Source organism: Lepus europaeus, chromosome 14 (genome assembly GCF_033115175.1).
Source record: "Lepus europaeus isolate LE1 chromosome 14, mLepTim1.pri, whole genome shotgun sequence".
In the NCBI taxonomy this organism is placed as follows: Eukaryota; Metazoa; Chordata; class Mammalia; order Lagomorpha; family Leporidae; genus Lepus; species Lepus europaeus.
The window spans coordinates 20,561,121-20,700,746 of NC_084840.1; the positions used below are offsets into that span (position 1 = coordinate 20,561,121).

General features: G+C 55.2%; 3 protein-coding genes across 4 annotated transcripts; 1 reads left to right on the top strand and 2 right to left on the bottom strand.

The window, feature by feature from the left end:
- The first annotated feature begins 34,897 nt into the window (after nucleotides 1-34,897).
- Nucleotides 34,898-58,637, top strand: MFSD4A (major facilitator superfamily domain containing 4A). Its single transcript, XM_062210217.1, has 10 exons — nucleotides 34,898-35,127; nucleotides 42,547-42,745; nucleotides 43,284-43,544; nucleotides 46,300-46,468; nucleotides 46,721-46,836; nucleotides 47,487-47,660; nucleotides 49,380-49,527; nucleotides 53,181-53,251; nucleotides 54,636-54,756; nucleotides 56,002-58,637. Exons 1-10 carry the CDS (start codon nucleotides 34,898-34,900, stop codon nucleotides 56,055-56,057), a joined length of 1,545 nt encoding a protein of 514 aa, XP_062066201.1. The 3' UTR covers nucleotides 56,058-58,637.
- Nucleotides 58,638-67,039: 8,402 nt separating this feature from the next.
- On the bottom strand, nucleotides 67,040-84,399 carry ELK4 (ETS transcription factor ELK4). Of its 2 annotated transcripts, XM_062210216.1 has the most exons (5): nucleotides 84,299-84,399; nucleotides 76,650-76,865; nucleotides 71,300-72,178; nucleotides 70,425-70,541; nucleotides 67,040-67,382 (listed from the first exon to the last, which is right to left on the bottom strand). In XM_062210216.1, exons 2-5 carry the CDS (start codon nucleotides 76,854-76,856, stop codon nucleotides 67,284-67,286), a joined length of 1,302 nt encoding a protein of 433 aa, XP_062066200.1. In that variant the 5' UTR covers nucleotides 76,857-76,865; nucleotides 84,299-84,399; the 3' UTR covers nucleotides 67,040-67,283. The 2 variants fall into 2 exon arrangements, with proteins under 2 accessions (XP_062066200.1, XP_062066199.1); XM_062210215.1 differs by lacking the exon at nucleotides 84,299-84,399 and having other exon boundaries at nucleotides 76,650-79,576.
- Nucleotides 84,400-96,479: 12,080 nt separating this feature from the next.
- On the bottom strand, nucleotides 96,480-114,456 carry SLC45A3 (solute carrier family 45 member 3). Its single transcript, XM_062210218.1, has 5 exons — nucleotides 114,369-114,456; nucleotides 102,321-102,687; nucleotides 100,841-101,623; nucleotides 99,948-100,213; nucleotides 96,480-98,189 (listed from the first exon to the last, which is right to left on the bottom strand). Exons 2-5 carry the CDS (start codon nucleotides 102,490-102,492, stop codon nucleotides 97,749-97,751), a joined length of 1,662 nt encoding a protein of 553 aa, XP_062066202.1. The 5' UTR covers nucleotides 102,493-102,687; nucleotides 114,369-114,456; the 3' UTR covers nucleotides 96,480-97,748.
- Between the last annotated feature and the right edge of the window lie 25,170 nt (nucleotides 114,457-139,626).

Below are 139,626 nucleotides of genomic sequence, written 5' to 3' on the forward strand. Positions count from 1 at the left end.
TGGAGGGCTGCTCTGTAGAGGAGAAGCCGACATGCACAAGCTGGGGAGGGGTCCCCGGGCTGGGGCACCAGTGCCGCTGCGCTCGGCCTGCTCAGCTGTCCTGCAGGCAGCCAGGCATCCAGCTGCTGGACACTCAGCCAGCCAGCTCCTGATGCCAGGGCGCAGACTGGGGCGCCAGAACCTGAGCTTACTGAGCTGCCTGTGTGGGCCCGGGCCTTTCTCCCTGGATGCTCGTGGGGTACCCATTTCTTTCCTCTTGGCAGATGAGGACAGTGGGGTCAGACTCCCAGGTCTGTCTGCCGCCCTTCAAGGAGGGGCAGGACTGGGGAGGGGGCGCTGGACGAGTAGGGCCCAGGAGGCCGGGAAGCAGAGGAGGGGTTTGCACAGGTGCTGCTCTGCTGGTGCACCTTGCAGAGCCACCGCTGTGCCCGAGTGCCACACACACACACACAATCACACACACACACGTGCGCATGCACGTTCACAGAGGTTCTCGCATCTTCCTGGGGCAGCTGGGGTCCTATGTGAACACACCTGGGGGTTTCTGTGGTCCAGTAGAGGCCTCGGGCACCCTGAGCTTCTATCCAGGACCTTTTTGGGGATGGAGTGGGGGTGGGGGACAGGCACGTGCCAGGCCTTGTGCCAGAGCTGCCAGTGGACGGAAGCTGAATCCAGGAGTGAAGGAGCTGAGCTGCCGTTGGGCTCGCCCGGGGCCAAGCTGAGCCACGGCAGCCCCAGGTCCTAGAGGCCTGGGTTTCAGGGTGGCCACAGTCGTTGCCTGGTGCTTGGTGGCTCTCACAAGCCTGCTGTGTTCTGCGGGGTCCCCACCACAGACCCTTCGCTGCACTGTTTTCCCCTGGCCTTGCCTTGGCTTCTGCTCTGGGGATGGGGTCTGGGCTGTGCCTGATTGACCCCCTCACCAGGGCCGTTTGTGGTTTGTTCTGTGGCTTGTGTTTCTGGGATTTTTTGGGTTTTTTTTAAGATTTATTTTATTTATTTGAAAGCCAGAGTCACAGAGAGGGTTAGAGAGGACTTTCATCTGCTGGTTCACTTCCCAAATGCTGCAATGGCCAGGGCTGGGCCAGGCCAGAGCCAGGAGCTTCCTCCAGGTCTCCCACATGGGTGCAAGGGCCCAAGCACTTGGGCCATCCTCCACTGCCTTCCTAGGCACACCAGCAGGGAGCTGGATCGGAAGTGGAGCAGCTGGGACTTGAACCAGTGCCCATATGGGATGCCAGTGCTGTGGCTTGTGGTTTGATGATCACCGCAGAGCAGTGGTGGGCAGCAGCACCAAGGCCCTGCCCTGCTTACATCAGCCCCCTCCCTGGGGTGACCTGGGCCTGGCTCTCCCCAGGCCCACCCTTCCTATGGGCTCCCAGTCACCCTGCCCTATCACTTGGGCCCAGGGACAATGACTGATGCCCAACAGGCCTCCCGTCTTTCACTCCTGCTCGGCTCCCTGGTGCCAGCCCTGCCCCTCTTGCCTTGAAGCAGCTCAGCGCTTTCGGCTCATCTTCCACCTTGTTCTGCTCTGACCCTTGCTACCAGTGGTGCGAGGTGACGTTCCATGGGTCCCCCAGGAGCCCCTCTGTCCCCAAAGCACATCAGCAGCACCAGGCATTGGGCCCAGCCTCCGTGCCTGGACCCCAGAACACCAAGATGTGTGACCCTGCACTCCTGCTTTCTGGATGCTCAGAGCTGCCCGGGGAGACAGCCTCTCTCTCTAGGCATGCACTGGCCCCAGGCGCCATGCTGGGCACCGAGGACACAGCAGCGTATGAGATGGCCACGTCCCCACCGTCACAGCTCACGTCCCAGCAGGGGGAGAAAGACACCTCCCCCTCAACGCGATCACAGAAGAATCAGAAGCGATGGATTGAACTCCAGCAGGGCAGGGCCTGGACAAGGCCAGGGCATGATCACGGTGTGGTTGGGGGGGAGCTGGGTGGGCAGCCAGGGCCAGCTGTCCAGCAAGGGCCCGAGAGGGCCAGCGGCGTCAGGGTGTCAGTTGTTTTTTTTTTTTGTTTCTTTAAGATTCATTTTTTTATTTGGCAGGCAAAGTTAGAGAGAGAGAGAGCGAGCTAGCTGCTGCTAGTTCACTCCCCAAATATCCACAATGACCAGGGCTGGGCCAGACCGAAGCCAGGAGCCTGGAACTCCATCCGGGTCTCCCATGTGGGTATCAGGGACTCAAGTGTTTGAGCCATCCCTGCCACCAGATGCATGAGCAGGGCGCTGGATCGGAAGTGGAGCAGCCAGGACTGAAACTGGCGCTTGTATAGGATGGCGACATTGGCTTAACCCACAATTCTGGCCCCATTGCTGTTTGTTTAAAAGCTCCTCAGATGACCTTAATCTGTGGCCAAGGGCGAGAACCCCTGAGGTGGGGTCTTGCAGGTCATGGTGGGGCTCTGGAGCTCATTCTGAGGTGGGCTCATTCCCATAAGGAGGGTGCCGTGGGGAGAGGTAGATAGGGAGGAGGGGCTGGGAGGTAGCAGAGGGCACGGGGGACGGGCAGGGTGGGGCCTGGGCCTGCCCACCTGAGCACACCTGCCCTCCCTTGCACCAGCTGCCTCCCAGGCAGCGGTGGGCAGGGGGGAACCAGCTCACTGGGGTACCAGGATGCTGCCCGCTCTTTCCAGTCTCCCACAAGCATGACCGACAGGCGGCAGCAGGGTTGACCAAAAGTCACTGTCCCTCCCCCCCACCTGGGGCCCTCACCATAACCCAGCCTCTGCCCACCATCTGCCGACTAAAGGGGCAGCGCTGGGCAACACTGGGACAATCCCTGCTCCGGACGCCATGGTTGGCGTCACCGCTGCTGGTCACCACTACTGGTCACTGCCCACTGCAGAGCCAGGCAGGGCAGCCCTGATGGGACTGCCACCTCCGTGCTCATGGCCCCACATCTGTCTGCTGCTTCCCCTCCCATCCCACCCCCAGGGCACCAGCACTCTTCCGGGCATTCGTGAGTGTCCCCTAAACCCAGACATCACTCCCCTGGCTCAGGGGCAAGGCTTTGGTCTAGAGGTCACAATGCCCGCGTCCCACAGCACTCTGCCTGCCTTCCCCCTTTGGCCACAGTTGCTGATTTCAGCTCACCCGCCTGCGGTGCAACCCTGGGAGGCCACAGGTGATGGCTCAGGTAGCTGGGGCCCCGAGTTCAAAGGCCTGGCCTTGGGGGCATTTGAAGAGTGATCTAGTTGCTGGGAGCCCTCTGATGGCCTGTCTCTCACTGCCCATCTCTCTGTCTCTGGAATAAAATAAAGAATGAACCTGACCCAGCCTCTTCCCTAGGGAGGGCTGTGAAGCTACTCGTGTCCATGCACTCGGGCCTCAAATATCTGAGGGGTTTTCTGGACGTTGAGGTGAACCCCGCTCCTGCACCTGCGCACCTGCTAGCAATGGCGGCACAGGGCATGGGATGCTCCGTCCTCCCGGCTGCCATCAGCACTGCCCGCTGCCCCCATCCCTGCTGGGCTCCTCCCCCACTCAGTCAATCATCATCCATCGAATGCTTGCAGACGACCTGCCAGGCTGCCAGCGGTTTTCTGTACCGGGCACACAAACTTGACCCTGACTCACCCACTCCCAGGAGTTCAGAGTCGGTTGGAATTTGGTCTTTGTGCTTCTCTTGAGGGCTCAGCTCCGGGGGGAGGGGGACAGCCTGTTGCTCATCCTTTTAGGACTTTTACTTTTTGAGACGGCAAAGGCTTCCTATGCCACCCACGTTCTCCTGGGAAGAGGCACCGGCAAGGCCCTGGGTTCCGAGGGAGTCCAGGGACATGTGCAAGGCCTGGACTCAAACCTCAGTTCTTTCGAGCTGAGTCACCTTGGGCAGGTTCTCCCCCCTGCCTGTTTCCGGCTCTGTAACGTGGAGATCGTGGCCACACCTTCCTCACCGGGCTGTGGGAGCCCAGAGACGACTCGGAAGACTCGGGCAGGGTCAGCTCTGCACACGGCCACCCGCTTCCCCATCAGCAGCCGTTCCAGCCCCCTTCCTCCTCCCCCGAGTCCCGGCCCTGGAAGTGGGATTGGAGGTCACGTTCACCGTTTCCTTTCCTTTCATGCCTTAGCCTGAGAAGATCTCAACCTGCCAGTCTGTATTCAGTACATTCTACTTAAAACATTCGGCAAGGGGCCACTGGTTCAAGCCCTGGCTGCTCCACTTCCCATCCAGCTCCCTGCTAATGGCCTGGGAAAAGCAGCAGCAGATGGCCCAAGTGCGGATCCCTGCTACCTATGTGGGAGACCAGGATGAAACTCGTGGCTCCTGGCTTCAGCCTGGCCCACTCCTGGCTGTTGTGGCCATCTGGGGAGTGAATCAGCAGGTGGAAGATTCTCTCTCTCTCTCTCTCCCCCCAACTTGGCCGTTCAAATATATCTTATAAAAAAAAAAAAAAAAGATTTTACAAGACTTCCTCCTCGGATCTCTCTCCTTTGCAAAGTACAGCTGGTAAAGGAGACTCACCCTTGGGAGGCTGAGGGTGTGGCCGACTGTGGTTCTGGACCACAAATACCTTTCCCCTGGCGGCCAGCGGCCTGAGGCAGAGCTGATGGAGGTAGGAGGGCACCCCCTGGGAGGGAGGCTGCACTCAGAGGTTGGGGCTGGCCCTCGGCCACTTGGGATTCCCACACCTCCGCCCAAGTGTTCCCCGTTGTCACAGTTCGAGGAGAGGGGAGGGAAGGTGAGATTTGCAGGCACTTCCAAGATACTTCAGAAAGTACCTGGAAAATGGGTTAAAAGACCCCCCACCCCCAGGGCTTCCCAGACTGGAGAGGCACAGCAGACCGACCCCCAGTGTTCCCTCTCGGGGGCTCTGCACAAGGCCCCAGCCCTGAGCAGCCCTCTGCACAGTCTACCATCTTGCTGCCACCCCCAGGTCTCCCTCTCCCCCTCCAGCCTTTGCACCCCAGGGGGTGTCCGTGCTCCCTCCGCCGGCGCCTTCTCTGCCGCCTCCCCCCAGGACCCTCTCCAGCTCGGTCACGGCTCCCTGGCCTCAGCCAGGCCCCTTCCCCTTGCTGACGCACGGTGCTCCTGTTCTGTAGTCAGGCAAGGCCCTCGATGGCCCCAGAGCGTCCTCCCCCACCCCAGGTGTTTCCACCACAACCTGTCAGCTCCCTTTTTAGGGTTTTGTGTGAGCTAATTCCCCTCCCCTCTATCAAACATGCTTCGCACTCCCCTCCTCCAGGAAGTCTTCCTGGATCAACCTCAAGCACATTCCCTTACCTGCTCAGTTCTGTGGCTACCAAGTGAGGCTACACCAGTGCTGGTGCCAAGGGCCTCATGGGGCTCTTAGCTCCTCAAAACCACCATGCCCCAAGGCCACGCAAGTGCACATAACCTAAGTAGCAGCGGAGTTTAGTGTGGAACAGTCGCCAGTCTCCCCATTCTGCCCCCTGCCCTGTAATCAGACTGTCCAAAGCCAGAAATCTCAAAAAACCCCGCCCGCCCGGAGACTACACTGGCGAGCAGGTTTGTGTCTGTCCAGCTGGAGAAGAAGGTCTTGCCTCCCAGCTCTTGGCTGTGACTTTCCCCAGGGGGGCTTCTCCCACCCTTGCTTTGTTCAGGGAAACATCCCACTTGGTGACTGAGGTGTGTTCACACACAGTAGCTCATCAGAGGCAAACAGAGCTCAGACTGTTTCCCTGTCCGGAGGAGGCGGAGAGAGACCTGCAAAGTTTCACACGCGCAGCAACACCTCCACCAGGTACGCCTACCTGCCTCGGGCCAGGCTCCCAAGGTCACTGGCTCTAACTGCTTTGTTTGCCAGCTTGGGTTCTAATCCGTTCCCGCGCCAGGGCTCAGGCGCTGTCTCCGGGCCAGCCAAGCAGCTGGCATAAGCAGAATGGATTTCTAATGGGACTCGCTCCGCTGGCTCAGAAGGTGGCAGCTGGGCAAACATGGCCCTGCCCCCCTTCTCCAAGGGCTCGCACAGCTGTCCTCCAGCCTGGGCGCACCTCTCCCTCCCCCAGGAGCCCCTGGGGTGGGTGGCGTCCCGGGAGGCTGTGAGCCCCTGGGACAGGCGGGATGCTTTTCCTGCCCGTGCCCATTGTGTGTGCTGAGAGCAGAACGTCACCAAGTCTCCCAGCAGGCTCTCGGCAGAGCCGGGGGACGTTTCCGGAGGGGACTGGCCCCTTGTGAATGGCCGCAGCTTTCCGAAAGCCCTGGCATTTCTCTGCATGGACCCGACTGGGAGAGTGGAGGAGGCGGAGGGACGTGGAGGCCTCCAGCTCCCTGGCAGCCCGCTTCAAGGTGACACCTCCCGGGGACGCCCAGTGTTTTGCCAAGGGGCTGCCGCTCAGGGAGGGGCTAGGGACTGCAGATGGAGGGGGAGGGGGCAGGGCTAGTGGAGGGCACCTGCATTGCCCTGTCTTGTTTCCTACACCTGGCCCAGTGGGAAGGCTCAGGCCCAAGGACCGGAAAGGTAAAAGCCCCGGGAAGTGGGGAGGCAGACTTCTGTTTTCATTTTTTTAAAAATTTATTTGAAAGGCAGAGTGACAAAGAGATAGAGAGAGGTATACACACACACATGCACACACACATACAGAATTCCATCCACTGGTTCACTTCCCTAAATGCCCACAACAGCCACTGCTGGGCCAGGTAAAGCCAGGCACTACCTGGACTCAAACCTCAGTTCTTGCAAGCTGAGTGACCTTGGGCACCTCTCTCTGCCTGTTTCCTGCTCTGTAACTTGGAGATCGCAGCCATGCCACCTGGGTCTCCCACGTGGGATGCAAGGAACCAGTATTTGAGCCATTGTCTGCTGCTTTCCAGGCACATGAGCTGGGAGCTGAATTGAAAGCGGAGAAGCTGAGATGGCCACTCTGATACGGGATCCAGACGTTCCAAGTGGTGGCTTAACCCACAGTGCCACCGTGGCCGCCCCTGCTCAGTGCTGTTGGCCGGCTCACCACTCTTTCTTCCTGGAGCAGGCGGCTGCCTTGCCCCCAGGTGAGGCTCCTTTCCTGGGTGCCAGGCCCCCCCCACACCTCTCCTGGCGTGGGTGGCCTTGAAAACGCAATAAGACCACTCTGCTTGTCCGGGCAGGGTCCCTTTCTCCAGGGAAGGCATCTCAGAGAGGCACACGCTGGGTGTCACACAGGATAGGAGTAAGGTCCTGACCACACGGCTACTCTGTGGCACAGCTGGACTTTGGACCCACACCTGTGACACTCCAAAGTCTGTTCTACCAGCCTTTATCAGTCACATGCCTAAGAAAGGCCTGGGGTGTGGCCCGTCTGGTGTCTGCCCTCTCTCCCCCATTCTAATTCAATAAATCGGGGTCAAGGCAGGAATTTGCATTTTCGCCAAATCACACCCCTGATTCTGGAGTTGTTGTGGCTTGTCTGAGAAATGCCTTTGGGGTTGGGTTTTATGGTTCAGGCTCAGGCTCAGGAGCTGCAAACTCATCAGAAAACCCAGTGCAGGAGCTGGCTCTGTGGCATAGCAGGTGACTGTAGCACCTGCATCCCACGTGGGCACCAGTTCAAGTCCCAGCTGCTCCACTTCCGATCCAGCTCCCTGCTGGTGCACCTGGGAGGGCAGCCAAGGGTGGCCCAGGTCCTTGGGCCCCTGCACCCAAATGGGAGACCTGGAAGAAGCTCCTGGCTCCGGATCGGACCAGCCTGGGCTGTTGCGTCTATTTGGCGTGTGAACCAGCAGATGGAACACCTCTCTCTGTCTTTTCCTCTCTTTCTCTCTCTGTAACCTCTTTCAAATAAACAAATAAATCTTAAAAAGAAGAAGAAGAAGAAGAAGAAGAAAGGAGGGAGGGAGGGAGGGAGGGAGGGAGGGAGGGAGGGAGGGAGGGAAGGAAGGAAGGAAGAAAGAAAGAAAGAAAGAAAGAAAGAAAGAAAGAAAGAAAGAAAGAAAGAAAGAAAGAAAGGGAAAGGAAAGGAAACCCAGTGCTACCCCAGGTCCCTGCTGAGCCCTCGGGAGGTGGCTCTGTCCCCTCCCTCCTCCTGTACCTAGCGATCCACACCCAAGGGAAGCAGCTGGGCCTTGAGTGGACAACAAGGATCTATCTTCAACCTCGCAAGTCTCTCCCGTGTTTTGTAACATCCATGCCCAGGAGCAAGCCCTGAGCAGCAGGCTCGGGAGTAAAGACCCTCATTCACCACCACCCCCAGGTGTTTGTGGACCTGTTGCATGACAAAAGGCCTGGGACAGGCACCACTGAGACCACAGTGTAGAGGCTGCCCAGAGGCGGGTGCCCCAGAGATCCCCTGCTGCTGAGCCATCTGGGAGGTGGCTATGACTGCAGACCCCCTATGTCAGAATTTCTGGGGGTTGAACTCCGCATTGTCTCTGTGTTGTAAATACTTCCCCGAGGTGGTTCTGAAACCCGAGATTTCCGAAGGGGTCTGGGATCAGTGTGGCTTTGGAGATGGAAGGTTAAAGACCCATAGGACACTGACCCCACAGCATTTGCTGGAATCCCCAGGGCACAGCCATGGATTCTTGGATGGGGAGGCAGGCATGGTAGGTGGTTCAGATCCCGCCTTGGCCACTCCGCCATCCTGGGTAAGGGACTTAACTCCCCGAGCCCCATCCCTCACACGCCAGTGGGAACACTCTGGTCCACCTCTCAGCCGTGGAGACCACGCAAGTGTGTGTGCAGTAGATTGTGAGTGACTTGTGTGGGTCTCTGGGGAAGCAGCTCAGCTGCCTGATGGTTTCAGGCAGTGCTGACCAAGGGTTCCCAGCAGCCTCGAGCAGGTGCAGCCGCCCCCCCCCCCCCCCCCCGCTGGAGAGCCAAGGGCTGGGTTGTGGGTGAGTGGTTCTGGACTCTGACAGGGCACTCTCAGAGGACTGGGGGAGGGGGGTGTCAGGCTGTGGCTCACAGGTCCCTGGAGGGGGCAACATGGCCCTGGTGGGATGGTCTCTTGGTTAAGAACCTGGGCTATGGAGCCTAGCAAGGTTGGGTCACCTGCTGTACCTCTCTGTCCCGAGTTTCCTCAAGTGTACAATGGAGCTGTCATAAATGTACCCACTTCTTTGATACTGGGAAGGCACTCAAAACCTACCTGGCACTTACTAAGCGCTCAGTAAACGTTAGCCATTATTGCCTTCTGGTGGGAGGACTGCGAACGCCGGAGGAGGACTCCTTTAGTAGTCTTGGTAGGTAACTGCCTGTGTCTTCCATCAAGGAAGTGCACCTGCCACATCCAAGTTCACCCGGGCTGCCCTGCCCTGGAGGTGATGGAGCCAAGCGTCCAAGACCTTGGGCTGGGATTTATGCCTGTGGTAAATCTTGGGAATGAGGACCAGGAGGTGAGCAACAGCGGCTGCATTAGGGAAGCTTAAAGCAGAGGCACCTGGCGGAAATGGACAGCTCTCTTCTCTGCCACTTCCTTTACTGTCGGTCACCCTCCCTGGGAGCCGAGGGAGGGGCATTCGGTGAATCACCAGGTCTTTGCACCTGGGAAATCAGAGGGCGTGGTGTTCTCAAGGAACTGTCTCCCATCCTCCAGGACAGGGGAGGGCCCCTGCTGAGAGGCCATGTGTGGGTAGAGTGGGGGATGCTAGGGGAGGGGGCCAGGCATGCGAGCAGGGGTGGACGGGCACACGCAGTGGCTGAGCTGCACCCCGGGGACGGTGCAGGTGAGGGGCGTGCACGTCAATGTTTACTGAAGAATCCTTGCGCATCATAAAGAATTGGGGGAGAGGGGCCGGCGCTGTGGCGTACTGGGCTAAGCTTCCTCCTGTGCCTCCAGCATCCCACATGGGCGCCGGTTCGTGTCCCGGCTGCTCCGCTTCCCATCCAGCTCTCTGCTTGTGGCCTGGGAGGGCAGTGAAAGACAATCCAAGTGCTGGGGTCCCTGCATCCATGTGGGAGACCCGCAAGAAGCTCCTGGCTCCTGGTTATGGATTGGCTCAGCTCTGGCCATTGCGGCCATTTGAGGAATGAACCAGCAGATGGAAGACCTCTCTCTCTCTCTCTTTGTGTGTCTGTAACTCTACCTCTCAAATAAATAAATAAGATCTTTAAAAAAAAAAAAGAAAAAAAAGAAATATCTCTTAAAAAAGGAATTGGGGGAGAAACAGAAAAATGGTAAGGAAGAAAACTGAACTTCCTCATTGGAGGGACTCCAAATGGCTCTCCACCGAGGAGACACCGATTCCTTCTAAATGTCCCTCTTTTGATTCCGGGAAATAATCTGTCCCAGGCTCCACTTGGGGTGGGGGGGCAGGGCCCAGGAAGGAAGCCACCGTGCACCGCACGCCCTGTGGGCCATAACCACTGGACCAAGGCAGCTGCTGGAGCTGGAGTTAGTCTTGCCTTTGGAGCCGGGTCCTTACCAAGGTGAGGAGCCCGGGGTGGGGTGTAGGTGACACAAAAGCAGCCTTCTGAGCCGGAAGGCGACCCCGTCCCCGGTCCCTGGCGTTCAGGAGGCTTCGTCTCCCAAGCCTAGTGTACTAGGAGGGCGAGCTTCCCTGTGAAAACTATAAGACAGGCACGAGTGCCCCCTCGAATGATAATACTGCAAGCCAAGACAGGAAGGAGACCACCCGCAGATAAGCGTTGTCGGCAAATGCAGAGGCACGGGCACGGGAGGGGAGTGGGTGGCCCATGACTAAGCAGATGGAGTTCAGCGAGCACCAGCCGGGCAGCTGAGAGCTTTGTCCAGGATCCCAGCAGGCCCGGGGAGGGCTCAGGCCTCCCAGCGACCAGGAGGTTGGGCAGCCATGAAGCAGCAGCCGACACAGACGGGGAGGACTGGCCGACAGCCCACGGAAGAGTCCATCCCCCAGCGGCACGCAGGGCAGCCAGGCAGCCAGCCCCAAAGCGGGGTTCAACGGCCCCAACAAAGGGGCTTCCCCTTCCGCTGCCCTGTGTGGGAGTGGCTCCCTGCCCAAAGGAAAGGAACTCTGCCAACCGACCAGCCTGACTCACTCGCTTTGTCAAATTTTTATTTCCTTATTTTTATTTACTTGAAAGGCAGAGAGAGAGAGAGAGAGAGAGAAATCTTCCGACCACTGGTTCAGTTCTCAAATGTTCACGACAGCTGGGGCTGAGTCAGGCTGAAGCCAGGAGCCAGGAACTCCATCTGGATCTCTCACCTGGGTGGATGGGTGGCAGGGGCCTGAATACTTGAGCTACCACATGCGGCCTTCCAGGGTGTGCAGGAAGCTGGATCAGAAGTGGAGCCAGGACAAGGATCCAGGCACTCCCATGTAGGATGCAATTGTCTTAATAGATGAGCCAAAGGCCTGCCCCTCCCCCAGCACTTAAATATATATATATTATATATATATATATATATATATATATATATATATAAAGCAACAAAAAGCAAAGATCATCAGACATTTGAGAACAGCCACTAGCATGAAAAGACACAAACATAGGTAGATGGGGCTGGCATCGTGTGCAATGGGCTAAGTTGCCGGTTGCGATGCCAGCATCCCATATCGGATGCAGGTTTGACTCCTGGTTGCTCCATTTCTGATCCCGCTCCCTGCTAATGTGCCTGGGAAAATAGAAGCAGATGGCCCAAGTGCTTGGGCCCCTGCACCTATGTAGGAAACCCAGATAGAGTTCCTGGTTCCTGGCTTCAGAATGGTTCACTCCCCACAGTTGCAGCCATTTGAGGAGTGAATCAGCAAATAAAAGATCTCTGTGTGTGTACATGTGTGTGTGTCTGTTTTCTCTCTCTCTGTGCCAATCTGTCTTTCAAATAAGTAAAATAAATATTTTTTTTGACAGGCAGAATGGACAGTGAGAGTGAGAGAGACAGAGAGAAAGGTCTTCCTTTACCGTTGGTTCACCCTCCAGTGGCCGCTGTGGCCGGTTCACTGCACCGATCCGAAGCCAGGAGCCAGGTGCTTATCCCGGTCTCCCATGGGGTGCAGGGCCCAAGCTCTTGGACCCTCCTCCACTGCACTCCCGGGCCACAGGCAGAGAGCTGGCCTGGAAGACGGGCAACCGGGACAGACTCTGGTGCCCCGACTGGGACTAGAACCCGGTGTGCCGGCGCCGCAAGGTGGAGGATTAGCCTATTGAGCCGCGGCGCTGGCCAAAATAAATATTTTTTTAAAAAGGCAAATAGAAAGGAGAGGATGTGCCCCAAGAAAAACAAAGTTTAGGAAACAGAAAACAAAAGAAAACTTTGATCCATCGATATCCTCAATGAGATCGAGAAGGCGTTACACCTCTAACAAGGACTCATGCTGGGAGAAGCAGGCAATCAGAGGGTGAGTGGGGGCTACTGGAAATTCAAGAGGATTATGGAAATAAACATTCCAACAGAAGGTGTTGGAAGGTAAGAGAATTAGTCTAAGATCTGGGAAAGAGTACAGACTGGTCATTAAAATGTCCTTAATTCAAGGGGAAAAAAGGTCACCTCTAAAATGATCAGAATTAGATGACTGTCACAGCTGCTGGGACAAAGGCCATTTTCAACCAGGAATTCTCTGTGCAAATGACCATGCAGGTATGAGCACAGAGCAGTAAGGCTCAAATCTAGGTCCGGGCACCTCTCCTTGAGAAACTGCTTGAAGATGTGGTGCAGTCAGATGAGAGCAAAAACAAGGAAGAAAAAGAGAGGAAGGAAGAAGGAGAAGGAGCAGACACAGGCAGGTGGCTAGCCCAGGTGTCCGTGAAAGAAGTCGCAGGTACAGCTATGTGGCAGAAGCACGACGCCCTGGTGAGACCACAGAGGCTCCGTGTGACCCAGCCCTGGGGAGAAGGGGGCGCCTGCATTCGTGCTATGGTTTAAGGATGGTTTGTCCCCTCTGAAATTTATATTGAAACATCTCCATATACGAGATACTAAGAGGCGTGAGCCGGTGAGACCTTTAACAAGTTATTAGGGAGGGGGCTGTGGTGCGGCGGGTAAGCAGCCACGTGGGCACCTGCATCCCATATCAGAACGCTTGGTTGGAGTCCCAGCTCCTCTGCTTCCTTCCAACTTCCTGCTGATGTGTACCCTGCCAGGCTTAAGCACTTGGGTCCTTGCCACCACGTGGGAGAGCAGGATGGAGCCACAGCCTCCGGGTTTCAACCTGGCCCAGCTCTGGCTGTTGTGGGCAACTGGGGAGAAAACCAGAGACGGAAGATCTCCATCTCTCTCATTCTTTCACATAAATAAATGAAAAAAAACTTTTACACGAAGTCATTAGGACTCTGCCCTCCAGAATGGATTGTTGCATTAGGATGAATGAGTTCACAGGTTGTCTCAAGAGGGGGTCTTTTAGAAGGCAGTTTCGGGCTGGCGCCGCACCTCAATAGGCTAATCCTCCACCTGCGGCGCCGGCACCCCAGGTTCTAGTCCCGGTTGGGGTGCCGGATTCTGTCCCGGTTGCCTCTCTTCCAGGCCAGCTCTCTGCTATGGCCTGGGAGTGCAGTGGAGGATGGCCCAAGTGCTTGGGGCCTGCACCCCATGGGAGACCGGGATAAGCACCTGGCTCCTGGCTTCGGATCAGCATGGTGTGCCGGCCGTAGCTCGCTGGCCGCGGTGGCCATTGGAGGGTGAACCAATGGCAAAGGAAGACCTTTCTCTCTGTCTCTCTCTCTCACTGTCCACTCTGCCTGTCAAAAAATAATGCCGGCACTGTGGCATAGCAGGTAAAGCTTCCATCTGCAGGGGCAGCATCCCACATGGGCACTGGTTCAAGTCCTGGCTGCTCCACTTCCGATCCAGCTCTCTGCTGTGGCCTGGGAAAGCAGTAGAAGATGGCCCAAGTCCTTGGGCCCCTGCACCCATGTGGAAGACCTGGAAGAAGCTCCTGGCTTCAGATTGGCACAGCTCTGGCTGTAGCAGCCATCTGGGGCGTGAACCAGCAGAGGGAAGACCTCTCTCTCTCTCCCTCTCTCTCTCTCCCTCCCTCCCTATGTAACTCTGCCTTTCAAAAATAAATAAATAAATCTTTAAAATAAAAAAAAGAAGGCAGTATGGCCATGTGCCATGTGTCTCTCATATTTCCCTCTGTCCATGGACTCTTCCAGCCAGAAGGCCACCATCAGATGCGGTGCCTCGGCCTTGGACCGGAACCATGAGCCCAAGTAAGCCTCTTTTCTTTCTGACTTACACAGGCTGTGGCATCGTGTTTCAACCAACAGGAAAGAGACCAAAGCTCCGAGGAAATGCGATGGCACGATGGCACGTAGTGAAAAGAACGAAAAGAACGGGGGGGGGGGGGGCGCAGGGAGGGCAGGGCCAGGAGAAGGCGGAGAAGAAAGGTGATCCCGAGCTCCACAGTGAGAAGAAAGCAAAGAAAGGGACTTAACAGCACAACTCTGTGTGGGCTTAAGAAACAGTATTTGTATGGTCACAAAAGGTAAACACTGTGCTGGGCTGAAATTTCTGGAGGGACCAGTACTGTGATATAGCAGGTTAAGCCACCTCCTGCAGCGCCGGAATCCCATATGGGCACAGGTTCAAGTCTGGGCTGCTCCACTTCCAATCCAGCTCTCTGCTAATGCACCTGGGAAAGCAGTAGAAGGTGGCCCAAGTGCTTGGGACCCTGCACCCATGTGAGAGATCCAGAAGAACTCCTGGTTCCTGGCTTCAGATCAGCTCAGCTCCAGCTGTTGTGGCCATTCGGGGAGTGAACCAGCAGATGGAAGATCTCTCTCTCTCTCCCCCTCCCTCCCTCCCTCTGTAACTCTGCCTTTCAAAAATAAATAAATAAATCTTGAAAAGAAAAGAAAAGAAAAGGGGGGGGGCGGTGCCATGGCTCACTTGGTTAATCCTCCACCTGCGGCACCAGCATCCCATGTGGGTGCGGGTTCTAGTCCCGGTTGCTCCTCTTCCAGTCCAGCTCTCTGCTATGGCCTGGGAAGACAGGGGAGGATGGCCCAAGTGCTTGGGCCCTGCACCCGCGTGGGAGACCAGGAGGAAGCACCTGGCTCCTGGCTTCGGATCAGCGTAGCTCCGGCTGTAGCGGCCATTTTGGGGGTGAACCAACGGAAGGAAGACCTTTGTCTCTCTCTCTCTCAGTCCAACTCTGTCAAATATATTGAAAAAAAAAGAAAAGAAAAGAAATTTTTGGAACCAACCTGTATGAAAAACATACAAATGTTATCAAGAAAAAGCATCTTTTAAAAAAGCTTTATTTATTTGAAAGGCAGAGTTACAGAGAGAGAAGGAGAGACAGAGACAGAGAGAGATATCTTCTATCACTGGTTCACCCCCAAGTGGCTGTAATGGTCACAACTTGCCAGGAGCCTAGAACTCCATCTGGGTCTCCCATGTGGATGGCAGGGACCCAAGCACTTGGGCCATCCTCTGCTGCTTTCCCAGGTGCATTAGCAGGGAGCTGGATCAGAAGTGGAGCAGCTGGGACTCGAACGTGGCACTCGCATGGGATGCCAGCATCACAGGTAGTGGCATTTCCCACTGTGCCCTGGTGCCAGCCCCATGAGCAAGCACTTAACTGTCAGAAGACAGAAGTTGGGAGGGGGAGCCGAGAAGGAAAGGTAGGAGAGATGACCCCGGACCCTACCCAGTAGCAACTCCAAACTGCTGTCAACAGCTGGGGAGGGGACAGAATGATACCAGTGTGCTGCCTAACACAACCAAGGTAACCAACAGATTTATTTGTATTTTATTTGGAGGAACTAACAGAAAGCGGCTATATAACCATATTGGTAGTGGGGAGGGTTGTTTGGATGATATATGAGAGCTAATCCTCCTTTCTCGCCCTTGGAAACCAATAGAGAATTCCAAACTTGAAAACCCAAGGAAGCGCAGCACACGCGTGCCATTCAGAGTCACGGAGGCTACTCCCTGATGACAGAGCTGCGGGAGTGAGAAGCGGCTGCCGGGGTGCAGCGAGGCTGGGGCCGGGGAGGGCCGAGGAGGGGATGCATGGCTGCAGGCTCCTCTGGCTGGTTTATTTTGAGCCATGTGCATGAGCTACTTTGATGCCAATGATTGTCGGCACACACAAGCTAGGAGTGGACGGCTGTTGATGAGTCTGGGGTCAGACGCAGGCGACCTGGACCCAAAGATCAGGTTGGGCTGAGAACAACCCAGATAAATTGTAGGACATGGAGCTGAGAAAATGTTCTCATTTCACAAGGAGACAGAAGGTATTTCTGGAAACTACAGACCAAAACGGCTCAATATAGAATCCTGGCAAAATTCTAGCCCAGATTATTAAACAGATGGCTTGGGAGTGCTTTGTGATTTATTTTTATTTATACCCTGCCTCATTCCAAAAAGAGGATTTTCAGTGGCTTACAGAGATACATACAACAAGACGATTTTTAAAAAACAGTGAGGGAAAGGTCCCAAAATCTAAACACAGAGTAACTGTGCGACCCACAAACCACTGCTAGGTATGTGCCCACGAGAGCCGGAATATGTTCACGTGAGAACCTGTCCATGCATGCTGATAAGAGCAGATCCCACACCACCGCCCGTCAGCCAGTGACTCGGTCTATCCACACAGCGGAGTGTCATTTCGCCATAAAGAGGAACAAGGTGCTCCAATATGGTGAACCTTGAAAATATTTTGCAAGTGAAGACGCCACCTGTTGTGTGAGTCCACTCATAAGAAATTTCCAGAACAGGCCATGGAGACAGAAATGAGGCTGAGGGGAGGAGAGAATAGGAGCTGATAATTGGCATGCTGTTGCCTTCTCAGGTGATGAAAATGGTCTGGGGCCAGCGCTGCGGCACAGTAGGCCAAGCCTCCGCCTGTTGCGCCAGCATCCCATATGGGCGCCGGTTCGAGTCCCAGATGCTTCTCTTCCTATCCAGCTCCCTGCTATGGCTTGAGAAAAGCAGTGAAAGATGGCCCAAAGTGCTTGGGCCCCTGCACCTGCGTGGGAGACCCAAAAGAAGTTCCTGGTTTGAGCCTGCCCAGCCCTGGCTGTTGCAGCCATTTGGGGAGTGAACCAATGGATAGAAGACCTCTCTCCCTCTGTCTCTCTCTCTCTCTCTAACTCTGCCTCTCAAATAAATAAAACAAATCTTAACAAAGAAAAGAAAAGAAAGTGCTCCGGAGCTAGGCATTGGTGATGGTCACGCTATCTTGTGTTTTACTAAAAACCACTGGATTGTACACTTCTAAGAGGCGATTTCATGCCGTGTGAATTATCTCAATGAAAAGCATTATCATGGGAGAAAAGGGGTGAAATGAAGGAGGAGAGAAAAGCACAGCAAATAAAGATGAATGAAGTCAGTGTACAACAGGCGTCCATAAAGCGCCACACGGGTGACAGGGAGCGATCGTCACTTTGTGAGCTTTGGAAAATTGTGTTTGTTAAGCGATTCCCAGCTCCAGGAGAGAAACAGGAATGGTTGCTTCAGACGACCACGGTTTGGGGGTGGGTGGGAGAGGGTGTACTGCTGGCGCCCAATAGAAGTCTCTCCTGTGTGTCTTCATAAAGGGGACCCTTTGGTGACAACATCTCCCCACAACTCCAGTAACAAGAGTCACGTGGGTATGTCCCAGGGTCACTCAAATTAGACAAAAAGCCCAAGTATACTTCAATAGACACTTTGATGTGGCGCCTAAATGGTGTGTGATACACAAGCCGTTCTCCCGTGCTAAATGCTGATTCTTTCAACCCCAGCCACACATCTGAAAGCCCCGGGTGCTTTTGCAACACAAGATTCTACCAAGGTTTTATTTTTAAAAACTTTTAAAAATATTAATTTACCACTTTGAGAGTTACAGAGAAAGAGACAGAGGGAGAGCTTCCATGCGCTGGTTCACTCCCCCAGATGGCTGTAATGGCCGGGGCTGGACCAGGCTGAGGAAGGAGCTTCTTGCAGGTCTCCCCCGTGGGTGGCAGGGGCCCACGCACTTAAGCCATCTTCCATTGCTTTTCCCAGGCCATTAGCAGGGAGCTGGACCGGAAGTGGGGCAGCTGGAACGTGAACCAGGGTCCATACGGGATGCTGGCACTGTAGGCAATGGCTTTCCGTGTTGTGCCACAATGCGGGCCCTCACCAAGGTTTCATACGCTCAAGATTATGGTGCCTATACCTGTCTTTGGGTGGCTGGCGTTTTCCCAACACCTGCTCTGTGCTAGATCTCTGAGACAGAAGGATGCATGTACCACCCAACCTGCCTCCTCAAGGTGGGCTTGGGAGCCCTCCATTGGAAACCACAGAGAGGGTGGGGGTGAGGGGTGGACAGGAGAGAGGCAGGCGGCTGGGGCAGCCTGTGGGGAGGGGAGTTCCCAGCTGAATCAAGGGCTCTCAGGAGCCCTGAAGGGAAGGTTGATCAGGAAAAGGCAGGCTGTGGCGGGAGGGGGGGATGGTGCATTGCAGCCGGCAACACCTCAATGATTTGGACGAGCGTTGCATCCATGAATGGGGGGGGGGGGGAGGGCGTGCTCGCTGTAGAACAGCTGCAGGAGAGGCCCTCTGCTGCCCGGCGGGTGGGAGACCCTAAACCCAACCCAGATGAGGCTCCAGGGTAGCGAAGGCAGCTGAGAGGTATGCGCGGTGCTGCCCTGGGTGTCCCCATTCTATCCTACTCCATCGTTCGCAGCGGAAGAAAATTCAGCTTCTAACGTCAAAGCGGCTGCCCTGAGCTGGCACAGCCAAGTGTGTGGCCAGAATCCAAGCCCAGGCCCCTCGCTCGCAGCTCTGGGCTCTTCTCGTTACTCCACTTACATCAAGCCCTCCTTAGCTTCCGGGAATCCACTGTGCTCAGACAAGACAGGAAGACTTGGCCCAGCGGGCGGTGTCTTCAAGGGACAGCGTTAGCAGCCATAGGTGCCTGCACTGGGCTTAGGTGTGCGTGCTGGAACTAAATACAGAAGGCAGATGGTATCCTGGGGAGGAGCTAGATTGTGGAGTCAGCACTACACCACACTGCCCTCCAGCTGTGAGACCCTGGGGGAGGGAGTCTGCTGTCCTGAGCCTGTTTCCTTAGCCACAGAACAGACATAATAAGGCCAGCTCACAGGATCGTTCTGAAAATTAAAGATAACGAAAGTGCAGAAAAGGAGGAGATATTTACATGGAACGGATCAAGGACTCATTCCGGAATATCTCAGAATCCCAAACACTTGCACATTTCAAAGAGACAGACAGCCCAGTTTTGAAAGCAGGCAGAAGCAATCCCTGTTAAAACACCATTGACGGGGCCAGCACCATGGCACAGTGGGTTAATCCTCTGCCCTGGACATCCCATATGGGCGCCGGTTCTAGTCCCAGCTGCTCCTCTTCCAGTCCAGCTCTCTGCTGTGGCCTGGGATAGCAGTGGTAGACTGCCCAAGTGCTTGGGCCCCTGCACCCACATGGGAGACCAGGAGGAAGCACCTGGCTCCTGGCTTCAGATCGGCACAGAGTGCCGGCCATGGCGGCCATTTGGGGGATGAACCAATGGAAGGAAGACCTTTCTGTCTGTCTTTCCCTCTCACTGTCTGTGACTCTACCTTTCAAATAAACAAATAAAAATCTTTTAAGAAAAAAAAAACACCATTGACATTTCTTACACACACACACATACTACTCACTCCTAGGGGCTGGCATTGGGGTGCGGCAGTTTAAGCCGCTGCTTGTGAGGCCAGCATCCCACATTGGGGTGCCAGTTTGAGTCCTAGCTACTCCGCTTCCAAGCCAGCTTTCTGCTACGGCATGTGGGATGGAAGTGGAGGCCAGCCCAGGTTGCTACCCACGTGGGAGAGCCAATTAGAATTCTGGGCTCCTGGCTTTGGCCTCGGCCAGTCCCGCTGCTGAGGCCACTGGGAAGTGAACCAGTGGATGGAAGATCTCTCCTGTCTCTTCCCCCCTCTCTCGCTGTCACTCTGCATTTCAAATAAATAAATAAATCAAACAATGCCCTATACCTTGTGCGGTTGTGTGAATGCAGCCTGTTGAAATCCTTGCTTAGTATATACTAAGTTGATCTTCAGTATATGAAGGTAATTGAAAATGAAACTCGATAAAGGGCGGGATGGGAGAGGGAAAGGGGAGGGCCACGGGAGGAAGGGAGGTTGGTGGGGGAAGCCACAACAATACAAAAGTTGCACTTTGTAAATTCACATTTATGAAATAAAAAATTTTAAAAATTAAAAAAATAAATATAGAAAAATAGAAAAACTATGGATTTCAAATTTTTTGCATTAACATAAGCTTACATTTTTAATTTCACTTTTCTTTGAGCTTTTTTAAGTTCCTTTTCATAGAGTAGTGAGGAATAAAGTGAACAAACAGGGGCAGGTGTGTGGTACAGTGGTTGCAGCCACTTGGGATGCTGGCATCCTATATCTGAGTACCTGGTTCAAGTACCAGATACTTTACTTAGAATCCAACTTCCAGCTAACGTGCACCCTGGCAGGCAGCAGATGACAGCTCAATTACTTGGGTCCCTGCTGCCCACATGGAGACACAGATCAAGTTGTGGTCACTTAGCTTCAATCTGAGAAAGTGTCAATTATTTATGGGCATTTGGGGAGTAAGCCAGCTATCGAAGATCTCTCTCTCTCTCTCTGAAACAAAATGAAAATAAATAAATTAAAATGTTAAAATTAAAAAAAAAATAAATCTTAAACACACAAGAAAACACTCCTAAAATTCACAAGGAATCACAAAATCACTGACTGATCAAAGCAATCCTGAGCAAAAAGATGTGACAGTAGAGGCATCGCAGGACCAGATCTCAGAACATACTAACAAGCTATCATAGGAGCTGGCGCCGTGGCTCACTTGGTTAATCCTCCGCCTGCGGCACCAGCATCCCATATGGGACTAGTTCTAGTCCCAGCTGCTCCTCTTCCAATCCAGCTCTCTGCTATGGCCTGGGAAAGCAGTGGAAGAAGGCCCAAGTGCTTGGGCCCTTGCATTCGCGAGGGAGACCCAGAAGAAGCTCTTGGCTTCAGATTGGCACAGCTCTGGCTGTTGTGGCCATTTGGGGAGTGAACCAGCAAAAGGAAGACCTTTCTCTCTGTCTCTCCCTCTCACGGCCTGTAACTCTACCTCTCAAATAAAAAAAAATATTATAAAAAAACTATTGTAACAAAAACAGCATGGTATTGGCATAAAAACAGATACATAGAGCAATAGAACAGAATAGAGAACCCAGAAAAAATTCCACACGTTTAGAGCCGACTGAATTTTGATAAGGCCAACAAGAACAGGCTTTGGAGCAAAGAATGATCTCTTCAATAAATGAAACTGATAACTGGCTGGTGCCTCGGCTCACTAGGCTAATCCTCTGCCTGCAGTGCCAGCACCCCGGGTTCTAGTCTCGTTGGGGCGCCGGATTCTGTCCCGGTTGCCCCTCTTCCAGGCCAGCTCTCTGCTATGGCCCGGGAGTGCAGTGAAGGATGGCCCAAGTCCTTGGGCCCTGCACCCCATGGGAGACCAGGAGAAGCACCTGGAAGCACCTGGAAGGAAGCACCTGGCTCCTGGCTTTGGATCGGCGCAGCGCCAGCCGTAGCGGCAACTTCGGGGGTGAACCAACGGAAAAGGAAGACCTTTCTCTCTGTCTCTCTCACTGTCTATAACTCTACCTGTCAAAAAAAAAAATCTGCATGTGATATCCACATGCAGAAGACTGAATCCTGTCTCTCACCATATGCAAAAATCAACCCAAAGACAAGAGACATACAAAGAACGACTTCATCGGCTGGTTCGTTCTCCAAATGCATGCAATGGCTGAGGCTAATCTTCGATAACACAGTAGGATGATTATAGTTGATGACTACTAACTGTACATCTCAAGATAGCCGCAGAGAGGATCCGAAATGCTCCCAATACAAAGACACAGTAAATGTTTTCACCATCCGATACAGCGATTACCCTGATCTGACCATTACACGTTGTATACATGTGCTGAAATACTGTACCCCATAAATACATACAATTATTATGTGTCGATTAAAAAGTTAAGAAATGTCCCAAAACTAAAACTAAAACTTGAAGGGATTTAAGGAACGAGGAAACGGAAAGGACCACTAAGCATGTAAGATATAGAGCTGTATTTTTCATGGGGGAACTGCAAATTAAAAATACCGCAATTCCAGTGTGCCCAACAGGATGGATCAACTTGGCGTGGCTAGGGCTGCCTTTGGGACACAGCCAGTTAAACTGCTGCTTGCGACACAGGCATCCTCTATGGGAGTGCTGGTTCGAGTCCCAGCTACTCTACTTCTGATGCAACTCCCTGCTAACGATTCTGGGAAAGCAGCAGATGGTGGCCCAGGTGCTTGGGCCTCTGCCACCTACATGGGAGACCCAGATGGAGTTCCAGGCTCCTGGCTTAAGCTTGGCCCAGCCCTGGTATGTTAGCCATTTGAGGAGTGAATCAGTGGATGGAAGAGCGCTCTCTCTCTCTCTCTCTCTCTCTCTCTCTCTCTCTCTCTCCCCCTTTCTGTGTGTGTCACTCTGTCCTTCAAATTAATTGGGTTGGAAGCAGAGCAGCTGGGCCTTGAAGTGGCACTCCAGTATGTGCTGTGGGCATCACAGTGACAGCGTAACCAGCGGCATCACAATGCCCACCTGGCAGTCACCCTTCGTAAGAGGGCCACTGACAGTGAAGCATGGCGTGACAGGAGGTAAGAATGGCAAAGGAATGATGGGAGAAGAGGAATCATCGGGATGTGCGCCTGGCATAGCAGTTACGATGCTGCCTGGGACAGCCTCATCCACATGGGTGTGCTGCTCCACTTCCAGCTCCGGCTTCCTGCAGTTCACGCCCTGGGAGGCAGCAGACACCGGCTCAGGTGCTTGGGTCCCTGCCACCCGTGCGGGAGACCTGGATGGAGTTCCTGGCTCCTGGCTTCTGGCTGGCACAGCCCCAGCTGTTGCAAGCATTTAGGGTTTGAACCAGTGGATGACAGCTCGCTCTCACTCTCTCGCCCTTTGTCTCTCCGCCTTTTGAGGAAATGAAAAACAGAAAAAAAGGAATAGTTGGAGGGAGTGGAGAGGGTGATGTTGGGAACAAGACTAGGAGGCAGAGAGAATTCCTTCAGATACTGCCTGGGCTCTGATGGGAATTAGACTTTTTCTTCGCAGCTCCAATGCCGTCCTTCTCCCACCTTAGCTGCATCTCAAGCTCCGGGTGGGGAGGGGGCCTGCTAAGACTCACATCACTGAACCACCCTCTCAGAGTTTCTGGTTGAACAGGGCTAGGACAACCCCCAAATTTTGTGTTTCTAACAAGTTCCCAGGCCATGCAGCTGCTGGTGGTCCAGGGACCCCCTCTAGCCACTGCTCCCGTGTGCATGACCAGGGTAGCAGTTTGTGGTGTTGTCAGATGAGACTCCTGGAGTACTGGCTCCTGCAGTACATCCTGTTTGTTTTTTTTTTTAATTAAAGATTTATTTTATATATTTGAAAGGCAGAGTAACTGAAAGAGAGAGAGAGAGAGAGAGAGAGAGAGAGATCTTCCACACACTGACTGGTTCACTCCCCAATTGGCCACAACAGCCAGAGTCTCCCATGTGGGTAGCAAGGGCTCAAGGACCTGGGCCACGCTCTGCTGCTTTCCCAGGTGCAATAGCCGGGAGCTGATCAGGGGCAGAACCGCTGGGACTCAAACCACCGCTCCGGTCTGGGGGATCGCGCCGCAAGGGGCAGCTTCACCCTGCCTCTTCTGCAGTGCGCCCTGTTGGCATTTTCTCGCAGTGGGAGGGGTCTTGTTCTCCCCATTTCACAGAGCAGCACGCAGAGGCTCAATGTCTTGCAGGCCTCACAGCCTGGCCTGGACCCCTGTGACTCCAAGGCTGGGCGGGCACAGAGGCTGAGTGGCTGCCTGCAAGGATGCTGGGAACAGAAGTGCGTTCCAGAGTGGCAGCCTGCACTGGACAGTTTCCGAGTTCTGGCTCCCGAGGCTGGACTGCCTTCCATTGGCCCTTTTAAGCACTTGCCCGCATTAAGCACCAACTGTCGGATCCTAAGCCTCGCCCTCCAGGATGTTTGTGGCCACCGGCCTAAGGCTAAGATGCTCCGGGTCATTTCAGCCCTGCTGTCCGTTCCTTCCTCCTTGGCAGGAGCAGTGACAGCTCCCCTCACCTTGCCACTGGGGCTGAGCCTCAGAGCTCATCCGCGTATTTGGTGAAGGAGGCTCTTTGTACACACGCCCACTGCTGCTCTGTTTGCATTCAGGTGTGCTAGGGTGGCTGGGCCACCCAGATGCTGCCTGCCACCTGCCCGGGCCAACCCCAGAAGGAGCCTGCCGATCCTCCTGCCACACTGCGGCCAGCACGATGACGCGGCAGCTGAGCGAACAACATCCGGAGGCGGGGGAGGGGTGGCCTTTTGCCCCTGGATGGCAGGATGTGATCGATGACCTTGAACTGGAGACTCCCCGCTACTGCTCCTGCTTTGGGCTGCAGAGATTCTGGGAGGCAGAGACCAGAGGGGCCCTGGTGGTCACTCGGGGACACTGCCACGCACGAAATCAGGCTCCTGTCCCAGTGACTTCTCTCTAGGCTGGGGGTAATCAGCCCTTCTCTCTTTGCACATTTTCAAATATATATATATATATTCAAATATATATATTTATACATTCAAATATATATATATATATATTTAAGGTTTTCAGTTCAAACAGAAACAGTGACAAAAACAAAAGGCACAAGGTGGGCTCAGACGCTGGAATTTCCGCAGAGGATAGCAGTGAGGGGCACGTAGCGCTTCCCTCTGGCTGTCCCAGCCTGTTGACCTTCCCCTGTGTGTTTCCAGGATGTGGCTTACCCACTGGAGGCCCAAGATGTGTGATATGATCGGTGGCTTCTACTCTGCCAGGCACAGGTGCAGAAGTCAGCGCTGTGCAAACAGCTCTTACCAAGGGCTCAGAAATCTGGGCACCCAGTAAGGAGCAGAGCCCTGGCCTTGGAAGAGCAGGGTCAGCAGCTAATTAGCACTGGGGATAATCAGGTTGCCGGCCAAGGGAGGGCCTAGCAGGGGGCAGAGAAAACTTAAGGAGGAGGTGACCCTTGAACACCCTTCCTCTCCCACAAGCAATTCCAAGCAAGCAAGGCAGCCGCAGCCTGTTGTGTTTAGGGTCTCAGCTTGTTGAGGGGTGCAGATCCTTCACTGTGGTTGAGGGATCGCTGGAAGTTTTGCCTTTTGAATTCAAGGACCACAAGGAGCCTACCAAGAATTTGCACAGAGGAAAGAGAGGCCAGTCTGTGCCCTTGGGGGACTTGTGATAAGAAAGGTAAATGTAAAACCAAAGTAAGTGTAAAGGTGTTATGTAAATAATCCAGGGCTAGGATCTGCTCTCCCGCAAGTCAGGCACAGGACAGCACAGCGCGGCCCTGAGAACCCCGGGTAGCAGGAGGAGGAGCAGAGCTGCCAGGCCCCCCCCCCCCCCCCGTGCATGGTGCAGGGGTTAAGGGAGTGAACCAGGGTCTTGCTGGAAGCGGAGGGTGGGCTGAATTAACCTGGGAAAGGGTCCCAGCGGAGGAGGACAGTGTGTGATGCCGGGAAACAGGAAGGGAGGAAGAGCGAACAAGGGAGACTTTTCCAGTCCTCTTGACCCAGCTCACAAGCCGTCTCTTCCCCAAGCTTTCCCGGTTAGGATCAGACCCCCTGCCAGGCTCTCAGGCCACTCCCATGGCCCAGTGCACCCCACAGCCAGGCTCTCAGGCCACTCCCATGGCCCAGTGCACCCCACAGCCAGGCTCTCAGGCCACTCCCATGGCCCAGTGCACCCCACGGCTGAGCCTGGCTCCTTCCCTGCTTGTCTCACCCAACACCTCGCCCGGTCCTGGCTCCCAACAGCTCCCGAACTGTAAGGGTTCTGTATTCACAGTGGAGTGGCCTCCTTTTATTTTTGCCTTTTACTACCATCCTAAAGTACAACTTGCATACGATAAAATGCACAAATCTTAAGCGGGCAGCCCAGTGAATTTTTATATATGTTTGTACCTGTGTAATGTGAGGACAAAAGGAAGTTTCTCCTCCACCCTCTGCAGGTTCGCTGGAATAAACAAAGCTTAAGTAGGAGAAAGGCACAGGGGTTTAGGAACACGCACGGCGGGGAGCACACTGCATGGTGGTGGGGACCCCCGAGCCCTGCTGGCTCTCACACACTCCTTTTTCTCCAGGGGAGGGAGAGCATGGGGTATGGAGACACTTCCGAGCAATTACAAATGATTGCTTGGGAACGAATGGTCCCCGAGACAGGAACTGGGGAATCTGGGAATTTGAATGAGCCCGAGGGAGAGACGCACCACGGAATGGAAGTCTGCCCTGGTGTGCGAACGTCTCTCAGTCTTCTGAGGATAGAAACTGGGGCTTCGGGGGCTGGGCACGGAGGCAATTCTGTTCCACTTTTCGGTCTGGTCTCAGTGCAGGTAAGGGGAGGTCCAGAGGCCTTTCTCCCTGCGCTCAGGGGCCCGGAGGAGCCAGGAAGGTTCGAGGGGCCTTGACTCTGAGCCTGCCTGGAAGGCCTCTTTACTCTTTTGAGTTCAAATTGCCCGGCATGCCACAAATAGGCTATATTTGGGGGGTATCATTCTCGGAGCCCCACCATTCTCGTCTGGAACCTCCGTAGAGGTTCCATGCATCAGTACCGATGTGGTGGCCGCAGAGACAGAAAAATGGAGTCGGTAGCTGAGTGGCAAAGGGCCTCATCCGGCGAGTCTCTGGCTTCTGGGAATAGCACAGGCCGGGTGAAGGGCGGGACCCAGCGGGACCCGCCCCAGACGGTGGCACGGCTGATGGGCTTTTGCGGTCAGGCATCTTTGCATGATGTGGGCCAAATGATCTTCAACACGAGAAATTTCTCTGCAAGCGAAAGAAACAGCAAAGCTAACGGGAGCGGTCTCTGCTGAAGCCTCTGAGCCTGGATGCTGTCCGCTGCGCAGGGCTGTTCTAGCCTTTGCCTTGACGCGTCTGCAGCTGGAGTGGAAGCAGGCAGGGCCCGTCTGACATTTTCCTGGATCGCAGTGGGTGTTGAATTCTGTCTCAAGTCAGCCAGCCTCAGCTCGAAGCAGCAGATAAAGGACAGTTTTAATGTCAGAGAGTCCAAGCCAGACACGGGGAGAAAATTTGGAAATATTCATGTGGAGCCAGGAAGAACTCAGGGTACAGCCCTCAGTGCAGGTCAACAATAAAATCTCAAAATAATAATAAAGATAAAGCAGGGCTGGAATCCAGGAGCAGGAGCACCATAATTTTCTTCTGAAATATGATTTTTCTCTCTCCAGCTCCCCTAGTTTTCCCAAAGACAATGACAATAAAGTCCAACTTAGCTACTGGTCTCATTAAACTGGGCTTTATGGCTTGCATAACGTGCAGCCGGAAGTGCTCGACCTTTTGGTTCCATTAAAATGTGCCTTGCCAGAACTTTTTTTAATAAGAAATCTCAGATTAGACTTTGTAAAAGCCCCTCCTCCTAGGCTAGAAGTGTGCCAAGGACTCGCAGCCCGGCTTCACCTGGGGTACCTGGATCAATCAATCTCTCTCTGCTTGCAATTCTCAAAATAATCTGAGATCTCTGGGCCTGTTCATTCTTTCCTGGCTGCAAGGCCAGGACCCCTATTAAAGGAAGCGTGGTACCAGGCCACTTTTCCCAAGGGCTATTTTTGGCTTCATCAAGTCCATCCTCACATCCTCAAAGTGCTCTGGTCGCGCCTGGCGATGTGCCATCTCAGGCGAAGCTCGGTAATGGCCTCTACTGCCAACTGCATCCTGTTACCAAGAGAACAGATCCCTACTGAGTTTATGCAAACATCTACATCGCCATCAGATCACGGACTCCCACGGGACTCACGGGTCAGGTGGGGCAAATGGTAAACGTCTCAATTCTGCTTGAAGAAAGTGACTTTACATACTGACGGGAGCTACAGATGGTCCCATAAGAGGGAAAAATTTCCTTAGATTTGGAAAACAAGATCATAAAAAGAATCCCCAATGTTTTAGACAAAATGCCATTTAAACATCTTAAGTTTAGGGGCAGGCGTTACGGTGCAGCAGGTTAAGTGCTTTTTGGAATAGCTGCATCCCATATCGCAGTGCCTCAGATCAAGAAGCAGCTTAAATCTGAAAGAAAGAGAAAAAGAAAGAGGAGGGAGGGAGGGAGGAAAGAAGGAAGGAAGGAAGGAAGGAAGGAAGGAAGGAAGGAAGGAAGGAAGGAGAGAAAGAAAGAAAGAGAGAGAGAGAAAGAAAGAAAGAAAGAAAGAAAGAAAGCAAGCAAGCAAAAGAGAGAAAGAAAAAAGGTGGGGAGCGGTGCAAGGGGGCTGGCGCTGCGGTGTAGCTGGTAAAGCCGCCGCCTGCAGTGCCGGCATCCCATATGGGCACTGCTTTGAGTCCCGGCTGCTCCACTTCCGATCCAGCTCTCTGCTATGAACTGGGAAAGCAGTGGAACATGGCCCAAGTCTGTGGGCCCCTGCACCTGAGTAGGAGACCTGGAAGAAGCTCTTGGCTCCTGACTTCTGGCTTTGGATCAGCGCAGCTCTGGCTGTTGCAGCCAATTAGGGAGTGAACCAGTGGATGGAAGACCTTTCTCTCTTGCTCTCTGCCTCTCCTTCTCTCTCTGTGTAACTCTTTCAAATAAATATATAAATCTTAAAAAAAAAAAAAGAAGAAGAAGAACCAGCTACTCTTGCTTGCAGTCTGGCTCCCTGCTGATACAGCTGGAGGCAGAAGATGAAGGTCCAAGTACTCGGGTTCCTGCCACCCACATGGGAGACCTGGATGGAGCTCCTGGCTTCTGGTTCAGCCCGGCCCAGCCCTGAGTGTTGTGGACATTTGGAGAGTGAACTTGTGCTTAGATCTCTGTTTCTGACTCTCCTCTCTCAGTCGCTCTGCCTTTCAAGTTAAAAAGTAAATCAATATTCTTTTAAAATGTTTATCTCATCATTTCAGTTTCATGCAATTAATTTTTGTTATGTTTAATGTTGGGTTAGCAAGCACTCTGGCCTCAGAATCAGCCCTTAAGGCATTCAGATCTGGCTAAAAAGCCCATGAGAGTTTCTCAGGCATGGAAAGCAAAGACACTGTGGCAAAAAAAGGACCTAAATGAAAGATCTCTGTGAGTGAGATCCCAGCAGAAAGAACGGGCCATCAAAGGAGGAGGTAACTTTCTCTGAAGGGAGGAGAGAGCTTCCACTTTGATTATGGCCTTGTCTAAATAAGGTCGGCTTTTGTGAATTCAAGAGGCTTCCATAGCCTTGGCAGCTCATGACATGAGCCTCGGGTGATTACTGACGTCATAAACAAGAGTATCAATTGTTAAATCAACAACGGGAGTCACTGTGCACTTACTCCCCATGTAGGCTCTCTGTCCTTAATGTGTGGTACTATGCGAATTAATGGTAAAACTAGTATTCAAACAGTATTTTATACTTTGTGTATCTGTGTGGGTGCAAACTGTTGAAATTTTTACTTAGTATATACTAAATTGATCTTCTGTATATAAAGATAGTTAAAAATGAATCTTAGGCCGGCGTCACGGCTCAATAGGCTAATCCTCTGCCTGCAGCACTGACACACCCACCAGGTTCTAGTCCCAGTTGGGGCGCCGGATTCTGTCCCAGTTGCCCCTCTTCCAGGCCAGCTCTCTGCTGTGGCCCGGGAGTGCAATGGAGGATGGCCCAGGTGCTTGGGCCCTGCACCCCATAGGAGACCAGGAGAAGCACCTGGCTCCTGGCTTCGGATCAGCGAGGTGCGCCGGCTGCAGCGGCCATTGGAGGGTGAACCAACGGCAAAGGAAAACCTTTCTCTCTGTCTCTCTCTCTCACTGTCCACTCTGCCTGTCAAAAAAAAAAAAAAAAAAAGAATCTTAATGAGGGGTGGGATAGGAGAGGGATTGGGAGATGGGATGGTTGAAGGTGAGAGGGAGGTTATAGGGGGAAAAACCACTATAACCCAAAAGTTGTACTTTCAAAATTTATATTTATTAAATAAAAGTTAAAAAGAAAGTTGGGTTAGCAATTTTATGAGTTCGGTTTTTAAGTTCTGGATTTTTTTGTTTGTTATGAAAGGTTTTTTTTCCTGATTTTAAAGGCTTAGTTACAGAGAGGGAGACACACACACACCCAGATCTTCCATCTGCTGGTTCACTCCCCAGATGGTCACAATGGCTGGAACTGGCTCAGGATATTGCTAGTTCTGTGGCACATTACAGATGAACACAACCAGAATTTTGGAACACACACTAATAGCACATCTGTACGTCAGAGTTTGTCAAATATGTCAAAGTTTAAAAATCAAAATAGGATCATGAGTCATTTAGAAAACAAACGAGTGACAAAAGATTTTAAAGAGGAAAGCTACATGGGTGTAGAAAACACATCTTTTAAGATTCAGTTTCCTAGGGGTCGGCACTGTGGCACAGGGGGTAAAAGCCCTGGCCTGAAGTGCCGGCATCCCATATGGGTGCCGGTTCTAGTCCCAGCTGCTTCTCTTCCGATCCAGCTCTCTGCTATGGTCTGGGAAGGCAGTAGAAGATGGCCCAAGTCCTTGGGCCCCTGCACCCATGTGGGAGACCCTGAAGAAGCTCCTGGCTCCTGGCTTCAGATCAGGGCAGCTCCAGCCTTTTGTCATTTGGGGAGTGAACCAGCGGATGGAAGACCTCTCTCTCTCTCTCTCTCTCTCTCTCTCTCTCTGTGTGTGTGTGTGTGTAACTCTGACTTTTAAATAAATGAATAAATCTTTTAAAAAATATTTTTTAAAATTTTGTTCAGGGCTGGCACTGTGGCACATCGGCCATTGCGGCCATCTGGGGAGTGAACCAGCAGATGGAAGACATCGCTTGCTCGCTCTCTCTCTCTCTCTCTCTCTCTCTCTGCCTCTCCTTCTCTCTGTGTGTAACTCTGACTTTCAAGTAAACAAATAAATCTTTAAAAATTTTTTTTGTTCAAAAAAGGTGAAAAAGAGAACCCAGGAACTCCGAGGCAGCCTGGAGGACAGGCAGGGCTGCGCCACTCCTTTCCCTGCATCGTCCCCCGTTTGCTCTTCCATCAACAGAGTTCCAGCTAAGATGGACTCCAAAGATTTCTCTGATCCGAATTTAAAGCTCTTTATTCTCGAAATGCTTTAATAAACAGATTTCTCTCTGAGTATGTGGTTCCATTGAGCTCAGGAAAGAAGCTGGAGTGAGGAAACAAAACAAAAACTCGGGTAAACACGCAGAGTCCCTATTATGCTCTGAACGTGAACTAAAATTCTGAACGTTGGTGTACGACTCAAGGCAGGAGCAATTTAAATTCTTACTCGGGACCAACAACAAGATCAGATCACCCCTAAGAGACAAAAGGAGCTTTGCTAGCTGCAACCGGAGTGTCCTTCCACGTTTCCATCCCCCCTTATTGCTTGGGGTTCCGCGCTTTCTGTACACCAAGGTCCCAAAGCCCGGTATGATCCCAACAGCCAGAAACCAAGAACAAAAGCTCTCGGCAGGAGAGAAAAGGATTCTCACAGAGAGGGTCTGAAAGCAAGGAATCCCACATATATATCCCCAGAACAGTGGAGGCCTCACAAGGGTTTCTCTCCTCAAAGGAAGTTAGCCAAGGAGATGGAGCTGTATCAGAGGAGGGGAGCACTAAATCAGAGACTCAGAGAGAGCCAGCAGACCTTCTGGTTTAAAAGATTCTAACCTTGGAGCTGGTGGTGCTGTGGCACAGTGGGTTAAGCCACCACCTATAGTGCCAGCATCCCATGTGGGCCCCAGTTTGAATCCCAGCTGCTCCACTTCCACCCAGCTTCCTGCTAATGTGTCTGGGAAAGCAGTGGAACTGCTTGGGTCCCTGTACCCACGTGGCAGATCTGGTAGAAGCTCCCAGCTCCTGACTTCAGATCAGTCCAGCTCTGGCCAGTGCGGCCATCTGGGGAGTGAACCAGCAGAGTGAAGACCTCTCTCTCTCTCTGTCTCTCCCCCTCTCTCTCTGTAACTCTGCCTTTCAAATAAATAAATATTTTAAAACAGATTTTAACTTTGTTCTAGTCTGATGTCTACTTTTTAGATCTTGTAGATTTTTTAAAATAATCTTTTCATAGGTCATAAGACAAGTGTTTAAGATATTTAAGATGAGAGCTCTCAAAACGTTTTTTATTTTTAAAAATTTATTTATTTTATTTGAGAGGCAGAGCTACAGAGAGGCTGAGGCAGAGAGAATGAGAAACAGGTCTTCCATCCGCTGGCTCCCTCCCCAGATGGCAAAACGGCTGGAGCTGCTCCGATTTGAAGCCAGGAGCCAGGAGCTTCTTCCGGTCTCCCACAGGGGTGTAGGGGTCCAAGGACTTGAGCCATCTTCCACTGCTTTTCCAGGCCATAGCAGAGAGCTAGATCGGAAGTGGAGCAGCCGGGACTCGAACTGGTGCCCATATGGGATGCTGGCACTGCAGGCGGTGGTTTTATCCGCTATGCCACAGCACTGCCCCCTCCAAAACATATTTTAAACATAAATGTTTTCCCAAGGGGCAGGCACTTGACACAGTGCTAAAATTGTTGCTTGGGATGCCTGTCTACCATATCAGAGCACCTGGCTTGTAGTTCCAGCTCTGCTTCCAATTCAAGACTCCTGCAAATGTACACCCTGGGAGGCAGCAGGCGGTGGCACAAGTACTTGGGCCCCTGCCAGGCGTGTGGGAGACTCTGAATGAGATCCTAACTCCTGGCTTCCGCCTGGTCCAGCCCCAGCTGCTGCAGGTATTTGGGGAGTGAATCAGTAGGTGGAAGAGCTCTGCCTCTCTCTCTCTCTCTCTCTCTCTCTCTCTGCCTTTCAAACAAATTAAAAAATAAACAAACCTTAAAAGAAATAGACTCAAAAAAGCCGGAAGAGTCCTGTTACTACCGACAGTTGTGTGTGTCTAGCATTCCAGGGTCACACCGACATGGGCCCCCGGGGGCGCCTCCTCTCACACACTTGCTTGTTTGTGACACTGGGGAGGCGATCCTGGGACTGGACTTTCCCTGCACTAACCAGGCCAGGAGAGTTCAGATCACAAATGCCCCTTATTTGTGGGACTTTTCTAAAAAAAAAAAAAAGAAAAACCTTACATTTCATTTTTCAATGAACATTTTTAAGAAGATCTATTTCTTCATTCATACGGACTTTACATCTGTGTTCTACCCCACCGACCCTCTCCTGACAAGCGACATGGAAAGATAAAGGACAAAGGAAAACAGAGGCTATTTCTGGAGGAAAGGGATCAGACAAGGCAGATTCCAATCAAAATGTACCAGCGTCACTAAACCTACGTGCTAATCCATATAAATCAAAGGCTTTTCACCTATTAATCTAAGTTTGGAACAGAAGAGAGATAAGTAGAGATTTTTACCTTCTGCTCCACCGGATTCCAGATACCATGGGGGGAGCTGATAAGGAAGACTTCCCCTTTGGCTGACCTGTCACGTTGTGACCCTTGACTGTGGCCTCCAGAACAGCAGAGTGCCTTGCAGGGCCGTTTTCTGAGCCCAGGAGTAACGGGGCATGGCGCCTGTGGCTACAGGGGCTGAGCCTGCAGGGTGATGTATCTGGGAGCTCCATCGCGGCAAATTACCAAGAACTGCAGGGGTGTGGGCTGCAGGAGCAGATCCCTGGGCAAGGTCATCGTGTGTGGAGGGCGAACACGCACAGAGCAGTTAGACCGGCTCTGGGGCAGGGGCATTGGGGAGCAGGTGCAGGGAGGGGCGTGTCAGGCCAGCCCACAACCCTCACTGCAACCAGAGCTGGCTGGCGGTGGAAGCAGGTCCCCAGGCCTGGTCAGCGGGGGGCTCAGCCACGGGCAGGACTGGCACACACCTAACGGTCATCACCGGAGAGGGAAGGGACTCAGCTGGAGGTAGTTCCTGCCAAGTCCATACTCCCACAGTCCTGGAATGCCGACAGGGCGGCAGAGAGGGCTGTCAAAAACTTCAGGGCACACCATTCCCCTCCTTTGGGACGACTTTGTCACGCGTACTGCGCAGGTCAACGACTGTCACCTTTCACCTACAGATGGGCTGGGCCACGGGGACCCCAAGGGGGTCCTCTCTCTGCTCAGCCTAGGGAGGAACGGAGCAGATGCTGGGGTGTCCCTGTGGGTGGGAGCAGCCCCTGCAAGACAAGCGGGCCGCCCCCACCTCATGCCAAGTTGCCTTGGGGGCACCCACCCCCACACCTCCCCAGTCCCTGCAGTCCTGGTCGGGCATGGGGACCTGATGTCACGGCTCCTGCCACCACCCGTACAGCTGCACAGAAGCCACGCGGTCCAGCCTTCTGGCTCTGCCTCAGGGACCAGTGCAGGAAGCAGGCACTGGCTGTTCCCCCCCAGCCTAGGCCACCGGGGGAAGGGACAGCAGGGGACACCGGCCTGGATCCAAACAACCCTCCCTACCCCGCGCAGGCTTTCCTCCAGAACGCCCTCTTTCTCCGGAGGATTTTTCCCAATTCCTCCCAGGATCCTCAGGTTATCACAGCTCCCTCCCTGGGCCCTGTCCCTGTCCGGGGAAGCGCGCCTCTTTCTTCCCGCGCACGTCGAGGAGCCCGGCCTGGCCAGTGTCCAGGGCTTTCTGGACCAGCGGTGCTACTACAGGGCGCGCGGACTCTCCAGAATGAAACGTACACACGAGCCGTCCCCTCTGGGCCCAGCAAGAGGGCAGCGCCAGGAGCCCTGGGGTCCCGCTGCGAGGCCCCTCCAACCCGCGCTGAAGGGGTGCGGGGGTCCGCTTCCCCCCACCGCCGAAGCGCAGGGGTGTCTGGGCGGCGGGGGTTGCTCGGGGCCCTCCCGAACCCGGGCGAAGCGCTGCAGGATCCCGCCCTCCGGCCTCGGGCTGCCCTCCCGGGCCCCTGGGCTCCGAAGAGGGCGCTCAGGCCTCTCCGTCCAGGGAGGGCACGCCGTATAAAGAGGCCAGAGGGGCTGCAGCGGCGGGAGGGGTGGTCCCCGCAGCCGGGGAGGGCGGGCGTGGGTGACCGGCAGGAGCGCGCCCGCCGCCGGCCGGCCGAAGGCGGGGCCCCCGGCGTGCGGCCCCTCCCCGCCCCGCCCCTCCCGCGGCGACGCGCGCTCGGCCCCGGGCTCGCTCCGAGCCGGCCGAGCCATGGGCTGCGACGGCCGCGTGTCGGGGCTGCTGCGGCGCAACCTGCAGCCCACGCTCACCTACTGGAGCGCCTTCTTCAGCTTCGGCCTGTGCCTCGCCTTCCTGGGGCCCACGCTGCTGGACCTGCGCTGCCAGACGCACAGCTCGCTGCCCCAGATCTCCTGGGTCTTCTTCTCCCAGCAGCTCTGCCTCCTGCTGGGCAGCGCCCTCGGAGGCGTCTTCAAGAGGACGTGAGTGTCGCCGCGGCCGAAGCTGCCCCCCCCCCCCCGCCGCCCCCAGCCCCGCTCGCCCCCGAAAGCCCTCTCTCTCTCTCTCTCTCTCTCTCTCTCTCTCTCTCTCGACCCCTGGGCGACTTCGGTATTATTCGTTCGTCTTCACCGGCCGGGGAGAGGATGATGGGGTGGGCGGAGGTGGTCAGGGACTGCGGTTCCCCGGTGGCCCCAGCCGGCACCGGGGGGCGGACTTGCCGAGAGGGGAGGGCGGCGGCAGGGCCGGGCGCCAGGGTTGGCCTGCGGCTTGACCCGGTGCCCAGGGCCCGGCCGCCGTCCGGGTTAGCTCCACATCAGCGGTCCAGGTGCCCGGAGGGTGTGGGGGCAGGTGGTCCGGCTGTGGGTTGTGTGGTCCTGCTCCCGAGGGAGCCAGGACACCCATGCCCGGACGGCCCCTGGAGGCAGAACTCTTCTCCCTGGGAGCACACGAGACCTCACCAGTAGGACAGCAGGGGAGTCTTAGGGTGTCGCAGCCAGAGCTTGGGGCGGGGACTCCCACCTTGCCAGGAGCCCCTCCTGTTCCCCTGTTCCGGGCTCCCACCTCACCCCCCACCCCCGCACTGCTCCAGCCTCTGCCCCAGGACGGGGCTCTGGCCCTCCCTGTGTGCACCCCAGAGATGCCCCCTTTGGCTAGCGTCCCAGAGCCTCCCTCTCCTGGCCCACACTGGGGGGACCGCCTCCGCAGGGCCTTTCTGGAAAAGCTGCAGAATTCTCGCTCCGGTACAGCTGGGAAAACAGAGGCGGGTGTGCAGGAACAGAGGCCTCGGAGCCAGAGGCTGCTGCACGGTTTCCTTGGTCCCGGCGCCCGGCCCAGGGCGTTCCTAGATTGCATGGACTCAAGCAAGCAGCTGGGGGGGGGGGGGGGGCATAACTGGGCTCTCCCCGGGGAAACCCCTGGAGTGGTCTTTCCATGCCCAGGGCGAGGGTAGGTATCCCATCCCCCCTGGATTCTGGCGCTGCTGGGGAGGAGCACAGGTGTTGGTACAGATGGAGCCCCTTTGAGCTGCGGGAACACTCTCTCTCTATCGCCGAGCAGTTATCCCCCCGGCCCCTGAGTCTCTTGTAAACCGCAGGGTTCTCCTCTGTGTCCCGGGGTGCTCCGGGATCTTGGGCTTTGGTGCAGGCCTTGATGTATGGGGCATTCGGAAAATCTGTTTTATTTTGAAGGTTTATTTATTGAAAGTCACAGAGAGAGAGGGAGAGAGGTCTTTCATTGGCTGGTTCCCTCCCCAGATGCCCACAGTAGCTGGGGCTGTGCCAAGCCAAAGCTGGTAGGCCGGAATTCCATCCGGGTCTGCTGCCTGGGTGGCAAGGACCCGGATACTTGGGCCATCCTCCGCTGCTTTCCCAGGTGCGTTAGCAGGGATCTAGATCGGAAGTAGAGCAGCCAGGACGTGCACTGGTGCTCTGATGTGGGATACAGGCGTCACAGGCGGAGGCTTAACCTGCTGCGCCCCAACACAGGCCCCAGAACATCTTTTTAAAAAACCCAAGATCCGTTTGCCTAGAGGCTTAATTAGAAGTGAAGAAGAGGTATCTCTGAATGGCTGACGTGTTTCTGTGTATTTGTTTTTAAAGTGGCTCCCTCACCTGGAACTTTTTAGGAACACGTGTGATGCAAAGAACAGGAAGGAGAATGAGGACAATTGGAAAGGCCAGCGTGGCAGGCCCAGCTGTGTGACACCCCTAACTGGCCCATCTCTTCCGGGGAAGTTCCGCATCTCCGAGGGGCTCCTTCCTTATCAGGGGGCTCTAAACGGACAGCAGAGAGAGGGGCTTGCACTGGGAAGCTGGCTTCCCAGGTAGCACAGGGGATGCTGAGAGCAGTACCTGACTTGGTTGCTCCGAGCCAGGCGCTGTTCTTGGTGTTCTGCCTGTACTGCCCAACTCTTCTCCTCAGCAGTATGGTTGGCTCCGTTGTTTGCATGGGAAACGGAGGCCCAAAGAGGCCAAGGCACTTGCCCCACTTCATGCCATTACTAAGAAGAGGCCTGGCTGGGAGTTGAACCTGGGCCTTTGTAGAAGCAGGTGCTCAGGCCGCGCCCTCTTGGGCTATTTAATGAATCATCAGCCTCCAGCCGCAGCTGGAGGTGTGTGCCGGGCCTGGGATGAGCCTCCTCTGCTGGCTGTGGCCACTCCCTTGAAGGCAGTGCCGGGACCTTGGGGTGGGAGCGGGGAAGAAGGCAGGTCCTGCCAGTGCTTCAGGTTTAAAGTCTGAGCCTCGGTCCTGCCACCCCAAAACAGAGTGTCCCCAAGAGCCTTTCCTTGGGTGACGTGCCAAGTGGGCTTCCAGTGTGGCACGAGCCTCCCACCACCCAGCTCACTGTCATCTCCCACCACCCAGCTCACTGTCACAGAGGGGCAGCTCTCATCACAGCCCCTGGCTCCCCCAAACAAACAGAACCTCCACCAGCCCTGAAAGCTACCCATCCACCCATAGGCCCGCATCTCAGAATGCTACAGCTCGCAAGGGCAGGCTGTCCAGTGTTAGTGCTCGCCGGCCAGCACAGCACGCCAGGCTGCGACTTGTGAGTGGGGGCTGCATCCACACATCTTCAAGGGCCAGCTGTTGCGGGGGAATGGGGAGCATGGGGGAGGCGCTGACTACAGGGAGGGGAGGAGAGTCAGGCAGAGTCCCGGGCTGCGGGGGTCCTGCCCAGGTCCTGCCTAGCCTACGCTGAGGGCTCCTGGCTTACCGGGGCTTTGGGAGACCCCCATCGAGATAGCCTGGAGGGGCTACGCGTGGAGAGCCGGGGGCCTGAGAGTGGGTGATTGGAGGACTTGAGCCCTCACTGCCTGGGCCAGCACCAGCCCCTCCCCCCATCCTCCACCCCACCTTCTAGCACAGACTGAGGGATCCTGAGAGGGGGCTGGGAGGCAGGGAGGGGGTGCCAGAGTATGGCCAGAAGAAAACCTCCCTTAGGAAAATCTTGCCTACCACGAGGAGGAAATGGTTCAGGGGAGAGCGAGCCAAGTGCCTGTGGCTGGCAGAATGGATGCTGTGTGCTTTATCAAGGAAGGGGCACTCAGACAAAAGGTTAGGGCTTTTCCTGGTACCCGGGGACCTGTCTAACCACCCTGAACAGTTGCCCCTTATCTCGGAGGCATCAGGGCAGAGAGATGCCTTTGAGAGCTTTTCCAGCCTTGGCCAGCCCCCTCCTCAGCTCCCCCGTATGCACTCAAGGCTCGCTGAGGTCCAGTGTCTGCCTGTTCGCTCTCTCTTAGATTCCCTCCAGGCTACAAGCCTTGCCCAGCCCCAGCTCCGGTGTGACTCCCTCCTCCTCACTGGATCAGACCCAGTCCTCCGTGTTCCTGCCCCCGCCACCCTCAGACCTGCTTCCCAAGTTGCTGGCCCCTGCAGGCCCTGGAATACAATACACGCCCAGTCTCCACTCTGAGCGGGGCTCTGGTCTGTCTCCCAGAAAGCATCTGTCTTTGCCCCCAGGAGCCGGTTGCCTTTCAGCCCGTGCCAAAAGCTTGCTGGGAGTCCCACAGCAGACAGGGCCCTTGTTTGAAAAGCCCCCTCTCAACCTGATTACGTTGGAGCTGACATCTGAGTGACAGGAGAGAGCTGGGCATGCCAGGATCAAGGAGGGGTGTTCCAGTCCACAGACTGCAGGCTCAGCCAACACCTAGGGTGCTGTCTCGGGGTGCCCACGGGGACAAGATCACACTCAGGGTGCAGCCCCAGCCTCATTCTGACAAGTGGTCTCGCCCCAGACCAGGATCTCCCCAAAGACAGACTTGTCTGCTCCCCTGCTCTGTGTCAGAGTGGAGGGGGCAGGGGCCTGAGTTAGAGGGGGCATCCTCTCCCCAGCCCTCCCCGGTCTAAGCCACCCCGTCCCCATCAGCCTGGGGAACTGAGTTTGGATTACCACGCTCTCCTAGCTCACAAGGGCTGCCTGTCCCTTTAGGGGTGGCTGAGAGCTGGGGACGCCTCTGTGTCTTCCTCATGGAGGAAGATTTTCGGTGCCTCTCTCCCCATCTCTGGTTCTTCTGGGAAAGTGATCCTCCAGGCTGGGCAGCCAGGGAAGAGGGAGGGTCGCTCTGAGCACTCCTGCTGGGCAGAGGGACCCCTGAGGCCGGAGCATGGGCCTCTGGTGGGTCCTGTGGGTGCAACCTCAGCATTCTCCCCAGCCCTGTAGGACCAGAGACAGCTGTTTGGAGCCAGGCAGTCTCTCCTCTTTTCACAGAAGCAGGTGCCCCAGGCAGGACTAGGTCAAGGTGATCACGTGTCTGTCTGGGTGAGGCCGTGTACCAGGGCTGGCAGGGCTGGTGGGGCTGGGCATGGGAGAGGGGGCACAAGGTCACATAGCAAAGGTGGCTGGGCAGGCACCTCCAGCAGAGCGCCCCTCCCCGTTTGTACCTCCTCTGTGGAGACATTGAGAAGCACCTTGGTCATTTCTTGGCCATTTTAACATGGATAGCTAGACTTCCTCGGCTGTGCCTGGCTGTTCCCTGGCCCCAGGGGAGGCTTCCTCTAGGTGGACTGAGTTACCAGGGAGGGAAGATCGAGGCAGCGCTCTGCTGGCCCTTGCCAACTCCAAAGACACGGGATCCTGGCTCAGTTCTGCTCTGCTTCGTGCCCTGTCTAGGGGACAGGACTGCAGCCTGCAGAGGCAGACCTGCAGCCCGGTCTTCGGGTTCCAACTCGCTCTCCATCCTCCAAGCCGGATGCCTGGGACACAATCAGTCTGTCATTCTCCTCACCCAGAGTCCTGGAAGGGCCCTTGACCAAGCTGTTTTCAATGGGTCAGAAGCACATTTCCGTCTGGCTCTAGGCTGCACCTGCGGCTTCCTGGTTGGGGCAGCAGCACACCGTTCCAGACACACTCGTTCCTGCTGGTTTTTGAATGCCCAGCACAACCCCACGGAAGTGATCAGGGAGGGTGGGCGGCCTGGGACCCCAGTGCAAGGTCTCCTGTTTCACAGATTCTCCAAGTGCCAGGAGCGCGTTCCCACTCCCCTGGCTCAGCCCTCCCGCCCTCGGCTGGACGGCACCAAGCCCCAGTGATGGCCCAGGCTGGCAGGAGAGGCCGGAGGTGTGGGATGCCCAGTCCTGGTCCCTGGCAGCCTCTCTTTTCTGTCTGGTTTTTCTCTCCTCTCTCCTGCCTGTCTCTGGGCCCTGTGAGTATCTTGTGCTGTTTTCAAGAATGACAAGGAGGGGAGGGCATGGCTGGGGTCGAGGGGAAGCTCCCACCCCCAGCCTGGTGGCCAGCGCCCCGCCCCTTCCCTCTTCCTGAGGCTGTTGTTCCTGGCCACTGCCCCATGTTGCTCTTTATCTCTGTCTCTGTCATCCCCATCAGATAATGTCCCTCTCCCCAGGCCTTCCTGTGTGGGGTGGTGAGGCGGGCCTCCTGGGTGCTCTTCCAACTGCTTCCGGTGGTGCCAGGCCGCGGCGGATGCCGGATGCTGAACGCCGTGGGAAGCTTGCAGGGAGCCCACGGCCGGTCGTAATCACGCCTCTAGAGCCGAGCGACACCAGCGGAGGGGCCGTCAGCCGGGCGCCGTGGCTGCCTACCCTTGCCATTCCAGGCTCTGTGGAATGTGGCCTCAGGCTCTCTGCTGGTGCCCCCTCTCCAGCCTGGCTGGGACCCCAGTCCAGCACCATCCCGTTTACACACACACACACACACACACGAGTCCTCCACGGACAGGCAGTGTGGCACAGCCAGTGTAACTTCGGAAGACCCGGGTTGGAGTCCAGGCTCTGGCGGCTTCTTCGCCTTCCCCAGCCTGGCGTTGTTACTGCTGGGGCAAACAGCACGGGCAGACAGATCTCCCTCTCTGCGTTGTCATTTGCGGTGAGCCAATGCCCACGCTTCCTGTGTGACTACCGTGTAAGCTGCTGCCCAGCGTCTCCGTGTTCTGGGGCTGCTGACATCACACTGCCTCTGTGTGCTGCTGTCCACAAAGGAGTGCACACGTGTGTGTGTGCAAAGCCTGGTGCTGGGCCACGGACCCAGGAGGCGCACCCTTCCCGCTGAACCTTGCTCCCGGACTTACAGGCTTCACCCAGGCAATGATGAGAACGCATTCATTCTTCAAGAGAGTGTTTGCCCCTGGCTTGGGGGAATCCCCGCTTTGCTGCCAGGTGCTGAGTGAGGGCGTGGCTTTGTCTGTGTCCTGGGCTCGGCGGGGATAGTGGAGGGCACAGTATTGGGCCACGCAGGAGGCTGCCTGGTCTGTTTTGTCGAGGGAAAGGAAAAGGGGGAAAGAAAGAGGGGGAGACTCCAAGAGAGATCTGACGTTTGCATGAAGCTGTGTGCATTGCCTCCCACTGTGCTGAGTGCCAGGGAGGAGACAAGTGAGACGCACACCGCAGGGAGCCAGGAGCGTCCCAGGGCAGGCGGCAGAGGCAGGGGCAGCCAGCACTGGGGACCGTCAGAGTGGGGACTCCAGGGAGAGTCTGAGAGTAGAGAGGGATGGGGCAGCACCCCCAGCCTCCCAGCCTCCCCAGCTTGCTTTCCTCCCACTCTGAGTTCTGAGCAATCTCCCCTACAGATTAGCCTGGAACCGAAAAGAGAAGAAGCCAACAGCTGCTAAGTGCCCAGGGCCCCGTCTTCTCACTGGGCTGCCTCCACCACCCAGCTCTCCAGCCAGCAGCCAGCCTGGAGGCCGCCCGGGGTGGGGGTGGGGGTGGGGGTCCTCTGCCTTTTCAGGAAGTGAGAAAGCCCCTCCAGCACTTTCAGAACCTTCCAGAATCTTCTTGCTGCCCAGTCTCACCCCCTCCCCCAACACACACACATTAGCCTTTCAAACTGGTCCCCAAAATACAATCTCGTTCATTCTCTGCAAATCTGGCGGAATGTCCCGAAAGACCTTGACAAAGCCTTAGGTGCATCATTCATTCATGGGCTCATTCACTCATTCACTTGTGGGGGACTGGCTCTCAGACGCGGCTCGGCGGGGAGAGCCTCTGGGTTCCCACCTCCCTTTCAGACACCTGCCAGGTGCAGAACCAGTGACCTCTGCCTACTGCAGGGATCACCAAGCGGCCCAGGTGCCACTGGGCTGCAGAGGGCACCCTGAAGGCAAGAGATGTGGGTGCAGCCGGGACCCAGCTCCACTTGCAGGCACCCAGCCCTGTTCTGGGCAGGTGCTCAGAGCAGCCGTCCTGAGACAGGAGTGTTTTTGCACGTGATTGTTCGGAAGCAAACAAGGCAAGGTTTAAGCAACTCAAACAGAAGTAGTTAGGCCGCCTGTGTGCCCCAAGCCGCAGCATCTTGAGCGCTCACAGCCACCCTGGAGTGGCGCTGCTGGGTCATTTCCCCTTCTGCCGGAGGGTGGGACCTCCCGGAGTGAGTGGAGGGCGGGAGGAAGAGGTGGCCCCTTAGCAGGCTCTGGGCCCGCCGCTGACCCCGGCCCTCTCCCGCTCAGCCTGGCCCAGTCCTTGTGGGCTCTCTTCACCTCCACTCTGGTCATCTCGCTGGTGTTTGCCGTCATCCCCCTCTGCCGTGATGTCAAGGTGCTGGCCTTGGTCATGGCGCTGGCTGGCCTCGCCATGGGCTGCATTGACACCGTGGCCAACATGCAGCTGGTGCGGATGTACCAGAAAGACTCGGCCGTCTTCCTCCAGGTGAGCCAGCGGGCCGGGGCTGGGGGTGGGCAGAGCCTGGGAGCTCCCTGGGCCCATCTAACCCCTGCCAGCCCAGGAGTCCTCCCCGCTGGGCCAGGACGGTGCCGGCAGGGGGAACCCACATGACTCAGGCCCTAGGGCGGGGAGATGGCCCCTGCCTGCACTGCGGGGAGAGAAAGTTCCTTGTAACCAGGGGAGTGGTGAGGGGGGTGGGCTTGCTGTTCCCGCCTGCACCCTTGCCGCCTTCCCTCCATCACCTGGGGCTCCTGTCCAGCCCTCCCCTGTGTGGGGCCCCTCCCCTTTGGGTCATTTGCCAGTGGATGCTAACTTGGGGAACAGCCCCAGTGGGGGGTTCAGATTGGGGAAAGAGGAGACAGAAGGGGGTTTGGCCACTGTCATCCAGGGTGCCTCAGCTCTCTGCCCTGTAGTGCTCCCCTCTCCGGGGCCAGGTGGCGGCTCCTGGCGGGGACACACATGGGGTGGAAGTCCGGGCCACGGCTTCCTGGGCCTGGAGACAGCCTCACCCACACTTTGCCAGGTGCTGCATTTCTTCGTGGGCTTTGGCGCTCTGCTGAGCCCCCTCATCGCCGACCCCTTCCTGTCTGAAGCCAGCTGCCTGCCCGCCAACGGCACTGTCAATGCCACCTCCAGAAGCCACCTGTTCCACGCCGCCAGGGTCCTGGGCCAGCACCACGCTGGGGTCCAGCCGCGGCCCAACCATACACTCCCAGGGCAGCCCCTGAAGGATGGGGCCGGCACCCGCGTGTCCTACGCCTTCTGGATCATGGCCCTCATCAATGTGAGTGTCCCTGGGGGGGCTGAGGTGGGGGGGCTCGTGCCTGTGCACACTTCCAGTCCACCTCTACCAGCCGAGGCTCTGCAGATGGCTGCGACACGTGCTGGGGCCGCGGTGTATAAAGTAGACCCCGAGACAGAGCCCGGAAGATGTTAGGGTCTTCTCCAGGGATCTCCATCACTGCCTGGAGCTCTTGTGGAGCCTGGTGGGGTAGGCGATATCCCCCCCCCCCCCCAGGAGCTCCTCTGGCCAAGGCAGCCTGTGGTGAGGCAGAGCAGAGAGATGCCCCCCACCTAGTGGCCGGGTCAGCCTGGCCAGCTCCACAGTCCAAGGCAGGCTTCCCTCCTTAGCCCCCCTGCAGCCAGAGGCCCAGGTGGGGAGACCCACCCATCTGCTCCCTGCCCGGCTTGGGAGGCATTCGGGCAACACCAGAGTGCCTGCCTCCTGGCTTGGAGCTGGGGGCAGGGAGTGTCCCTGGAGGCTGATGGCCCGGCTGAGGAGTGGAGACGCCAGTTGTTTATCACCCCAGCTTAGAGCCTCCCTGCTCCAGGCAGACTTGCTGGGCAGGACAGCAGGTGCATCCTGAGCGAAACACCGTGTGTGCGTGTGCATGTGTGAGCCGCACGCCAGTTGTCATGCCATCCCTGGCTCCAGTGAGGCTGCGCCGGGCTGGGCGGCCGACGCCGGCACAGGCCTGCTGCTTGGTCGGCTCCTGGGGAACCTTCGCCTGGCTGTGCTGGAGTCCTCACTGGGGGCCACTGCTCCAGCCCTTTCTGCCCAGGCCCGTCCATTGTTTGGGGGAACAAAACACTCTGGGTCTGTGCCTCCCACGGACGACCTGGGAAGGGCAGGAGCCCTGTTTGCAGGATGCCAGGCTGGGACTGCACCACCAGGAAGCCGGAAGGGCCGGCTTCATCCCGAGGTGTGTCTCCTGCCCCGAGAAAAGCAGGCTCCACGGAGGCACTTTGTTTGCTGCAGGATTTCCGGGCTTTTTCCATTGGTTTGCGCCTGAAAATAAACAGTGCGGTGCAGAGAGGATGGGGGGGGGGGGGTGCGTGCCCCTGGGCACACTCCTGCTGGCACACATGCTCCCCCCCATCTGTCACTCTCAATGTCTAGATGTGCTCCTGCCGGCATCGCCAGCCAATCCTGGGAAGCCTTTCCCACCGCCCCTCCCTGGAAAGTCCCGCCCCTGCGGGCTCAGCCTCTGTCACAGCTGTTTCCCCTTGGCCGTGCCTGTTTCCCCACCTCCCCGAGGAGGGACGGCTGGGTCTCCCCCAGCGGGCCCTGGAGCTCCCTTAGGGCAAGGGCTGTCTCTTCCCAGGATTTGCGACTTTCCCACTGCCAGGAGCTGGCTCTGACCTTGACTTATTTTTGAGTGTGCAGCAAGGCTCCCCAGGTCACCGCTGGGAGGTGCCAGTCTCTGTGTAGGGGGTGTGTTTTGACTTTCACACTGGTGGAGGAACTCGGGAAGTGCCCGGTGAGCCAGCCTGCCTCCTGGGGAGGGGACAGGTCTCTAGGGGCTGGCGCAGCTCTGGGCGGGCAAGGGCTGTGAGCCGGGAGGAGCCCTGGGCTGGCTGCGCCCACCACCCTGGGGAGCCTGCAGCTGGCTGGGTGCTTTGATTTCCAGGGGCCAAGGGAGCCAGACTGGAGTTGCGGCAGGGCAGCAGCCCCAGGCAGGGAGAAGGGCTCTGCCAGGCTGTTTAGACCGCAGCCGGAGCACCTGCGGGAGGTGCTGAGGCCTCACCAGGCAACCTCGGAAGCAGGGGACATTTCCCATTGCTCTGGGGAGCCCAGGAAAAGCCTAACTGAACACGGGGCGGGCCCGTGAGTTGCTTGGAAACATGCACTTTGCATGGAAAGAGGCCAGGCCTGGGTTGTCTGTTCAGAGCTGTGGCCCATCCTGGGACACACACCACCCAGCAGCCCAGGCCCTGCCCCCTGGGTGCAGCCCAAACACTTCCGCTCTCTGTGCACCTTGCGGGTCCTTTCCGCGTCCAACAGGATGTAACTGAGTGACCGCTTGCCCTTTTTTTTTTTTTTTTAATTTATTTATTTGAAAGTCACAGTTGCAAAGAGAGAGAGATCTTCCACCCGCTGGTTCACTCCCTAGATGGCCACGATAGCCAGCACTGGGCCAGGTCAAAGCCAGGAACCAGGAGTTTCATCCGGGTCTCCCATATGCCTTTCCTGTGTGCATCAGCAGGGAGCTGGATCAGAAGTGGAGCAGCCAGGATGCGAACCGGTGCCCATGTGGGATGCCGGCATTGTAGGCAGTGGTTCTACCTGCTACGCCACAGCTCTAAGCCCGAGTGACTGCTTTGAGCCTCAGTGGCTTCATCTGGAAAATGGGGGTGCTACTCCCCACTTTCTAACACTGTGATGGACTGAAGTAGAGCTGCTGCCTAGGCGTCATGGGCCCTGCCAGCCTGCAGGCGGGAGGCGCAGGTCCCCAGGTCTATTCAGGACAAGGCCTTGAGGAATGAGGTTGCCCCCGGCACCCTCATGGCCCAGCGAGGCCTAGAGTCCAAGCTCCACTCTGTCTTTTCTGGGAAATGGGTGTGACCGAGATGAGCCAGCAGGCGCCTGGCTCGGTGGGGGTGGGGGTGGGGGCAGCGCTGGGGTGGGCAGCCTTGGAAAAGAGCCATCTTCTCCTGGGGCTGTGCAGCTGTGCCTTGTGCCATGCAGCCACGTGCAGTGCGGGCGGCGGGCGGGCCGTGGGGAGGGGAGCCTGACCCTCTTCCCCTCCCCCCGCCAGCTGCCAGTGCCCATGGCTGTGCTGTTCCTGCTGTCCAAGGAGCGGCTGCTGACCTGCTGCCCCCAGAGGACGCCGCTGCTGCTGAGTGCAGACGAGCTGGCCCTGGAGACACAGCCCCCCGAGAAGGAAGACGCCTCCTCCCTGCCCCGCAAGAACCAGCCACACCCAGGTGGGGGCTCTGACGACCTTTCCCACCCCTCGCCCAGAGAGGGTTAGTTAGAAGAAAACCTTGGCCGTGGCGGGCTCTGGGGCTGGGAGATGGCCCAGCTGCCTCCCGGGTTCTGCCCACGCCTGCGCCTGCGTGTGCCTCTGTGGGCCTAGGTCCCTCCAGGCCTGCCCCAGGGACAAAGCAAGAGGAGGCCGCAGGTGGTCTCCCCCTCCGCCCCGCCCCTGCCAGCCCCGCCCCTTCCTGTCTCCCCAGGGCACGAGGGCCTGTTCAGCTGCTGCCAGCGTAAGAATTGCAGAGGAGCCCCGTACTCCTTCTTCGCCATCCACGTCACGGCCGCCCTGGTCCTGTTCATGACGGATGGGATGACGGTGAGCCTGTCGGGACCGGGGCGGCCTCCCATCTGGGGTGCACCCAGGCTCCCTAGAGACCGCCTGGGAGCCTTGTTTTGGTGAGCTCGCTGGGCAGGGGCTGCCGGCGATGCACGGCAAAGCTGGCCTCAGCCACGGGCAGCTCATTCCTCGAATGACCTCTGCTGCCCTGTTTATGGCCGCCTTCTAGAAGTCTCTTAGGGTTGGATTGGGTCAGGCCCAAATAGCTGATGGATTAACTGGCTGCCCCGTGCGGGACCCAGAGCGCGAGCCCTTAAAGAACCTCTGCGACCCCTGGGAGGACTCGTGACACCACTGGGTGACTTCCAACACGCGGTGTGCCCTTGGGCAGCTCACTGCTCTCTGCTCGCTCAGCTGTGAAATGAGATGCTTGCGCACACCTCATGTTTTTTACTGGGGAGCAGTGCCGGTGTGGCCAGGCGCTCCCAGGGTCCCCAGTACTTCCCCACAAAGCTCGGGCCTCTGCAGGTGTAAGCTGGGGCGCCCCAGTCGCTGTCCTCAGCTCAGACCCAGGCTCTGCATCACCAGCCAGGCCTCCCTCAGCGCTTGCCTGCCCCGGCCTGGGCCTCCCGGGGAGGTTGCGGCCTGGCTGGGCTGCAGGCGCTCAGCAGGGCCTGCTCTCTCCACAGGGGGAGTATTCTGCCTTTGTGTACAGCTATGCTGTGGAGAAGCCGCTGTCCGTGGGACACAAGGTGGCCGGCTATCTCCCCAGTCTCTTCTGGGGTTTCATTACCTTGGGCCGGCTCATCTCCATCCCGGTCTCCTCGAGAGTGAAGCCCGCCACCATGGTGTTCATCAATGTGGTGAGTGGCAGGTGGCCGCCGTCTCTGCTCCTGGCCATGTGCTCGGGACTGGACCCTGCCAGCCGGGAGGAGGAGGAAGGGACAACCTGCGTGCCCCTGGGAGCCTCCCTGCCCGTCTGGGCCTCCCGTTTTATACCCATGGAAGCAGAAAAAGCCGGGGCCGGGGCCCCGTGTGACACAGCCTCCTGCCGGTAGCCTGCAGAGAGCCAGGGAAGCAGGGCTGGCCTTTGTCCTCCCCTGCTTACCGTGGCGCCCAGCTGACCAAGGCCTTCTGGTCAGTGGAGGCCAGGGAGCCCCCAGCCTTGGGTCAGTCACCCCCACCCCAGGCTGGGGCCAGTTTGCATTTTGTAGCTCTTCTATGTGATTTTTTAAAAAATTATTTATTTATTTATTTGAAAAGCAGAGAAGCAGAGAGAGAGAGAGAGAAAGAGAGAGAGAGAGGTGTCTTCGATCCGCTGGTTCACTCCCCAGATGGCCACAATGGCCAGAGCTACACCAATCCGCAGCCAGGAGCCAGGAGCTCCCACTTGGGTGCAGGGGCCAAAGGACTTGTGCTATCTTCTGCTTTCCCAGGGCATAGCAGAGAGCTGGATTGAAAGTGGAGCAGCTGGGACTCGAACCGGCGCCCAAATGGGATGCCAGCGCTGCAGGCGGAGGCTTTTACCCACTACACCACAGCGCCAGCCGCTTCTATGTGATTTTTAAGAAAGACATTTATCAGAAGGGCAGAAGCGACAGACAGAGCTCTTCCACCCACTGGTTCACTCTGCACATGGCCACAACAAAGCCAGGAGCCGGGAATCCAGCCAGGTCCGTCCAAGCACTTAGCGCCTGAGCAGTAGCAGGAAGCTGGAATGGGGAGCGGAGCTGGGACTCGAACCCCGGGCTCCCAGAAGTGGTGTCTGAACCACTAGGCCAAGCGCCCGCCCTAGCGTGGCTTTGGTAACTGGTGCTGTGCTGCAGAGAGGAAGCTAGGACGGGGTCAGCTTCAGGCTCCCCCGGCTGTAAAGCACAGGTCGGACTCACGCCTGGCCCTCTGATGCCACTCTCCTCCTGCCTGCATTTCTCCCCAGGTGTGTTTTGCATAGAAATCACTGTGGACACAAAAACATTTTTAGAAAACTTAGAAATGGGGTTAACAAAACTATGCCCATGCAACTGAACGAGGAAGGTTCCTGGGCCCGGCAACCCGTGGTAGGGGTCTCTGGCCGCAGGTGCGCACGGCCTGTGGGAAGCAAAGCCCGGGGGGGAGGGGCATGCTGGCCGCTGTAGCACTGACCCTCCCTGGGAACTTGGCTTGGTGCCCCAGAGGGCAGGGACCCTGCAGCCACCCCTCTCCTGCTGTCTGAGGGCTTCCTCCCTGTCACTCTGCCCCAGTGGACTCTGGGCGTTTAGTGGGGGAAGGGTGATGGGTGCTCATCCCCCCACCCTCCATGGCCAGCAGGGCCTAAAGAGCTGATGTCGCGGATGGACCCTGGGGACAGGCAGTGTCCCACCTCCAGCCGCTGCTGCGGCGGCGGCGGCGGCTACCCACGTAGATCCCACCAGGAGCGTTGCAATTCTCACCTTGTCCACAGGGTGGCGCGCCGGTCACAGCGGCGCCCCCGCGGATGCGCCAGGGCCGGGGAGGAGCTGCGGGGGTTCCTTGGCTCCAGGGACGCGCGGCTTCTCCCCACTTCCCCACCCCGGTTCTCACGCCCCCCGCCTCCGCGCCGGCAGGTCGGCGTGTTGGTGACATTCCTGTTCCTGCTGATCTGCTCCTACGACGTCCTCTTCCTGTTCCTGGGGACGGCAAGCCTGGGCCTGTTCCTCAGTAGCACCTTCCCCAGCATGCTGGCCTACACCGAGGACATCCTCCAGTACACGGGTGAGTGGCCGCACCCCGCGCCTCCGAGCTGAGCGCGCCCGCCGCCGCCCCGCAGAGCTGAGCGCTCCCGCCGGCCCTGGCTGGGAGCAGGTGCACCTGCAGGACTCGCTCTGCTCCACGTGGCTGGCCCCACTCAACATCACACTTGTGTCGTTCCCCACAGAGAAATCTGTGGAGCTGCAGCTGGCGTGAGACATTTTACAGTGCCTCGGCCAAGCTTGCCTTGCGTGGCAGCTGCTGTAGGGAGCACACAGGCTTAGAAAGATGCCTGGCGTGGACGTCAGAAATCTCTCTCATCCGTTCTCCTTGCCCTTCCCCGGCCCTCCCCAGTGCACACGCCAAAGCTCTTCTTTATAATGAGTTCATTAAAAATAATTATGTTTTGAACACTTAACATTACTCTTAGAAGTAACCGGAGTCTCCCTAGAGGTTGGAAAACCAGCATTAAGATGAGTGATTTTTTTTTCTTCACAAGTGCAGGATATTGGTGTCTACAGAGGTTAGAACAATTACAGCTGTACCTGACTCCGCTTCCCACAGTCATAGCACACAAGAAGAGCCTGGATCACTGGGAAAAAACAGGGTGTGTGTGTGTGTGCAGCATTGTGGCACAGTGGGTTAAGCTGCTACCTGCGATGCCAGCATCCCATATGGGCGCCCGTTCAAGTCCGGCTGCTCCACTTCTGATCCAATTCCTGCTAAAGAACCTGAGGAAGCAGTGAAGACGGCCCAAGTGCTTGGGCCCCTGCACCCACATGGGAGACCCAGATTAAGCTCCTGGCTCCCAGCTTCAGTTTGGCCCAGACCAAGCCATTGTAGTCATCTGGGGGAGTGAACCATTGGATAGAAGATCTCTCTTAGAGACAGACAGAGAGGTCTTCCATCTGCTGGTTCATTCCCCAAATGGCCACAATGGCCAGAGTGGAGCCAATCTGAAGCCAGGAGCCAGGAGCTTCTTCTGGGGTCTCCCACATGGGCAGGGGCCCAAGGACTTGGGCCATCTTCCACTACTTTCCTAGGCCATTAGTGGGGAGCTGGAATGGAAGTGGAGCAGCTGGGACTTGAACTGGTGCCCATATGGGATGCTGGCACTGCAGGCGAAGGCTTAACCCACTACACCACAGCGGCGGCCCCGGCGTTCATTTTCAAGATGGAAAGATTTTATTATAAAAGCAGGATGTTTCCTACAAAAATCTCAAGTAACAGAGCGTGTTTTTGAAGCAGTGAGAGTGGCTGAAAATAACCCTCCTGGTTCCTTCCCGGATTCCTTCTGCGCATATGCGTACGTTCTGAAATCCAAATGAGACCAGGCTGGCCATCGCGCGTGCTGTCTGTGTTTAGAAGGAAAGCATCCATGTGCTCCGATGAGTGGAAGAATCCAGTGTCCCTGCGTTTGCCTCTGGCTCCTGTGTGTGGGGAGGGGTCTCAGGGCGCACCTGGTAGTCCTGTTGGAGGAGGCGTGGCTCTGAGGAGGTGCTGGCCTGGGCAGAGATGAGACAGGCCAGGCATCGGGCAGCCCTTCCAGCCGACCGAGCACCCGTGCTTTGTGCTGCCCGCAGCAGGCCAGCCCCTCCCCGCTGCCAGGGCCCTCCCGGGAGCAGTGACGTCATGAGAGGGTGTTGCGGGCTCTGTTGCCCCCTCCTCTGCCCCTCTCGGCGTCCCCGCCCGAGGCCAGGCCCGCAGCCTCACTGACCTGTTTGGGACAGGGAGCACTGACTCCTCGCCCTCCTAAGCCAGCTGGCTCCACCTGGAGCTCTCGTCATGAATCCCAGCGACTGGGCCTCACCTCTGGGCCCACCGCCTGCACCCCTCCTCGCTGCTGTGGTCGGGCACTGCCGGCTCCCACCTTCCCTCCCCAGCCCTCCCTCTCCCTGTCGTTCCATTGGGCACATGGCCAGCCTCTGGCTGTGACACCCTGGCTGTCTCTCCCACCCCTTGCCCTGCCCGCTCGGCCTGCCCTCCCCTCCAGGAAGCCCCTCGGAGCCCACGGGAGTGGCGCGCCCCAGCAACATCGTGCCCGGCCCTGGCGTCTGACCCATCTCCAGGCTCTGTGCCTGTGGTTTCTGCCCCCACCAGGGCACGGGCCTGGGGTTTGAAGTCGTCCACAGCCCTGAGTGTCCCCCGATGTCCCCACCCACTGGTTTTATGGCCTTGTATCATCTCATTTTCTTCCCGTCTCGATTTTCTCACCTGTAAAATGGGGGTGCAAATGCTATTTTTGTTTTTAGGATTATTCTCTACTTTAGAGGAAACTTTAAACTCTTGGCAGTGCAGCTGCTCAGAATCCTCGGCGTATTTTTAAAATTTTATTTATTTGAGAGACACAGCTCCCATCAGCCGATTCACTCCACAGATAGGTGGAGGGGGCCTAAAGCCAGGGGGCCGAAGCCAGGTGTCCGGACCTCAGTCCGGGTCTCCCAGTTCCTTCCGTCACCCTTGTCTCCCGGGCTGCACACGAGCAGGATGCTGGGTCAGGAGCTGGGCTGGGAGTCTCCCAGGCACTGTGACGCGGGATGCGGGCCTGTAGACCCCGACGCCTGACATTCCTCCGGGTTCTGAGCGAAAGAGTAGAAGACCCGGACCTCAGGCAATGACCAGTGCCGGATCCAGAGAGGCCTGACGGGGAGAGGGCGTGAGCTGGCTCAGGGGCTGGAGGCTGAGGAGAGGGGGAGGCACCGGGGGTGGGGCAGCAGGTAGGGGCCAGGAACAGAGACTGTGTGGACAGAAGGCAAAGGAAAGTGCTGGGGGAGCCTGCTGCCCGCGTGACGTGACTTTTACTCAGACAATGCTCCAGTGCCTGCCATGTGTCCCCACTGTGCCACTGCCAACCACACGCCAGTGTGCTGCAGGCCTGGGTGGCTCCTGGCAGGCGGGGAGGCAGGTGGCAGGTGGGGTAGGAGCACACAGAAGCCACGAATCCCAGCTTAGGGGCTGGAGAAGAGACGCCAGTGGAAATCTGTTAGGACCCAGTGGTGCACGGGAGTCTGCCCGACCAGCAGGAGTGAGGGGTGGGCTGGCCAGGTCCTGGGGAGAACTTCGGCTGCATCACGAGCAGACGGAGAGCTGGGCCTGGCTGTCACAGGGGCCCAGAGGCAGGAGTGGGAGCGTGTGAGTGGGGGGCTGGCCTGGGAGTTACCACGCCAGTGACCTGGCCCAGGTCATCTCAGAGTCCACATAGGGACCCCAGGAAGAGCTGGTGCGAGGCCCATTGGACAGGGAGAGGCTGGCAACCTTGTCCAAGGTCGCGTGGTTGGCAGGTGACAAGCAGGGCTTGGAAGCCAAGTCTCACTGGAGGTTGGGCTCAGCGTGGTCTGTGCCACGCCTTCAGGTGCATCAGAGGTGCCTGGCTCCCCTGTGCCAGACCAGGGCCCGCAGATACGAGGAAGGTTCTGGAAAGGTAGGTGGTGATCAGCTTGGAAAGGCCCTGAAGGCCAGGCCAAGTGCCTGCAGAGAGGGGTGAGCCAGTGAAAGTTCCAGAACAAAGGGCTTTAATGACGCAGGACCAAAGCATCCCCGAGGGAGTTACAGGCGGAGGGCTGAGCAGGCTTTGGAATCCAAAGGCCTGCCAGATGGCCGTCCCTCTCGCGAGATTTCCCGCAGCAGCAGGGGTGCCGACTGCTGACTTATCCACTGAGCCCTTCTCTCTCTGTTAGGCTGTGCCACCACCGTGCTGGTGACGGGGGCAGGAATCGGCGAGATGGCCCTGCAGATGCTGGTGGGATCGGTAAGTGGGGGACTCCAGGCACGGGGGGCAGCTGGGCGCCCACCCCGAGCAGGTGAGAAGGGGCAGCTGGCCCCTTCCTGGGTCTGCAGGGCCAATGGCCCCCCACCCGGCTGCTGGTACCTGTTTCTGCTTCTGAGCCTCCAGCTGTGGGGCCTGGGGACGAGAACCGACACATGGAAAAGTGCAGAGTGAACGCGAGCCAAGGCTGGGAGCGGGGCCAGGGGGCCGTGGGAATGGCACCGGGCTCGTAGAGATCGGGGTGGTTGGGCGGCATTCGGGGCTTCCTTCCCACCCTGCTCACTCCTACGCCACCTCTCACTGCCTGGGGGCCCGCTGCCTCCCGCCCCAACCAGGGTGACACAACCACGTGTCGCTTGTCCTCCAGAACACAGACATCTGTGTTCTTGAGCACTCGTGTAGAGAGGAGTCCCTGGGACACGGGGGAGCAGCAGCTGGGGGGGGGGGGGGTATGTGGCCACTTGCCCTGCGTCAGCCACACTTCTAGTGACAGGCAGAGGGTGACACACCCGGGCCCCCTCTCCAGAGTCCCCTTCATCCATCACCACGCCGCCGCGTGTCCTGCCCAGCATGTGACGTAGTGTCTGGGATTCACTTCAATGTCATCTAGGACAGGAAGCAGACGCCTCCGATGAAACTGGTGCTAATTCCTGACGGGTGCTGGGCCTGTGGATGTGCGCGTGCTGCTTTTCTAAACCCTTATCTAGTATTTTGTTTTCATTTTTATTAGAAAGGTGAGAGACAGAAGTGTATAGGAAGATCTTCCGGCCACTGGCTCAATGCCCACATCAGCTAGGGCTGGGCCAGGCCAGGGCGAGGAGCCGGGAATTCAATCCAGGTCTCCCACGTGGGTGGCAGGGAGCCAAGTACTTGAGCCCTCACTGGTGCCTCCTGGGGTGCACATTAGCAGGACGCCGGCATCAGCAGAGCCGGGACTCAAACCCAGGCGCTGAGATCCAGGGCGTGGGGGTGTCCTAAGTGGCATCTTAACCACGGTGCCACATATCAGCGCCTCCATGTGCTGCTCCTACATCTGTCCTACATTCTCCTGCACATGGAAGGATAAAAAGTGTTGTCTTCCGCCAAGTTCCCGTCAGGCCTTACGGGCCCAGAGACTCCTCGTATGACTGGCCTGTCAGTGGTGACGGGGAAATTCTAGAAGGTTCCAGGACACGGAGCTGAAAAGGACTAAGGAGGTAGTGAGGCAGGCAGCCGTGAAGCAAGGCCAGGTGCTCCCTCCTCTGCGCGCGTCTCCCCACTGGGGAATGGGCGCTGACTTGCCCAGGAGCCCGGCTGCGCCTCCCGGCACCCTTCCGGCGCCCCTCCCGCTGCTGTGTCAGCGCCCGCGTCTGTGTCCCCTCCGCAGATATTCCAGGCCCAGGGCAGCTACAGCTTCCTGGTGTGCGGCGTGATCTTTGGTTGCCTGGCGTTCACCTTCTACATCTTGCTGCTGTTTTTCCACAGGATGCACCCTGCGCTCTCATCAGGTACGCAAAGGCTCCGGGGGAGGCTGGGGCAGAAGCTGTGGGCCACAGCAGGCCAAAACCGCCATTCTGTTGCGAGCAGAATGCACGGAAATGTTTATTTTTCTACAGCTTCCTCCTCCCCTCTTCCTGCTTTCCGTGCAATTGTTTAAGCCGGACTCCGAGGCAGGCGGGCGCAGGGCGGACGGCTGACTCAGGGTTTCTCTGTCAGCAGCGGGGCGTGGATTGTGAACTTGGCTTCCTGCGTCCCACCACGCCACGGAGCTGTGGGCCAGCGATCTCTTCCCAGCCTATCCCCGGCACTGCAAGGCAGAGCCTGCCTCCTTGGGCTGGCACTCTGCCCAGCGGCCTAATTGGCCATCCCTTTTGCAGTTCAGGGTTTTGACTCGAGTCCAGATCTTTTTCCAAAAGCAGTTCTTCAGGCCAAGTGGCAAAGAAAGCAGAGCCGTCTCCTGAGAACACTGTCTCTCCTGGAGACCCCAGGCCGGGGGGCCCTGTACATGCAGCCAGTCCTCAGGAGAAGGTGCCCGGGCAGAAAAACGCTGAGACCGGAGGGGCAAGTGTCCACAGGCTCGAGCCCCCTGGAGCAGGTGGACAGGAGCCCACCTCTCTCCACACTCAGTGCAATGGCCCGGCCTCGCCTCCGAGGGCAGGTCCCAGGGGTTGTCAGGCCCAGCCCTGGGCACAGGGCTTCACTTAGGATTCATATTCAGTTAGTATTTGCTGAACAGCCTGTAAGTACCGCTTAATTGGTTCTTTTAAAAAAAAAAAATTATTTGAAAGAGTTACACAGAAAGGCAAAGCTGAGGGAGGTTTTCCATCCACTGGTTCGCTCCCCAACTGGCTGCAATGGCTGGAGCTGCGCTGACCTGAAGCCAGGAGTTAGGAGCTTCTCCCAGGTCTTCCACGCGGATGCAGGGACTCAAGGACTTGGGCCATCTTCCACTGCCTTCCTGGGCCATAGCGAGACCTGGATCAGAAGTGGAGCAGCCAGGACTAGAACCAGTGCCCATATGGGATGCCGGCACTGCAGGCGGCAGCTTAACCCGCTATGCCTCAGCATGGGCCCCAATTGGTTCTTTATTCTTGAGAGACAGTTACACATCCCCCAGGCCCCAGAGGGCCAGAACCAGTAGGTGTGACTTCGCTTTGCTCCTCCGCGAGCCAAAGAAAGGCGGGGAAGCAACGACAAGCGCAGCGATGCATGGCGGCTGCTACTCACCTTGGGTTGGGCTTTTTCTTTCCTAGATGAGACCCGAGACAAACCCCTGGACATGGAGAGCGCGGAGTGTTACCAGAGGTAAACCACGGCGTGGGGGTGATGAGGAGGCCCCCGCCCCGGGCGCCCGCCACCCCCAGACGATTGGAGAGCTGAGGGTTGCAGCAGAGGCGACCTTTTGATGCCTTTGTTCCTATCTCCAGAAGAAATTCTGCTGAGGCCTGGCACCTGGGTCCTCCCCAGGGGAATCGTTAGACACTGGCCTGGCTTTTCACGTTCCCTGCCCCCCGCCTGGTTCAGACCCTGCCAAGAACTGTGCAGGAGCCTCCCAGGAAGGCAGGAGGCAGCCTGTGCTTCCCTTCATTTTCCACCTCCTGCATGGACCGTGCCCTCGGTTGGCTCACTCTCGGTGGAGTGGAAGCGCTTTGGGAGCAGGGCTCTCTGTCGGTGTTTTCAAGGACTCGAGACCAACCCCGGAGGGCTCCCTGGCATGCACAAAGCATCGTGTGCTGCTTACCTGGGAACAGCCGAGTCTCTCATTCCTGCAGCGACACCACTAGTTCTCCTGTACCCCGAGACAGGCCTGGAAGCCTGAGTCTTCCTCTTTGGGGCACAGACGCAGTGGTATGCTGGGCTGCCTCACACCAGCCCTGAGAAGATGCCTGGTAAATTTGAGGGCTGGCTAAATGCAGCCATTATTAGAATTACATGGGCTTTCTATTAAAAGCAAAGGTAATAAATACTCAGAACTCAGTCCGTCACCGTGTCAGGGAGGCTGCCAAGGTGATGGGTATCCAGGGTATCAGGAGGGGGATAGGGTTACTGTGTCACGCAAGCTTCTGGGCTGCTTGTCCCCCTTCTGCTCTCAGTGACAGCACGTCCTTGTCTTGAGATCAGCCATGGTGAGAGCATTTACACCGCACAAACTGGCAAGAGCTAAAACCATGGCCTTGTTAGACACTCTCCGGCCTGCCACCGCTAATGGGCAATGTTCATGGGTCCACAGTCTCTGGGCATAATGAGATGCATGTTTTTCCTTTACTGAATTGACAAGCATATAAAAGGACTAAGAAACAGCACAAAGAAATTCCCCAAAACGCGTAAGTTTAATTCTACGTCTTTTGTACAGAAAAGCTTACTCCACACCAAGGTCTTCCCTTTAACAAAAAGCAGAGGCTGCCGAGCTACTCCCGCCGTGCAGTTTGAGGGTCCTATGGTGACACAAGGTGGGACTCGGACCTGCCGGCTCGGGCGGGACTCGGGAGGCTGTGAGAGCCGCAATCTCCTGGCTGCTCAGGCAGACACAGATGCACACGCAGGAGCATCCAGGTGAGGTGGATCAGGCTTCTTGGTAACTTGGCCCAAGTGCCGTGGGCCACATGCCTGGGCCTGTAGGTGAACCATCCAGTTAGCTGACTCTGACCGCCGGCGTCCTAACTGCGTGACGAGGAGCTGGTTGGAGACCTGGTCCAAGCCTTGGCCTTGCCTTCTGGCTTGTGTGGCCCTGGGCGCACTTCTGAGGCTCTTCCCCTGGCTTTTTTCACCAATTCAGTGGCATTTCTAGAAGTACTTACTTGCCCTACCTCAAAGGAATTTTCAAAGAATAAATGAATTTGTATAAAGCAATTACTATAAGCCTGACACAGAGATTGCTTAGTAAATATTAGCAATTTCTATTTTTAAAACTTCCTTCTAAGCAGTTTGGAAACTGTTCATATGCTTGGTACCTATTTATTGTAAGTTCAACAGACCCAGCTTCTTTGGAAAGCTGGCGGTCCAGGGGTGTAGTTTCAACTCTGTAAATACTTCAAAGTTAGCGGCCAGCCAAATTTGAATGTGCAGTCTAACTATGGAGATGAGGGATGGGGGAAAAGAGAAAGCAGTTGTATTTTTTCTTGTGGTTTTTCAGGAAAAGATCTTTTTATACAGATTTAGAAAGAATCAATGGTTATAACTAAGATGATTGTGATTAATTTGTTACTGCAGAAAATAAGATTAAAACAAATCTAAGCCTATCTTTCCTAAAATAAAAATATTTTAAACTTAATAAATGTGTTCTCCATCGTGAAGGACCACTGATTATACTTTAGAAGCTCAGAACCAAGGGCTGTCCTGCAGGTTCAAGTGGCTGCTGTTCCAGACAAAACAAACTCAGGCAGGAGTGCCGGGAGCCACTGTGGCTTCTTAGAATCAGCAAGAGAACCAAGCACAGCTTCTTAGTCCACACTTCAAAACCAGCTCCAGGCAAGCAGGGCTGTTATCCACACTTCCTTTGGAGTCTGGCATCCAGGGGCCTGGAGTTAACCGGTTCCCAGGTTTCCCTCTGCAGCCTGGATGTGGGACTCACCCCCCGGCATACCCACCCCAGGGTTAGGGAAGTGCCTCTTCTGAGGACCTGCCACTCTGTTCTGCTCCCCTCCTCCAGAAACAGTTGTCCCTGATGTGACTCGGTCACCTACTAATGCCACGTCCCAGCCCAGTTCCGAAAAGGCCTCGTTTTGTTTGCTAAATGAATTAAAGCCTCCGGTTTCTTATCTCAAAAACTGTACAAACAGTGCCTGGGACAGAAACAAGCTGAGGTTGCTCCTTCTCAAGGGCTACAATAAAGCATCTGGTGACATTTTTAAAACCCCTTTTAAGATGTTAATTTTTAAAAATAAAAGACTTCCGTGGTGAATGCTGTTTGCAGCTGGTCGTTTCTCTCCCCGCTCCCTTTCTATCACAGTCACTTCACCATCTCCCTCTGCCACCTGTGACAGCAGCGGGGTCAGTACACATGTACACAGTGCTCATGTACACAGCAAACAGCCGAGGGCAGGTTTTAGTAACACCCACTGAGGAATTAGAACTCTCCTTACCCCAGTTAGCATGGATGAAAACAACACCGAGACCACCTCAAATGGATGTGAGAAGGAAAATGAATGATCGATTCAGATAAGCATTTTGTTAAAAATATTTATTTAAAAAAATACAATTGTTGTCCACATCTAGTTGCACATAGATCTATTAACATATCTGTATAATTTTGGACTTATAGTAAACTTGCTACAGTGCTTTCTTAAAGCTAGATTGCATTATACAAAGCAAATTCCTCTGTCAGTTCTTTCATAAAATAGTTTTTTAAAAAATGTATCATCTTTCTTAAAAGATGTATATCACCATGACAGAAGTTAACAAAATGTCTGCAAAAAACCGGGGAAATGATGGAAAACCGGCCCGCCAGCCCCTGCCTCTGCAAATGCACTGGGTATCGACTATACTTTTGTCTTTTCTTTTTAAAAATGTTGCTTTATGTTTATTTTAAAGCCAGAGAGAGAAACTAATCTCCCGTCCCCTGGTTCACTCCCCAAATGCCTGCAACAGCCAGGATGGGGCCAGGCTGAAGCGGGGGGAGCTGGAAACTCCATCCGGGTCTCCCACGGGGGTGGCAGGGACCCAGATACTTGAGCCATCATCTGCTGCCCCCCAGGGTGTGCGTCAGCAGGAAGCTGGAAGAGGAAGCAGAACTGGGACTCGAACCCAGGCACTCAGATAGAGGATGCGGGTATCCCAAGGGTACCTTGACAGCAATGCCAAATACCCACCCTGTTTTTCCTTTACAAAGCAGGACAGCACGAAGCTCTCCAAGTGCTAAGGTGTCCTTTTCCTCACCCACCTCAGCCCTGTCGAGTTTCTCGGCCACAAACAGAATTCAAAACCAGCTGCACTCATCCAAAGCACACGTAAAACAACTTCCAGGTGTTGCCCAACAGGTGAGTCAGGCTGCTGAGGGAGAAGACAGGGAGGCAGTCTCTCTCCAGCTGTATCAACAATTAATGATGCAGCAAGTGTTAACAGTTACCATTTAATGGCATATTTAGGAAAAAGAAAAGAAAAAAGGTCATCTTTTAATACTCTGAAGGTCTCCTAAAATGAAGCACACTAACTCAGTCAAGACAAGTTACTAATAACACTGTGACAACTGTTCACTCGGGTAGGTAGCGCTTGCGAAGCCACACAGCGATGTGGATATTCTGAGATGCTGATGTAAGATCGACAAGTGGGGAATGAACAGTGAAGCGAGCGTCTTCTAGCTGGGCTGACTGGCTCAAGGAAAGCACCCCAAGTTCTTCCTGCCACACACCACAGACTACGCGTGCCCGTGAGGTCGCATGGCTCCCTGCAGTACGCCTGACGGAGACCCAATGCAGCAGTCCCTGGGGGACACGTGCTAAATGGGATTGAGAGCTGACCATTCGGCACGCACACCCCTGCTAGTCTACGGGCCGCCAGTGCCCCCGCGATCAATACCCAAGACCCCCTCACTCCTGTCTCTGAGGAGGGCGTGTTGTGGAGAACATCGAGTAGGGCTAATGGGAAATTCGTACTTTATTCTTCAAAGTGCAAAGCTGCACACTTTTTAAAGCCAATTTCTCATTTGGTGAATAAAGGTCATAATTCTAAGAAACTATTACTAATCAGTTTTATTCACCTCAAACCCCAGCTAACCACTAGGCAAAATGACTGCACTGAGTTTCGTCTTTAATCTCCCCTACCCACAAAACCAAATGAAGCTGCCACGAGGCGAGAGTGAAGGGATCGCTATGACTGCGCTTGGCAAAGACCCAGGGCCAAACCGAATGAAGAGCCCTCGGGTAGTCAAGGGTGAACTGTTGCTTTGTCTTCACCCGGGAGCAGACGCCACTCCACAGCCGCGGCAGTCCATGAAGGACGCTTACTGTCGCAACCGCGGGACACCTGCTCACGGCTGACACTGCCCCAAAACAAAACGTGGATATGTCTCAGAAGTCGGACTGCCTCCTACGTAACAGACAATAAGCAGCAGTGATTAAACAGGAAGAAGCCGGATACTTCACAAAATTAAGTGTAAATCATTATAAAAAAAAGTCCTGCATTTCTAGAAAGCACAGTCCTGAAAGCCTGCCAGTCATTTACGACATCCTGGACAGAAGAGGAGGCCCAGGGCGCGAGAAGGCCGGCTCAGTCATCCGCTCACGCCGTCTTCCGACGCTCAATTTCCAGAAGCTATGCATGAGAAAGAAACCCAACTGCCCTGACCCTCCAAACCTTTATGCTGAAATTAAACAAAATAATCATTAAGTGCTTCCAGTTATTAAAAACAAACAGTGCTAATAAATGTGCCCAAGAAAGTGCCAAGTGATTTAATACAAGGATAGAGCAATCTCACCCCTCAGCCCTACGCGGACTTGAGTGATTCCACTGGTGAGAATGCTGGGCCAGCCGCAGGGCATCCCTGCCCCCACCCTGGCCCCGCCACAAACCCCAGGCCGGCCAGCACGGTTCGCAGCCCTTGGAAGGGACAGGACTCGGAAGGGGTCTTTGAGATGGGAAGCAAGGCAAAACTGTGAAGACTTCAGCCCACAGTACTGAGGTTTCACTACAGCTAATTATGTACAGTTCAAAAAGAAAAATCAGGCAACAATGCCAGAAGCCCTCCACTAACGTATCAATCCATTGTCAGACCTCTGTATTTTAGAAATCCCACTTCTCGTATAAATCTGAGACTTACAAACCAAATGAACATTTTACACAAAAGCAAATGTAAATATAGAAATTTTAAGAAAACATCCTTACCTGCTCAGTAATACATGAACATAAGAGAACGGTTTAAGATGATTTGATTTGGAATATGTCACATAGAAGCACTGTATCTCTAAAATGTTAGTAAGCAATTAGTCTTTAAGGCCTATAAATCTATTTTTAAAAAATGAAATGTAAAAGTCATTAATCTCTAAAAATGACAACTGCAAGTTGCAGCAATGTTTTTGGTTCTTTTTTTTTTTTTTTTTTTTTTTTTTTAGTTTTAGTATAAAACAAGACCAGGAGCCTTCCTACTCTCAAGGATGAGTAATACATGTTCCCTCTGAAAACAGATATATAGCACACTCAGCCAACACACCAGTGCTCACCTACAAGCAAACATGTACATACTCATGTACATCAGTCAGGATGACGTGGAAAGCAATGTTCTAGTCTCCCAGTTAAATGTCTAAGAGTCATGTTTCAAGCCTCATGCAACTTCCTGATGTGTACTGCACTCAAAAGAGCAGTGGTCACAAGACCTGACAGGTTGGAGGGATCCCTCATGAACGTCCTCGTTAGCCACAGCCTGGCTTTGCTGGCTTCAGCAGGAAGCCTGCAGCCACTCTTCCCCCCTCTCTGGATTTCCATCTTTCACAACACTGAGCTGCAAGACTGGCAGCACCCTAGAAACCAGTGTTTTCTGGCATCCTATCAATCCATCACCATTTCAGAAAAGTAGCTTAGAGAAGCCAACAGCTTGAGATGGAGCACTTCAACCACAACCAGCAATTCGCCTTTCACATCTGCCGTGTTGACAGGTCAAAACATGACTTTCATGGGAACAGGCTCCACCAGGCACAAGAAATGAAACCAAGCCACCTTCTCGTCTTGTTTAATACACCACCACCCACGAGAATTCTAGATTCTAAGATTAGAACTCCAGCTTCAGGAAACAGCTCTGATGACATTAAGGGGACTAGCAGGGCTCTGTGACTCAGGCAACGCTAGCAGCATTAAAAACCACCACCAAGCATTTACTTGTTGACCCTAAACCCAGCAGAAAATTAGCAAAATATTTCCCATAGAACCTGTTCTCAGTGGAGTGTCTGCTGCAGGCAATCAGAGCTGCCCTGCGCTGCGCTCACACCATGGACTGCATACTGCCCGCCAGTTCTGTTTTGGAAACACCATCAAGCCCTCAGAGCGCACACTGTGTCACGAGCAGTCTCACTTTCCTGGGGTTTGCACAGAGGGACCTGCATGCCTCTCCACACTTGTTTGCACACCTAAGGATGGCAACTCAGCGTACTTCCACGGGTAAATAAAACACACACAAAAGATGAAGTGCAGACGTATCAAGAAGAGTATTCCTCCAGAAGCTCAAGTGTCTGGAGTGAAAAAATAAAAAATGAAGAAATGAAAGCTGTTATATATTTTAACCTGAAATAATCCTGAACTTGGTGGTAAAATATAAGGCCAAAAGAACACTATAAGCAGACTAGTAAAATAAGAGTCATACCTAACATGAAGATGAAAAAGACAAAAGACCATTAAAAATAGTAAGTACGAAGTCCTACAAAACATTTGGAAACTGGTGATTATTTGGCAAGTTAGGAGTAAAAATGTGAAATTTTCCAAGTTGATGACAGCCTCCTCTGAAAAAAGTCCCTTCTACGATTTTTCCAAATATCACAAGAAAAGCACATTTTTTTTGGCCCAAAAATTGAAGGGCAGGCACTGGGGCACAGGGGGTTACGCCACTGCTCGGGAACCCGCATCCCATTGTCAAGGTGCTGCTTGGAGCTCCAGCTCCCTCCACTCCCATTCCAGCTTCCTGCTGATGCACCCTGGGAGCAGCAGGTGATGGCACCTGCCACCCATGTGGGAAGCCCAGAGGGAATCCGGGGCTTCTGGCCTTGGCCTGGCCCAGCCCCAGCTATTATGGGCATTTGGGAATGAACCAGCAGGTGGAAGATCTGTCTCTGTCTCTATGTTCTGCCTTTCAAGTAGATGAAAAAAAAACACTTTTTTAAGGGACTGGATTGAGAAGCAGTAACTGAGTAGGTGGTCTTCAGAGCAGAGCACGTGTTTCCAGAGGGTACACAAGACAATCTGCTTGCTGCAAGAAGAAAATACATGAGCCTTCCAAAAGTTCGTGGAAAATGATTATTGTAAAAAATTATGTACGGACTATAAAACACTTTTGCACCAAAATAAACTTATTAAAAAAATTTATCTGAAAGGCAGAGTGACAGGATGAAAAGAAGAGTCAAAGAGAGAGCTTCCATCTGCTGGTTCACTATGCCCACACAGCCAGGGCTGGGCCAGGCTGAAGCCAGGAGCCAGGAACTCCATCCAGGCCTCCCATGTGGGAGGCAGGAACTCTAGCACTTGGGCCATCCTCTGCTGTTTCCGAGACACAATAGCAGGAAGCTAGACCAGAAACTGAGGTGGGACTTAATCCCAGGCACTCTGATAAGGATGCAAGTGTCCCAAGTGGCAGCTTAATCCACTGCACTGCAATGCCCGCCCCCAGACTTATCTTTTAATTCCATTTTCCATAAACTTTCAGAAGTTCCCTCATATTAAAAACTGATTTCTAATATTTACTCTTATGTCATCCTTTGTTTCTGTGTTAAACATGGATGTTTAATAGGGTAAGTTTTTACGTTTAAGAGCTTTTGCTGATCAAGGCAAATGTTCAAAAAGACTAGAGATTGCTTCTCTCAATATCACTGAGTGTCGGTGACTGTGCTTGAACTCACTGGAAACATAAAGCTACCTTTCAGAACGTTAGTCAGCATCGAACTCTGAGAGCAGGACACAACAATGCCATCAGACCAGACATCACACGTGCTGGGTGTGAGTGGGACAGGAGACACTGTCCACAGCCCACAGTCAGCTCCAGGATCCCAAGCTTCTGATTTACGGAGTCGTCAGTCCTATCTTTCTGGATCTCTCATACAGCATGTAAACCTTCAAGGAATTTTCCAGTTAAAAAAAAAAATCCAGTACTCTATGTGGGCTCATGTGCTTACCTTCCCCATCAAAATCTGAAAACCCAGTATTATGCCCATTATTCCACACACCTGAAAATGTGAGGGAAAATTCAACTTACATATTAATCCTAAGAAGCTTCAGGCTGACCTTTAGAGGGCCCCCAGTCTTCAATTCTGTACAAATTAAAAAACAAAACAAAACAAAACAAAAAAACAAAAAACCTTCCTACCTTTGTTCAAACATACAAAACACACCAGCACAAAAGCACTGGGACAAACCATTTTCAGAAGGTGTTACTGAAGTCAGACGTGTGTTTTTAAAAATCAGCACATTAACAAGAAAAAGCTCACTTTGGAAACGGCGGCCACGGGCTCCCAGGCAACCGCATGGCCCTTCTCAGCTCCGAGGTGGTGACCGACTCCGGCTAATGCCACAGACTCAGGGCTTTCCGGGTATCCTAGCTGTCATGCGTCCCCCAGCATGTGATGTGCAGCTGGGGAAGGCCTAGGCAGCTCAGGGAATGCCAGAAACCCCATTCAGCCCGCTCCGCTTCCTGAACTGGGGCTACCACTGCCCAACAGCATCCCAGCCAGCTACCACCAGCAAACGTGCATCTCTCTGGGGAGACTGACCTCAACTGCTGGGTACCTTCTGATGCTAAGAATTCCGTGGATTTTCAAAAGACTATGGAGCTGAGACTTTTCCAGGAAGGAGGTAGTCTGCAAATAGAACTGTCTGCCTCAGACACATGAAGGTTGTAAACTCTGACTTTAAAAAGGATACACACACACACACACACACACAACTTCCCCAACTAGCTGATCCCAAAGGAAGCAGACTCTCATCAACTCATAAGGCTTCACACCTCTCTGAGGCTTCAGCTGTAGGTTTACAGAAAGGATTCCCTAGAACTGGTTCCCAGGCGGCTGCTCGGCCTGAGTTTTATGGTGCCCTGGTTTAAGGCACCTCTGTACTAAGATAGTTAATTAGCAAATATACCATCTGTGAAAACAAACCAATGGCTTTTCTCCTTTAATTCAAAAAGATAAAATACTTTTGTACTTTCAAATTTAAAACATCTACTTAAACTGAGCCATCAATATTTACCTATTCAATGTAAAAAATGCTAACCTAATAAAAACTATTCCAAAGTGCTGTGAGAGATCTAATTTCAAACAAGCAGGCGAACTAATTAATTCAATGCAGGGAGAAAGTTCAGAAGGCCTGCTCCCCACCACCCCGACACTGCCTTTCCACGTGACTATTGCACTTCACAAGTCTCCCACACTACACACAAGAAGGCAGCTCACTGAGTATTCTCCCTCCTCTGCCAGCGACCTAGCATAGATGACTTAACAAGAGCGTCTCTACACAGCACAACAATGAATTTAAAGTGAACAATGTGCATCTAGAAGATGCTGGCTTATATCAATGTTATTTTGAGCTCTTAAAAACTTCCTCATTCTATCTAGTTTTTGTGACTCAATGACAGGGTTAAAAGACTAGTTTAATGGACAAGTCATGGAGGGGACAGTTATGACTTGATCTTGGATTTCAAAGCAAAAATTTTCAAAGACCCTGTGACTGACATTGCTATCAGTTCAGGGTGGGGCTCAACAAATCTGTGCGCACCTGGCCCTGATTCCCAGAAGGGAAGATTCTATACAGGTGGTAAGGTAAAGACGAAGGCCTACACCTCTCACTACGAATACAAATAATCCAACCCCTAAGTAAGGCATTCCCCAATTATAAACCAAACAGGATTTGCAGGAAATAGGCCCATCCTTACCTCACTACTGACTACCTCTTTAAAACTGCTACCTCTAGCAACCTTGTATTTCAAAGGAAAGACGAAAGACACGCCATGGGAAATGAGGTAAGATGAGCAGGAAAGAGAAAGGTTCCCTCACTCTGGGTATCTCTAATGGAGAAAAGCCCTGTGTGCTGTTTCAAATTATGCAACGGACTCTAGTTCATTTTCCAAAAAGGCATCATTTTCCACGCTGCATACCATGGGCAATACTGCCTACCACTCCTGGAGAACAGGGGACCCTCTGGCTTGATGTGGGGTCCCACATTCTCACTGGAGGTTCCAAAAACTGAATTAAACCCCAGGTTTAAAAATCCTTCTGTGCTGTAATAGACTAGATCCAAGCTCTGCCGACAGGCTCAGACAAGAGCACAACTGAGATCCACCCAAGTCAACGTAAACAAGGCCACCACAGGTCACAGCAGGACAGGAGCTGTCATGTGTGGCTTCGATCAAGGAGGAATCAGAATGGTTATTTTTCTTCCACTGCTCATGAGCAGCTCACCTGCAGTCATTCAACAGAGCACACTTAGTCCTAAAGATAGAACCAATTTCATTTAACTGATATTTCTTTAAATAATAGACTCTAAGTATAATTTTTTCCTGGCCAGAGGGTCCCAAAAGCCAGGATTAACTTGTTCTTGTTCATTCCTGCAAAGCATAGCTGCTACATCCCACCAAAAATTACTTTAGCACAAAGCTCACAATATTAAAAAAAAAAAAAAAAGTTAAAGAAAAGAGAGGGAGGTGGAGTTCGAGCTCCAGTTAAGGCATCTTTATACACAGTCCACTCGAGTCCTGGTCAAGGGCATCCTCCAAAGGCGCTTCACGGGAACAGCAGAAATCCCAGCGGCCTGCTGTCAGCACTGTAGAACCACCACCCACTCACTTCAAGCGCAGTCGCGCCAGGTGTCTCTGTCTCTCTGCTCCTTGGTTCTCATGCCGCAAGTGCACAGGTTATGTCTTCTGTAGGTCTGGGGAGAATGGGCCAGGGGTGGAAGGTCCATCCAGGCCAGAGAGAGTGAATGGCCCGTGAGTATTCAGGACAGAAGGAAACTGGGAAGAAGAGAAAACACATCAGCATGCGTCACTCAGCCCCACCCTTGCCCTCTGTGTCCCTGCCATGCTCTGAGGCTGACCAGTGCCCACAGCACAAAGTGGTGTCAAAGCGACACTTACAAAATCATTTGTCCTTCCCATTAAATACAAACACTCCAACCTATCTTAAAGAAGCAGCAACAAAGAACAAGCCTTAGGTCCCCTCAAGTCCTAGGGCACACGGGTTTACACTGAACCTCAAGTGAAGGTTGTTAAAAGCTAAGAAAAAACTAGTGTATGCTGCAAAAAAGCAAATCATGAATCCTCAGAGAGAAGTCCAGGCAGGCACAAATACTTAGAGGGGCTTGTCCCAGAAAAGGGGTCCCCACTGCTTATTCTGAACCCAGCTCTCCAGGGAGAGTCCAGGCTGAAGCCAGGGGAGCACGGCAACTCTGCATGCGGTCTCAGATGCGAAACCCAGTCATCTGCTGAGAGGCCATGAAAACAGGGAAACAAAATACGGACAACTCTCAGCACTCTTTCTACTCAGTAATACAGTGACTTTGCAGCCAAAGGGAAAAGAACACCACAGAAATGTACAAAGACCTTTTTCTTCCTTTTCCTTATTAATTCATTTCTAAAAAAAAAAAATGAAAAGTTAAATTACAAAATATAAGAAAATTTCCCAGGGACAGTTACCTCTAATAAGTTAATGAATCGACCACAAGAAAGTCTACAAGTTATAGTCTACATTGTGGGAGCAAAATAATGGTTAAACCCATTAGGAATAGGAAGGGGGCTGGCGCTGTGGCGTAGTGGGTAAAGCTGCAGCCTGCAGTGCCGGCATCCCATACAGGCATCAGTTCGAGTCCTGGTTACTCCACTTCCAATCCAGCTCTCTGCTATGGCCTGGGAAAGCAGTAGAAGATGGCCCAAGTCCTTAGGCTCCTGGACCTGCATGGGTGACCTGGAACTCCTAGCTCCTGACTTCCAACTGCCCCAGCTCCAGCCATTGCAGCCATTTGGGGAATGAACCAGTGGATGGAAGACCTCTCTCTCTCTCTCTCTCTCTCTCTCTGCATCTGCCCCTCTGTAACTCTGTCTTTCAAATAAATAAATAAATCCTTAAAAAAAAAAGCAGGAATGGGAGGGTAACACAATACTCATTTTTAAAAATGTATACTTAAAATGTTCTCAAGTATCAATTCTAAGTAAAGAGCAAATGGGAGCATTTGACACACCATTCTCAAGACTTTTCTCTATTTTTTTAAATTCCAAACAAGAGGAAAAAACCTATGTGCAGAGATTTCCTGTGTGCATGTGCATATGTGTGTCTGCCTAAGAATGTAAGGGTACGTCAAAATGTTTGTTGGAAACTGGAATTAAAAGGTGAGTTTATTTGGGGACAGGAGTTTGCTCGTTTGCTCGTCACCCCGTGGTGCGCCCACACCCCACACCCCACACCACACACTGAAGCACCTGGCTCGAATCCTGACTACTCTCTTTCCATCCAGCTTTCTGCTCGTGCACCCTGGAAGGGAGCAGGCGATGTCAGTACTTGAGTCCCTGCCACCCACGCGGGAGACGTGGACTGAGATGCAGCCTTCTGATTCATTCTTTTTTTTTTTTTTTTTTTTACAGGCAGAGTGGATAGTGAGAGAGACAGAGAGAAAGGTCTTCCTTTTTGCCGCTGGTTCACCCTCCAATGGCCACTGCGGCCGGCGCATCGTGCTGATCCAAAGCCAGGAGCCAGGTGCTTCTCCTGGTCTCCCATGCGGGTGCAGGGGCCAAGGACTTGGGCCATCCTCCACTGCCTTCCCGGGCCATAGCAGAGAGCTAGCCTGGAAGAGGGGCAACCGGGATAGAATCTGGCGCCCCAACCGGGACTAGAACCCGGTGTGCCAGCGCCGTGAGGTGGAAGATTAGCCTGTTAAGCCATGGCGCCGGCCCTTCTGATTCATTCTGACCCAGACCTGGCTGTTGTTGGCATTTGGGGGAGTGAACCAATGAACCAAAGAACTCTCTGTCTCTGCCTTTCAAATTAAAACTCTTTAAAAAAGTCTTTCTAAAAAAGTTTTCTTTTGGTCAAAAGCATTTTGAAATCCAAGCTTTTTCATAATACATGTTTTCCAACACTTTTTAAAGACTCTTCACATTTATTTGGAAGGCAGAAAGAGAGAGAGAGACCCATCTCCCATCTGCTGGTTTACTCCCAGAATGGCCACAACATCTAGGGCTGAGTCAGGTTGCCAGGACCCTGGAATTCAATCTGGGTCTCCCACATGTACAGGAGAAACCCGACCACACGAGCCATCATCTGCTGCTTCCTAGGGTACGCATCAATAGGAAGCCGGAATCAGGAGCAGAAGGAAGACTCAAATCCAGACTCTGACGCAGGATGCAGGCATCCCAAGCAGCCCCTTAACTGCTCTGCCAAATGCCCATCTGTTTTTGTTTTTCAAACAGAGAATTTGTAGTGTTTAAAATGACCAAAAAAGGTGGTTATGCTTACAATAAACCACAGCATTAAGTCTTTTTTTTTTTTTTTTTTTTGGACAGGCAGAGTTAGACAGTGAGAGAGAGAGACAGAGAGAAAGGTCTTCCTTCCGTTGGTTCACCCCTAAATGGCCGCTACGGCCGGCACTGCGCTGATCCAAAGCCAGGAGCCAGGTGCTTCCTCCTAGTCTCCCATGCGGGTGCAGGGCCCAAGCACCTGGGCCATCCTCCACTGCCTTCCCGGGCCATAGCAGAGAACTGGACTGGAAGAGGAGCAACCAGGACAGAATCCAGCGCCCCAACCGGAACTAGAACCCGGGTGCCGGCACCACAGACAGAGGATTAGCCTAGTGGCTGAGGCGCTGGCCCAGCATCAAGTCTTGTTCTGCCTTAAAAGTATGTAATAGTAAAATGAAAGGTAATTATGCTGTGAATATTTGTGTTGGTGAAATTTCTAAATCATTAATTAAATCAAAGTTTTAGAAAGATAAAACACTGCGACACTATCTTTCTATCTCATTTAATATGCTCCATTTACAAGAGACAGACTTTTATGCAGTTTACCTGGAAAAGTGTGTTAGCACCTTGCAACCTGGCTGGACTCAGGGGAGCCACAGGGCTGAGAGTGCTCCAGAAGTGGATGCTGGACAGCAAGGGGCTTGGAGTCAGGAGGATGGGAGTCTGCAACACACAAATAAAAACATTGCTCAATGACTCACCAGGATTATGCTTTATCCATCAACAGAAGGCAAACAGCCTGATCCCAAATACTGCCCTATTCTCCACTGTAAGTATCTCCAAGTCCAAAATGCTATCACAATAAAAAAATTCCTAAATTATTTTTACAACCAAAGAAACATAAAGGTCAAAGTAACTACTTTTTCAGCCAAATTTGATAGTCTTTCCCAAACTGAAAACTCAGCCTGTATTTGGGTGCAGAGGATGATGGGCAACTGAGTCATCAACATTTCTCTACCTAACAATGAGATGGTCTGGGAGTAATCTATTAAACTGTCTTCTGAGATCTCAAGTTAATGGACACTGACTGTAACTGTTCAGACTTGTTACTCCACATCACAGCAGCCAGGACCCTCAAGGCCTCAGGAACTGATGTTTTCTAGAGATTATCACTGTTTTTTACATATCAACAAGTTTCACAAAACTATAAGGAGGCAGAGGAGCACACATTATTTTCTTCAGGAGGAAGTGGAAAATCTCAAAGCATTCATTTACTTGCAAGCAAATTTTTAAAGCCAACACTCCAACTCCTATTTTGACAATCTCAACTGAGGTGAGGAATTGTGTTGCTTTCACAGGGTTACATACCTTTTTAAGGCAAACCTAAGTGACAGATAGCAAACCTGAGAGTGTCAATTCTGGATCTGAACTCAAATGAAGATTTACAAAGGAGAAGAAATGCAAACAGTGGTGACAGCTACCTGTGAGAAAAGGGCTGGTGTAAGAGACGCTGTAGGGAGAGAAGGGCTTAGTATTCCCAGTGGGCTTGGATCACTGCCTGTGATCACAAGGGTGGGTGCCAGTTCCAACCCTTTGGGCTTCTTGGATCTTGATGAGTTATTGGTTTTGTCTTTTTCTGGCAAAGCAGAATCCTGGTCTTCAGGCTCCAGCGACAAGTTCTCCGGGAGTGCCACGGGCTGGGAGGCCACCGAGTCAACGTCTGTGTCGACGTCTGGGTGCGAGCTCAGTGGGGGCGAGGGCGTGCTGCTGGGAGGCTCCTGCAAGGGAGGGGAAAGGGACGAAGCGGGAGCTGTGCTGGGCAAAGTGGTGGATACGCTGCACACGGAAGTTGGGGCCTCCAGGAAAGGCAGTTTTGGGGACACCAGTGTCTCCAATGCTTGGATAGTTTCCTCTGAAGACGGAGAGACAGCGGGGCCGTTGGAAACAGCAGCAGCCACAGGTTCACCAGGTGGCTTTTTGGAAGGTGTCGTTACAAATCTGATGACAGACGGTGCTGGCTCCTGAGGAGACTTCTTCTCTGCCAGTCTCTCAGGCGGGCTCTCAATCTTCATGGATTTGGAAAGCCTCTTACTGCAGGAGTTCAAAGAGTTGAGAGTGAAGGAGGAATACAAGCCAGAGTGAATGTAGTCGTTTCGGCTGGAGGTCTTGGCGCCAGGCTGAAGGGGCTTCTCTTTCCCGCCGTTCTCCAAGTCTTTGGAACTGCTACTGACATCACTGAAGTTCAAAGTCTCAGAGTCTCTCTCAATCCTGCCCACTGTCATTGGATCCATCTTCAGAATCTCTGGGTAAGAGACAAACTTGTATACAAACTTCTGACCATTCACTTTTTTGATGATATTCTGTAGGTAAATAAAATAAGCAGTCTTACACTCTCCTGCACACTTACATCCCACAGCTCAAGCGGAAGCTGACTTCATGAGGTTCTCCACTTGCCAAGGAGACAGAGCTTACTTAAGAACCTCAGAATCATCTAAATTCACTGGGCCATATCAAACACAGGCCCTATACTACAGAGAAGTTAAGGCAAGAATATTCAAATGCCTTAACAGCTGAGCTACACTGTTAGAAGCAGACGGATTTTAACTGCCTAACTCTCACCCAGGTATCTGCAGTCAGAACTCACTGGACTGCAATCTCAACTAATTCCAAAGACACAGCCAAACACATCCTGAGCGAGCAAAAAAGAATTTACAGCACTACATCTGCTAAGTTCCCTACTTCATTCAGAAATTCCAGCTGTTGGGGCAGACACTGTAAGCCCCTGCACGTCACCCCCACATCCACTAGCAGAGGGCCTGGGGTCAAGTCCCACCTCTGCTTCCATCCTGTTGATGCACACCCAGGGAGGCAGCACATGATGGCTCAAATACTTGAGTCCCTGCCACCCCCGTGGAGACCTGGATGGAGCTCCTGGCTCCTCTGCCCCAGCCCCGGCTGCCGTGGACATTTGAGAAGCAAACAAGCAGAAAGAAGCTCTAGCTCTGCCTCTATACCTTTCACATAAATTTTTTAAAAATTTTGTTGTATATTTCGTTGTTTCTTACTTCCTGTCTCATACCGGAAAGCTGGTAAGATCAACCACTTAAAAGGTGAATGAGATTAGGATCTCAGCCTCCCGTTCTAAGACTGTCCTTTACAGCATTTACTTTACTTCAGTGCCCAAGAATGCATTCACAGCAATCACTTGTTAAAGAACAACGACATAAGTTTAATTAAATCCATTCTATATATTAACAGCTATTCTTCAGGGCAGGGGTGGGGAACCTTTTTTCTGCCAAGGGCCAGTTAGATCCTTAAAACATCATTCACAGGCCATACAAAATCATCAACTTAAAAATTAGCATGCTTCCTGAGGAACTACTTGTTAAATTCTTGATTTAGGCGAGGGTTAAGCTTGTGATTATAAAGTAAGTTGAAAGTATGTCATCGGGGCCAGCGCTGAGGCTCAACAGGTTAATCCTCCGCCTGCAGTGTTGGCATTCCATTTGGGCACCGGTTCTAATCCCGGCTGCTCCTCTTCCAATCCAGCTCTTTGCTGTGGCCTGGGAAAGCAGTAGAAAATGGCCCAAGTCCTTGGGTCTCTGCACCCACGTGGGAGACCTGGAAGAAGCTCCTGCCTCCTGGCTTTGGACAGACACAGCTCCAGCCGTTTCAGCCATCTGGGGAGTGAACCAACGGAAGGAAGAGCTTTCTCTCTGTCTCTTCCTCTCATTGTCTGTAACTCCACCTCTCAAATAAATGAATAAAATCTTAAAAAAGTATGTCATTGCAAAAATTAAAAGAAATATAAGCAAAGGAGGAGAGAGAGTGGGTAGTATCATCATCTTTTTAAAAAAAAATTATTTTATTTATTTGAATGAGATTCATAGAGAGGTAGAAACAGAGCGAGAAAGGTTTTTCATTCGTTGGTTCACTCCCCAAATGGCCCAATAGCTGGAGCTGAGCTGATCCAAAGACAGGAGTCAGGAGCTTCTTCTGGGTCTCCCACATGGGTGCAGGGGCCCAACAACTTGAACCATCCTCTGGTGCTTTCCCAGGTGCATTAGCAGGGAGCTAGATCGGAAGTGGAGCAGCCAGGATTTGAACTGGTACCCATATGGGGATGCTAGCACTGCAGGTCAGGGTTTTAACCTGTTGCACCACATCACTAGCCCCAGTATCATTACAATCTTTAAAAAAAAAAAAAAAAAAAAAAGAATTATTTTATTTATTTGAAAGAGTTACAGAGAGAGGTAGAGCCAGGGGAGAGAGGTTTTCCATTCTGCTGGTTCACCCCTCAAATGACTGCAATGGCCAGAGCTGAACGGATCTGAAGCCAGGAGCCAGGAGTTTCTTCCGGGTCTCCCACGTGAGTGCAAGGGCCCAAGGACTTGGGCCATCTTCTACTGCTTTCCTAGGCCATAGCAGAGAGCTGGATCAGAAGAGGAGCAGCCAGGACCCAAACCAGTGCCCTATGGGATGCCAGTAATGCAGGCTGGGGCTTTAACCCACCGTGCCACAGCACTGGCCCCATTATGTTCTTAAAAGCTGGATATATGCAGGGGCCGACACTGTGGCTCAGTGGGTTAAAGCCGCGGCCTGCAGCGCTGGGATCCCATGTGGGCGATGGTTCTAGTCCTGGTTGCTCCACTTCTGATCCAGCTCCCTGCTAATGTGCCTAGGAAAACAGTGAAGATGGCCCAAATGCTTGGGCCCCTGCACCCACTAAGGAGATCTGGAGGAAGCTCCTGGTTCTTGGCTTCAGCCTGGGCCAGCCCTGCCTGTTGTGACAATTTGGGGAGTGAACCAGTGAATCGAAGATCTCTCTTTCTCTCTCCCTTCTTCTCTAACTCTGCCTTTCAAATAAATAAACCTTAAAAAAAGCTATATATATTATGTACATATGAAATACATGGAATCTGTTCCCTTTATATAAGTTTTTAAAAACACAAAATAATTAAAAATAAATGAAAAAATGAGCCTGTTGTAAATTTATTAAATTTGAGTCCTGCCTACAGTTGCCTTGTCAGGGCCAGACCCAATGATTTAATGGGCTTTATACTGACCACATCCAGACATTCCCCTCCCCTGCTAAGGGTTTTGTTTTGTTTTGTTTTTGCCAAACAAGCCTTGTGCATTTTTTTTAAGATTTATTTATTTATTTGAAAGGCAGAGTTACAGATAGAGAGGCGAGACAGAGAGAGATTGATCTTCCATCTGCTGGTTCACCCCCAAATGCCACAATGACTGGGGCTGGGCTGGGCCTTGCCAAAGCCACGAGCCAAAAGCTTCTTCTGGGTCTCCCACACAGGTGCAGGGGCCCAACAATCTGGGCCATCCTCCACTGCTTTCCCAGGTACATTAGCAGGGAGCTGGATAGGAAGCGGAGCAGCCGGGATTCAAACTGGTGCCCATATGTGATGCCGGAGCTGCAGGCCCTGGCTTAACCTGCTGTGCCACAGTGCTGCACCCCTCCTCCCAAGCTAAGGTACTAACTTGTGCTCCTTGGATTAAGCTAAACTAAAAATGAAGTAAAATTATAAAAACAAGTACAGGGGGCCAGTGCTGTGGCGCAGCGGGTAAAGCTGCTGCCTGCAGTGCCGGTACCCAATGTGGGCGCTGGTTCGGGACCCAGCTCTCCACTTCCGATCCAGCTCTCTGCTATGGCCTAGGAAAGCAGTAGAAGATGGCCCAAGTGCTTGGGCCCTGCACCCGTATGGGAGACCCGGAGGAGGCTCCTCGCTCCTGGCTTCGGATCAGCGCAGCTCAAGCCATTGCGCTCAGTTGGGGAGTAAAGCAGCGGATAGAAGATCTCTCTCTCTCTCTCTCTGTAACTCTAACTTTCAAATAAATAAAAAAACTTTTTAAAAAACCACACTGTATATAAGGGGCAAGTACTTAGTGTAGCAGTTAACCCCATATTGAATTGCCTTGTTAGACTCCTAGCTCTGCTTCCAATCCCAGCTTCTTGAAAACGCACACCCTAGGAGGCAGTAGTGATGGCTTAAGCACCTAGGTCCCTGCCATTCACATGGGAGACCAGGATGGAGTTCCTGGCCCAGTCCTGGCTGTTGCAGGCATTTGGGGAGTTTACTAGTGAATGGATGACCTCTCTGTCTCCTCTCTCATTCTGTTCCTTTACCTTTCAAATAAAGTAAAAATAAATAAATATACAAAAATTTAAAGTAATTTCTTTTTAAAAAATTGTATTTATTAGAGAGACAGAAAAGTGTCCCCATCTGCTGGCTCACTCCCCCAGATACTGGCAAGCAGGGGGCTGGGGAGGGCCAAAGGCAGGCGGTTTAGAAATCAATCCAGCTCTCCCACATGAGAGGCAGGGACCCAGTCACCTGAGTCATCAGCTGTTCCCTTCCAGGAGCTGCATGAGCAGGAAGCAGGTACAGGGGAGCCAGTGCTGGACACAGGAGCAAGAACTCCAACGTAGGAGGCGGGCATCCTAACCAGCATTTAAAACGAGAGACTAAGTGCCCTCTCCAACACAATTTTTAAAATAAATTACAAAATACATAAGCGTATGTATTTATCCTTGAGAATCTCCAAATTTCTTTTCCCAATCCTGTACTTTTTCTTTCAAAGACAACTGCAGTTAGGAATAAAACATGTACAATTAGAATAGCTTACTGCGTAAGCGTTTGTACAGATATAACTGGAACACTGACACCTTGTATCCTAATTCCAAACCGCTGAAGTTCTAAAATAAACTGGATTAAAACAAACTAAGACATTAATATTTACAATCTCAACAGAAAAAAAGGAGTAATTCTTGTCTTGAGGTTTTCTGCGTCCAATCACGACCAGGACACGTATTACCTTCACATAGTAGTATCTGAGGGCCCGGCTGAGCTTGTCATAGTTCATGGTCGGCTTGTTCTTGCGGACCCCCCACAGCCGAGCCACCTCCTCCGCCTGCAGGAGCTTGAACTCCCCGTCATTCGAGGTCCAGCAGATGACGTCCTTATTCTGCGGCTCCTGCAGGAGCTGAAGAAGGAACTGCCACAGGGTGACAGCACTGTCCATAGCAATGGGCTGCAGGAACAAGATAAATGTGTGATAACACAAGTGGCCAGTACTAATGCAGCCCTGATTGTCAGGAACTGGGGAAGTGCTCGAAGCGTGTTCACTCACTGCACGCACACAGCACTCCACTGTGAGAGGGTTACTAGTACATCCTTTCACATGGTGAAGTAACTCGTCCAAGGTCACACAAGTTAACTGTTGAAACTGAGACTTAGGCCAGACACTGGGTGACCAGAGTGTAAACTCTTTAAGCACGAGGGCAGGTGCTGTGGTGCGGTGGGTTAAAACCACAACCTGCAGCACCAACATCCCATACGGGCAATGGTTCAAATCCCAGCTGCTCTACTTTCAACCCAGCTCCCTGCCAATGTGCCTGAGAAAGTAGCAGAGAATGGCCCAAGTGCTTGAGCCCTTGCACTCACTGGGAGACTTGGAAGAAGCTCCTGGCTCCTGGTTTTGGCCTCACCCAGCCTGGCCAATGCAACCATTTGGGGAGAGTGAATTAGCGGATGAAAGATCCGTTGCTCTCCCCATCTCTGCCTCTCTGTAACACTACCTTTCAAATAAATAAATTAAAAACAAAAAAACAAAAAAACAAAAAAACAAAACCACCTCTTAAGTACACCATGCTGCTTAAGGAAACTCGTAAGTAGTAAGTAGCTTACAAGAAAAATAAAGCTACTTCCATGCATTATAGGAGCAGACTGATGATTGCCAATCACTACACTATCACAGTTACTGAATTTTATCTTAAAATCTCGTCTTCTAAGGGCCAGCACTGTGGCACAACAGGTAAAGTCGCAGCCTGCAATGCCAGCATTCCATATGGGTACAGGTTCAAGTCCTGGCTGCTCTATTTCCCATCCAGCTCCCTATTAACAGTCTGAGAAAGGCAGTGGAAGATGGCCCAAGTATCTGGGTTCCAGCCCCCCATGTGAGAGACCTGGATGGAGTTTCAGGCTCCTGGCTTCAGTCTGGCCCAGCCCCAGCCATTGAGGCCATCTGGGGAGTGAACAAGCAATGGAAGCTCTCTCTCTGTCTCTTTCTCTGTGTAACTCTGCCTTTCAAATAAAATCATAAAAAAAAAAAAAATCTCGGCCGGCGCCGTGGCTCACTTGGCTAATCCTCCACCTGCGGCACCGGCACCCCGGGGTTCTAGTCCCAGTTGGGGCGCCAGGTACTAGTCCAATTTGCTCCTTTTCCAGTCCAGCTCTCTGCTGTGGCCCGGGAGGGCAGCAGAGGATGGCCCAAGTGCTTGGGTCCCTGCACCCACATGGGAGACCGGGAGGAAGCACCCAGCTCCTGGCTTCAGATAGGCGCAGCGCTGGCCATAAGCGAACATTAGGGGAGTGAACCAACAGAAGGAAGACCTTTCTCTCTGTCACTGTCTATAACTCTCTCTCTGTCTCTCTCTCTCACTAACTCTGCCTGGCCAAAAAAAGAAAAAGAAAAAGAAAAACTCATGGTCCAATTCTCTCAAAAAAGACCATCATTTTGAGGCCAGAATTGTGGTACAGCAGGCTGAATTGCTACCTGCATTGCCAGCACTCAGTGTAAGCACTGGTTGAAGTCTGGTTACTCTGCTTCCAATCCAGCTCCCTGCAATGTACCTGGGAAAGCAGTGGAAAACAGTCCAAGTGTTTGGGCCCCTGCCATCCTTGTGGGAGACCCGGATACAGTTCTAGGCTCCTGGCTTCAGTCTGGCCCAGCCCTAGGCATTGCAGCCATCTGGGGAGTGAACCAGTGGATGAAGATTTCTCTAACTCTGCTTTTCAAATAAATAAATCTTTTTTTTTTAATGGCCATCATTTCATCAATCTAAATCAACTCAATTTGTTTACTTGCTAAGATGGCATGGTATGGTGTGTGTGTAGTCTCTCCCACAGTGGCCCAGAGGCTAAGTAAGGTACACAGAATAATGTACTTTTGCTCTAACTAGTATTTTTACCTCCAAATAATATCCATTATCATAAATGTAATTTACATACAAATTGGCAGCACTGAGATTTCAGCAAAATGTTTCCTGGTTTACTTTACGAGTTCTGTCACCTCTGTCCTTGGGGGTACCTCTGCACAGATTCTCCTTTTACTTGACTGGTAACCTTTATTTGGTTCTCAAGACAGGAAATGAAGACCAATCCTTCACTAGCTAAAGCTTTATCATCTCCCTGTTTGGGCCAGGGTTTCTTAATTTTGGCCCAGATCACTGTCCTTGGTGGGGGCTGGCAGCACCCTCCCAGCCTGCTGTGACAATCAAAACAGTCTGCAAATGTTCCCTTGGGGTCAAAACTTAGAGCAGCTAATTTAAGCAATGCAACCGCAAGGAAATGATGTCACAAAGGTATTTTCCTCATAGAATTTCTCTTTGTCTCTTAGCAAGAATCCTTCAGGGCAGTAACTCTGGCCAAACACACATAAGCCTGTCCTAAAGAAGCTGAGGACTGAACACCCTCCCTCACACAGAAACCAGAACCTACGAGTGCAATCTCACTGGACCATGAGAGAGTTTAACAAATTAAAACAATTCCATCCGAACACTACAAACACGGGTAAACTGAACTACAACAATACAACTGTGTAATGCCCAATATGGGAGAAAATATTTTCAAATAATGTATCTCAAAAGGTATTTCCATCCAAAATACAGAAAGAACTCTTTAAACAACAAATTAAAAATAGACAAAGGATTTCAAAACATATTTCCCCAAAGAAGAGAAATAAATAACTACTAAGCACACAATAAATGCTCAATATCACTAGTGATTAGGGAAATGAAAATCAAAACCACCTTAGAAACCACCTTATGCCCACCAGGATGGCTGCAGTAAAACCCGATGGACAGTAAGTGCTGGCAAGGACGTGGAGTCTCAGACACTGCTGGGGGATGGAAAAGGGCGCAGCTACTTAGGACAAGCTTACCGTGGGTACAGAAATTCCACTCTGAGATACACACCCAAGAGAAATAAAACATGGGTTCTCATAAAAACTTATACCGGCATGTTCACAGAATTACTAATATCAAAAAAACAACCAACCTGATGAATGGATAAATAAAATGTGGTGCATGGAGCCAGAAACGGGAATGAAGTACTGTCACAACAGGGACGAACCTTGTCAACGCTACATGAGTGAAAAAGCCAGCCACCAGAGAACACACACTGCACTTTCTTTCCTACGGGGTGTCCAGAACAGACAAGTATACAGACACACAAAGCAGATCACTGGTTGCTCAGAGCTGAAGACGGGGGTGAAGACTGGAGAGCAACTGTTAATGGGGACAGGGCTTCTTTTTGTGATGTAAAAAATATATATTTTCAGAAACTTCTTTTTGGACAGGCAGAGAGAGAGAAGACAAATACAGCTCCCACCTGCTGGCTCACTCTCCAAATGCCTTACAATGGCTGCAGGGACTGGGAAACTCTATCCAGGTCTCTCACCTGGGTGGCAAGAACTCAACTACTTGGGCCATCACAGCTGCCTCCCAGGGTCTACACTGGCAGGAAGCTGGATCAGAAGCTAGAGCCAGATTATCAAACCCAGGGACATGGGCATCCTAACCAAAGAATTACCCAGCCACTAGAACAAATACCTGCCCTGTGATGAAAATATTTTAAATCTAGATGGTGGTGCTGGTTGCACAATTCTGTAAAAGTGCTAAAACCCCTGGATTGTACATTTCGTGGTACATCTCAATAAACATGTTTTGGGGCCAGTGTTGTGACATAGCAGGAAAAGCTGTCAACTGCGATGCCAGTGTCCCACATGGATGCCATTTCATGTCCTGGCTGCTCCACTTCCAATTCAGCTCCCTGCTAAAGGTCTGGGAAAAGCAGTGAAAAATGGCCCAGTGGGAGACATAGCTGAAACTCCTGGCTCCTGCCTGGCCCAGCGCTGGCCATTGCAGCCATCTGGGGAGTCAAGCAGCATATGGAAGACATCCCTCTCTAACTCTGACTTTCAAGATAAATAATCTTTTAAAAAACAAACATGTTGGAAACAAATCTAACACAACAGACAGAAAATCCAGACTGAGAAGACTAATTCCAACACAACACTCATAGGAGATGGGGTCCTTAAGAGTCAGCCACGGGGCCGGCGCCATGGCTCACTTGGTTAATCCTCTCCGCCTGCGGCGCCGGCACCCCGGGTTCTAGTCCTGGTTGCTCCTCTTCCAGCCCCGCTCTCTGCTGAGGCCCAGGAGGGCAGTGGAGGATGGCCCAGGTGCTTGGGCCCTGCACCCGCATGGGAGACCAGGAGAGGCACCTGGCTCCTGGCTTCGGATCAGCACAGCGCTGGCCATGGCAGCCATTTGAGGAGTGAACCAACAGAAGGAAGACCTTTTTCTCTCTCTCTCTCTCTGTCTATAATTCTACCTGTCAAATTAAAAAAAAAAAAAAAAAGTCATCCACATCTGCTTCCACCGGGGGCAGCAGTGGAAACACCTGGGTTTCTGCCACTTTTCTGAGACACCAAAAGCTCTCCAGGCCACCTGGTTACCACAAGGAAGCCACGTGCACAGAAAAACGGTCTCCCAACATTGAGAAGGGGAGATGAAAAACAGAGGGGAGATGCGTCCCACAGAGAAGTACAGCCATTCATCCAAGTCTCTCTTCAGTCTGTACTATTCATTAGTGAAATCTCCTGGGCCTGCTAAAGCACTAACATCACCAGCTGAGCGTAGAGTGTGACCTATTACATACGAAGTACCAAGAATCCACAAACAGTAAGTGCTACCTTAATCTGAACAACATGACCACTAGAAATCAGTGCTGCACTCACTAAAACTGAGATAAAACAGTAGAATTTTTTTAAAATTTTACTTATTTGAAAGGCAGAGAGAGAGAAATCTTCCATGCATTGATTCACTCCCCAAATACTTCATCTGGGTCTTCCAAGTGGGTGGCAGAGACCCAAGATCTCGGACCATCATCTGCTGCCTTCCCAGGCACATCAGCAGGAGACTGGATTGGAAGCACGCAGTAGCTGGGATTCGAACCAGGCATCCCAAGCAGGGGCTTGACTTGTTGCACCACAATGTCCACCCCAAAACAGCAGCTTTTGAAAATCTCCATGGGATGGTGGAGGGGTAGGGTGTTGGGGACAGTGCCCTGTCATTTTTCTGAGTTTACCAGACTTATCTTTATTCAACATAGTTTTCCCACGTTAAACAATTATTTGTGGGGTGCAAGTTTGGTGTAGCTCCTGCATCCCACATCAGAGTACCCGGGGTTCAAGTCCCAGCTCCGCTCCTGAGTCCAGCTTCCTGTTCACGCGTACCACAGCAGGCAGCAGGTAGATCCTGGATTGAATTCCTAGCCCCCCCCCCCTTGGCCTGGCTGCAGGGGGCATTTGGGGAGTGACCCAGCAAAGGGAAGATTCCTGTCTGTCATTCGCTCTCAAAAGTCTTTTTAATTTAATTACTTGCTAGTCTAAGCCTGTTAATACTCCTTCCTAGTAAACACTAACTTAACCAAAGAACTCAATTTCCACATTTGCAGCCATGACCTTCACATCAGGAACGCTATGGGTAGAGATCCGAACGTGAGACACGGTGATAAAGGAAGCCAGGAAAGCCAGGCAGAGAACCAGAATCTCTAGACGACAAATGTGGTGCTTATAATTCCAGTGAGTTTTGGAAAGCTTCTAAAACCCAAATTCCTACGTCTTGACACCTGCCATGTGGACACTGTTTAAGCCCTACAGGTTTATGACGGCTAAGCTGTCCAGAGAGACAGAAGTGAGACCTCCGTTCCACAGTGAGCACCCAGGTGTCACCCTGAGCAAACAGCAGCAGCGACCCCGAGGTGGGCGAGTTTTGCCTTCCACCTTCCCCTCTGCAGAGTCAACTGCTGGGGTGGCCGGCTCGGTGGGGCGCTGAGGCATAGCCCAGCTGGTGGGGCACAGCCCAGCTGTTGACAACCCTGTGCTTCCTGGACGTGGCCACAACGCTGCTGACAGTAAAACAGGCGGCTGTGGGTTTGGACTGAAGTACTGCACATGTCTTTTGAGAAAAACTAACATACACATAAAATGGACATCTGCAGTGGGTTTTAAAGGAATGTCTTATTAATTCGATCTTGGTGTCAGGTTATTCTTTTGACTGAAAAACTGGTGAACCTTTGGGTCTATAATAAAATTGAAACATTTTAGTTCCCGAAAGTGTGATATGAACTATGAACTTCAATGGTTTCTTCAACCATAAAAGAGGACTGAAGGGAAAAAAATTCCAGAAGAGAATTAAAAATTACAAAGGTGAAATGAGTTTAAAAAAAAAATACAAATACTTTTGATTCTTGTTACCTATTAAAAGAGGAAAAAATAAAACATGATTTTCCTTCTTAGAAAAACCCCAAGTTTTCCACAATTAGTTTTTTAAAAAAAAGTTTTTAGAGGTGTAATGAAGGAACAACTAATTCAAATGAAGGAGTCTGGCTTTCTAGGGGTTAAATGTGAAGACGTAACTGATTCCACCTCACCCCTCCGAAGATCAAGCCCTGAGCCACCCTGTGCGCGGGGCATGATGAAATAACTTGTTGGGGAAGGGAAGACTCAACTAAACGAACCTTTCCCACCCTAAACATGTTTATAAAACACACAGTCCAGTTGCTGTGGAGACCCACAGCCCGACTATTTTTCAGAGACAGCAGCTAAGAACCAAACACCAAGTCTCCAGATTCTTCAGTGAGCAGCTTAAACAAAACCAAACCAGATCATCAAATGTGCCAAGCCTAGACCTGAGCTAAAAATCACCGCAAGCTCCACCAACGGGACACGGAGCGGGCGCCCGTCAATCACGAAGTATCTTGCAGGGTAACGTTGCCCAAAAAATCCGGGCCCGAGCCACCGCGCCGTCAGCCCCGGCATCCCCGGGGTCCACCCGGCAGGGTCCGGCGACAGGAGACCCCCGGGACCCCCACCGAAACGGCCCACGCTTCCGCCGGCCGGGGAGGAAGCCCACCGGGCCTCGCTCGCCCGCCGCGGCGCCGCTCCGGCCCCCACAGACCCCACAGACGTGCCCAGCGCGTCCTCCCGGGGACGCGGCGGCCACCAGCGAGCCGGGGAGGGAGGCGGCGCTGCGGGCGACCGAGCGGGAAGGAAACTCGACACCGGATGAGCCGCAGCTCGGGGCAGGAAGCCGCGCCGGCGACCGTGCGCCGCGGAGATCAAAGTCCGCGGGGCCGGGCGCTTTCATTTTCCAACTTCCTGTGCCCCGGCGAAGTCGCACTCGCTCCCCGCCGCCACCTTCTGCCCGGGACACCTCGCAAGACCAAATAAGGGGCGCGGCGAGCCGGGCGGGGCGCCCCGCGTCCACCTGCGCGGCGCCGGGCGGCAGCCGCGAGGCCGGGCGCGTCCGGGGCGGCCCCGAGGCAGCGAGCGCCCCGCCCGCCCGCGCCTGCCCGGGCCGCGGCCGCCGCGAGACCCCGACGGGGCGCGCCGCTCACCGAGGCCGCGCGCCGGGCTGCGGGTCGCTGTCCGCCTCGAGCTCGACGCTCCGCTCCGCCCGCCGCCTCCTCGCCTTCCTCACGCCGGGCACTCGAGGACGGCGCGGCAGCCGCTGCGACCCCCGCGGCGGAGGCGAGCCCGCCGGGCGCCCACAGCCGCCCGCATCTCCCGCCGCCGCGGCTCCTCGCGCCCCGCCCGGCCCGCCCCCGCACGCGGCGGCGGCAGTGGCGGCGGCGGCGGCGGCGGCGGCGCGGGTCGTCCGGCCGCTACCCGCCGGGCGCGCGCTCGGGGCGTTCCTCGCCGTCGCCCGGCCTGCCAGTCGCGCCGCGGCCGCCGCCACTCTCAAACCCCCCGGCAGCGCCCGGGCCCCTCCCAGACGCCGTCGCCGCCGCGCGTCACTTCCGGGGGTGTGGAGGGCGGGGCCGCGGCCCTGAGGGGCGCTGCGAGGCCCGGCCGCCCCCAAGCCGGGGTCCGGGGGCGAGGGGGTCGGGCGAGGGCGCCCCCTGGAGCTCGCCGCTCGCCGCTCGCCGCCGCCGCCGGCCGGCTGGTGCTTCCCTGCGTCGCCGGGCCCGAAGCGGCCGCCTGCGTCGGGACCCCTGACTCCCCCTCCCGGGTCGTGGGGCCCCTCCGGGCGCTCGCGGAGCCGCCCGCCCTGCGCTTCCCTGGCTGCGTGGACCCCAGAGGTGGGGCCGCCGCGTCCTCGCAGGGCCGGGTCCCGGGACGCGCTCCGAGGGGGCACTAAGGCGGTGCTGGCGTGGAAAACCAGGGGCGACCCGCGGCGACGTTCCTCGCTGGTCCCAAACGCGATCTGGTTATCCAGAGAAGGGGGTGCGCTCGCCCGTGTCCCGGAGTCCAGGGCTTGCAGGCGACGCTAGCGCTTGCGTTCCCGCTAATGGAATTCTTAGGAAACCAGCCCACACTTGGGCCGAGAAACTACGTGATCCATAAAAAAAAAATAAAAATAAAGATGTGGAGTCGTTAACCGGCGTTGGCTGAGCAAACCCTGAGAGGTAGATTGCCTTTTTTTAATTTGACTTCACAGGAAGCCAGAGACAGGTCAGGCAGCGTGGGAGCTGCCCGCCGCGCCTGGCCGTTCCCTGGTGTTACAGGACGAGAAGGAGATGAAGAGCATAACCGCGTGGCGCGTCATAAACACCCGGGGGTGACGTCATCGCGCCGCCTCCCGCCCACGCGGTGGAATTCGTGGTGGCGTGGGTTGAGCTGCCCGCGTGCTGGGGGATCCTGCGCTCCCTCTGGGTCTGGAATAGGCTCTCCGCCTTTGATGTCCAGCCGCCTCCTCCGGACTACCGAGCAATTAGACTCCGCTGCAAGCAACTCTGTAGGTGTAGCTTTTAAAAGTAGGGCCCACAGAGGAGGTAAACCTATTTTCATTGAGAAATACGTATTTCAGTGAAAATCTGAAAAGCCGTAGCAGTCCCGGCCCCTAGTGTAAATTGTTCCATCCTAGAAACCAAGAGGAAAAAATAAGATTTTTGTTTTCCGTGTCACTTGAAAGGCAGAGAGACAAACGTATCTTGTATTCTTGTATCTACTGGTTTGCTCCCCTAATGCAACAGCCAAGGCACGGCCAGGCCAGGCTGAAGCCAGGGACCTGGAACTCCGCCCAGTGCTTCAACATGGGTGGCAGAGGCCCAAGTAGTTGAGCCATGTCTGCTGCCTCCCGGGGTGTGCATTGGCAGGAAGCAGAGCTCGGACTTCAACCAGGAACTCCTCACATGAAATGCCCACATCCCAGGCGGCATCTTAGCCTCTGTGCCAGACGCCTACCCCAAGAATAATTTTTAAGTAGGCTGTTTACAAAGATTGGGGACATTTTGTTTATAGAAAGCTTTAATTGTAAAGCCCCATGCCAACAGCAGCTCAGGGGTGTGGAGGTCTCCCAGGGCCCACCCTGCCCTGCCCACACCAGCAGTTGGCCGTGACAGAGCCTCGGGGTCAGCAGTTGTGTCATGTCTCTCTGGTGCCGAGCTTACAGTATTGTCAACTGCAAAGTATTTTTGGAAAAGGGCCTGCTTTGGGAGTTCTTAAATTAGTCATAGCAAGCCTGTCTGCTTTTAAATTGACTTTTATTTTTTTTAATGCAGTGCATGTTAACAGCAGAGAAACTGGAAGAGTGGATTTCAAGTTAGTTAACTGGGAAGGAGGGTATTTGTTAATGTGCCTGGTTTTCCCCCCTCAGGATTCTTTTTTTTTTTTTTTTTTAAGATTTATTTACTTATCTGAAAAACAGAGTTACCGAGAGGTAGAGGCGGGGGGGGGGGGTCTTCCATCCGTTGGTTCAGTCCCCAGATGGCCGCAACGGCCAGAGCTGTGCCGATCCGAAGCCAGAAGCCAGGAGCTTCTTCTGGGTCTCCCACACAGGTGCAGGGGCCCAAGCACTTGGGCCATCTTCCACTGCCTTCTCAGGCCATCAGCAGTGAGCTGGATCGGAAGTGGAGCAGCTGGGATGTGAACCAGTGCCCATTTGGGATGTCGGCACTGCAGGCAGCGGCTTTGCCAGCTATGCCACAGCACCAGCCCACCGCAGGATTCTATAAATACGAAGTCTCTCCATGGTTCCTCACACAACAGATGCTTCTGTTTTTGTGAACTCCATGGCGGTTAAGTTGGTCAACCCGAAGGCCGAGCTTTTGGTTATCTCGTTTGGTCATTATCCCACCTGATGGACAGATGACCAGTATTAGCCTTAGCTACCCAAATAAAATCTGTAATCTTATTAAAATGTTTAAAGTGTGTTTCCTGCCTGCCCTGCCCTAGATTCTGTTTCTTTTCTTTTTTTTTTTTTAAAGAAATTTATTTTATTTATTTGAAAGGCAGAGTGTTAGAGAAAGAGCTCTTTCATCTGCTGGTTCACTCCCCAAATGGCTGCAACACTGGGGCCGCCCCAGGCTGAAGCCAGGAGCCTGGAGCTCCAGCCTGGTCTCTCACATGGATGGTAGGGGCCCAAGCAGTTGGGCCATCTTCCACTGCTTTCCCAGGTGCATTAGCGGAGAGCTGGGTTAGAACTGGAGCAGCCAGGACTCAAACCAGTGCTCTGATATGGTTTGCTGGCATCGTAGGGGGTAGTGTAACCTGCTGCAGCACAACTCTGGCCCCGAGATTGCATTTGTTACTATTACAGGTATCCCAGCCAACCACCCCATTCTCCTAATTTAATTTAATTTCCTATCTCAGCAACACCTATTTCATTCATTTCTTCTCAAGACGGCTTCCTCTTCCTTCTCTTCTATTTCACAGCTTCGTTGTCACCCCCACTTGGTACCCTTTTCTCTTAAAGAAGTATTTGATGATGGGGCCGGCTGTGGTGTAGTGGGTAAAGCCGCCGCCTGCAGTGCTAGCATCCCATATGGGCGCTGGTTCAAGTCCCAGCTGCTCCACTTCTGATCCAGTTCTCTGCTATGGCCTGGGAAAGCAGTAGAAGATGGCCCAAGTGCTTGGGCCCCTGCACCCACGTGGGAGACCCAGAAGAAGCTCCTGGCCCCTGGCTTCAAATTGGCCCAGCTGGGCAGTTGCAGCCATTTGGGGAGTGAACCAGAAGATGGAGACCTCTCTTTCTGCCTCTGCCTCTGCCTCTCTGTAACTCTGCCTTTCAAATAAATAAATAAATCTTAAAAATAAAATCAGGATTTCTTGGCTTCAGATTTCCTTGAACCCAAAACTAAATCCTCCTGAGAAACCCCTGTCCACTCACCCTTTCTGGCCTGTCTTTCAATATCTTTCAAAATAAAAGAGACTCACATCAGGGGCTGGTGCTGTGGCATGGAAGCCTGGGCCTCTGCCTGCAGTGCCTGCATCTCAAGGTGGTGCAGGTTCAAGTCCCAGCTGCTCACTTCCAGTCCAGCTCCCTGCTGGTATGCCTGTGGGGGCAGTGGAGGATGGCCTAAGTGCTTGGACCCCTGCACCCACGTGGGAGATCCGGAAGAAGCTCCTGGCTCCTGGTTTCAGATCAGTCCAGCTCCAGCTGTTGCAGCTTGGGACCCTGCCACTCAGGTGGGAGGTCTGGATGGGGTTCCAGGCTGCTGGCTTCTGCCTGGCCCAGCCCTGGTCCTTGCAGCCATTGGAGGGGTGAACCTGTGGATGGAAGATCTGTCTTTCCCTCTTTCTCTGTCATTCTACTTTTCAAATAAATGAATGAATAAGTCTGAGAGACAGAGATAGAGACAGAGAGGAGAGAGAGCAAGCCGATGGCAAGTTCTTTGAACTCTCTCAGACAGAAAGGCAAGGCCACCCTTGGTATCTGACTCCACCTCATCTCTCCACCCCTCTGCCTACCACCCCTACAATTTCCTTCTTTCTTTTTAAACACCTTTATTTATATATGTATTTTTAAAGATTTATTTATTTATTTGAAAGTCAGAGTTAGAGAAGGAGAGACAGAGATCTTCCATCCGCTGGTTCCCTTCCCAGATGGCTGCAATGGCCAGGGCTGGGCCAGGCTGAAGCCAGGAGCCAGGAGCTTCTTCCGGGTCTCCCATACGGGTTCAGGGCCATCCTCTGCTGCTTTCCGAGGCCATCAGCAGGGATCTGGATCAGACTTGGAGCAGCTGGGACTCAAACTGGTGCCCATATGGGATGCCAGCATCACAGGCGGCAGCTTTTCCTGCTATGCCACAATGCCAGCTCCACATTTTTATTTATTTTTTAAAAGTTATTTGAGGGGCCAATGCCGTGACATAGCAGGTAAAGGTACCACCTAAGGAGCCAGCATCCCATATGCAGCTGGTTCGAGTCCTGGCTGTTTCACTTCCGATCCAGCTCTCTGCTGTGGCCTGGGAAAGCAGTAGAAGATGGCCGAAGTCTCTGGGCCCCTGCACCCACGTGAGACCTGGAAGAAGCTCCTGGCTCCTGGCTTCAGATCAGCCCAGCTCCAGCTGTTGTGGACAATTAGGGAGTGAACCAGCAGATGAAGGATTTCTCTCTGTCGATCTCTCTCTGTCTCTGTAATTCTACCTTTCAAATAAAATTTTTAAAAAATAGTTTTTAAAAATTTTATTTGAAAGGCAAAGAGAAAAAGAGACAGAGGCAGACAGAGAGAGAGAGATCTTCCAGCTTCTGGTTCACTCCCAAATGCCTGCACCAGCAGCTGGGGCTGAATCAGACAGAAGTCAGAGGCGTGGAGCTCAGCCTGGGTCCCCCATATGGGTGGCAGGGACCCACACACTTGGGCCATCACCTGCTGCCTTCCAGGTGCACGTTAGCAGGAACGGAGCCAGGACTCAAACCCAGGCCCTTCAGTATGGGCTGTGGGATCCCAGCGGCGTCTTAACCACGGTGCCAAATGCCTGCCCCTCAATCTCTTTGCCCTGTTCTTCACAGCTTTGCCCTTTCTCCTTCTTTACATTACAAACAACTTCAGAATATTTTTAGGAAAGTCTTACCTATAGAAGTTATAAATATTCATAAATTAAGTCAAGCAATTCTTTGTAGACCGTACTGAAACAAAACCCAGAAACGCACCGAGGAAGTGTGAAACCTCTCGTCACCCCACAGCACAGGCCTCCCCTCTATCTGGGGTTCCACTTTCAGGGTTTCAGTTACCCGCAGTCAACTGCAGGTCACAAATGTTAACAGAAAATTCCGGAAATAAATACTTCAGAAGCTTTCGACGGTGGTTCTGCGTCGCGTGGTGATGCCTGGCCATCCGCACCTGGGCTCTGAGTCATTCCTTTGTCCAGAGTTGCCGCCCTGTGTACACTGCCCACCCACAGCGGCTGAGTCGCCAAGCCCACCCTCACACAGGTGCTAGCACAGTGCAGGGTTTCAGCTGGGCTGCGCTGTGCTCAGTGGCTGTTGTTCCTCTCCGGGCCTCGTTAGCATTTAACCTTTATCGTCTAGGTGTGTGTGTGGGAGCGGGGGTGGGGGTAGATCTAGGTGCAGCTTCGGCAGGCTTGGGAGCTCCGTGCTGCAGGCACCCACCGGGGCTCCCAAACACCGTGCCCTGGCTGGAGGAGGGGACCTGCTATTACTACACCGAATCCCGCGGGTAAGAGGAGTCCAGTGACAAACCCGTGTTGTAAGTCAGCGCTGCGTTACTTCCACGAAGTACCCGAGCCACGCTACTCGGGAAGGAAAGAGAGCTTCGCGCAGCTGACGGTTGTGGAGGCTGAGCGTCGAGACGTCGTGGTGCAGGATTTGGCGAAGGCCCTGCGGCCGATGGCACGGCAAGCCAGGAAGCAAGAGACGTTGGCAGGGCCAGGGGCAGGGGCAGGCTCAGGGTCTTAGAGCCACGCTCCCTGGAGAACTGCCTTCCAAGGACACGCCCCCGGTGACTTAAGGACCTCCCCCGAGGCCCCACCTCCTAAAGCTCCCACCACTGCCAGGGGCATCACCCTGGGGCGCCGAGCCTTTAACCCAAGGGCCCCTGGGGGACTCCCAGCCTCCAATCCACAGGCCGTGGGATAGGCAGGGGGCCCACAACTCATCGTCGCTAGAAGCGGGGGCACTGAGCCGAGAGTATCCAGCCTCCAGGGCTTCCATTTGCCCATTCTTGCTTGCTCAGTAATTCTTTCAACCAGCCAAGCAAACAAACGTGCTGAAACCCACCATTGTACATCCAGAGCTGGCTGGGGGGGCCACACGGCAACAAATAATTTCTGGAAGATCCCAGCGGGGAAGAGATTACAAATTACCGCTTGGGCTTCAGATCCAAGTTTAGCATCACTTCTCCGGGGAAGCCAGCTCTGCCCCCACTCCTGGGCCTCCTCTTAGACTGGGCTGGAGCCCCCGTACACCCGCTTAGCCCTGCGCCCACTGTCACACATTCGGTAGTGGCCTCTCTGTGTCTCTGAACCCTTCACATTCCTACCTTCTCAGAGCCCTGGAAATGCTTAATAAATGTTCGTGAAAATCCTTAGTAGCTAATTAAGTCCAAGAAGTTTCTGCTCAATGTGTGGGGAAGACTGAGGGGCAGTGATTACCCTCAGGGAACCACAGAGGGAGCTCCAAGCGTTAGGAGGTAAATAGGATTCCAGTAGGCAAAGAAGAGGCAGAGGGCTATCATGAGCAGAGTGCAGCAGGTGCAAAGGCACTGAGGCACAAAATGTGTCTGATTGCTGGGGAGTAGCTCATTGTGGCTGAAGCAGGGCTGGGGTGTGAGGGACGGCAAGCAAAGGGGACGGAGCCCCAAGCAAAGGAGCCAGCATGCTTGCTGTGTGCACAGATGTGAGTCTGCTGAGCAGCCCACGCCAGCCCAAGCGTGGGGCCATGGGGGCCATGCTTTGGCAAGGCGATTTCAGCCACGGTCCAGGCCCCAGCAGAGGCATGGAGGGGTGGGGGATGGCTAGGTTAAGTGTTCTGTAAACAAATGAAAAGGGTCCCCAGCAAGAAAATGGCAGTGAGGACGGCCTGAGACAGGCAACCCGAGCGAGGGATGGTGAGAACGGAGCCTCAGTAAGAACCACGGAGCCTTTACCACTAACGCATGGGAATGGAGGAGACGCACGTGCCGCCATCTGAAGTGCGCATGTCTTTCAAGAAATCCTTAAGCCAGAGCTGGGGCTTGGCTCGATGGTGACGCTGCTGCTGGGGACACCAGCGCGCATATCAGAGTGCGCGGATTCAGTCCCGGCTCTGCTTCCGATGCCAGCTCATGTGCACCTTGGGAGGCAGCAGGTGACGGCTCACGTGGTTGGATCCCTGCCACCCATGTAGGAGACCTGGACTGAACTCCTGACTGCTGGTTGTTTTGGACATTTGGGGCATGAACCAGCAAATGGGAGATCTCTGTCTTTGTGTCTCTTTCTGCCTTACAAATAAATGAAAAAAAAAAATTGAAAACTTGTTACAAAAATTCATGAAGTCAAAAAAATACTCTGGGTGGGGGGGGCAGTGCCGTGGCTCACTTGGTTAATCCTCTGCCTGCGGTGCTGGCATCCCAGATTGGCGCCGGGTTCTAGTCCCGGTTGCTCCTCTTCCAGTCCAGCTCTCTGCTGTGGCCCGGGAAGACAGTGGAGGATGGCCCAAGTGCTTGGGCCCTGCACCCACACGGGAGACCAGGAGGAAGCACCTGGCTCCTGGCTTCGGATCGGCGCAGCGCCAGCCATGGCGGCCATTTGGGGAGTGAACCAATGGAAGGAAGACCTTTCTCTCTGTCTCTCTCTCTCACTGTCTATAACTCTGTCAAATAAAAATAAATTAATTAATTTTAAAAAATACTCTGTATCATAGGAGGAAATCCTTTTTATCCCTATTTTAAAGCATCTTCCTCTGCCTGTGGTGCCGGCATCCTATATGGGCGCCAGTTCGAGTCCCAGCTGCTCCACTTCCCATCCAGCTCTCTGCTGTGGCCTGGGAAAGCCGTAGAAGATGGCCCAAGTCCTTGGGCTCCAACATTCATGTGGGAGACCCGAAAGAAGCTCCTGGCTCCTGGCTTGGGATCAGCCCAGCTCTGGCTGTTGCAGCCATTTGGGGAGTGAACCAGCGGATGGAAGGCCTTTCTCTCTGTATTCGCCTCTCTGTGACTCTCTCTCTCTCTCAAATAAATAAATAAAAATCTTTTAAAAAAATAAACAAAAACATCTTGCTGGTGTGTTCTGTCCCCGCTGCCCCTCTTTGTTCCCCCGTGCCCTGTGGCATTTGTCCAACAGCCTCTTCACGCTGTGCCAACTTCTTAGCACCCATGTCTGATCTGCCAGAGGCAGGCTGTGTGCCTTCGCTGCTCCTCACGCTCACCCCCTGGCTGCATGCCCCGGGGTGCCGACTGCCTGCCTCGTGTTCAGGACGTGGGGTGGGTGGTTGATTGGCGTGAGTCAGGAGGCGATGACATGCGCCAGAAGTTCCCCTGATTTTAAAAAATAACCTTTTAGTCTTTCTCACCATCTTCTCACTAGACAAAAGTGTGTAAGAAACTCTCTGGGGTCTCTCTCTCTCTCTCTCTCTTTATTAAAGAGGCAGAGAAAGAGAGAGGGAGCGCGAGCGAGCTCCCACTGCTGGTTCACTCCTCGAATGCCCACAGAAGCTGAGAGTGGGCCAGGCCAAAGCCAGGAGCCAGGCACTCAGTGCAGGTCTCTCTCCTGGATGGCAGGGACTCGGCTTCCAGAGCCATCACTGCTCCTCCCCCACGTGCATTAGCAGGAGGCTGGGATCGCAGGCAGAGCCAGGACCCACCCGGCATCCGGAACAGTCTCCAACAGTTAGGCCGATCTCCTGCCCTGGGGTCTCCTTGGAGGGTGCTAACCCCACTCACAGAGGCTCCACCCTCGTGACCTCCCAAAGGGCCCCCGCTTCTGCCTGACATCACACTGGGGTTCAGGTCGATGGGAGGGGCTGGCCTGGGCCACGCCCTCTGGGTCTAGATGCTCCCCAGGGCCCAGGGCCCTTGCTGGCAGGCAGCTGCTCCCCAAGCACCCCTTGAGCTGCCGATGATGGTGTCTTCCAGGGCCACAGCCCCAGGACCCACAGACCAGCTTACTTGATGGAAAGAAGGAGCAGGTGGTAGTGTGGCACAGTGGGTTGCAACTCCGGCATCCCACGGAAGAGTGCCAGTTCAAATCCCGGCTGCCCCTCTTCCCTTCCAGCTCCCTGCTCATGTGCCTGGGAGGCAGTGGAAGATGGACCAAGTGCTTGGGCCCCTGCACCCACGTGGGAGACCCAGATGGAATTCCTGGATCCTGGGTTCTGCCTGGGCCAACCCTGGCCAATGCTGCCTTTTGGGGAGTAAACCAACAGATGGAAGAGTTCTCAGTCTCTCCCCCTCTGTCACTCTGCTTTTCCAATAAATAAATCTAAAGGGGGCCAGCACTGTAGCATAGCAGGTAAAACTGTTGCCTGCAGTGCTGGCATCCCATATGGGCATTGGTTCGAGTCCTGGCTGCTCCACTTCCTATCCAGCTCTCTGCTATGGCCTGGGAAAACAGTGGAAGATGGCCCAAGTCCTTGGGCCCCTGCACCCACGTGGGAGACCTGGAAGAAGCTCCTGGCTCCTGGCTTTGGATTGGCACAGCTCTGGCAGTTGTGGCCAGTTGGGGAATGAACTAGTGGATAGAAGACCTCTCTCTCTGCCTCTCCTTCTCTCTCTATGTAACTCTGTAAATAAATCTTTACAAATAAATATATCTAAAGGGGAATAAAAGAGAAGGAAACTCAACTAGGGGCTGCAAACTGCCATGTGGTCCATGGGAGAGGCAGGGCTCAGAGCCGTGCGCTCAGGGAAATCTAGACGTAGCTCGGTACAGATATCTACTGACACCCTCGCCCCTCACTTGCACGAAGGCAGGGGAGTGAGCAGATGAAATGTTAGCAAGGGGCAGTTTGGGGTCAGGCGATCCTGTGGCCGGGCACACCAGGCTGCCTCCTGAGCCGCTTGGAGATCTAGTAACAGGGTTGGATGTCACCAAGTCCAGTCTCTAAGCAGCCCTCCACCCACTGGTGACAAAACTGCCAGGCTACTGTAACCAAACCTGACCCTGGAACCCAACAGCACAAGAAGTAACCGAGACGGCCTGTCTCACTGTAACTGGCTCTGCAGGCCAGTAAGGAAGATGCCTGAAGGCTGGGCCACTGCCCACTGGACCTCCCCAACCCCCCTTCAATTTCTAGCCTCTACAGGAAGGCTGGGAGCAGGTGCAGTAGGTTAGAAATGTTTGGGACACCTGCATCGCATATCACGGCTGGGTTCAAGGGCCCACAGCACTTCTGATCGCAGCTTCCTGGTAATGGCACCCTGGGAGGCAGCAGGCAAGGGCTCAAGTCGTAGGGTCCCTGCCACCCACATGGGAGCCCTAGACGGAGTTCCCGGCTCCTGGTTTCAGCCTGGCCCAGCCCTGGCTGTTGTAGGCTTTTGGGGAGTGAACCAGAAGATGGAAGATCTCTCTCTCTCGCTCTTTCCAATTACACACACACACACACACACAGTCTCACACCATCAGGCAGGACCCAGCATGCAGAGGGCAGCAGGAGCTGTGACAGACACCTGGATCCCCCTCCTCTCTCCCCAACAAGAAACCATAAGATCCCCCCACCCCGAACTCTGTCTCTGTGGTTCACGCTGCGGGTTTTCTGTTCACGCCATGGCTGCTGTGTTACACACTTGCGATTCACCCACACTTCTTCCTCTGGCCCTTAAGCGCAGGGCTGCAGTGCCCTTGTTGGAGACCCCACGTGGAGAGGGCTCGGTAGACACCGTGGTGGCTGCGACCCTGCCTGCAGTGTCCTTCTTCCTGCCTCCCCTCCCCTCCCACACTCTTAGCAAGTTGACGCTTCCGTGATGAATGTGGCTTAAAACTGAGGGGCTGGGCCAGGTTTGCAGCACAGCCGGTTAGGCTGCCCCCCACGATGCCAGCATCCTGTGTGGGTGCCGGTTCAAAGCTTGGCTGCTCCACTTCCCATTCAGCTCTCATGTGCCTGGGAAAGCAGCAGAAGATGGTCCAAGTACCTGCCACGCACATGGGAGACCCAGATGGAGCTCCTGGCTCTTGGCTTCAACCTGTCCCAGCCTCGGCTGTTGTAACCATTTGGTAAGTGAACCAGTGGTTGGAAGATTTCTGTGTCTCTCCCTGTCTTGGTAATTCTGCATTTCAGGGAAATAAATAAATCTCTCCCTTTTTAGATTTATGTATGTGAAAGGCAGAGTTACAGAGAGGGGGGGAGAGACAGAGACCAATCTTCCACCTGCAGGGCACTCCCCAGATGTCAGACGGACTGACAGCCGGGCTGGCTGGTGGTCCTTCCCACTTCTTTATTACATCGCCTCAACACACGTTCCCTGAACCCGGCTGGGCCAGGCCCTTAGCTCTGCTTCAGCGTGGGAGAATTTGTAGAGAATACGCTGCTATCTACAAGGACTAAGGTCCTGCTACATTAACTCACATGTGTTTATGTTTTTAAAAATGTATTTTTAGGGGCTGGCGCGGTGGCATAGCAAGGCTGCTGCCTGAAGCGCTGGCATCCATGTGTGCTTCCCTGTTCTCTTACTGTGGCGCCACGAGGGCTTGCTCCACCTCTCTGGCACACGACCCACCTTTTGGAAAGCAGACACGCTCACTGCCTACGTTTCCCAAAGTCCCCAGGTTAGAGTAGCATAGACGTGCCCAACTGCCAATCAACACAAAGAGCGCCGGTCAATGGCGCCATCTGCTGGTGGGTGTTGGAAACTTACGCAGCCCAAGGCTCAGGGTACCCAGGAGCTGACCACAGATCAAAACGATGCCAATCAAACACGTAAGAAGCCTTTAATTTCATCGCCATAAACATTATACTCTGATTGCTCACAAACAGTATAAAATATTTACTCCGCTAAATAAATAAGACAAACATTATTGCAAACGGCACTTAAACCCCCAAGAGATAAGATCTCCTTAGCTCAGGTGGGGGTAACTCCTGAGTTTGCGTGTGATTCCCACACACAGCCATGCCCTGGGGGCTGCCGTGGTCCAAGGTGCGAGGAACCACACTTTGTGCTTCTGCTCCTGCAACAGCCCCCGAGAGAGGCTGTGCAGCCAGTGGGGGAAAGTGTGGGGGTGGAGGTGGAGGTGGGCAGTGTTCATCAGCCCAGGCCTGCAGGGAGCCAGGCTGGGCCAGGGGAAGAGGGACAGTGAGGGGGGCTGCTGAAACCTGGGTCCCCCCCGCCCTTCCCCCTTCCTGGCTTGAGTGACAGCATTGGGGTCAGTAGCACTTCCAAGATGTGGGGTCAGGCAGTTTTGGGATCCAGATCAGTTACCCCAGGAGAAGGGGATCCCGGCAATGCTTGGCCCACTGGTCAGCTAGATCAGGGCCCCCAACTATTGGGGATCCCACCCAACTCCTGGACACCCACCCGGGAATGCTGGGCACGAATTCCTTTCTACTTTTGTTAAATAAATAAGTTAAATATTTAAAGGCCTGCGTCCCAATGATGGCAACCCAGGGACCATCAAGCCGCATCCTGGTAAGAGGTCGGGTTGGGGGAGTCAGCAGAGCAGCGCTGGGGACAAAGGGGCACTGCCTCTCCCTGGGGAGTCCCCCTCCCCCCAGCAACACTCCCACACTGCCAAGTGCTGCAGCCCTGCCACTCCCACGCAAAAGCAAGGCACGAGGACCTGCAGGATCAGGGCGCATGAGGTGGGAGCCCAGGTGTCTGCGTAGACCCTGCGCCCCACACCCCTTCTCCAGGGGGCTCTCCGACAGGACACACGCTGTTCACCCCGGGCCTGGGCAATCCATCTGCAGATCCTGCCTTCCAGTGCATGCAGCTAATCAAACGCCCCTTCCTCCTGGCCTCCCTGCAGAAGTCCTCACTTTCTGAAACTCACTCCGGAAGTCGCCAGTCAAGCCCTCGAGACTGGCCAGAAGGGACAGGGCCGGATCTGTGCGGCCATGCACCTCATCGCCAGCAGGTGGCGGTAGAGAGCCACACCAGCTGCAGAACCTGCGGCCAGCCAGCCCCGCAGACACCCCTTAGGGGCACCTGGGACCTAGTGAGGCAGGCCCTCCCCACGGTGCGCGGGAAGGATCCTACACCGAGTACTTGGCCAAGTCGCTCTTGTCAAATACCACCTGTGTAGCAAAGTAGATGGCGACCAGGCCCAGGCCTGCAGCAGACACCATGTAGGCAGTGACGGACTGACTGAGCTGCACGATGGAGCCCATCAGCAGGGATGGGGCCACCTGTGACAGTAGGAAGGCACTGTCCAGGATGGCGAGGTCCAGGCAGATGCCCCGGCCCGGCACGACCCTGGCCTCGGCCGGCTCTGCCACCACCACGCGCATGGACACGTCGCAGGTGGAGGTGCCGCAGAGTGTGGGTGCAGAGGGGAGCAGGCTGCTGCCTGCAGCCCCTACGTGTCCGTTGGGGAAGGGAGTGGCAGCCTTGGGGCCTGGCAGGAAGCTGGCAGTCAGGCCGTCCTCAGGGCTGCCACTCCCAGCAGCGTCCCCTCGGTATCTGGGCAGGAACACCTGGAGGAGAGGAGACAGGGACACATGTGGGACCAGCCGCCAGATTCCTAGGACAGATCCTAGCCGTCATCCCAGGGCTGAAGAAACCAGGCAGTGAGCCCTCAGTAAAACCAGGCAGCGGGCCAGAAAACGGGCAGGGTCCTCCCCACCATGTCTGGCTCTGACCAGAACCCACCAGGGAGCGGCAGGCCAGGGAGGGCCACACCTCACCCAGGAGTCGAGGTCTCCCCTAGTCCGCCCCATAGCAGGGAGGGAGCAGATCAGCGCTGTAGCTTCTGAGAACGAACCCCAAAACAGGAGGTGATCCAGGGAGCGGGGAGACCGGGTAGAGAGCAGCATCCAGGAGGGGCCCCAACCCACACAGGTCCTCCCACCCCACTTCACTCTGCACCCCAGCGGGAGCAGCCAAGCCACTGTGAGGTGCCCAGCCCGGCCCCGGGGCTGGTGTCCCTGATCCTGACCCCCCCCCCCCCCCGCCTTCCTGCACTGTGCATCTTAGAGCACATGATGTGCTCGCCCCTCCGCACCCCTGCCCTGCCTCTGTGGCCTCCGGTCTCGCACCCAAGGACAAGGCCAGGTCTCGTTCCACACTATCCCTGCTGATATATTAGCAGTGAGTTCCAGAGCTGGCTACGTGAGCCCGGCAGGTGGGCAGGGGAGTGGGCAGCGCCCAGGGCGCCCGCCCCTCCTCTCCCAGATGCTCCCCCGGGGAAGACCAGCAAGCCTCAGCCTGGAGGGGCCCTCCAGACGTGGCTGTCAGTACTGAGGATGAGCCCCAGCTTGTTCTTCGGCACAACTGTGCTCACGCGTGGGCCCCAGCCCCCAGCCCCCAAGCAGCGGGGAGGCTGACGAGGGTTTTCAGAGGGTCCACAGGGGTCTCAGGGACCAGGTCCTCCCGACCCAAAGCTTCAGCAGCTCCCTCTCCAACCCCCACCCTTGCAGCCACCTACCCCAGTAAGCTGCCTCCCAGCTGTAGTGGCACCTGCTACCCCACTCATGGCCTACAGGGGGTCACCCAGGTCTTCCCCGCCCTCTGGGAGCCCCCTGTGGGCTGCATCTGCTCGGGGAGGCCACACAGAGCTCTGCCCCTGGGGCTAGAGGCTCAGTGAGGCCACAGCAGGGGATGAAGGTGACCGCACTGCCTGGTCAGGTTTCCGGAGGCAGGGGCCCCCTGCAGGGACTGGTTAGCATGGAGCCAAGTGGGACGGTGGCCCCGACTTCCACTGTGCCCAGGCAGGCAGAGTCAGGTGCACCAGGTTTCAGGTCTTGGCAGTGGGGGTTGGGGAGGGGACAGAGGCAAAGGAGGGAGGCATGAAATGCAGCGTGCACTAGAAAAGGAAGACAAACCAGAGCAGGGGGAAGGGGGAGGGGGGAGGGACGGTGGGTGGGGAGGGAGAGGGGGTAGACAGGGAGGGGGGAGGGGAGGGGTGGGCGGGAAGGAGTCGTCCCCATCCTGGACAGCAAAGTGGGCACAGGTGAGAGCCACAGCCTGTGCCTCAAGAGCAGAGGTGCGGCTCAGGCCAGGGCGCCCCCTCCCCCAGCCCTGCACGATGCCAGGTGTGTGGCTCCTGCTGGCCTCAGTTTCCAGGCGCCCAGGGAAGGAGGGTGCACTGCCTGCCATCAGCTCCCCGGCGGCTTTAGGGTGCCAGCCCCACCCCCGCAGCCAGTTCCAGAACCCAATCTGCTCTCTGCCTCCCCAGGTCCCAGGGCCCTCGGCCACCAGGCTCCGGTCTGGCCACTCCCCGCCAGGGTGAGTACCTGCTTCTCCCGGTGGTAGAGGGAGGCCAGGGTGTAGGGCAGGATCTGCAGGGCTGAGAAGGTGAAGCCGGTGAGGGCGGCAGAGGCTGTCACCACAGCCACGCTGTGGGACAGGCACGTGGCGATGGCAGCCAATGGGAAGGCCACCACGCTGGCCAGGTAGACTGCTCGGGTGCCGAATCGCTGCACCAGCCGGTCCATGACCAGGGAGAAGAGAAGGGAGATGGCACACTGCAGGAACAGCCCCAGGCTGCCCATCCGTACACCTGCATGGGAGGGGGGAAAAGCGGTGGGATGGGGGCAGGGTGGCGACAGCATGGGGGGGGGCGGTAGGATGGGGGCAGGGCAGTGACAGCATGGGGGGTGGGATGGGGCGGGGCAGCAACAGCATTGGGGGGAGGCGGCGGGATGGGGGCAGAGGGATGGGGGCAGAGCAGCGACAGCATGGGGGGGAGAGAGGGGGTGAAATGGGGCGGGGCAGTGACAGCATGGGCGGGGGCTGGGAATCAGGGGCCCAGGACCTGCAGCCCCCTCCACGCCCCAATTGTAGCAGGGACGGAGGGGCAGTGGATGTCCTAGGGGTTTCCCGGGAGCCTCAGCCTTGGGACAGGAGGGTGGCAGCAGCACCAGACAGTTCTAGAAGGCTGAGGTGGGAGGTGCTAGTGCGGGAGCCAGCACGGAAGCAGAGGCCACACGGAAGCTGGGGCCAGGCGGCCCCACAGCCCTGCCCAGCCGTTCCTTGTCAACTGGGGCGAGGATTCCAATCAATAAAACTCAGAGCCAGCAGAGGAGCCAGGGACACAGCTCCGCCCAGCTCTGCTTTCCTGCCCTGGGCCGTGCAATCCCCACCCCCCACCCCCCGCTGCCGGCCTCGGCGCCCAGCCAGGCCTCACCTTCATCATAGTGCCTGCGGGCCTCGGTGCCCGGCTCAGCCCTGGGCACACCCTGGTACAGCCCCTCTCCCACGAAGTCCGTGTAGAACAGCGTGAAGGTCATGAGGGCCATCCAGCTGCACAGCTCGGCCACAAAGAGCCGGCGCAGGGTCCGAGGCATGCGGCAGCAGAGCTGGTGCAGCCGGGGGAACAGGGCGCCCAGGTTCCGCAGGGCCAGGCGGGCCCGGCACGGGCAGCAGCGGGGCGCGGAGGTGGTCGCTGGCCCTTCCACGGGCTCGGCAGGGCCCAGCGCCGCCTCCTCCACCACCAGCAGAGTGGCTGCCATGCAGGAGAGGAAAATGAGAGCGAGCAGGCCAAAGAGACACTCCTCCTGGGTGCCCAGGTAGGGGGCCAGGGCACTGGTGTCCCAGTCCACGGCAGGCAGGAGGTAGCCCAGGCAGCCGCCAAGGCTGATCATGAAGGCGTAGACGGAGAAGGCCTGGCGACAGTGGTCCGGGTCCCGGAAGAGGTCGGAGAGCAGGGCCTCCAGCGGGGTGAAGCACACCTGGCCACAGAAGTCCAGCAGCCCCACGCCCAGGATGAGCAGCGCCAGCTCCAGGGGCCTGGTGTTCGGGCACAGAAGCCCCGCCAGCCAGCCAGCCCTCGGGATGAGGAACAGGCTCAGCAGGACGCCCAGGGACAGGGCCCAGATGAACGGCCGCCGGCGGCCATAGCGCCCGCGCCACTGGTCACTGGCTGAGCCTAGGAGTGGGACGGAGACCAGGCCCAGCACTGGCCCGATGCCTGCAAGAAGCACAAGGAGATGAGACCATGGTAGGGACCGCAGAGGGACAAGCGGGAAGAGCGATGGTGACACCACTGAGGGCCAGCTCTGTGCCGCACACCGTCCTCTCGTCCCCTCCCAGCGGCACAGCTGGTGCAAACGGCCCCATCTTCAGACAGGGAAGCTGCGGCGTGGAACAAGAGGGCCTATGAGATAACTTGATGCCTGCATCTCACCCTGGGGGGCCTGGGTTCGACTCCCAGCTCCAGCTCCTGACTCTAGCTTCCTGCTCGTGTAGACCCCAGGAGGCAACGGTGATGGCCCAAAGAGCCCTACCGCCCTTGAGGGAGACCTGGATGGAGTCCCCAGCTTCTGACCCAGCCCTGGCTGTTGTGAGTGAACCAGCAGATTTCTTATCTACCTGTCTGTAAATTAGCAAAAACACAAGCAGACTGCTTAACAGGAGAGGCGTGTGGGTAGACAAAGGCTAGGGGCGATCTCTCCAGGGTCAGGGACACAGAGGTGCTGTCCCTGGACTCTCTGCTTTATCTCGGGACCCCTGCACGCGGGGTCACCCTTCTGTCCCGCCAAGCTGACCCCCCAGACTCAGGCACCCCAGGCAGCCCCTCCCTCTCTCCGCAGCTCTCGGAGCGCAGGCCTGGCCGCCCTACTTCCCAGGTGTCTGGACCAGGAGGGAAGGAGGCTGCGGTGACTCACCCAGCACCATGGTCATGAACTTCTCCTCCACCCCCACTTCCAGCAGCAGGGGCGGCACGTAGGTGATGCCTGCGGCCAGGCACACCTCCAGGCCGAAGGTCAGCAGGTTGATCAGCAGAAGCTGGGCTTTGCGATGCCTCAGCAGGCGGCCCACCCACAGCCTCTGCACCATGGCGGGCCGGGCAGGTGGGGCTCCGGGCCGCTCACTGATTCTCAGCTCTGCGGCCTCTCCTCCTTGCTGCCACCGACCGGCTTGGATTCAGCTGGGCGCCCATTTCTGCCAGCCCTGGGGTGCAGGTCCAGCGTCTCAGCCGGTGCTCGACACCTGTGGGGCGCCTCGGTGGGGACACATCTCGGCCAACGGGTCCTAGAAAGATGGGGACAATCAGAGAGCTTCAGTTCTGGGAGCCAGGTCTCCAGGACTGGCTCTGAATTCTTCAAATCCTGTTGGTTCTCAGGCCTGCGGTGTGGCCCTGCCCCCAGCAGTCAGGAGATGCCTGCTACTATTAGCCTAGGGCGGACATAATTAATAAGGTAAATATGATTCGTGAACCTCAGTCCACTCCGGAGCCAAACAGACGTCAGTTTGTCTGTTTTGGCACATCTTTGCAAAGTGCCCCTGCCTGATGGCATGGAAGGAAAAAAAAAAAAATCAACCAGATTTCCAGCTGCCCAGGCCTGCCAAGCTGCCCCTCGAGACTCTGGCCAGGCCTGGACAGCTGTACTCCCCAAATCTGGGCTGCGTGGATCCGCTTTGTGGGGCGCATGTCCCACCACCTGGCCATGAGCCACTCTGCACCGTGACCCCCACTCCAGAATGCAGACGAAGGCTTCAGTTTACTGGGCTGGGTTTGACCTGTCGACGAAACCACTCAGAATGCTCCCCTGGCTGAACCCAGGCCTGAAAACTTCTCCTGAGCTTCTCCCCAAGCTCAACATTCACAGGGAAGAAAACAGTCCCAGAGACACCCTCTAACTGTCATGGGAGAGTGGTGCTGTCCGTGGGTCACAGGTCCCCACTCCACGAAGGCACGAGCCACAGCACCTGGCCATACCTGTGATGACGTCGGTGACCCCTGCGCTGCCAGGAAGCCCCGCACTTCCTGGGCAGCCCTCCCTGCTCCCCAAGTGGCTCCATTCTCAGCCCTTCCGGCCAGCCCTGCCTCCTGAGCACAGGGGAGCGGCTGCCACACAGGTCTCTGCCTAGAAGTGCCGATGGAAGCAGGACAGCCACGCGGGGAGAAGCTTCCTGCCGCAGCCCCGCAATGCCGGGGCAGGGACCTGGGCTGAGGGCCCGGCTGCAGCCTCCTCCCTGCCCCACGGCACAGCACAGCACTCACTCCCTCTCCCAATCTCACCATCTCATGATAAAAGGCCCTTCCACTCCTCTTATCTTTTCAAGTAACACTCAGCTCTTTGAGCTGAGCGCAGAGAAATCAGCGGCCATCAATCCTGGATAAGATCTGTCCACCCCACAACCGCCTCCTGGGCTTGCGGCGGGGAGAAAGGGCCTGAGATAAGGCTGGGCAGCCAGCAGCCTCCACCCCAGAGCCCGCTGCTCAGACCCACACTGGGGGAAGGAGCAGGAATGGAAATGACAACACCACACAGCCCCCACCCCGGCAGGAAGGCGGGGCCAGATGGGAGCCTCCACGGGGCTGTATGGCCTCAGCTTGAGAGCCCCCCAGAAGCCAAGTGGGGAGACACTGCACAGAGCCCATGGGGCGGTGCTGGCCAGCCCAGCCCACCCCACCCCTGCTCAGTCTGGGAGGGCCCTGGCCGCTCACCTGCTCTGGGTTTCCAAGGCATTGGGTCCTCCCTGAGCAAACAAGGACTTGGCCTCGCCCAGAATTTGCCCCATTCTCAGTGCTGCCTCCTCCCAGCGGCTTGGAAGAAATCACGGCTCTCAGCACCCCCGAGCGCCCCACTGCCTCCCTCCTCCCAACGGGCAGGGGGTGAGGAGAGGAATTCCCCCCATCCTCCCGCAGCCCCGGGAGCACCCAAGTTGCTTCCTTCTGCGGAGGGTGGGTGGGGTGGGCTAGGCTGGGCCAGGTGAAGAATTCCTTGAGGACTGGGGTAGGGAGTAAGCAGGCTCCAAGCCCTCTGTTCTTAGGCCTCCTTCTTCGGAGTCAGGGTCAGGAGCACTCTTCCCAGCCCAGAATTGCTGGACTGACTCCAGGCCCGGAAGAACCCCTCCCCCCGAATCCCCCCTAATCTGCTCCCCAGGGCCTCAGTCTTCTCTACTTGTCCATCTTCAGGGTCCCACAGCCATCACCCCAGGGCACGGAGAAGGCCAAGCCAGTCCCCAAGCTCAGTATGTCAAAGAGCAACAAGAGGTTCAGGATCACTTTCCCAGCAGCCCCAGGGCATCCAGCAACAGGTCAGGGTCAGGGTCACGGTCAGGCCCCGTCTGCCTAGGACAGGGAGCCGGGCCTAATCCCCCCCCCCCACTCCCTCCTGCCCTGCTGCTCCTGGAGCACCTCGGCTGCCTGGCAAACAGAAGACCAAGCAGAAGAGCCAGCCTAGGTGTGCTCACCTGGAGAACAGGGGCAGGAAGAAGAGGGAGGTGGAGGGGCTGACCTCTCAGGCCAGCAAAGGAACCAACAGCCTGCTGGGAGGACATCTCCCCCTCCACCGGGAGCCCCCTGGCAGCGGCACAGCAAGAAACCTGGGGGGGAGCCCAAGACCTATCTGAGCCGTTCTCTGGGGGAACAGACGCCGAGACAAAGGGCGCTGGGCAAGATCAATGGACCTGGATTCTCTGCCCAGCCCCAGGTACAGGGAGACCCGTGTGCCCCCGCACCCCAACGCACAGCACCGCGGGGCAGGCTGCGGACCCCATCACAACCCTGGCACCCACCCTGTGCCTAATGAATGGATGGACGGAAGGAGGGGCTGAGGGTGTAGGAGCTGAGAAAGATGCCATCCTCCTCCCTCCAAGTCCTGTACCCCCACCCCCAGACACACACACACACACACACACGGCAAGGAACTTCCCAGAGGCAGTAGCAAGGAGGCTCCGGAGGGTCCCTCCCGGCCTGCAGGCCCTGGGCGGACAAAACTGAGCAGGCAGCGTGGGGGAAACGAAACTGGGCAACAGGAACAAACTTGGCCTGAACTTTGTCCAAAATTCAAAAGACAGAGCGGAGGAGGCGGAGGAAAGGCGACCCGAGCCCACTCCCTGGCAGCTCCCGGAGGGAAGGGAGGGTCAGGGGCCGCATAAAGAGGCCTTTGAGGGCGTTCAAAGGGGCTCCTGCCACCCTCCCGGCAGAGGTGGGGCTGGGGGCAGGCCCCCTCTGCTGACAGACAGAGGCCCCCGCCCCAGGCCAGTGTCAGGCAGCAATTCTATGGCCCCTTTATGCAGGCCAGGGTCCCCCACACCCCGCCCAGGCACATCAAACGCCTGCAGCCTCCACCCTGACCCGCGGCTCAGCGACCCCGCGTCTCCCAGCTCTGGCTCACAAAGGCCGGCTACTGCTCTCTCACACGCTCCGGCCTGCAGGGCTGCTCAGCCTCCCGCAGAGGGCACGGGGTAGGGGAGGCCAGCCCCGAGCAGCAATGACTCAGCTGAGGGTAGGGGTCACCCCAGGCCAAACTCCCAACACCCCCCCATACACACAACCCCGTGCGCCTGTTCCGCCCCAAGCCAGGTCCGACCCCTGTTTCTGCAAACCAGACTGGACCCCAGTGCCTTACTCCATGCAGGGCTGGGGGCAGGGAGGAGGGGGCCTCTCAGGGCTGGGGGCTCACCAGCCCAGCATCCCTACTGCCCATCCCCTGGCCTCAGTCCCAGGGGAGCAACATGACCTCCACCCGTCCCCACAGCTCCACAGGGAGCCTGCAGAGCAGCCTTGGGAGGCAATGCTCACACAGCCCCTTTGTTAGGGACCCTGCAGGACCTCCCACCTGGGCTGCTAGGGAGCTGGGCACAGCATGAGACTACAGGTGGCTACCCATTCGGTCTCTCATTGCCTTATATTTGCAATGCAGTGAGGGTCTCTTTGCTTTCCCGGGTCACCCTGGAGAAAGACAAGGGTGATTTGCACAAACACCTGAGGCCCACCGCCTGGCAGGGCTCCCACAGACACCTGATGACACCACTGAGAAAGAGCAAGGACCAGGCGGCGGGAAGGGGACCCCAGCCCCGGCCTCCCCCAGGGCCCCGGGGCCAGGGATTTGGAGTTCACCCTGCTGAGCTGCCTTTTCTTGGAGCCTTCTGCCTAGCAGCTTGTCAGAGGGAGTGAGGGGCTGCAGGCTGGGACACAAAGGGGGATTAGGGAGAACCCTCTCGGCCCGCAGAGTAATCCATCAAACTCCCTCCCGGCTGCCAGCACCAGCCCCTTCCCACTCAATTCCCCCTCCAGCTGCTGCGGGTCCCCCGCCCCCTCCGGCTCCTGAACCTTGTCACGTCGGGTGGGGAAGAGAATCCCAGGCCCCGGGGGTGCGGAGGGGCAGAGCACACGCACTGGGAAAAGGGCAAGGGCTCCCCCCAGCATGTGTGAAAGCCCAACAGGTGGCAGTGGCTTGGAGGAAAGTCGCTTTTGTTGTCCTGTCTGAGAGCGCCAGTCCCGCTTCGGAAAGGAAACAAATGCCAGAGAAGGGGGGAGGGCCGGCGGGGCAGCCCCTGCACCCGCGCTGGTCTGCAGGCTCCTCTGTGAGCCGGTGCAGGGATTCTGGGGCTGGCCGGCCCCTCACCTTGGCCACAATCCACACACACACACACACTGACTCCGGGTACCTGGGCCTCCCACCCGGACAACTGCTCCCCACGGTCACACTGGGCACGTCCTCCAAACCAGGACAAGCACTGTTCTTCTACCAGGAGCTTCCAGCGTGGGGGCCATGGCCTGAGCGCGATGTCCCGAACCCCAGCGCGGTTCGCGGGGGCCTGAGGCGTGGCAGTCAGCCTGACCTGGGCTTGCAGCTCAGCTGCACGGTGGCACAGGTACCTGCGCTTGTCACCTGACTCCCAAAGTCTCGGTTTCTCACCTGCAGTTGATAACAGTGACATTCACTACACCTCCCAACCCCCTGGCAGAGGAGGGACAACAGGCACAGCCGTTTCACAGGCCAGGAAACTCAGATGTCCACGGCACATGCCTTGGACCGGCGGTGAGCCTGGGACAAAGCGAGATGACTGTCCAGGCAGCCGCGCTGGCCGGGCTGCCTTGGTAGGGGAAGGCTGGGAGGGCCTCCTTCCCAGGCAGGAGCACAGGTGGCGGCTCCACCTTCCTTCCCCATTCCCACTCCCTCTTCCCTGCACCCACACGTCTCCATCAGCCCCCAGCGGCAAGAGGAATGCCAGGAATGTAAACGCCTCCCCAGGTGCTGGCCCCAACAGGTGAGGGGAGGTCACGGCCACAGTCCCGCCTAAGGGGGGCGGGGCCGGGTGAACATCCCCCAACTCTGGGACAGGCAGATCGGCTAGGTTCCATCAGCAGAGGAAGGGTCACTGGGGCGCCCCTGACCAGCTGCCGGAGAGGTGTCTGGCCTGTGCCAGAGGCCCGCTATCCCCCTCTCCAATACCTGTTACAATTCCTACAACCCACGAAGCAGGCATTCAATATTTTTACTGCACAAGGATGAACAGTTGAGCTTCCATGAAACTTAACATGCCTAACATTGCACAAAGCAATGGGGCTGAATAGGACATTTGAACCACTGGAAAATTCTGGAAAGCACTCTGCCCTGGGAGCCAGGAGAGTCCAGCCTCAGCATCCATTACAGCAGCATAGCCTGGACAAGGTGTTGCTCCTCACGGGACTGGGGTTCTGCACAGGCGAAACAAGAGCTCACCTAGAGACCTAGAGACCTAGAGACCCTCGGGTTCTGTACAGCTGGAGAGTCAGGGGCTCACCTACGCTCCCACCCCCAGCCAGTGCTCTCCACAACAGGTGCACACCCGGGGCTCACTGAGGAGGCCACACAGCGGGCATCTGGGGAGGGGCTTTGCACAGCCTTCTGCTAAGGACCCCCTGCTGCACCTGCTGGGTCCCGGGCCTGCCCACAACATGGTGCCAAGGGTCAGCAGTCACCTGAGCCTGCGCCGGGCAAGCAGGGCATCTGGGGCAAAAGTGCCCTCTTCCCGTCTGCCTCCCAGAGTTGGACTCCGCTCCTGGCAGCAATCAGTAACTAAACACATCCCGCTAGGGCCACAATAAACATTTTCCTTCAAGGTGGGGCATCAGTGCCCAGAAATCCTTAGGCCCAGGATGGAGGAAGAGGAACCTGGAAGGGGAACAGGGAACTCGGCTCAGCCTCCAGACCACTAGGAAGTTCCTCCTCCCCTCCTCCCGCCTCTTCCAACGGCTCCTGCAAAGTGAAACTTGGACGGCTACCTCCTCATGAACTTGACCCTTGCTAGTCAGCCAGGACAGACCAGGCAGCTTTCCCCAGGCAGGGACAGCCAGTCCTCTCTAGCCGGGCCTCCCTTAGAAGGTGAGGTACCCAGGAAAGGCCAGGGCACTAAGGATCTGGGCAAACATACAGATGAGCAGTGCTCTGGGCTGAGAGCAGCCCAGGGTGCGTGTCTCAGGTCTGCTGCTAAGGCCCCGTCGGCTCTGATGTCCTACAGCGTGTGACCAGCCCCACTTAGAACCGGAGGGCTGGCCGGCGCCGTGGCTCAACAGGCTAATCCTCTGCCTTGCGGCGCCGGCACACCAGGTTCTAGTCCCGGTTGGGGTGCCGGATTCTATCCCGGTTGCCCCTCTTCCAGGCCAGCTCTCTGCTATGGCCCGGGAAGGCAGTGGAGGATGGCCCAAGTGCTTGGGCCCCTGCAGCCGCATGGGAGACCAGGAGAAGCACCTGACTCCTGGCTTCGGATCAGCGCGATGCGCCGGCCGCAGCGGCCATTGGAAGGTGAACCAACGGCAAAAAGGAAGACCTTTCTCTCTCTCTCTCTCTCTCTCCCTCTCTCTCTATCCACTCTGCCTGTCAAAAAAAAAAAAAAAAAAAAAAAAGAAGAAGAAGAAGAAGAAGAACCAGAGGGTTCTGGGCCACACTCAGCCCTCAAAAACTGTCCTTCAGTCGTGAGCAAACCTTTCTGATCAGAGACCAAGTCCTCCCACCTTGGAGGAAGCATACCCCAGTGGGTGCAAGCTGACCTCCCTTTAAGCAATGGCAAAGGGCACTGAAACCCACCCAGCCATCCATGCAACAGCTATTGAGCTCCAATTACAGGCTAAGCCCACAGCGCAGGTGCTGAGGATAGATAAAATGCAGGCAGCGTGCAAGGAGGTGGCACAGGTGCTAAGACACCCGACCACAGAGTGGAGGGCGAAGGTGGGGGCGGCAGGGTTTTCCAGAGGAAGTGAATGTGTTGCTGAGCCGTGAAAGATAAGCAGGCAGACCCTACACAGGAGAGCGCAGGTGTCTGCAAAACCAGGCCCCCGAACACAGGGCTGCCTCCTGCGGCCCCTCCCTGGCAGAGTCTGCTGGAGGATTCCAGACCTAAAACCATGGAGCAAGCGGGGTTCTGACTTGCAATCTGTCCCAGCTGTCTGTGTGTCCCAGATGAGCTGTCACGCCTCCCTGGGCCCAGCACCGGGCTTGTGTTCGCTTCCCAAGGGGTCGCCACACTCCACATCCTCCCTTCCCTTCATTTGAACCCTGTGCAGCTCTAACTCCGCGGACCCCAGGCTGTCAAGGATCCCCTCTCCCCCAAAATCTCAGCTGTGCTAAGCAGGCGCCCCTCAGGACTGGATATTGCACTTGGTCCTCAGGGTCTCAGACCTGCAGTCTGCCAGCTCCTGGAAAGTGGGGCGCACAGGCCCTGCCTGGGCCCTGAATCAGCATTCTCAGATGGGATGTGACCATTCAGGCTGGGCCACATTCCAGGAGTGGGACTCTAGAATCCATATCCCTAGGGATGGGCCAGACACTCCTCGCTGGGAGACTCTTTGCCAACTCAAAGCACACCTGAAATTAGAGAGAGTTTGTTGGGGGGTGGGGGGGGGGCTGCTCTGTGGGCTAGCTGCTCCTGACAGCATCCTTTCTTCCTGGGTGTGGTAGCGACTGAGGGACTGTAGGCTAGGGGACCAGGAGCTGGCCTCCAACCCCCTTCCTGCTGGTTCGTCCCAGAATCCCAGAAATTACCAAAGAAGCGGGGGTGGGGTGGGGGGTGGCGGAGGGGTATCTGTTGAGCACCTGGTCGGTGCAGGCAGGTGGCTAAATATCCAAGACCATGGTTTATCTTCATTGTAACCTCAAAAAGAAGTCAAGGCCAGCAGGGCCGGCAGGCCCGTCTCCACCATCAGAAGTGAGAAGCCCTAAAAGTCACTCAGAGAGCTGGCTTCTCTCCAGGAAGGAGGAAACAGGCTGTGGGTAGCAAAAGGGATTAAACAGGCAGCTTCAGCCAGTAATCAGGCCCATCCCGTGACGGCTGTGTCACCAGGCCCTGCCCCCGCGCAGGGACACTTAATACACTGCACAAAGCTCAACACTCCACGGCTCTATTGCTGGCAGTCAAGTGGCATCAGCGTTTGAGACACCGGGCCTGGTACCAACTGGTCCAGCCTCCACCCCGGCTGTCCAGCACACAGGGCCACTGACTATTCAAAGAAAGCGAGGCTGGGGTTTTCTCCTGGACGCCAAAGAGCAGGGCCAAAGATCCCGCGGGCTGGGAAGGAAGGACAGAGCAGAAGCCGGACCCAGGGTGCCCTCCCCACCCAGGTTTCCCAGCACGCACAACTCCTGTCTGTCTAGGAGGCGTCCCTTTTAGGACACACATCCTCAGCTCCATCACCTCCCTGTACCTTCTTTGCTCTCGGGAGGCAGGTAGGGCAGGGGTTCTGGACTTAAGGGAAAACAGGTCACACCGTGTAGGCAGAGGAGGGGCGAGGACCCAGCCTGGTGAGTTCTTTGCACCGGCCATGAGCTGAACTGCAGCTGTGTCACTGGTGGCTCACGGTCGGGTGCAGAGGGTGTAATTCCCCAGCTAAGAAGCTCTGGGTTCTGCGCGTCAACCACCACGATCGCCTTCATTGTGACCAAGTCAGGGCAGCTGGCATGTATCAGGCTCTTTTTACAAACAGCTGCTGTGCTCGGAGCTTTACCTACATCGGCCTGCTAATCCCTGCAATTTGGTGAGGTGGGTCCCCCAGCCTCACGGCGCAGACGGAGCTGAGCAGCGAGAGGCTGAACAACTTGCACAAGAGGAAATGAGAGTTCATGTCGCCAGGGCCCTGTGCTTAACTGTTCACACTGACCCCCAAAGTCCTGGAGACTTTGCTCCCAAAGAAATAAAGTCTAGCCGGCGCCGCGGCTCACTAGGCTAATCCTCCGCCTTGCGGCGCCGGCACACCGGGTTCTAGTCCCGGTCGGGGCACCGATCCTGTCCCGGTTGCCCCTCTTCCAGGCCAGCTCTCTGCTGTGGCTAGGGAGTGCAGTGGAGGATGGCCCAAGTGCTTGGGTCCTGCACCCCATGGGAGACCAGGAGAAGCACCTGGCTCCTGCCATCGGAACAGCGCGGTGCGCCGGCCACAGCGCGCTACCGCGGCGGCCATTGGAGGGTGAACCAACGGCAAAAAGGAAGACCTTTCTCTCTGTCTCTCTCTCACTGTCCACTCTGCCTGTCAAAAAAAAAAAAAAAAAAAGAAATAAAGTCTAGAGCAGCTTGCTCTTTTCTTTTTAAGAGCAGGGCCTGGGGTCGGCACTGCGGGGTAGCGGGTAAGGCCGCTACCTGTAGTGCTGGCATCCCATATGGAGCCGGTTCCAGTCCCAACTGCTCCACTTCTGATCCAGCTCTCCACTATGGCCTGGGAAAAGAGGCAGAAGATGGCCCAGGTCCTCGGGACCCTGCACCCATGTGGGAGACCCGGAAGAAGCTCCTGGCTTCGGATCCGCGCAGCTCCAACCATTGAAACCAACTGGGGAGTGAACCAGCAGATGAAAGACCTTTATCTCTCTCTCTCTCTCTCTCTCCCTCCCTCCCTCTCTGTAACTCTGGATTTCAAATAAATAAATCTTAAAAAAAAAAAAAAATAGCAGGGCTCAAGAGTCCCAGGCTGGGCATGGCTGTCCATGTGGTCACAGGTGATATATAAATATTAGTACTGAACACTTACTGAGTACTTACTATGTCAGACACACAGTTGAGTGCTTTGTATGCACTCCAGGTTTCAGATACGAGTTTACACGTATGCTATTCATAATTGTTATAACTGATTAATCTGCAAAGCTTTACAGGAGGTATCAGCATTCTCGACCTCCCCACTTTGCAGCCAAGAATACTAAGGCTTAGAAGAAGCAACTTGCCACGGCAGTGGAAGAGCCGATGTATAAACCCTGTCCTTAGCACAGCCTGCATCCTTGTCCATAAGATTATTATAGAGCTCTGTTGGTCCAGCCCATAGTTCTTCACTTCCACAGTCCTTGGACCATCCTTGCCTTTCAGCCTGCTCTCTCGAGGGCCCGTCCCAGACCAACAGCTCGGCTTGGGCCTGGGGAAGGGGAGAGCCCCGGGGAGGGGCCGCCCCACCACCCCTCCTCCACCCAGTGGCCTTCAGTGGGAGGGGCCCAGTGGGCCACGGTCCTGCTCCTCCTCCTCCAGAGTCCCCTAGGGAGCCAGGAGGGGCAGGGGAGATCCCCACGCAACCCGCCCAGCACACACCCACTAAGTGTGGCTGTGTGCGCACAGCTGCACATTCACCCACAGCTGTAATTTTATCTTCAGACATCCTGCTGACCCAAGTTCCATTTTCTGGGCGCTCTTAGAACAGAGTCCTGGCTCCAGGACAGGGCTGAGGAGGAGATAAGCAAGGAATGAGGGAGGGGTCAGGACCACCCGGCACAAGAGCCTGGGACCTCACAACGTGTCCCACTTATTGCCTAGGACACCTTGTTCTGTGGCTGTCCTCCAGCTTCCCACCCCTCCTGGGCCTCCCAACGTGTCCCCAGCTCCACGTGCCAGCCTGGTCCTCATACCTTGGGCAGCTGAGCCCACACCCAGGCCAGCTCTGCCCTGAAAGGAGATCTGGTGGGTGCTCCTGGAAAGACAGCCACCTCAACCCCACACCTGAGCAAAGCAGGGAACCAGGCAAGGGCTGCTCTGGGCCCTGGTCACCTGGGGACGCCTGGCTAAGGACTCCAGGGCAGCACGAGGTGCGGGGCTATTCTTAGCCCTGCTCCACTGGACTCAGGTCTGTGTAGCAGCTGAAGGACCAGTCCTCAGCTGGTGCCCATCACCCCAAACCCGGCCCAAGGGAGAAAAAGGATGCGCGGTGCGCTGGGGAGAGGGGAAGTGGAGCCGGTTAACAGCATCCGCCAGGAAGAGGGGGCCGATTCCGAGGTCAAGGGCAAGGGCGACTCACAGGGTCCTGGTGCCTGCAGGAAACAGGAGAAAGCCTGCAGGTCCCTGTGAAGAAGGCCCAGGTACGACCACATCACACCTGTGCGCGCCTGGGCGAACTCCTCATCCCCACCTGAGCCTCCCCCCGTCCGCAGAGGGACGAGAAAGGGGGCACACCAGCCTCGACTCCGCCCCAGGACCCGCATCCAGTCGGGCGCACCCCCGTCCCCGCCTTCTCACCCACCGCCTCCCCTTCCCCCAGGAAGCAGGCCCGCGCCAGCGCACCCCGCGGCGTCCCGGCTCCCCCAAGTCCCGGACTGTGCGCGCCGCGGTGAGTCATCCTGCCCCTTTCCGGTGAAGCCCAGACAAGGGAAGAAAATAAACGCAACTTTCCAAAGAAAACTCTGCCGCGGGAGGCTGCAGCGGCAGCGAGCGGCCCGTCCGCCCGCCGGGCCCCGGGGCTCCAGGGGAGGGGCCGCTCCCCGCCCACCGCGCCCGGCCTGGGACGGCCCGGGGACCCGCGCGCGGCGAGCCCAGCCCGCCCTGTGCCGAAGAAAGCCCGGCTCCGCGGGGACCCGAGCGGCCGCCGGCAGACAGGGGTCGCGCCCCAGGGCGCCTCCTCGGGGATTCGCGCGGGGCCGGGCTCGCGGCGCCCGGGACAGTCCCCGCGCGGCCCCGTCCCGCGACACGCAAAGCACGCGACACCACGGGGCTCGGCAGCACCGCGCCCCCCCTTCCCCGCGCCGGGCCCCCGCCCCTACCTGGCCACGGCGCGCGGCTGTCACCGGGGCCGGCGCGTGCGAGCCCAGTCCCCCACTCGCCCCACGCGCGCCAGCCGGCGGCTTTTAAATCTCCAGGTTACCCGGTGGGGGGAGAGAGCATGCGCGCTGGGGCTGCGGGAGGGGGCGGGGCGAGGCGCGGCGCGGCGGCGGTGGCGGGGGTGCGGTGAGGGGGATGGCGGGGTGGGGCCGGTACCCGCGGGGAGCGAGCGGGAGGTCTCGCCGCGGGCTTTGTGGCGGCGGCCGCGACGCGCAGCCCCCGCGTGGCTGCCGGACGGCCCTGTCATTACCGGCGCGGAGCGCCGCCCAGACCTTTCCCGGGGAGAGCTGCCCGGCTCCAGGGGCCCCTGGCCGCCCGGCCCCGGGGCCACTGGGCCACCACCGCCCGCGCGCTTCCCCGCAGAGCTGCACGTCTGGGACCGTGGCCTGAACGGACAGAGATGCCGCATGACCCCCCGAGTTGCTCTTGCCGCTGCTGGCCGGTCCCCAGCATCCCAGGAGCTTCCTCGTGGTCCACCCGGTCCCCCTGTCTGCAGAGAGAAGCCGGATGCCCGTTTTTGTCTCCTTGGGGTGCGCTCGGGGTTGAAGCGGGGGCTGCCTGTCAGGTGTGCCCGTGTGGAGCAGCCCGTGTGCACAACGCCCTTGACAAGAGTGGAGCTGTGCGGGCGGGAGGCAGCTCACTGGGGTCCTGGGCTGGCCCCGGGTGGAGGTGGGCGGCCTGTGTCTTTTTTTTTTTTTTTTCCCATGGAGTTTTAATAGAGTGTTCAGAAATCCAATGTAGGATGATTGTTGACAGAGGGGCGTCTGGGGTCTGCACAGCTAATTCAATCCGGAAAATAGATGGTTAATGTTAGGGTGTTTCAAAAACAATTCAAATGTGGCATTGTTACTGAGGTGCCTAAGGGGCTGTGTCCTGTAGCCGTGTACTGTGGCGGTTGTATCACCGACACCAGCAGACTTTTTCTCCTCTCTGTCCTGAACTATACAGTGTGACCACTACTTTCATAGCATTTCCATTGTACCAAGTGTTGCAAGTAATCTAGCACATGGAGGACTGCCTAGATCTCTCTCTCTCTCTCTCTCTCTCTCTCTCTCTCTGTCACACACACACACACACACACACTGTGCGCTGTTAGAGAAGACTTGAGCATCTTGGCGGAGGGGCGGTATCTGAATACTTCCTGGGCCCAGTCCCCCGCAGACACTGAAGGACAACTGCTCTACAAAAGCCCAGGGAGATGCCTTTGAGCACGAGGACCTGCCTGGCATAAGCCTAGCCTGGGCACTGGGGCACTGGGTTCCAGTGCCGGCCCTGTGTCAGCTGGCTGTGTGATGTGAGCAAGTTCTTGGCTGTTCTGGGCCTGGGAAAGAAGAAGGAATTAGAAGACCTCCGAGGGCCCCGGGACCTGGCAGGCAGAGGAGGCAGAGGGAATCCGCTCTGGGGCTGGCAGGGCAGAGAGAGAGAGAGGACAGGAGAGCAGAGACGGGGACAACTTTGAGTCACTAGTTTACCTTGAGAACCCTGCCCCCCTTGCCTCCCTGGGAGCACACACACCTGCAGCCAGGGACCCTGGCTTTCTGAAGTCCTCCACGTTCCCCTCTGCGGCCTGCAGAGCCTAGGGTGGAGTCCTGGGACCCGGAGCTGGAGTCCCCTCTGCCCCAGGAAGAGGGCAGGAGTCAGGGGGAATTCCAGGTCAGCTGGAAAGTTACAGGCAGGGGAGAGCGGACAGTGGTATTTTCCAGGCTCGGGAGAAAACACTGGGTGCAGGAACGCTGTCCCAGCTCAGGGGAACAGGAGACTCCTCTCCCTCCCTGCTCCCCCCACATCGTGCCCAGGCCCTGGCTGCCCTATGCCTTGTGAGTGGGAAGAGGAGGGAGTTGGGAAAGTGGGCAGACATCCTAGTGTCAGGTCCTGGACCCCGCCTGGCAGCCTGGCCACTCGAGCACCTCCCTGCTCGGTGCTCCCCAACACAGGTGACCCTTCCTTCCTTAACCGGGTGGATGCCCTCTCCAGGCCACACCCTGCACAGGGTGCTGTAGGGCCCCTCTGCTCTGATTGGACCCCCTTCTGCTGGTGTAGCCCCTGAATTCTGATAGTTAGCCACTAGGGATTGTGCAACCCTATTTCTAACCGCACTTTGTGTATCAACTCATGCAGTCTTTAGAGATGGGTACCATTTTCAGATAAAGCAACTGAGGCAATTCTTCAGTTTGATTACAGATCCTCTTCACCACCCCCAATCCCCTCCAGCCACACACACAAACAGCTCCAAGCTCAAGTCAAGAAGGGGTCAGAAATCCTCTACCCAGGCCCTGCCGATAACTTTGGAGTCTTGAAAGTCCTAACACCAGTGCTACCCCCAAGCCGCTGCATGCTTCTGAGCAAATAGCCGCTTCTCAAGGCCTCGGGTTTCCACTTAGTCAGCTGTCAGAAAACCACCGTGTCCCTTCCCATCCTCCCTTCTCCCTCCCCCACCACACACGTGCACGCGTGTGCACACACACACACACACACCCTACTCCCCAGCCACTTCCCATTTATAGGAAATGGGGGAGGATGTGAGCAGCAAGGCCATCCTTGGGGAACTGCTAATAGTCTGGCTGGATATCGGAGAAACCAAAGATGCTGGCAAAATGCATTAGCAGCCTCCGCCCCACCCCCACCCCAGACCCTCCCATCATGTTTGGACTCAGAGCAAGCGTCCCCTTCTAGTTCTACAGGGAGGAGAGGCCCAGGAGAGGCTGCTTGGCCTTGCAGAGGGCTGGAGGCCGGGAAGGGCCTGGTGGTCCCTTAGTGTTCTTAGTGTTCTCATCCCCTCCCACCATCTCCATCACCCACGGGTTGTGGTCCACCAGGAGATCTCTGCCCTCCCCTGCCTGCTTCAAGGTGAGGGCGAGCAGCCACCAAGCATGGCGGCCACATTCTGGCTGTGGACTTGAAAGCATGGTCCCCTGGACACAGCAGTGCCATTTCTGGAATTTCTCTAGAGGCAAAATAATCAGAGGTATGTATACCAGAGGTACACAAGAGATGCTCATCTCATCACGTTTTTAAAACAATGTATTTATTTATCTGAAAGGCTGAGTGATACAGAAAGATCTTCCATCTGCTGGTTCATTCCCCCAAATGCATGCGACAGCCAGGGCTGTATCAGGTTGAAACCAGGAGGCAGAAGAACCATCTGGGTGTCTCACGTGGTGGCAGGGACCCAAGTATGCCAGCCATCATCTGCTGCTTTTCCAGGCACGTCCCGGAAGCAGAGTAGTGGAACTTGAATTAGCACTTTCATACAGGTTTAACCCTCTGTGCCATGACTCTCAGCCCTCATCATTCTAAAGTTAGAAACAATTTAAATGTAGGACAATAAGCTATTGGCCAAGCAAATTATGGCAAACACACACAATGAGGCACTTTGCTGCCATTAAAAACGGTGACATAGGTGAATTGTAGCTGGCTGGGGAAATGTTGATGATATATTACCAAGGGAAGAAAGCTAGCTACAACATAGAATGCACAGTGGAATATGTCTTTTAAGATTACATAAATACTAATGCAGTGTGATTGGATCTTGGAGGAGAAAAAAGACATTACTGGCATTTGAATGAAGTCTGGACTTGGGTTAACAGCCCTGCAGCAGTATCACTTTCTCAGGCTTGCTAACTGTACTATAGTTATGTACGACGCTTACATTAGGGAAAATAGTTGAGGGCACAAGGGAACTCAGTATTACCTTTGCAACTTTCTATAACTCTACAGCGACTCCCAAATCAAAAGTGTGGTGAATAAGGTATTCTCTGCAGAGAAGAAAGGATAAGATAAGACACAACCAAAAGGTGAATGCTGGTTGGTTTTTCTGTTTTGTTTTAATGAGTAGAAGAGTGTTTTTGATTTGGGGAAGGGACAAGAGGGACTTTCAGTTTCTCCAAGTTTCTTATGTGGATCGTAAGTTGCTTTTGTATATAGAAAGAAAAGAACCAACAAATATTATTTTTCAGTGGCTGGCATTGTAGCACAGAAGGTTCAGCTGCCGCCTGCAATGCCAACATCCCATGGAGTGCTGGACTGAGTCCCAGCTATTCCACTTCCTGTCAAGTTCCCTGCCTATGCACCTGGGAAAATCAGCAGCAAATGATCCAAGTGCTTGGGCCCCTGCCACCCACATGGGAGACCCGGATGGAGTTCCAGGCTCCTAGCTTCAGCCTGGGACAGCCCTGGCCATTGCAGTCATCTGGGGAGTGAACAAGTCATGGCAGACCCTCATTCTCATTCTCTCTCTCTCCCCCTTCTCTGTAGCTCCTCCTTTCAAATGCACTTCCCAAGGGCAAGAATAAAACAAAGGAAGGAGAGACTCCCACTGTGACGGTCCCCATTCCCCACTTCCACACAAAGGGCTAGGGAGTGTGGCAGGCCAGGAACCACCAGAGAACCAACCCTGAAGCGGGGAGATCTGGAGTGGTTTGGGTGAGGAAGGAGTCAGATGGAGAACCTTTGAGAAGGATGATGAGGGAACCCACAGGCGTTACACACGGGGTCTTCATGAATAAAACTATGCATAGATTTTAAAATTCTTTGCATCAAAATAAACTGATTTAAAAAAAAATCTGCAAGCCGGCGCCGCGGCTCACTAGGCTAATCCTCCGCCTTGCAGCGCCGGCACACCGGGTTCTAGTTCCGGTCGGGGCACCGATCCTGTCCCGGTTGCCCCTCTTCCAGGCCAGCTCTCTGCTATGGCCCAGGAGTGCAGAGGAGGATGGCCCAAGTCCTTGGGCCCTGCACCCCATGGGAGACCAGGAGAAGCACCTGGCTCCTGCCATCGGATCAGCGCAGTGCACCAGCCGCAGCGTGCCAACCACGGCGGCCATTGGAGGGTGAACTAACGGCAAAAGGAAGACCTTTCGCTCTCTCTCTCTCTCTCTCTCTCACTGTCCACTCTGCCTGTCCCCCCAAAAAAAATCTGCTTTAGAGAGATAGAGCGCACATACTCACACCTCTGGTTCACTCCTCTAATGACTGCAACGGCCAGCAGGGACTGGGCCAGGCTGATTCTGAGAGCCAGGAACTCGATCCAGATCTCCCACGATTTACATGACCATCACTGCTCCCTCCCCGGCTGTGCACTGGCAGGAAGCTGGAGCCCGATAGTGGACCTTGGTGCTCCCAAACAGAATGCAAGGCTAAGCACTTGCCCCTAAGCTTTTCCTTAGTTCCATAGTTCCTATTTTGCACCATGTTCCCACCAGCACCAAGCACTCTGGGCGTTTAGATTTCTTGTGGGAACAAAAGAGGAGGAAATTAAAGCCACCAAAAGCAGAACTGGACAGCCACATCTTCCCCCTCCAACCCCAGGCTTGATGACCGCCCTGGCTGTTATCACAAAGGGTGCCTTGGAGTGATTGACACCTGAGCCTGTCACTGCCCAGCTGGGGGCGCTCTCAAGTGAGTAGTGCCCCATGCAAGGAAGATTTTAAAATGACAACAAACCTGACCTTCAAGGGCACTAGCCTGGGGGGACGCCCCTGTGCCAGTGAACAACAGACATCCCCTGCAAGCCAAACTTTCCTTGGCAAACTTCTCTGAATCCCCCTCCTTCCCCAGCCGGACCCAGGGCGGTCGGTGCAGGGGTCAAGGAGCCCCCAAGGCGGAGGAGCCAGGAGCAGCGGGCAGAGGTGGCAAACACGGAGCCCATGCCTGCCACGGGAGAACTTGGGCTTTTTTTCTGAAAGTCAGTGTTGGGAAGAAGTGGATTCAGGGGCAAACCAGGGACAAAAGAGACAGTCTCCAGGAGCCAGATCGCAGCTCGAGACAAGGAAAAGGCCAGTCTGAGGGGAGACTGGGGGGTTCGCCTCAGTGGCAAGTCCCAAGTGGCGTTGAGCAGGCAGGAAGCACAAGGAGCCCATTGTGGGGCCTTCAGTCCCCAGGTAAGGGGCGAGGCCAGACACACACAATAGTCCCTTCAGCCCCCGGCTTCCCATGCCCACCCTGACCTCAGCTCGAAAGCCAGAAGGGGGTCTTAGCCTCCCAGTAGTTCAGGGACACAGGTAAAATGCGCAGTCAGGAAGCTGGCTCACAGCTTGATGCAACTCGTTCAAGGCCGTGGGCAGAGGTATAAAAGGCAATGCCATCCCCGTCCCCGGAGGGCTCCGGGAGCGAACCAGAGAGGCGTCCTATGTCTGTGAGTGGGCAAGATGCTGCCGTCACCGGTCTGCCTTCCGACATGCCTGCAGCACGAGGTGATCATGTGGCTGTGAGTGCCAGGGAATCTAGTCGGGAGCGCAGACCGCCTGGGGGGCTAAGTATGGGCTGGGGCTGGGGGAGGAGGGACAGCTGGAGGCGACAGAGCTGTGCCAGAGGTGACAGGCAGAGCTGTGCCAGCCCCCCACCACCCCCCGCGGCGTGCAGAAATCTTTCACCTGCTAGCCAGTCCCCAGGAGGCTGCGCGCTGCAGTGGAGAAAGTGTGGGTTCTGGAATCAGATAGACCCACTGCCACTTAGTATGCGTTCAGTTGGTCCTCGACATTTATTAAGCAGCAATTACAAATCAGGCCCAGTGCTAGGATTGAGTAACTCGGCACCTGCAAGCAAATAATTTCACCTCCGGGCCTCCATTTTTTTTTTTTTTTTTTTTTTTTTTTTAGCATTTGGGAGAGAATGCAAGCTGCCGTGTAAATGAAGGACTCGGAGGTTTCCACACACAAGTTCTGTTTTCTCTTTGGAATCCTAAACGTACACCATGGGGAGGTAGAGAAGAACCCACTGAAAGGGTTGCTGTCCCCATAGGGTATGGGGTGGGGCGTGAATCTCAAGGCTGCAAAAGTCAGTGGGGTAGACCCAGGGGGAGCTTGGCGGTGCTGAGAAGGTCTGGGGGTTGAGGTCAGGGTGCTGGTGGCGGTGAATAATAATTAGCTCTTCCTGTGCTGCGCTTAACAGCTTACAAAGCACTTTTGCAGCCATTGCTGGAGTTGGGTCTCACAAGTACCTGTAAGGTAGGCAGGTGCCGCCTCCTTTTACAGATGGGGAAACTGAGGTCAAGCTACTTGCCCAAGGGGGCAGAAGCAAGTGAGCGCCTGGGCGTGCTCAGAGAGCCCTGAGCTCTGGGCCACACAGCAGAGGGGAGGGCGCCAGCTCTCCGTCACGGCAGCAGCAGCCCAGACAGAGCCCCCGCCAGGAGGCTGAGGACCTCCGAGGGGCCTTGGTGGGATTTCCAGCTGTGTCTCCACATCTTCGGAGTGGGAAAAACCGGAGTGGTCAGGCCGGGAGCAGGAGGGCACGAGGGGAGAGGTCCTGAGGCCACTCTCCCATTCTCCCCTCCAGGTCTGACTCTCTGACTACTAGGCAGGAACAAAAGTAGGAGGAGTCTTCTACGCCCACCATTGAGTATTTTCACAATATTTGCTCAACCCATGGCAAGGGGGTGGGGGCAACAAGGGGCGAAACACTGGAACTGAAGCAAAAAGGATGAGAGTCAGACTAGAAGAGGGTCTTCCCAGGGCATCTCTAAGCGTCCCCTAAGCGTCCCCCCCAAACTTTCAGAGTCCAGTGCAGTACAGCCCAGGAATAAGAAAAAGCGAGACAGCCCACAGCTGGCCCCATCGCGGGAGTCTGAAGATGCTGGGGATCCTGCTGGCTGAGCAGCTTTTCCCGTTGTGTAACACGGGCCTGAATGTGCCAGCAGTTGTGGGAGACTGGGGCTGGAGTGACTTTTGGCAGGATTTATTGCCGTCCCTGGCCTTGTGTGTGTGTGGAGGGGGAGCCAAGGGGCTGATACCGATTTGGAAGGCTGTAAAGCCATTCTCACGGTCCTGATGCAATGCTCTAGATAATGAGCAAGGGAGTAATTAATAACTAGATCGTGAACCAACCTCTTGCTGCAGGGTCTGGTAGTACTTTTGCACAATCCCTCCGCAGGCCTGGCACCAGCCTGGGTCTGGGTGTCAGAGCAAGGATCCCAGCCCCAGACCATGAAGCTCTAAGGAACACAGACAGCAATTAGTGGGAGGGGCCCCTCTGCTGGGCTCCAGGACCAGGAAAGGGAGGGGGAGCAGCCCCGAGCTGTGGCTGAGCACCCTGTAGTCAAAGATGGCTCCTCACTTCCCGGGAAGAGAAGAAAGTGCTAGAAGATCCGCCCACCCCGGCCCGCCCAGGGCTGGCGGTCCTGCAGGTCAAACAGGCACTTGAGCAATCACACAGAGGTGTGCCGGACAGGTGCACCGAGAGGGCGGGGCCGGGGCTGGCCGAGGCACCTGGCCTGGATTTGGAACATTCGGGGGAGTGTGTCCCTGTGCGTGCCCTCTCAGCAGGAGATGCCCCCCCTTGTACATTTCTCCCCCGTTTCTGTTTCTGCCTCTTCCTCATCTTTGGCCGCTCTTTCCAGACTCTGTTTCTTTCCTCCTTTCACCATTTCGCTAGCTAACGAATGAATGAATTTGAGTGCCCCTCTGGGCGGCGTGTACGATCGTCTGTGTTACGTTGTGGGAACAACTGGACATGGCTCATGGCCTCCTTCATGGCTGCATCTACCTTTTCCTAATTTGCAGAAACGCATGCTGCATGGGCCAGCCGTAGCCCTGGCACCTGCAGGGGGTCAAGCCGGGGCCAGGCCCGGGGAAATACTTTCTGCATTGCCTCCTTTGCTCCAGCCGGGTCTCCAGCTCCTCCTCATTTCTATCTCATGCCCAGCACCCAGAATCGGTTCTCCAGAGACTTGGAGGGATACAAAGGTCGTGAACCCCCTGGGGTCAGGACGACTTGAGCTTGCTGGACAAGTCAGCCCTTGCTAACCGTGAACTTCAGGCAAAATTGCTGCACTGTGCTGAGCCCGGGTGGCTTCTTCTGCAAATCGGGGTTAGAGGCGCAGCTCCCAGGGCTTGGGAGGATCTGAAAGTGCTTAGTGTAGCGCCTGGCACAGAGCACTAAATTGTCACTCCTTCCCCTCCCCTTCACCCATCCCAGATCAGCCCAGTGGCCCAGCTCTGTCCACGTTACCCTGCCCTTCTGGCCTGCTCCCTGTATCCCAGTCCATACAAACCCCAGTCCCTCGCATATGCCTTGCATGGTGCATATAAATGGCACTTTTTTTTAAAAAAAAATATTTGTTTCACTTGTTTGAGAGGCAGAGTGACAGACTGAGAGGGAGAGATGGAGATAAACAGATCTATCATCTGCTGGTTCACTCCCCAAATAGCCACAAAGGCCAGAGCTGAGCTAGGCCAACTCCAGGAACCTGGAACTCCATCCATGTCTCCTATGTGGGTGGGAGGGCCCAGAGCACTTGGGCCATCTGCTGCTGCTTTCCCAGGCGCAGTAGCAGGGAGTTGGGTCAGAAGCAGAGCAGAGGTGGCTTAGCCCATGGCACCATAACTTTGGCCCCTAAATGGCACTGTTTTATAGGCCCTTCACCAGCACCTCCCAGGGGCGGACAGGAAGGGTCCCAGTCGTTCGTCTTATAGGATGAGTATTGGCGAGCAGGTGACTTACCAAAGGCTACGTAGCCACAGAGGGGCAGGGCTGCACTGGCACTCAGAGTTCTTTCGGAACATCGCCAACCCCGCCAAGGGCTGCCAGCTGAGGGCCACAGGATCAAAACCTGCCCTCTGCCCCGCCCCCACCCCGGCCTGCGCAGAGAGCAGCGGAGGGCAGCCCCCACCCTGGAGAAGCTGCAGCCCTGGGCTTGGCGGGGGCAGAGCATATCTCACCCTAACAGCCAGTGGGGGACAGGAAGGCAGAGTCCTATCAGAGAGATGTGGAGATGAGACCACAGCGGGGCCGACAGCCATGTGCAGATGGCATCGTGCGTGTGTGTGATAGTATCTCCGCGGCCCCCACCAGGGAGGGGCCTCCTGCCTGCCTCCCGCCCCTCGCTCACATCCTCTGGGCCAACTGTAACATCCTGGGGGGGACAGTAAGCATGCTCAGGCTACTGCCAAGTCTCCCAGCCACTTGGGACCTGGGACCACCTTAGTGTAATGGGGAGACCCATGCTCTCCGTGGGGATGGTGTGGACATGAGGGTCACGGCTTGCTCCCATCAACACACCTTCCTGGGCGTTAAGATCTCCATGGTGGTTTTGTGTGCACCATGTCATTTGGCCCTGACAGTGACCTTTGGAGACAGGTGTTATTATGGGAGGGGAAAGTAAACTTAGGGAAGGAGCTGGTGACTTGCAGGGCCACAAAGCCACTAAGGGCTGGCGCCTGGCCTTAGCTTCTAGTCTCCGACCAGGTTTCCTTCTAAGAAAGGTGGCCCGAGGGAAGAGAGGCTGCTGGGTGCTGGGACGGTGAGCTGGGACAGCGGGATGTCTCTGCTCCCTGGGAAGTCTTTGGGGGAAGGAACAGGGCAGTGCTGGGGTCTTGGCCATGGCCCCATGGGCTCCCCAGAGATGGCAGAGGAAGGACTTGGCTGCACGGTGGCACCTCTGCGCTGGGGCCTCGGTTCCTGCTCATCCCCAGCTCGAAGACTTTTGCAAGGACAGAGCCTTTGTATCTGCTGGGAATGTGCACAACAGCCCCACCCCCAGAGCAGCACGGTCCGGCAGCCTCCCTCTGCGTCGCGGGCTCTGTCGGGCCTGGCGGCTCTGCCACATGAGGGGTGATTATAAACTGCCCAGGGGAGAGAGGCCTGTCATTAGGAACAGACTTCCCACCTCCCCGGAGCTGTGCGCTCTCCCGTTTCTTCTAAGAATAATCCGGCAGGGCTCGTGCAATCTGCCCTCCCACGTTTGGCCGGCAGTGCGGATGTGCGGCAGCCTCTGGGAGGAGACGGGGCCCCGGTTCCTCCCTGGGGTGGGTCGCCTCTGCTTGGAGAGCTGATGTCCCGAAGACCAGCCAATTTAACCACCCACCTGCTACCTTCTGGAAGGACGAGGCCCAGGGAAAACAGGGAAGCCCAGGACCTGCTGCAGGCGCATCGCTCCGGGGCCCCTTCCCCGAAGACACGGGAGGCGGGCAGCTCCCCAGGCTCCCCGGGAGTTCCGAGCAGGCTGGCACTGCCCCTGCGATTGGGGGGAAGGGGAAACCGTGCGGGGTGTCATCCTGCCCTTCTCTATGCCACCGCGTGGCCACTTAAACAAGCCCCTTGCTTTCTAGAATCCACCAGGGGTCCACTCTCGTTTCTGTACAGGGTATTTTAGGGGCCTCAGGACATTGGGATGGCTCCTCAAGCCCACACTGGCAGCACGGGAGCCGCCAGAGCCCACTCACCAACTGTGCTGGGGAACTTTCGTTGTGGACACTGGAATTTGAATTTCTTTCCTTTTCTTTCCTTTTCTTTTCTTTTCTTTTCTTTTCTTTTCTTTTCTTTCTTCCTTCCTTCCTTCCTTTTTTTTTTTTTTTTACAGGCAGAGTGGACAGTGAGAGAGAGAGAGAGAGAGAGACAGAGAGAAAGGTCTTCCTTTACCGTTGGTTCACTCCCCAGTGACTGCTGCGGCCGGTGCACGGCACTGATCTGAAGCCAGAAGCCAGGTGCTTCTCCTGGTCTCCCATGCAGGTGCAGGGCCCCAAGCACTTGGGCCATCCTCCACTGCCTTCTCGGGCCACAGCAGAGAGCTGGCCTGGAAGAGGGGCAACTGGGACAGAATCTGGCGCCCCAACCGGGACTAGAACCCCATGTGCTGGCGCCGCAGGCGGAAGGTTAGCCTAGTGAGCTGCGGCGCCAGCCTGGAATTTGAATTTCACACAACCTTCCTGTTTCATGAAACATTCTCTTGTTAACTTTCTTCAACCACACAGGAATGTAAAAGGCAGTCATCCCTCAGGGCCCCCACGCCAACCGTGGCCTGGATCTGGGCTGTGGACGGTGGTTTCGCGTTCATTCCTCCAGGGGCTGCCTCCTCACGAGACAGCCTGATACAGTTGACGAAAGGAAGGGACACGAGGTCAGCGGGTAACAGCGCCTGGCTCTGTTTCTCTATCTTCGGATAACCACGTGGGTTTATTTTTAAACCAGAGCTTATTCCGTATCAATTCTGTGCTTTCATAGAATTCTCTCGTGCTCAGCACAATCTTCAGAAGCCACGTGGTGGCACGGCTGCTTGACAGATGAGGGACATTCAATCCACAGGAGGGACTTGTCTGGGGCTGCCCGGCTCCTGAGTGGCCACGCTGGGATGCAGAGCCATACTCGGTTTTCTAGCCTGGGAGGCCAGCATCCCAGCCACATCTGGGCCTTTGCATTCCCATACAGCCTTAGAGGGGGTTGTTTATTACCCAGCAGGCTATGAGGGTACTTGAAAAGGTTCCTGGAAAAGTGGAATAAGGAGATGAGTTAGGGAGCGGGTATGAAGCCTAGCAGTTTAGATGCCAGTTGCATCCCACTTCGAAGTGCTTGGGTTCAACGCCAGCTCCAGCCTCCTGCTAATGCAGGCCCCGGGAGGCTGTGGTGATGGTTCGAGTGATTGGGTTCCTACCACCTATGTCAGATTGAGTTCCTGGCTCCTAGCTTCAGCCTGGCTCAGCCCCAGCCATCGTGGGCATTTAGGGAATGAACCAGCAGATGGGGACACACACTCTCTCCCCCTCTCTCCCTTTCTGTCTCTTAAATGAAAAAAAAAAAAAATTCAGATGGATGTTTATTTTTGGTACAAAAATTTTTTTAAAGATTTTTTTTAATGTATTTTAAAGGCAAAGTTATAAGGAGAGAGAGAGAGAGAAAGAGAGAGAGAGAGAGGTCTTCCATCTGCTGGTTCACTCCCCAAATGGCCACAACAGCCAGAGCTGCACCAAAGTGGAGCCAGGCTGAAGCCAGGAGCCTGAAACTCCATCTGGGCCTTCCATGTGGGTGCAGGGGCCCAAGCCCTTAGGCCATTTTCTGCTGCTTTCCCAGGCACATCAGCAGGGAGCTGGATCGGAAGTGGAGCAGCCAGGACTCAAACCAGCACCTATGTGGGATACCGGCCTTGCAGGAGGCGGCTTCATCTGCTGTACCACAGCACTGGCCCGCAAAAAAAAAAAAAAAAAAAGTTTGAAATCCATACATAGTTCTTCCATAACACATATTTCCCATTAACTCTTTGAAGACACCCCAAATGCACAGATTTCCATTTTTTGGCACCAAAATAAACTTATATTTTAATAGTGTTTGCCATGAACTTTTTAAAGTGCCCTCATCTTCAGTGAGCCCCTCCTAGATGCTGGACACACGGTTAACAGGTCCCCACTGTCTGGGAACAGATCCAGCAGGGAAATCACAGACCCACAGTGAAATAAGTTCAGATGGCGATGAAGGAAGTGGAACAAGGTGATGAGTAACAGGCCAGGGGTGGGGTGACGGGAGGAAGGAGGGCCCCTGAGGAGGTGACATTGGGCTGCTCCTGGCAACCAGGGAGGGCATCCAGGATGTGGACGAGCAAATGCAAGGGCCCTGAGGCCAGACTGGGCTCAGGGGAGTGAGTGCTGGGAAGGATGAAAGCCAGATGGAGAGAGGGAGGAAGCCCTGGGGTCAGAGAGTGGACAGCAGCAAAGCGGGAGGACTTCGTGCTCCCGAAACAGGAAGGCATGCATGAGTCAGGCAGCGCGCCGAGGCTGACCGGTGCGATGTGTGCTGTCGAGATCACCAGGGGCTCTGATGAGCTTGGCAGGGAGAATTATCAGTGAGTCCAGTGGAACAAGTGATGACGACCACGGCGGGCACCAAGAGGTCTGGGACAGAACAGGAAGTGAGCTGTGGCCACCAAGCAGCATGGGGGGCCTGAGCAGGAGCGGGGAATTCTGGGCCCCTCCTCCTGATTTGGTGCCCCTGCCTCCAGCCCACAGTTAAGGCCTAGGCCGAGAGCACAGTGGGGGAGAAGGCCAGGGCGCTCCAGGGTCCTCCCGCCAGCTGCACCATGGCTGGGAGGGCAGAGGAGATCAGGGGATGCAGGGTTAAGAGCCTGTGACCCCCTTCTCTTCCAGGGGGACCCCAAAGGATGCTGTCCTTGTTAGAAAAGAGCATGGGAACAAGAAGAGGGGTTCTGTTTCCTCCCCTCCAGTGGCCCAGGGCTGGGGACAGCCCCATGATAGGGTCAAAAGGTTAAGCGTTTTGCTCAGATGCAAGGAATCCTAGAGAGGAGGGCTATGCGGGGTCAGGGGCTGTGCGGGGCCAGGCGCTTTGCGGAAGGCGTTGGAGGGACCAAGAGCTTGGAATTTGAGGGGAGGGGTGGTCTGATCCATGGCCGGCATGTATTGGGAGGGGTACCTCCTGGCCAGCATTCCTAGCAGCCCTTCTGAAGAGACACCTGCAGTCCATCTCAGGCTTTTTAATAAAGCAAGGAGGGGCTCGCCTGGGAAGTAGGAGAAATGGCATGCAGAGACCCAGCCGGGTGGTGACTGGACCCCTGACTCCTGGGGGCTGAGCCCCACTTACCAGTTCCTGCTCTGCGTGGGGTAACACCGGCTCTCCAGGGAGGCACCTGCAGTGCAGTGTCTAGCCCAGGCCCCTGCTCAAGTCCTCCCTGGACCCCTCAGCAGGCTTCCGTTCAGCCCACCTCCTTTTCAAGAAATCTTTCCTGATTGCCAGCCCCAGTGTCAATCACTCCTTTACCTGTGTGTGTGTGTGTGTGTGTGTCGGGGCGGGGGGGGGGGGTTTACGGAGGATAGGAAAGAAACTGAGGTCTCAAACATGATGTGTGCATTTCATGTATTCCTATGCCTTTTTTTTTTTTTTAAGATTTTATTTATTTGAGAGGTAGAGTTACAGACAGTGAGGAGACAGACAGAAAGGTCTTCCTTCCGCTGGTTCACCCCCTAAATGGCTGCAACGGCCAGAGCTGTGATGATCCAAAGCCAGGAGCCTCTTTCTGGTCCCCAACATGGGTGCAGGGGCCCAAGCATCCGGGCCATCCCCCACGCTCTCCCAGACCACAGCAGAGAGCTGGACTGGAAGAGGAGCAGCCGAGACTAGAACCGGCACCCACATGGGATGCTGGTGCTGCAGGCAGAGGATCAACCCCCAGTGCCACAGCGCTGGCCCTTCCTATGCCTTTTAGGAGATTATGTTCGTGTGTTGCCAAGGAGAAACTGGAGTCTCAGAGAGAGAAAGCACCAGAACACAGAGCTAGGAAGCCAAGGGGGCAGGGCTGGCATCAAGCACGCCCTGGAAGCCCTGTGAGCGCCACCTCCGCTTCCCTGTGACCTCAGATGCTAGGTGGCTGCTGTCACTCTCTTGCACCTGTGCAGTGAAACTGCCTTTTGTCCTGTGGTCCCAACCGCTTAATACTAGCGATGCCCACGTGTGCCGTGACGGATCTCTCTTCAGACCATGCTCTGGTTTCTGCTTCGTTGTTGCTCACGACCGCCACCCACCATCATCCTCGCCTCTCCCTTAGTCAGCCCCACCTGGCCTGCAGTGCTGGTGCAGACCGTCTTGGTCAGCACCAAGGAACATGGGAGCAGGGTCTCCTGTGTGCCCCGCACGAGTAACACTGGAAAACTTAATGTTTGCATGGAAACCTGGACACACAGCTCCGTAGCAGCCTGATTTCTGTGGCCCCAAACTGGAAACAACCCCAATGTTTGCGCAGGGAGCTGTAGCGCTCGCACACCATGGATTCCTGAGCAGCAGCAGGAAGAAAGGACCCTCGGGCGCAAGCGCCCACTTGGAAGAATCCGCAGGGAACTGCGCAGAGAGGAAAGCCAGGTCGCCAGATCGGAGGGCGGAAGAGTGGTCTCGCCAAGAGTTAGGTACAGGAAGCCAAGACGTCGGGGGGGAGGAAGAGAGCTGTCGAGGGACCCCACAAAAGACCTTGTCCTGCTGTAGCTGCTCGGAGTCTGGATCGTGGTGGCAGCGACTCAAACACACACAGCGATTGAATCACACAAGTGCGTGCAGAGGCTCGGGGAACCGGGAAGCCTGGGTGAGGTCAGTGGGCTGTACCATCGTCGGTATCCTGGTTGTCATAGTGTACTGCAGTGTGGCATGTGTTATCCCCGGGAGACAACGGGCAAAGAGCACAAGGGATCTTTCTCTATCCTTTTCTTTCTTTCTTTCTTTCTTTCTTTCTTTCTTTCTTTCTTTCTTTCTTTCTTTCTTTCAGATTCATTTATTTATCTGAGAGGCAGAGTTACAGAGGCAGAGAGAGAGACAGAGAGAGAGAGAGAGAGAGAGAGAGATCTTCCATCTGCTCATTCATTCAACAAATGGCTGCAAGAACCAGGGCAGTGCCAGGTGGAAGCCAGGAGCCAGGAATTCCATCAGGGTCTCCCATGTGGCTGGCAGGGGTCCAGGCCCTTGGGCCATCTTCTGCTGCTTTCCCAGGCGCATTGGCAGGGAGCTGGATAGGAAGTGGAACAATTGGGACTCAAACTGGTGCCCATAGGGGATGCTGGCATCACAGGCGGTGGCTTAACTCGCTGCGCCACAACATTGGCCCCAGTGTTTTACTTCTTTAAAGGAGATTTGGGAGTTGGGAGGCACTTAGAACTCTGGACTGGCCCTGAGATCAGAAAGGTGAGAAAAAGAGGCCAGAGGCAGAGCGATGGGCGGGCCTCTGGCTCAGCAGTTAACGGTTAACCCACATCCCATATCGGAGCACCTGGCTTGGTCCGGGCTCAGCCTCTGATCCAGCGTCCTGATAATGCACACCCTGGGAGGCAACAGTGACGGCTCAAGTGCTTGGGTTTCTGCCACCCACGTGGGATGTGGGTGACTCCCATGGAGCTCCTGGCTCCAGGCTCCTGGCTTCAGCCTGGCCCAGCTCCAGCTGATGCAGGTATTTGGGGAGTGAACCAGCAGATGGAAAATCTCTCTCTCTGCCCCTCAAATCAAATAGATAAATGAAATTTTAAAAAGAGGCCAGAGAGACTTTTCCCACGAGGCCACATGGCCCCCCTGGCCAGCTGACCAGCTTCCCGTCTCTGTGGCCGCTGGGGGTGCTCTCGCCCTCCCTCCCTGTCTCTCCAGCAGTGGAAAGAGGAAAGGTGCCCAGCACCCTCCCATCCTGGAATGGGCTTCTGAGTAACCTCTCTGGGGAAGCGGCAGCCCAGCTGCTTCCTGCCCCGTGGCTGCTCCCTCCTCGCCCCCTCACCTGTGGTCCCTCAGGAGTGCTCTGCTGAAACCACCTCCCAGGGACTGTGGGGCTGGGAGCGGCCCTGGGGGAAGCAAGATCTTCTCACCCTGTCCTGGGACACCAGCCAATCCCCGGACCCCGCACACCACCTCCCCACTGTGTCCGCCCTCCTCCGCCCGGCTGGAGCAGCCAGCCTGTCCCTGGCAGCTGCACACAGCAGGCATGGGGCAGCGGCTGAGGGGCTGTCAGGGCCTCTCTGACACCCAGCCCGGCCCCTCCACTCAGCGCGCCCCGTGCTGGGCTTGCACGAAGCGTGCCCCTCCCGGCATGCCCAGGGGCAGGTCGGAGGCGTCTGGACACCCCTGGAGAGGGCGGGGAGGCCCGAGCACAGCAGCTGCTTCCATCCCTACCCTTCCCATGATACCCACCATGAGGGGGCACCGGGGACTGGGGTTTCCCAGCTCAACGGAGAAGCTATTTCCTGTCCCTGCAGAAGCGTGTAATTAGCTTGAGGGAGCGCAGGACCCCAGAGAGCAGACCCCTGGGCTTCAGACTGACAAGCAGCGCCCCCTCCCCAGCAGGCCCCCCCACCGCAGACACACAAGCGCTCCATGCTCCGCCCGGTGTCCCCGGGGCTTGGGAGACAATACCTCAGAAGCAGAGCCTCTCTCCAGCCTCTTGTCTCCGGATCCCTGTTTGAACCTGGACCCCGGCAAGGCATGGAAACTTGGAACTCCTTTTCTCGCAAGCCCACCATACAAGCTACAACAGTGACAGGAGCTGGCCCCACTGTTCCTGAGGGGTCCTGGCCTGTGCCAGAAAGGGGGGGGGGTGCTGCAGAGAGGGGCCAACAGACCCGCCCACATTTCCACACAGCTGTCCACGCGCACCCACTCTAGGCACAGAAATGGACCCTTTCCCCTGGGGTTTTGGGTCTGCCTTTCACCTGAAGGCTCCCGTGTCATATAAAACTATTTAAGAATAGGGGCCAGCACCGTGGCACAGTAGGTTAATCCTCCACCTGCGGCACTGGCATCCCATATGGGCACCGGTTCAAGTCCCGGCTGCTCCTCTTCCCATACAGCTCTCTGCCATGGCCTAGGAAGCAGTAGAAGATGGCCCAAGTCCTTGGGCCCCTGCACCCATGTGGGAGACCAGAAGAGGCTCCTGGCTCCTGGCTTTGGATCAGCACAGCTCTGGCCGTTGTGGCCATTTGAGGAGTGAATCAGCAGATGGAAGACTCTCTCTGTCTCTCTCTCACTGTCTGTAATTCTACCTCTCAAATAAATAAATAAAAATCTGAAAAAAAAAAAAGAACTGATTTATTTTTATTTGAAAGAGAGAGAGAAATCTCCCATTTGCTGGTTTACTCCCCAAAGGCCAGCAGCAGCCGGGAGCCTGGAACTCCATCTGGGTCTCCCACGTGGACCCCAAATCCTTGACCCATCACCTGCAGGCTCCCAGGGGGGCGCATTGGCAGGAGTCCGGAATTGAGAGTGAAGATGGGCTTCACACCCAGGCACACTGATATGGGATGCAGGCATCCTAACCAGCAGCTTAACCCCTAGGCCAAGTGCCCACCCCCGAAACGCTGATTGAATACATTTCTCTTGGAACTTGTCTTTGGTTGTAGAAGTGTTGGTTGTGGTCCTTGGTGGTGGGCTCCCTGCCTCTTTCTTTTATATACATAGGCCACAGACCACAGACACCAAAGGACCATGGCGCCCTAAGATAGCTGGGATAGCCTCGAAACCTTGTTGAATGAGGAGCATGGCGGGGTGGGCAGACGCAGCAGCATCCCTGCCGTGAGCGAGTGGGCTGTCCAGAGCTGCCCTGCCTCCTTGCAACCCTCTCCTCCCTGCTCTGGTTCGGGTCTGATTGCCAAATGGGCGGCAGTGATCCACAGGGAAACACAGAGGCAGGTGGCCATCCAGGGGTGGGCTCCATCTGAGAAGCCAGCTTTATCCTTTGGCTCCTAGGTAAGACCCAAGGAATAAAAAAGCCAAAAGTAAATCACCAGGGAGAAAAGAAGTCATAGGAAGGGCTGGTGCTGTGGCACAGTGGGTTAACGCCCTGGCCTGAAGCACCGGCATCCCATATGGGCGCCAGTTCTAGTCCCGGCTGCTCCTCTTCCAATCCAGCTCTCTGCCATGGCCTGGGAAAGCAGTATAAGATGGCTCAAGTACTTGGACCCCTGCACCCACGTGGGAGACCTGGAAGAAGCTCCTGGCTCCTGGCTTCGGATAGGTGCATCTCCGGCCATTGCAGTCATCTGAGGAGTGAACCAGTGAATGGAAGACCTCTCTCTCTGTTTCTACCTATCTCTGTAACTCGGTCTTTCAAGTAAATAAAATAAATCTCTTTTTTTTTTTAAGAAGTCATAGGAAACCTTTGGATCAGTTGTTCTCAACTGGGCACAGTTTTGACCCCTGGGGCCATGTGGCAGTGCAGTTGTGGCCATCATCATCATGATCTTTGGGGACAATTTTGGCGACTGAGATGGGGGTAGCTGTCTGGAAGCTACTGGCCTCCTGCGGGCAGGGATTGAGGATGTAGCTAAGCAACCTCCAAGGCCCAGGGCAGCCCCCACAGGGAATCCTGCCTTCCACACTGTCCATTAGCACCTGAGTCCAGTCTTCCCATAAACCAGCACTTCCTTGACCCGTAAGGTCAAAATTTCTCCTTCCTCCTCCATCCCAAAGCGGGGAAACCCCCCAGAACTGCCCACTGTCTACTCGTCTTCTCTCAAAGCAAAATTCCCCACGGACAAGACACTCAGCCTGCCGGGCTCAGCAGCTCTCGGCCGCTGCCACAGCGATGCGTTCCTAAAAGGAGAAGCAGCCAACTAATGAGACGCACATCCCGGAAGCAGCGTGCGCAGCCCCGGTGAGCTGGTGGGGTCCCGGCAGGACCCCTGCTGTCTTTCATGCTTCACCCTCCCCACAGACCAAGACCCTCCACTGCTGTGGTCAAGGGGGCCAGCTGGGGCTGTCCACCCAGGCACGGATTTTAGTTCTGCCCCCCTCACTGGGGGTCCTTGTAGGGAGGGAATGGGGGCACTAAAGCCTGCCTGGTGGGACCTACCCCGTGTGGCCCTCTATGTCTTCCTCTCTCCAAGGCTCAGAAAGACAGCAAGGGAGAAGGGAGCCGAGGGCTGAGGGGTGGGGGAGGGGAGGGTTCTGCACCACGCCTGCCAATCACTTGCCCCTTCAGCTTTCCTTTATACTTTATTTTTAAAGATTTGTCTATTTATTTGAAAGGCAGAGTGGTAGACAGAGAGGGAGAGAGATTTTCCATCTGCTGGTTCACTCCCCAAATGACCTCAACACTCAGGGCGTGTCCAGCTGGAAGCCAGGAGTTTGGAACTCCTTCTGGGTCTCCCACTTGGGTGCAGGAACCCAAGCAGTGGGGCCACCTTCAGCTGCCTTCCCAGGCACTTCAGCAAGCATCTGGGTAAGTGGAGCAGCTGGGACTCGAAACCACCCATGTGGGACACAGGTGTCACAAGTGGCAATTTAACCAGTTGTGCCACAACACTGTCCCCCGCTTCCTATTTCTTTATTTAAATTTGTATTTATTTGTTTTCGTTTGAAAGATAGAGAGGGGCTGGTGCTGGGTGCTGCAGGTTAAGGCCCCCATCTGCACTGCTGGCATCCCATATGGGCGCCGGTTTGATTCCCGGCTGCTCCACTTTGATCACAGCTCTCTGCTGTGGTCTGGGAAAGCAGTGGAAGATGGCCCAAGTCCTGGGGCCCATGCATCCACGTGGAAGATCTGTTAGAAGCTCCTGGCTCCTGGCTTCAGATTGGTGCAGGTCTGGCCATTGTGGCCATCTGGGGAGTGAAGCAGTGATAGAAGACCTTTCTCTCTGCCTTTCAAATAAACAATAAATCTTCTAAAAAAGAAAGAGAGAGAGAGAGAGAGAGAGAGAGAGAGAGAGAGAGAGAAGCGTGGGAAACACACACACACACACAAATACAGATGATAGATATCTTCCATTGGTTCACTCCCCAAATGCCTGCAACAGCCTAGGCTGGACCTGGCCAAAGCCAGGAGCCCAGAACTCAAGCTGAATCTCCCATGTGGGTGGCAGGGAACCAAGCACCTGAGCTGTCACTTGCTGCCTGCCCACTAGCAGGAAGCTGGAATAGGAAGTGGAGCTGGGAGCTGAAGCCATGTATTTCAATACGAGATGTGGGCATCCTCTGCCTCTTAACCGCTGAGGGCTAAGTGGGAGCTCACACCACCCCCAACCCACCCAGCGCTGCCCTTATTCGGAGAGTCCTGTTCCCCAGGCACAGCTCCCAACCTCAATGCCTCACTGGCAAGCTAGTTGGATATCTGACCAGCCAGGAGGAGCCCGTGAGGCCAGCCGTGTGGCTTCCTGAGCGTCAGGGCATTCCAGCAGAGACCCCTGTCTGGCTCCATCTGCAAGTATCAAAATGGACATAAGAAGCACCTTGTTTGCCCGAGTTTGCAGGACCAGTGTAAATAAACGACTGCGCCTGAAGAAAGGCAACAGGGAGGTGCAGAGGCAGCGGCCAGGAGCACAGAGACATGCTGGCCGCCGGCCGCCAGGTTCCCAGCCCTCCTCCCTCCCTCCCGTCCCCTTATTTATCTAGACCAGCCTATCCTCCCACCCTCAAAACAGTCGGAGAAAGGAGACGTCCGAGGGGCAAGAAGAAGGCAAAGGCACTGTCATTCTGCCACTGGCGGCTCCTGGCTGCTGCTGTGTAATTAGCATCTCATCCCACGCTGTGACAAGTAGCTGTGACATCTGTGACATCGTGGGCGCGGGGGGGTGGGCAGTGTCCTTGCCAAGGACGCAGCCTCTGGTGGAGAACCAGAACCCAAGCCCAGGTCTTGCCATCTCTCGTTTCTGCTTTTGGTCAGTTTAGTCCTCCCTGATGCTTCTGCTGGGAAGCAAGTGAGGAAACCAAAATGCAGTCGAGGGAGGGCTGTCAATAGACAGACTCCTGCGGCTGTCAGCCCCTGCGGCCTGGGGCACACTGTTTATCCAGATCTGGGCCGCTGCTTCTTCCTCTGAGAACTACGGGGTAAGGGCGCATCGGAGGGAGGCGTGAGAAGTCCTTAAGATGACGCCTGGAACAGAGGAAGCCCCCACTAGGCAGCAGTGGCTGTTACTACAGAGACTCGTTGGTGAAAGCGGTTAACAGCAAAATGAGTTATGCAGGGAGAGGGGCAGGTAGCTAGTTTTTAAAGGATGCTGCGGTGTTTCTTCTCTGCTCCACCTTTTTTTTTTTTGACAGGCAGAGTGGACAGTGAGAGAGAGAGAGAGAGCGAAAGGTCTTCCTTTTGCCGTTGGTTCACCCTCCAATGGCTGCCGCGGCTGGCGCGCTGCAACCGGCGCACAGCGCTGATCCGAAGGCAGGAGCCAGGTGCTTCTCCTGGTCTCCCATGGGGTGCAGGGCCCAAGGACTTGGGCCATCCTCCACTGCCTTCCCGGACCATAGCAGAGAGCTGGACCTGGAAGAGGGGCAACCGGGACAGAAGCCGGTGCCCCGACCGGGACTAGAACCCGGTGTGCAGGTGCCGCAGGCGGAGGATTAGCCTAGTGAGCCGCGGCGCTGGCCTCTGCTCCACCCTTGAACATGAACATCTGCAGCTTGTCAAAGACATTTCCAGGGTCCAGCTGTCATTCCAGAAAGAGGATGGAAAAAAACAAAACAAAAACAAACCCGAGGCCAGAATCTATAGGAAGCAGGCAGAATTCTTAACTCACGGGGGGAAAACAACAGAACTGCCACAGGAGGAATGTGACAGGGGCTCACCAGAGACACTGGAGACTCCCGCAGAGGGGGAAGCGGCTGAGACCAGACAGTGATTTCCAGGAATGGCAAGTGAGGATGCCCCTGTAGGACTTCATTGGTGCTGTTAAACCAAGCCACCAGTTAGGTGACACACCACACCAACAGGTCTGACTCGGTAACAAGTTCTTTGGAACAAGTTCACAGCTGATGCTGAGGTTGCTGGTCTGGGGACTATATATACATATATATATATATATATATAAAAATTTTTTTTGACAGGCAGAGTTAGACAGTGAGAGAGAAAGAGAGAAAGGTCTTCCTTCCGTTGGTTCACCCCCCAAATGGCCGTAGTGGCCAGCATGTTGCGCCCGGCGCACCGCACCAATCCGAAGTCAGGAGCCAGGTGTTTCTCCTGGTCTCCCATGCGGGTGCAGGGCGCAAGCACTTGGGCCATCCTCCACTGCCTTCCCGGGCCACAGCAGAGAGCTAGACTGGAAGAGGAGCAAGTGGGACAAAATCCGGCGCCCCAACCAGGACTAGAACCTGGGGTGCCGGCGCCACAGGCGGAGGATTAGCCAAGTGAGCCACAGCGCTGGCCGGGACTATATGTTTTTTAAGAAAACTTGTTTTACTTATTTAGAAGACAGAATGAGAGTGAGTGAGCACAGCTGGGGGCTAGGCCAGGCCAAAGCCAGGAGTCAGGAACTGGGTCTTCCATGTGGGTATCAGGACCCAAAGCACTTGGGCCACGTCTTCTGCTTCCCGGGCACATTAGCAGGAAGCTGGACCGGAAGCAAAGTAACCAGGACTTGAACTGGCATTCGGATACGGGATGTGGGTGTCCCAAGCAGTGGCTTAACCTGCTGTGCCACAACACCTGTCCCTGGGGATGCCTTTTAGGAACCGCTGCTTGAAAGCGCTTCCTATGGGCGGCCGAAGAATATCAGATTGCAGAATGTTGAATAAGTATTCTGCTTCCCAATACTGGAGCTCCTGCACTTGGCTGTCAGCCTCTCTTTCTCTTTGTCACATTGAGTAGAAGATGAAGATGTGTATTCTCAATGAAGAATTTTATGCTTAAAATAGAAAACAAAAACCCAACACATGGCAGTCACTTGAGAGGGTCTGGTTAACATTATTAATAAGGACAGACTTGTCCCCTTCCTCCAGTGGTGGGAGAGAGGGGGCAGAGGAGCCGGCTCCTCACTTCTCTCTTCTGCCCCTCGTCATCGGATGCCTTCCCAGGAAGCTCGGCCTCTCCAGGAATGCTGTGAAGGCTGAGCAGGGGGAGGAATGCTACGCGAGTTTTCGGCTCAGTTTTCTTGAAACTATACTCTTAAGAGGGAACAAAAATCCAGTTCTCACGACCCTAAGTGCTGACACTCGTCCAAAGCGCCTAATGAGGGGAAGCCTGTGTGAGGCACATTAGCGGAGCTCAGGGACGTGAATGGAGTCGAGAAAAGTGTTTACTAAACTCAGCACGGGCAGTTCTACCTCCTGCAGCAAGATAGCGGTTCAGAACAATACACAACGTGTGCACGTATCCAGACATCACTCGACTCGCAAAGATGCACAACTTGTTACGTGTCAGTTAAAGAAAAAAAAAAAAAAAAGACAATGTGACAAGAGAGACTTTGACTTCTGGGCGATATCTTATCGGCTGAGAAGCACAGCTGATGTTCTAGGCCATCTGATGGAAGAGGACGGCCCAGATAACAGGCTCCCGGCCCAGCTGCAGTTTTGATGCAGCCTGGCCGTTACTCAACTTACGTAAATCAAACTGTTTTTTGAAGGCCTCTTTGGAGAGCACTTGCAGTGGGGTTAGAGGGCGGGAGTGCAGTGTCCATCTCGGACGGAGCTTGCCTCTGGGTTCCAGTTGCCCAGATGCGGGGCAGCCTCACCGCCACCCCCAAAAGCATTCCAGCAAGGCTTCAACATCGTGAGAGCACCGTTCATCTGCAGAACAGCCCACAGAGCCCGGGGTTCTGTCCCTGATCCGGGCCCCAGCAGGTCATTTGTGGCTTCCTTTCGGGAATTAAACTTGAAAGACCAAGGACACAAAAATATGGTGATTTCATACACAAAAGTATGCAACTGATAAGCATTGCTCACCATTTTCCAGTCCAAGCGAATGTCCCCTCACTTGAAACACATGTCCTACAACTGGGAGTACAGTTGGAAACCACTGGATATAATGTTTTTCCTAGCAACATTCCAACTCCTGTGCTTGCAGAGGTGGGGGTGGGTGCGCTTTTAGCAGGACAGTGACTTGGGAGTTCCCATCCGCCTCCCTTCCTCTCTAAAACCACGCTGCATGGTGGGTTGGTTAAAGATTATCTTTTTAAAGAGTGTTTTAAGAAATAACTCAGCATTTGTACTCCAGAGACAAGGCCGAAGGGCTGCGGCTGTGCAGTACCCCCCGTCTGCAGGAATACTGCTGCTTTTGTCTGGGCTACTCGGTCTATACCAGCAGCAACTTAGGTGCACATAGGA

Excerpts from the sequence above, each read along its gene's own strand:
- MFSD4A (XM_062210217.1), top strand. The coding sequence starts at position 34,898 with ATGGGCTGCGACGGCCGCGTGTCGGGGCTGCTGCGGCGCAACCTGCAG. Across the intron at positions 49,528-53,180 it reads GGACATCCTCCAGTACACGG|GCTGTGCCACCACCGTGCTG; the intron begins GTGAGTGGCCGC and ends TCTCTCTGTTAG. Across the intron at positions 53,252-54,635 it reads TGCAGATGCTGGTGGGATCG|ATATTCCAGGCCCAGGGCAG; the intron begins GTAAGTGGGGGA and ends TCCCCTCCGCAG.
- ELK4 (XM_062210215.1), bottom strand. The coding sequence starts at position 77,165 with ATGTTGGTGCTGCAGGTTGTGGTTTTAACCCACCGCACCACAGCACCT. Across the intron at positions 70,542-71,299 it reads CACCAGCCCTTTTCTCACAG|ACTCCCATCCTCCTGACTCC; the intron begins GTAGCTGTCACC and ends TGTGTGTTGCAG. Across the intron at positions 67,383-70,424 it reads GTGCTAACACACTTTTCCAG|TTTCCTTCTGTCCTGAATAC; the intron begins GTAAACTGCATA and ends TCTTCTTCCCAG.
- SLC45A3 (XM_062210218.1), bottom strand. The coding sequence starts at position 102,492 with ATGGTGCAGAGGCTGTGGGTGGGCCGCCTGCTGAGGCATCGCAAAGCC. Across the intron at positions 101,624-102,320 it reads GTTCATGACCATGGTGCTGG|GCATCGGGCCAGTGCTGGGC; the intron begins GTGAGTCACCGC and ends TGCTTCTTGCAG. Across the intron at positions 98,190-99,947 it reads TCTACCACCGGGAGAAGCAG|GTGTTCCTGCCCAGATACCG; the intron begins GTACTCACCCTG and ends CCTCTCCTCCAG.